This window comes from Trichosurus vulpecula, chromosome 3 (assembly GCF_011100635.1).
Source record: "Trichosurus vulpecula isolate mTriVul1 chromosome 3, mTriVul1.pri, whole genome shotgun sequence".
NCBI lineage: Eukaryota > Metazoa > Chordata > Mammalia > Diprotodontia > Phalangeridae > Trichosurus > Trichosurus vulpecula.
Window position 1 is genome coordinate 293,517,019 of NC_050575.1, and position 144,179 is coordinate 293,661,197.

The 144,179-nt window shown below is 38.5% G+C and overlaps 1 protein-coding gene across 1 annotated transcript; it reads right to left on the reverse strand.

Moving 5' to 3' along the window:
- Positions 1-12,989: 12,989 nt before the first annotated feature.
- On the reverse strand, positions 12,990-116,670 carry PINX1 (PIN2 (TERF1) interacting telomerase inhibitor 1). The gene is made up of 7 exons (XM_036750898.1): positions 116,494-116,670; positions 108,994-109,103; positions 103,081-103,173; positions 101,107-101,185; positions 89,372-89,464; positions 79,487-79,563; positions 12,990-14,386 (listed from the first exon to the last, which is right to left on the reverse strand). The coding sequence occupies exons 1-7, from the start codon at positions 116,510-116,512 to the stop codon at positions 13,868-13,870; spliced, it is 990 nt and encodes a 329-aa protein (XP_036606793.1). The 5' UTR covers positions 116,513-116,670; the 3' UTR covers positions 12,990-13,867.
- Between the last annotated feature and the right edge of the window lie 27,509 nt (positions 116,671-144,179).

Consider the following 144,179-nt stretch of genomic DNA (forward strand, 5'->3'; position numbering starts at 1 on the left):
GAGAATCTCCTTTGATCTTCACAACCACCTTGGAAGGTTGGTGCCATTATTAACCTCATTTTACAGATGAAGAAACTGAGGGAAATAGAGGTTAAATGACTTGCCCAGGGTGACACAGGTAGCAAATGTTCAAAGTCACATTTGAACTCAGATCTTCTTGACTCCAGGCCTAGTGCTCTATCCATTAGATCCACTGTCCATCTAGACATGTGGGTTCTCTCTCCTTAAATCTGGCACTTCTTTCTGTTTCTATGTTTCATTACTGCCTGTTCAGTTCTTCTCTTGCTTCCTAAGGGCAACCAGAAACCACTGACGCAGTGGCAGGGGGCTAGGAGAAAGTGGCAGTATGTGTCTGGTATGTAGGAAGGTGGATTGTACAGGGTTTCCAATATATCACTGAAATGTTTCCAAGTAATATAAAATATAAAAAAATTCAAATTATTTCTTACAGATCATAAAGGATACACACAGGAGAGCAAGATTAAAGGAGTATAGTAATCTAAAAGTTAAATTCTGGGTCTTATTCTCTCCATCTATAAAATGAGGGATGTGACTCTGATGGTATGTGACCTAATAATCTATGTCCAGGTCACAAAAGTGACAATGATTTACATGTATATAGTGTGCTTTCAAATATTACCTCATGTGACACCAACAACCACTCTGCAATATAAACTGGACAGTTTATTATCCTTATTTTACACATATGGAAAACAAATTCAGGAGATTAAGTGATTTATGAGAAGTCACTACAGTCTAGGTCTTCTGACTTCTAGTCTATGACTCTCAAAAAAAAAAGTTTTATGGAGCCAAGATGGCAGACAGAAGCCAGGAAGTTGCCTGAGCTCTCCTTAGTTTCCCTCAGAAACAATGTTAAATCAAGCCTCTAAAAGAATTCTGGAGCAACAGAATCCAGAAAAAGAGAGTGAAACAATTTTCTAGCTCAAGATAACTTAAAAGGACTTCAGGAAAGGTCTGTCTCAGGTGGGTAAGAGGGGAGTGGAACCCAGCACAGGCAGAGTCTGGGCAAGCCAGTGGGAGGCTCTCAGTCATAGCACAGATCAGCAACTGAGGCCCCACAATCCTGGCTCAGCAGGAAAGCATTAGCTGTGAAGCCTGCAGCCCCAGTGCAGCAGGCAAACTGCCAGCCCTGGAACCCAGGGAACAGGTATGACTAGGCCAGGCCACCCTAGCACAGTGGGCAAGTTGCTAGCCCCAGAGGCCCCAGCACAGAAAGCCGGTGACCAGGCCCCTGGTGCCCAGTGCAAGAAGCTTGGGACAATGCCATGTACCCCAGGAGCAGAGCTCAACTTTTAAAAATGAGCACAAAATAAAAAAGAGCTCTGACCATAGAAAGCTATTATAGTGACAGGAAAGATCCAAACACAAACTCAGAAGAGGATAATGTCAAAATGCCTACATGCGAAGCCTCAAAGGGGAATATGAATTGGTCTCAAGTCCAAAAAGTCTTCTTGGAAGAGCTCGAAAAGGATTTTTTAAATCAAGTAAGAGAGGTAGAAGAAAAAATTTGGAAAAGAAATGAGAGTTATGCAAGAAAATCATGAAAAAAGAGTCAACAGCTTGGTAAAGGAGACAGAAAAAAATACTGAATAACTTATAAAAACAGATTAGGCCAAATGGTAAAAGATGTACAAAAAACCAAGGAGGAGAAGAATGCTTTGAAAAGCAGAATTGTCCAAATGGAAAAAGAGGCACAAACATTCACTGAAGAAAAAAAGTCCTTAAAAAGTAGAATGGCCAAAAGAGGTAGAAAAGCTCACTGGAGAAAATAATTCCTTAAAAATTAGAATTGAGCAAATGGAAGCTAATGATTTTATGAGAAGTCAAGCAACAATAAAACAAAACCAAAAGAATGAAAAAATGCAAGATAATGCAAGACAACTATCTCACTGGAAAAATAAGAGACCTAAAAATGGATCCAGGAGAGAAAATTTAAAAATTATTGGACTCCCTGAAAGCTATGATCAAAAAAAGAACCTAAACATCATATTTCAAGAAATGATTAAGGAAAACTGTCCTGATGTTCTACAACCAGAGGGTAAAATAGAAATTGAAAGAATCCATTTATTACCTCCTGAAAGCGATCTCATAATGAAAAGTCTTAGGAATATTATAGCCAAATTCCAGAGCTCCCAGGTCAAGGAGAAAATACTGCAATAACCTGAAAGGAAGAATTCAAGTATCATGGAGCCAAAGTCAGGGTAATACAAGATTTGGCAGATTCTACATTAAAGGACAGGAGAGCTTGGAATATGATATTCCAGAGGGCAAAGCAGTTAGGGTAGCACCCAAGAATCACCTACCCAGAAAAACAGTATAATCCTTCAGAGGGAAAAATGGATATTCAATGAAATAGAGGACTTTAAAGAATTCTTGATGAAAAGACCAGAGCTGAATAGAAAATTGGACTTTCAAATATAAGACTCAAGAGAAGCATAAAATGGTATACAGGAAAGAGAAATCATAAGGGACTTATTAAGGTTTAACTGTTTACAACTGCTACATGGGAAGATGATACTTGTACCTCATAAGAACTGTCTCATTATTAGAGCCGTTAGAAGGAGTATATATAGACAGAGGGAACAGGTGGGAATTAAATATGAAAGGATGATATTTAAAAAAATAAAATTAAGGGGTGAGAGAGGAGGGCACTGAGAGAAAGGGAAAAGGAAAGGTAGAATGGGGCAAATTACCACATTAAAAAGGCAAGAAAAAACTTTTATGGTAGAGGGGAAGACGGGGGTGAGCATGTTTGAATCTTATTCTCATTGGATTTGGCTCAAAGAGAGAACACAGTCAGTTGGGTAAAGAAATCTATCTTACCCTATTGGGAAGTAGGAGGGGAAAGGGAAAAGGAAAGAGGGTGGTGATAGAAGGAAAGACAGATTGAGGAAGGCAGTGATTGGAAGCAAAACACTGGTGATGAGGGACAGGGTGAAAGGAGAGAGAGAAAAAAGTATAAACGGGGGGAAAATAGGATGGAGGGAAATACACAGTTTATAATCATAACTGTGAATGTGAATGGGATGAACGCTCCCACAAAACAGAAGCAGATAGCAGAGTGGATTAAAAACCAGAATCCTACAATATGTTGTTGAAGTAAAAAAAGCAGGGGTAGCAATCTTGATCTCAGACAAAGCAAAAGCAAAAATAGATCTAATTAAAAGAGACAAGGAAGGAAATTACATCTTGCTAAAAGGCATCACAGACTGAAGTAACATCAATACTAAACATTTATGTACCAAGTGGTATAGCATATTCTTAGAGAAGAAATTAAGTGAGTTATAGGAAGAAATAGACAGCAAAACTATACTAGTGGGGGACTTCAACCTCCCCCTCTCAGAACTAGATGAATCTAAGCACAAAAAAAAACCAAGAAAGAAGTTAAGGAAGTGAACAGGATTTTAGACAAGTTAGACATGATAGGCCTCTGGAGAAAACTGAAGGGGGATAGAAAGGAATATACCTTTTTGTCAGCAGTACATGGCACCTACAAAAATACTGACCATGAATTAGGGCATAAAAACCTCACATTCAAATGCAGGAAGGCAGAAATATTAAATGCATCCAATTCAGTCCATGATGCAATAAAATTACATGTAATAAAGGGCCATAGAAAAATAGATTAAAAATTAATTGGAAACTAAATAATCTAATCCTAAAGAATGAGTGGGTCAAACAACAAATCATAGAAACAATAATAAGGGCCCCTGTATGCCAACACTTGGTAGGTTTTAATTTATTTTTTTAAAAAATAAATCAGCAAAAGGTCCAGAATATCAAGGGATTAATAAAAAGAAATGCTAGGGAAGGTGACCTTGACCTTGCCATACCAGATCTTAAATTGTATTATAAAGCAAAAATCATCAAAACTACTTGGTACTGTCTAAGAAATAGAGTGGTGGATGAGTGGATTAGGTTAGGTACACAAGATACAGTAGTCAATGACTACAGGAATCTACTGTTTGATAAACTCAAAGACTCCAACTTCTGATAGAAGAACTCACTATCTGACAAAAACTGCTGGGAAAACTGGAAAATAGTATGGCAGAAATTGAGCATAGACCAATATCACACACCATATACCAAATTAAAGTCCAAATAGATACATGATTTAGATATAAAGGCTGATACTATAGGCAAACTGGGAGAGCAAAGAATAGTTAGTTTCCCAGTCAGATTTATGGGGATGGAAGAATTTATGACCAAACAAGAGATGGAGAACATTATAAAATGCAAAATGCATAATTTTGATTACATTAAATTGAAAAGTTTTTGTACAAAGCCAATGAAATCAAGATTAGGAGGAAGCAGAAAACCGGGAAAGAAATTTTACAACCAGTGTCTCAGATAAAGGCCTCATTTCTAAAATGTATAGAGAAAGGAGTCAAATTTATAAGAATACAAGTCATTCCTCAATTGATAACTGGTTAAAGGATATGAACAGGCAGTTTTCAGAGGAAGGAATTAAAGATATCTACAGTCAAAAAATGCTCTAAATCACTATTGATTAGAGAAATGCAAATCAAAACATCTCTTAAGTACCACATCGCACCTGTCAGATTGACTAACATGACAAAACAGGAAAATTACAAATGCTAAAGAAGATGTGGGAAAATTGGAACACTAATGCATTGTTCATGGAATTATGAATTGATCCAACCACTTTGGAGAACAATTTGGAATTATGTCCAAAGGGCTATAAAAACATACATACCCTTTGACACTGCAATACTACCTCTAGGGCTGTAACCCAAAGAGATCACACAAATGGGAAAAGAATCCACATGTACAAAAATATTTATAGCAGTTCTTTTTGTGGTGGCCAAGAACTGGAAATTGAGGGGATGCCCATTAATTGGGGAATGGCTGAACAAGTTGTGGTATATGAATGTAATGGAATACTATTGTGCTATAAGAAATGAGGAGCAGAAAAACCTGGAAAGACTTATATGAATTGATGTTGAGTAAGGGGAACAGAACCAAGAGAACATTGTACACAGTTACAGCCACATTGTGAGATGACTAACTTTGATAGACTTGGCAATTGTCAGCAATGCTATGACAACTCCAAAAGGCTCATGATGGAAAATGCTGTCCACATCCAGAGAAAGAATTGTAGATCTGAATGCACATTGAAGTATATTATTTGCTCTCTTTTTTGTTTCATTTTGTTTCTTCTTTCTTGTGGTTCATTCCATTGGTTATAATTCTTCTTTGTACCATGACTAATGTGAAAATACGTTTAATGTGAATGTATATGTAGAGCCTATATCAGATTACATGACGTCTTGGGGAGGAGGAGAAAATTTGGAACTGAAAAGCTTGTGGAACTGAATGTTGTAAACTAAAAATAAATAAATTAATTAATTTTAAAAAATCAATGCTGTACTTTGTCAAAAGTTTTTTTTTCTGTATTGAGATAATCATGTTTTTTTAAAATTTAATATGATTATTATTTTCCTAATGTTGATCCATACTTGCATCCCTTGTATAAATCCAACTTAATCATAATGAATTACTATTATCTGACAGGATCTTATTTAAAAATTTTAATTGATATTCACTTATGACATTGGTCCTTTCACACTTTATGTTTCCCTGGTTTAGGTATTACATCTCCTCATTCTGCAGCCAGCTTCACTCATTTGGATTTCTTTGACTTCTCCATCACGCTCCACCCTTCTTTCAGCTTTCTTTTCTGTCCTGTGTTCCCTAATTAGACTGTAAACTCCTTGAGGGTAAGGACTATCTTTTTTGTACATGTATCTCTAGCTCTTAACATAATGCCTGGCATGTAATAGGTTACTTAACAAATATTTATTAACAAGCAGAACCAGGAAAACATTGTACACAGTAACAACCACGTTTTGCAATGACTGACTTTGATAGACTTGGCTCTTCTCAGCAATGGGAGGATCTAAGACAACTCCAAAAGACTTACAATGGAAAATGCTGTCCACATCCAGAGAAAGAATTTTAGAATCTGAATACAGATGGAAGCATACTATTTGCTCTCCTTTTCTTCTGTTGTTTTCTTTTGTTTATTCTTTCTTGTGGTTCCTCCCATTAGTTCTAATTCTTCTTTACATCATGACTAATGTGAAAATGTTTAATATAAATGTATATGCAGAGCCTATATCAGATTGCACACTGTCTTAGGGAGGGGGGAGGAGAAGGGGGAAAATTTTGAAACAAAGTCTTATGGAAGTGAATGTTGAAAACAAAATTTTAAAAAATAAATGTTTATTGAGTATTGACTATATTTCGTAAAAAGGGTCTGGTAGAGGGCTTTCTCAATTTTTTTGACAATATTTGAATATTGCTACTAGTTGTTCTTTAAAAGTTTGACAGAATTCTCCTTTGAATTCATCCAGACCAGGAGCTCCCCCTTCCTCCCCACTTCGATCATTCTTTTATAGTTAGTACTGTTTCCCTTTCTGTTTCTGGATTATTTAAGGTATTGCTTTCGTCTTTTGTTAATTTTGATACCTTACATTTTTGAAAGTATTTCTCTATTTCCTTTGTGTTCTCAATTTTGTTTGTATATATAACTATGCATACTAAGTTCTGATAATTCTTATTTCTTCTCATTTTATTGTGATTTCACCTTATTTACTACTTTGTTGGTTTTGTCATCTTTTTTTAAAAACTGAGTTGGCTAAAGGTTTATCAAATTTGTTAAGTCTTTTTAAAGAACTAGCTTTAAGTTTTATCTTTTTTTTGTAGCCTTTTAGTTTTCAGTTTATTTCTCCTCTAATTTTCAGTATCTATCTCTTCTGTGCATATCTAGTGCAGTGGACAGAGTATTGGAGAGTCAGGAAGATTTAATTTTAAATCCTGCCTCAAACACCGAGTGTAACCCAGGACCACTCATTTAACACCTCTTAGTCTGTTTCCTCACCTGTAAAATTGGGATAACAGCACCTACTTTACAGAGTTCTTCCGAGGATTAGATAACTTGTTAAGCCCTCTCTAAACCTTAACGTACTTTACAAATGCTATTCTAATCATTTTATGTCTATTTTTAAAAATCCAGTGTTCTTTCTAGTACACATAGGTTTTTTCCCCTCCCAAAAGTCTGACATAAACAAAGAGGGAAGATCTCAGGGCTATGTTGTAATCACCCCCTTGAACATCACAATTTCCTTTGAGGGACAGATAGTAACTCTGGTTGTCAGTAAAGGGTTAAGCTTTTGTGTTGAATTATCCACTTATAACCACCCCTCAGGGCTGCTGGACACAAAATCATCATTGTTCTACTTTCAAAATTTCATGTGGAGGGGCAGCCCCCTTCTGGAACTGGAAAGGTTTCATTATGCATGTCCAAACTAACTACGAGGCTACTATCCCTAACTGGCATGTTTTTTCTTTTACTAATGAGTCACATGTTGGCTCGTGTAAAGGCACACCTTAGATCCAGAGATTCATCTTTAAAAGGCTGAATGCAGGAGAAAATAAAACTTTAGCAGGAGATTAAGACTGGGTCTTTGGTTAGGAAAGATAGGATTCCAGTACATCTTCGGTGTTACAGCTAAGTTAACAAAGTTTGCTCGTCTCAGTCTGGTGGTGACCTCCCTCAACCACGCCAGCATTTTGTAATTCCTCCAGGCTAAATTGCAGTAACTTGTTCTACTTGGTACTGCCTGGGAGTCCCACAGGAGGGTGGCTGCAGCTGGGGCAAGATCCTGCAGTCCATCACCTGAGCAGGCTGAGTCAACCTGACCACACCCTCACCATGCTGCAGGGCCTATTCACAGGTTACCACCTCCAGTGTCAAGCTTAAAACCTTCCTGGGACCCAGGTGTCTTCTCCATGACCTGACCACACCTTCAATCTCATCGAAGGTGACAGTCACAGGTGAATGTGAAAGAAGGATAAGGTACTCTGGTGACACCATTTTAGAACTATCAGGTGACACAGGTGAATGTGGAAGCAGCACAAGGTACTCTGGCGACACCATCTTAAAAACTATCAGGTGCATTTTTTCCTTGATAGTGACATATACCTATCTTTCTGGGATGGGTAAAGTGCAGTCCTGGCTGAAGGTACATGATCTTTAGAAGTTCCTTCCTCACCTAGACTCTATAACAAGGGTTCACAACCTTTGGGTGAGGGAATGCTTTTTATTTTCCCAGAGCCTTGAATTCCCAAGCTGTTTGTGTTTTGAGATTGGGATGGGAGTGCAGGTAGGGGTACAGGAGGGCAGAGGCACATGGATGATGATGCACATTTGCAGGGAAGAAAAGTACCATAGAGGTGTGGAGTGGAGTCAGGGGAGGGGGTACCAATGCTGTCTATTAGGAATTCTGGCAAATCTGAGGTGGAACTGGGGATATAGGAAACAGCTTAGAATTTACTGGTAGCTTTAGATTTACCATATGGAAGTTCATGTTTTGACTTACTCTATGGTGAAGTCTGGATTGAAGTCCTTTACTCGGACAGATTGTTGTGGGGGAAGAAAAGAATACTCCTATTATCATAAAGCTCTAAGGTATTAGCCTCATTTTCCCAAACTTTTGAAAGCTGGAGTTAGTCCATTTAACTATGGAGATCCTTTCTCCTTGTTTAGAGAACATATTCCTAATGTCCTCTCTGAGAATGGAAATATAACTGTCTATTTGAGAAACACTGAGATTGTTAATGCCTGTAGGTCAGATCTTATTAGAAAGCCCATTCCCTAGCAAAAAGTCAGGAATGGAATGGTAAAACACATCCTGCCACCCACCTAGGAACAAAGGAATGAGTGAAGGAGTTAAAATGACTACCTGACTGACATGCTTCTAGCCTGTCAATCCTGGGTCACAAGACCAAGAGCTGGAAGGAACCTTAATGATAATCTTGTACAACCCATTAATTTTACAAAAGAGGAAAACTAAGACTTAAGTGCCCTCCCCAAGGTTACATAGTACTTAAATAGGAGAAATGAAATTAAGACCCTGGTCCTGGGCCTCCAAAGCTATTTTCCTCTCCACTACAGCATGCTGCCTTTGCTGTTGATCTATATGATTCCAGGGATGAGTGGTCCATTCCGGTTACCCTAAAGTTTTAGGTGCATTTCAGGGTAATCTTCTTGGATTGAATCATATATAAAAAAGATGCGAATGTTTTTAAATTCACTCAGCCCAGGTTTAGGATCACAGGATGCAATGTCCTCCATGTCTCCAACTTTTCTGCCTTTGTGCCTTAGCTCATACCCCTTTCTTGTTCCTAGAATTTGCTCTGTCCTGCCCTGGCCAACAGCTGAAAAAAAAAATTCCACATATTTTTTAAAGTCCAGCTTAAATGCCTCCAACTGATTACTTCCCTCCACAGACATCATAGGGCACTTTATTGATGCCTTTTATATTCTCATCATGTACCATTTCCTATTAGATTAGTGGTTCTCAAAGTGTGATTTGGATACCCCTAAGGTCCCCAAGATCCTTGGGGGTCCTCGAGGTACTATTTCCATAATGATACTAACATGTTTTAATTTCTAATGTAGTAAATTATTGATAGATATAACCCACATAAAAAAAAGCTCTTGGTGGGAGGGGAAATCAAATGAATTTTGAAGAATGTAGAAGGGTCCAAAGACCAAAAGTTTAAGAACTGATATGTTAGATTATGTCATGATGACATCTCATTCCTTCCGCAGTAACATGCATGATGGTCAGTATATAATAGATGTGTAATAAATGGTTTGTTGCCTGAATAAATGAAAAAGATTTAGACTGTTGGAAGGCCAAAAGATGAATTCCAACAAGGACTTTTCCCAAAGCAAATTAAATTAAGAAAGCTCAATCAACAAAAACACGTTACAAAATAATTCTTCCCTTTATAAAAGGATTTACTGTAGGGTTCCTTTAAATACTGAACCACCTTAGTGCATTTATGATGATTTAATTTCCATATAAGAATTGCAAGCAGCATCACACCCCCATATGGATTTTGATAGGACAGACGAGGCTTATGTGGGAGGAGAGATTTCACTGGACATGCCCATATTAAAAATGATGTTGCTCCTGTCCTTACTATTTAGGCAACACAAATATGCTCCAAAATGTAACCTCCCTACTTCATTTTGCATACCAACCACAGTTCCCTTTTTTGAATCTTTGTGATGTTATTAATTTCTGTTGAGTCCTCAGAAACATGCCATTTTTAGCCTATTATTTTCTGAGACACTTTCATTGCCAATGTGTTTTATTATCTTATTTATTAGGACATGATTCTAATTAGCCAGTGATTAATCTGGCATTATAAAAGTACAAAATCAGAATACTAAATCTGATCTCCCAAGGACTACCGGGCCAGCATAACAGGCTCCAAAATGCAGTGGCTGCAGAAGCCCATAAGACAAACAGAAGGGTGGTGATGGGGAAGTTCTTACTCAAATAGGAATACAACAAACAGATGCTTGGTGATCCAGAAGCTGAGATCACTCAAGTAGATTGCACTGAAGCATTTCTCACATGTTGGCTTTTTTTTTAAACACAGGTTTCAACTTGTTGTTACTTGAGTCTAAGAACAGGTGAAGTAGAGAAGCAATAGTGTGGTCCGTGGTTGGTGCAAAAGAAGTACTCACATTGGCTCTGTTCTTAAAGTCTTATTAACACTTTCTAAGAACCAGAAGGAAACCTTCCTTGCCCCTGCCCCCTCCATACATGTGGGTTATATATGGAAATGAATCACTTCATAAACTCAGAAACAAAGGCTCTCTTTGAGGTCATGGGACTTAACTAATACCACATCAGTTGGTGATGAGAAAAAATGGACCAAAAATTTCAGAATTCATTAATCTTCACTTAAATTAATATGGATAAAAAATGCCTCCTTAGGAACAAAGTGTAAACTGTTTAATATTAGTAGTTTTAAGCATTTTCTTGGTTGTTCTAACTACTCTGTAGATCTTGAAAAAAAATAAACCAGGAAGCAGGCCTTAGGGATGAAAATCAAGCATTTTCTAGAGAAAATAGAGTAAATACTCACTAAGCATCAGCTTTCCTTATAACTAAAATGAACCTTCATTGTCTATTTTGCTACAAGTATATGCACAGAATAGAAAATCGGGTGTGGAAAAATTATCTAATTTTCATTATGCCAGTAACCCTAAAGCAAAGTTACTTCTCAATTTTTTGTAATAGATGATAATAGAATCCACTTTTCATAGTATTATCCTTCTTTTCATTCTTTCTGGTCAACTATCTGATCAAAAAAAACTGTACAGGATTGGGTCTTTAGAAGGATCTTTAGATGTAAATGATCTGGAATGACAAAAATACACCAAGATACCTTATGAAAGAAAAATAGGGTAACTGTCTTCTTGGAGCAAACTAGCCATTTAGAATGGCTGTTATCTCAAGAAGAGGTACAGACCTCTTCCAAGATCCTGTACCATCCAACAGTCAGAAACTGTATAGAGGAACCACTTTTTCTTTTTCCATCTTCTAAAAAAAAAGAAAATGACATTCTGTAACTTCTCTTTTTCCAAACTGCCCAGTCTTTGCAATCTCTAAAATGATCCCAACTACCTGAAAATGGATTCCTCTTACCTTCTGAAACAGCTTTTCACTTTAAGAATTTTCCCCAATGACCAAAAAACCTTTTTCCATCACCCAAATGTACTTCATCTGCATCTAGGACACAGACTAGAACTTCCTTTCTGTTGATTTTCTTGTTGCTATATTTCAACTGATTAAATCCAGTAAAATGAAAAGTAAAAAGAAAAAGCAGTCTTCTTTCTGGTTTTAAATACCCATATTCCCTACTCAGACACTAGTTTCACATACAAGACAGGACAAGTAGAGATAAGTTAGGCAAATGTTGTCTCTGATGAAAAGTGACTTAAGAAGTATTTTTTTTTTTTTGAGATCAGACCGTGGTTCACACTTAGTATAGGAGATAAGTCTTTTTTGATCTCTAAGTTCATAGGAATTATCTGTATGTAGTAGTCTTCGCACAGCAGCTAGGTGACACAGTAGACAGAGGCCTGGAGTCAGGAAGATTTATCTTCCTGAGTTCAAATCTGGCTTCAGACACTTCCTAGCTGTGTGACCCTAGGCAAGTCACTTAACCCTGTTTGCCTTGGTTTCCTCATCTGTAAAATGAGCTGGAGAAGGACATGGCAAACCACTCCAGTGTCTTTGCCAAGAAAACCCCAAACAAGGTCATGAAGAGCAGAACATGACTGAATGGACTGAACAGTCTTTGCATTAAACTCTGGAGTCAAAGGACTCAGGTTCAAATCCTTTCTCTGCTGTTCACTACATGTATAAGCTTGGGTAAATAATTTAATCTTCCTGTTCCTGACTTTCTACATCCATTTAGAAGAAAAAGAGAGCACGAGATGGGATGGCTTGAGGTCCCGTCCAGCTCTACGATCCTATGTTTCATGTATTTTCTCAGTATTAAGATTCTTGGAGCACTGTTTCCTCTAATGTACCCCAAGAATTAAAATAAAGGCCAAAAGGTCACCAAGTTGTGAGTTAATAACTCCTATTAGCCAGCAGCAATCCATAAATCAAACGGAGAGAGCAATAATCTGCCTGCACCACCCTGTGTCACACACCCTTAGTCTTACTGCCAGGGATACTGAAGTCAGGCCACGGCAAATGAAAACTACAGTAGGAGTCTCTAGAGGGAAAGAGGAAGAGTAAAGGAGGACAAAGAGATGGAGAGATAAGGAGAAAAATAAAGAAGAGAGAAATAAAAGGAGAAGACTTCTTAGTGTCATACATACATTCACTATTTTGTTTTGGGCACTGTAAGTGTGTAAAGGTGACTTCTTGGTCACCTGTGTAAATCAATATTGGGGAGAGATGAACCAACATAAAGCAAAATATACCACAGGGTGTGACAGACTGTAAAATACAATGAAGCAATACCATTAGGATTGAGCAAGACTGAAATGGAGAAATGAGAAATAATCCAAAGCATAAGTCCAATTTCAATATGAAGTTAGTAATTTGAAAATCTTTAGCTTTCAGTTTTTATTTTATTTTGGTAGATCTTGTGTATCTGATCATTATAATTGGGGCAGGGCTGTTCTGGCAATGTTGTTCCAGAGATATGGCTTATTTGGCATCAGGTACAACCAAATACATGCTAATAGCTCAGAAAGGGTAAAATTCAATGGAGGCATGAAAAGTCCCTTATAATGCTGATCAGACCAAAACCACACAGAGAATCTAGTTCAATGATAACCGTTTGAAGTCATCTAGAATCTTTGGAATGCTTGATAGCCATTAATCAGTGGAAGAGAAGCAAGAGAAATGCCCATATAGAAAGCCAATCTGGGGCAAAAATAAAATTTTTTTTAAAAAGTAACATAATTCCTAGTTGGCACAAATGTATTGGTTGGCTAGAGAACAATAGGAACTCTTTGGTTATGTTCTCCAGCATCGACTCATAATCCTTTAATTAGAGCAAATCTTTCAAAAGGAAGCATAATTTATTATTGCCAAAGGAAGTAGTGGAAAATTCAAATATCTGTGTGTGCATATGCAAAGACTTCTATATCTCACATGTTTCTCCCTCCTCTACCCTGCCCCCACCCCCACCTCCCAGATATATAAACAATGTAGGATCCAGGGTCTTAAAAATAATCTTGCTTCAGAGAGACATGATTTGGATTGTTTTTCAAGTTCTTCTGGGAATTTTTGTAGTTGGGAAAAATGTGATGAGAGGGCGAGACCCAGCAATCCATGGGCATGTTAAAAGATGTGAACAAATCATCTTGAGTAAACTCAGCTCTGACTTCAGGCCAAGGCTTTTTTCTTTCTTTGTGGGTTTTTTTAATAAGGCTGCACTAAAAGTATTATGACATTCAAATGATATGAAAGTCCAAGTAAGGCAACCTTCTTTATTCAAGGCTTTTCTTCTTCTTTTTCTTCTTCTTCCTCCTCTCTGATGTTTGATCTTGGGCAGATCCCATAACCATTTCCTTTTTCTTTTTTTTCTTTTTTGGTTCCACGGCAGAGGGCCCCATACTAGGCTCTTGCTCATCACTAACTGGTCTCTCCTGGGGAGAAGCATCCAGACACTGCTCATAATCAGGGTCTCTAACCTGGTTCTCAGGAAGGGCCTTTTCCTTTGACTTACGGTCAGCATGCCATCTGTCCTCCTCCTCCAGACTCTCCTTTTTGGGATGCTTGGCCTTGGGTTTGTTCCAGTCCTCAGCTTCTTTCCTTTTCTTCTTTTCTTTTTTCTGTTTAGTCCTTTTTTCTTCAAAAGGCTTAGTTTCAGCAGAAGCCATGTGTGTGACTGCTGATTTGTTCTTTAACTCCAACATTCGTTTAGCAAAATATTCCTGTACAGTGAGGTTACTGGTTACTGTGGGAGTAGCTTTTTCCTCATTTGTAGCACTTGGGCTATGATCTTCCTAGAAAATGAGGAAAAATGGTTAAAAAAAGTTTTAACTTTAAAAATGAAGGAAAATCAAGGAAATACTTTTGATAAATTTCCAAATAGTCCAGTTTCTCCCAACTTAATCAGAAGACTCGGCCTACAATCATCTACATTTTGGTTGTCAGAAGAATTAAGGTAAGACTCTTTTTTTTCCTGGCATTACTTTTCTGTTTGTCTAAACCTTAGATATTTCAGACCTTTGAAGTACAGAAAAGTGAAAGTTAAAATGGGGAAACAAGTAGCGTCCAACTAACAACAGCTTGTGTTTCAAAACAATGATTTGTAAATCATTTATTCGGAACTCAAGAACACTGGGAACACTCCACTCCAAACCCCCAACCCTAGCTACAAGCAGCCCTATTTCAAGAATAATGGGAATACTTCTCACTCTGTAGTGAACTCTCCCCATACCCAGTTACTTCATATATATGCGTATGTATATGTATATGTATATGTATATGTATATGTATATGTATATGTATATGTATATGTATATGTATATGCATGTATGCGTATGACATCAGCAAGTTAAGAGCTCATAACTCAAAGACGCAAAGAATATCTATTCACCACTGTTGAAAATCTGTGAAATATATGCTTTGATCTGAAATGTGTTCATACACTCTGAAAGTTTGGAGGATAGAGAAAACTGAATTAAGTTGAAAGAAATAACAGCAAGAGAGGATCACAGGGGGTATTGGCCATTTGGTGATAAAGTAATGAAAACCTGTCAAGAAGGAGGGAGTAATTTACAAAACATGAAATCAACAATAAAACGGAGGTCTAGGGAGTAATGTTTGTATAAGGCAGTTTAAAAAAGATAATCAGATAATAAACAATGCTAAGTTTATCCTTTAAATCAGTGATTTTCAAAGTAGGTCTAGGAACTTGTAGGGGTCCCCAAGACCTTTTCAGGGGATCAGCAAGATCAAAACTAAATTTCATAATAATAGCAAATTTATAATATAGCAAATAATATAGCAAATATCAACAGATAAAATCCACATAAGTGAAAAAGTTCTTTGACATCCTTAATATTTTTTAAAATTATAAAGGGGTTTTGAGACCAAAAAGTTAGATAATCAGTATTAAAAAATTGCTCAATCCATTCTCTTCCCCATTAATTTTTACAATGAAGAGTGATTATTTTGGTTCTTTCAGAAAGCTAGGCTGGAGTCAGGAACACCTGAGTTCAAAACTGGCCTCAGACACTTACTAGCTATGTGACTCTAAGCAAGTAACTTAGCCTCTGTATGCCATAGTTTCTTCATCTGTAAAATGGGGAAAATGACAGCACCTACCTCCCAGGGTTGTTGTGAAGGTGAAATAAGATAATAATTGTAAAGCACTTATCACAGTGTCTGGCAAACAACAACAAATAAGAACTGGACAATAAAAAGAGACCATGGCAAAAAGGAAGATCAAACTCAGAAGTCAATGAAGTCAAAAGAGCCACAAGTAAAGAGCCTCAAAGAAAAGCTATGAATTGGACACAAGCCCAACAAGAATTCCTGGAAGAGCTAAAAGGTTATTTTCAGAGTCAACAGCATAGAGAGAAAATTAGGTAAAGAAATGAGAGCAAAGAAAAAAACTGTGAAAAGGCAATTAACAACTTGGTAAAAGAGTCACCAAAAAATACTGAAGAAAACAATACCTTAAAAAATAGAACCAGTGAAATGGAAAAAGAGGTACAAAGGTTTACTGCAGAAAATGATTTCTTAAAAATTAGAATTGGGCAAATAGAAGCTAATGATTCCATAAGACATCAAGAAACAATAAAGTCCAAATAATGAAAAAAAAAAACCCTAAGAAAATGTGAACTATCTCACTGGAAAAACAACTGACCAAGAAAATAAACCAAGGAGAGGTAATTTAAGAATTATTAAACAACTTGAAAGCTATGATTAAAAAAAAAAGAATCTAGCCCTCACATTTCAAGAAATTATAAAGGAAAACTGTCCCAATGTACTAAAACCTGAGAGTAAAACAGAAACTGAAAGAATCCAGTGATCACTACCTGAAAGAGATCCCAAAATGAAAATTCCCAGCAATATTAAAGCCAAATTACAGAGCTCCCGGGTCAAAGAGAAAATATTTCAAACAGCCAGAAAGAAACCAATCAAATATCATGGAGCCAGTCAGGATCGCACAAGATACAGCAGCTACCATAAAACCCAGAGCATAATCCTTCAAGGGAAAACATGGATATTTAATGAAGGAGAGGGCTTTCAAGTATTCCTAATGAAAAGACCAGAGCTCAATAGAAAACCTGACTTTCAAATACAAGACTCAAGAAAAGCATAAAAAAGTAAACATGAAAAAGAAAGCATGATGGACTCAATAAGGTTAAGCTGTTTACTTTTCTATATGAGAAGATGATACATATAACTTTCAAGAACGTTATCATTATTGGGGCAGTTAGGTTCTACATAGAAAGAGGGCACGGAAGTGAGTCAGTTACACTGTGATAATGTTAAAAATGGATAGGCAAAAAAGAGGGATGTCCTGGAGAAGGGGGAGAGGAAAGACAGAATGGGGAAAATTATCTCACACAAAAGAAGCATGCAAGGAGGAGCTTTTACAACGAAGGGGGGAGGGAGAGATGGGCAATACTTGAACCTCACTCTCATTGGAATTCGCTCAAAGAGGGAAAATGATGAACAGGATGCTCTGAGAAAAACCTAGGAAGACTTACATGAAACCATGCAAAGTGAAGTGAGCAGAACCAGGAGAACACTGTACACAGCAACAGCAATGTTATAAGGATGATCAACTGTGAAAAATTTAACTATTCTAATCAAGATAATGATCTAAGACACTTCCAAAGGACCCATGATGAAAAATAATATCCACCACTAGAGGCAAAAGTGATGAATTCTGAATGCAGAGGTAAGCATATATTTTTTTTTTTACTTTCTCTATTTTTTGGTCTGTTTTTTTGCAACATGGCTAATATGAAAATATGTCTTGTACGATATCACATAACATATCAAATTGATTGCCTTCTCAAGGGGGGCAAGACAGAATTTGAAACTCAAAACATTAAAAATTTTTTACAAGTATTTGGAAATATTTAATAAAACAAATAAAAATATATTAAAATTAAAAACTTGCATTTAGTTAGTTGATATTTTGCTTGTGTATCTAACTTAAGCAGGAAATCAACACATACAAACTGCACTGGGTAATTTTCTGAAAACACTGACATTTAATAAAATTGCATCAGTGGAATAAAAATACTGTCATACCCCAAAAGTCAACACCATGTACACGACAACCATGTACATGAGAATGGATGCATTTTTTACTCTTTTAAGGCTATGTTGTTAACTATGTGCCAATTTCTCTTGGGACATCAAGGCAGAGTACACGGGATAATAAATTAACTGAACTCATAAGAGAAAGCTTTCAGTTTGTCTTTCTTACCAGCTTTCAAGTTTTTATTCCAAAGCCATTAAAAAATACCAAATCAAAAATAAATCCTGGGGAACTTAAACCATGCCACTTTTCTTTTTCAAAGGATGAAAAAGTTCTAGAATTTTTATCAGAATGACAAATCTGTTCTCTTGAAAGTGCTAGCCAAATCTAGCACGAAGTACAAGAAAGTTTTTTCCTCTTTCATAGCTCATTTAAGACATCCACAAAACTTAAGGTGGCCCATTTAGGTAAAACACAGCTTATTAAACGTTTGTATTTTAAATGGGCCAACTTGAGCAAGAATGCATTAATATAACGAGCACCCTAACATTAGTTATTTTATGTCACTCCTTAACGCATTGTTAGCTTGCTTTTTTAAATAGCTTAATCACTGGAACCAAATGTAGGTATTAATGAAAGTCTTTAAAAAATATATATCAGGAAAAAAATACTATTTTTGATTCACTCGATGAGTTTGGAGGACTTCCATGACCACATATAACAGCTCTGCCAGTGACTAATTCCTAGAATGATAAGGATTTTAATAATCATGGGCCACTCACTACACAACAAACTTAGCAGGGCACTGGCATCCAAATCCTATTCATCTTGGGAAAAATTTGTACAAAGCAATAAGTCAGTGGGATGGGCTATTTAATGCCAGTTCTGGCCACTTTTACTTTAGAGGAATGTGCCTATTTAAATTTCTCTGGAAACAAGGAGGACTCTAAGGGAAGAATGAATGCCCAAGTAGCATTTTGTGATTATGTTCACTGTCTGTAAATGTAAATAGCTTTACCGTAAAGGCTGGACAGACACCAGGCTTTCTGCCATGATTTCTATGCTGGCATTCAAAGCCATAGTGCCATGTAAAACATTTAGCTTTTCCAGTTGAGTGATGGAAATTTGGAGTCTGGGACCTAGGTTAAAGCCCCACCTATTTCCATGTGAGGGACAAATTACCTAATCTGTGAAATGGAGAGAACACCTGCGGTATCCATCTCAGAATGTTTTTGTGTGGATGATTTACCAAAGATCCCTTAATTGACAAATCTAATTGCACTCTTCTCTCTAGGTTTTCACAATACTTTTCTCTGCTAGTTGTCGTCCTACCAGACGACTCCTTAGCCTCTTTGGCTGGATCTTGATCTATGACACAGCCGCTAACTGTGGGTTTATACTAAAAGAGGGCTCTGGACCCTCTTTTTTTCCCCCCTACATCAGCACTTGAGTGACTTCATTGGCTTCCATGTTTTCCATTATCATTGATGATTTCCAGATTTATATGTTTAGCCCTAGTTTCTCTCTCTTGAGCTCTGGTCTAGCACCATGACTTATTTAATGGAAATTTTAAACTAGGTGTTTACGTGTTTAGGTGTTCATGCTCACTCTCCCACATATTCCAATCAGTTACAAATATTTTCTTTTCTATCTTCACATCTCTCTTCTATGACCCCTTCTCTCCACACATAGTCAAATCACATTACTTAAAGCCTTCATCGCCTCTCCCCTGGGACACTGCAATAATCTATTAATTGGCTTCCCTGACTCATCACTCCCCACTCTATTCCATTCACTCAATAAATTTGAGTGGTTTTGTTATCTTTACAATTAAGCATCAATTCCTCTCTGTGACATTTAGAGCTCTTCATAACCTGACTCCTTCTGTCTTTCCAAGTTTCTTACCCATTCCTCCTCTACACACACTTTACTGTCTAGCCACACCAGCTTATCTGTTGTACCTCACACATGCTGATCCCTCTCCCACCTCCGTGACCTTGTACTGGCTATCTTCCCACGCTTGGAACGAACCCCGTCCTCACTGCCACTTCCTGGAAGTTCTAGTTTCCTTCAATATTCAGCTCAAGAACTACATTTGGAAGGAATTCTTTTCTGGTCTCCCGCAATCCATAGAATCTTCCTCTGTTGTATATACTTTGCATGTCTCTTGTATATACTTTAGAATGTAAGCTTGTTGGGGGCAGAGGCCATTTTGCTTTTATCTTTGTATCCTCAGCACAGTATCTGGCACACAGTATGCACTTAATAAATGTTTACTGATTGATGGAACAGAAAATAACATAGCTGAGCTCCCCTCCATAAAATTCTTACAAACAGACTGAGAAACTACACCAGACTAATCCTGATGGCAAAATCTAGAAAAAGTCAGAGTAAGTCATTTTTCCAGCCTAGTTCAGCAGAGGGACAGAGAGGATCTATGGACATTGGGACAGAAGCATACCACATGGAGCACTCCAGTGCCCAGTTGGAGGTTCTGTACCATGAGAAGAAGAGTCCCAGACATACTCTGTGGCACTAAGACTCACAACAGGGACAGGTTCCGAGTGTTATCTTTGTTGCTCACTCCCCAGTTTTGGGTCACAGATCCAGGATGGTCTGAGAAGAGGACATGGACAAGGGAGCAGTGAGTAGGTAGGAAGGGAGACCCTGGGTTTTATACCAAGAAAGGAGTTCAGAAACAAGCAGTAACTGTGCAGCTCAGACCCCAGGAGCAGAGTGAAGTCTCAGTTGCAGTAGCCTGCAGAGGAGTAACTATGGAACCTACAATTCTGTCACTCAGAACCAGCATAGCTTTCCAGCTGGCTGTTAGGGACCGAATCCAGCAACATCTACTAGTTGATCAGATTGAAACCTAGGTCAGGAACTTGCAGAGCTTGGACCAGTAGGGCACTAGAATTGTGGCCCTGGATCAGGTCCCCATCCTGTCCCTGAGGTCCTAAAATGAAATAACCCTTAGTACACCAAGAAAGCAGGACCAGGCTAGATAGATCTTCCCTCCAGAAGTGCAGTAGAGTTTGGTCTCAACATCAACTCTGAAGCCTGGAAGTAGGCTGGAAGAATGAGCAAACAAAAAGAATCCCAATATAGAGGTCTTATACCAACTCAAGAAGTCCTGGAAGAGATGAAGGAAGAGTTTTTAAAAAAATCCAAAGAACTAAAAATGTACTTAGCAAAGACAACTGACTTGAAAAATAGATTGAGGAGAAAAAAATTTAAGAATTATTAGTCTATCTGAATGTTACAACCAAAAAACCTAGCCTAGATATAAAATTTCATGAAACCTTAAAAGAAAACAGCTCCAATATCAGAACCACGGGGCAAAGTGGGAACAGAAACAGTCTATTGATTGTCTTCTGAAAGAAACCTCAAAATGAAACTCCCAGAAACACTGTAGCCAAAATTCAGTCCCCAGGTTAAAAAAAACAGTACAAGTAGCCAGAAAAAAATAATTCAAGCACTGAGTGATCACACCTAATTTAGCAGCTACCGCTAAAACAGAGTGGAGAATTTAGAATACAAGAATCCAGAAGGCAAAGGATATATAGGCTTACAGCCAAGAATAAACATAACTAGCAAGACTGAGTGCAATGCCACAGGGGAAAATAATACATCTTTAACGAAATAGAGAATTTTTGAAAGGATGAGGACTTAGTAGAAATTTAAGAGGTACAAATAAAGGAATCAAGAGAAATATAAAAAGGTAACTACAAATAAACACTGATAAAGGACTAATCAAACAACTACCCTGAAGGATTGGTGTAAGGATCCAATGAGATAATATTTGTATTAAACACTTAATACAATGCTTGGCCCTAGCAGGCTCTCAATGAATGTTTGCTGAATTGAATTGAAAACAAGGATAGACTCCTTATATTCTGATATAGGGAAATGGTTCCCCTCTGAACCCTAGCATTTATCAGGGATCATAGAGTTTAATTAGACAGAAGACCTGGGAGGAGTTCTGTTAGGTCCTAATGATCTTAAAAGAAGAATGGAAAAGAGAGGGGAAGAGAAATGGGGGTGGGAGGAAAGTTAGGGAAAACTATCTATGTAATCAGAGTGTGAATTTAATATCTATAGGAAGGAAGAGGACTGGGGGAGAGAGACTGACAGTAGAACTTCACTCTCATCTGAAGTGGTTAAAGGAGGGAACACACACACACACACACACACACACACACACACACACACACACGAATTGAATACAGAAATATATTTCATTCAACAGGTAAATTAGGAGGAAAAGGGGCAAAGTTGGGGGAGAGAATTAGAAGGATAGGTTAAGGGAAGGATTAGTCCTAAGTAAAACAAAGTCTTTGTTGTTGTTCAGTCATGCAGGACTCCTCGTGACCCCATGGACCATAGCATTCAAAGCCCTTCTGTCCTTCACTGCCTCCCAAAGTCTGTCCAAGTTTATGTTCATTGTTTCCATGACATTATTATTATGACATTATGGATACATCTTTTCCTCTGCCATGCCCTTTTCCTTTCGCCTCTAATCTTTCCGAAAATCAGGGTCTTTTCCAATGAATCCTATCAATCACAATGTGTCCAAAGCAGTGAAGCTTCAGCTTCAGTATCTGACATTCCAGGGATGAATTAATTTCTTTAAGTACTGACTGATTTGATCTCCTTGATGTCTAAGGGACTCTCAAAAGTCTTCTCCAGTACCACAATTCAAAAGCATAGATTCTGTGGCTCTCAACTTTCCTTACAATCCTCTCACAGCCATACACTGCTATTGGAAAAATCATAGCTTTGACTACACTGACCTTTGTCAGCAAGATGATGTCTTTGCTTTTTAGTATGCTGTCCAGATATGCCACAGCTTTCCTTCCAAAGAGCAAGTGTCTTTTAATTTCATGGCTGCAGTCACCGTCTGCAGTGATATTTGAGCCCAAGAATATAAAATCTGACACTACTTCCATTTCTCCTCCCTCTATCTGCCAGGGGGTGATGTGATCAGCTGCCAAGAACTTAGTTTTTAAAATTTTAAGCTTAAGCCTCTTTTTATACTCTCCTCTTTCACCCTCATCAAGAGGCTTCTTAATTCTTCACTTTCTTCCATCAGAGTGGTATCATCTGAAATTGTTAATATTTTTCCCAGCAACCTTAATTCTGGCTTTCGATTGGTCCAGCCTGGCATTTTGCAGAATGTATTCTGAATATAAGTTAAATAAATAAGGTGACAATATACAGTCTTATTGTAATCCTTTCCAAATCTTAAACCAATCAGGTGTTCCATGTTTGGTTCTAATTATTGCTTTTTGGCTCACACACAGGTTCCTCAGGATACAAGTAAGATGATCTGGTCACATTCCATCTTGCCACATGTGATCCATACAGTCAAGGTTTTAGGGTAGTCAATGAAGCAGAAGTAGATATTTTTCTGGAACTCCCTTGTTTCTCCAGAATCTAGGCAAACGTTGGCAATTTGGTCTCTAGTTCCTCTGCCTCTTCAAAAACCAGCCTGTCCTCCTTGGTTCATTGCTGAATCACAGTGCTCCAGGAGGGGGAAAAAAGTCTAAGAATATACAAAAATATTTATAGCTTTTTTTGAACTGGCAAAGAATTGCAGTCTGAGAGGATGTCATATATTGGGGAACAGATGAACGAGCTGTGGTATATAAATGTGATGAAATACTACTGTGCTATAAGAAATGGTGAAGGGATGGTTTCAGAGTGAAGTGAACAGAATATAAGTTCATCTGCAAAATATATCAGAGGATGGTGAAGGAAGATTATGAGCAATATCATCTAACCAAAAGCAAAAAAAAAAAAAAAAAAAAAGGAGGGAAAGACCAGGTTGAAGAAAGCATGATCTGAGACCTAAGTTAGATGATTCCAAGACTCTTTGATCTATTTTATAGGTGTAGACCATGTATAGGTGTAGAAATGGAAGGATATAAGATGGAATTGATTTTCCAGTCTTTTCATGGTAATATACTCCCATTGATAATAATGGAACTTCTATATTTGGACTCCAACATCCCAGTGCCCAATGCTACATGACTAAGTAGAAAAATGATATGAACAGGGCTCTATCCTATTCTTTTCTCCCTCTATACTATTTCATTTGGTGATCTCATCAGCACTGATGGATTCAATCTCAAATCTAGCCCTAATCTCTCTCCTCCAGTTTAGCACCTACAACTGGCTACTGGTTATCTCCAACTAGAAGGCCCACGTTGTTGTTCAATCATTTTAGTTGTGTCCAACTCTTTGTGATCCCATTTGGAGTTTTCATGGCAAACATACTGGAATGGTTTGTGACTTCCTTCTCTAGCTTATTTATAAGAAACTGAGGCAAACCGGGTTAAGTGGCTTGCCCACAGCCCAGATCTGAACTCTGACTTCAGGTCTGGCACTCAAGAAACTTATGGTATAATGGGGGAGGAAACATACAAACAAATGTGTGCCAATAAGCTATATACAGGACAAATTGGAGATAATCAAAAGAGGGAAGGCTCTAGAATTAAGGGGGATTCATAGAGGCTTCCTGTAGAAAGTGGGATTTTAACTAGAATTTGAAGGAAGACAGTAGGAAGATATGAAAATGGAGAACAAAAATGTCTAGAGTTGGAAGATGGAGTCTCTTATTCGAGGAACAACAAAGAGGGCAGTGTCACTGGATCACACACTGTAAGGTATTAGAAGACTGGAAAGGCTAGGGCATGGGAGCAGATTATGAAGAATCTGAATGTCAGACAGGATTTTCTATTTGATCCTGGAGATAAAAGGAGCCACAACTTTTATTTAAAATGGGGAGGGGAGAGTGTGATATGGTCAGACCTGTACTTTAAGAAGATCATTTGTCAGCTGAGTAGAGGATGGACTGAAGCTGGTAAAGATTTGAGACAGGTGCACAAAGCAAAAGGCTATTTCAGTAGACCAGGCATGAGGTGATGAGGGACTCCACTAGAGTGGTAGCAGTACTAGAAGAGAGAAAAGGGAAGGATACAAGGGATGTAATGAAGGTAGACATGACAGACTTGGACAACTGATTAGATATGGGAGGTGAGAGAAGGTAAAGAGTCAAGAATGTCACCCAGGTTGAAACCTAGGTTCAATGTTGACTATTTCCTATTTATCCTATATATGTCTTGCTTTACATATATGTTTGCATATTGTCCCTCCCATTAGATTGTGAACTCCTTGAGGGCAGGAAGTCCCTTTTGCCTTTTTTTTTAAATCTCCAGCACTTAGCACAGTGCCTGCACACAGTAGGTACTTAATAAATGTTTACTAATTTACCACTCAACTAAAATTGTTCTCTATGTTTATTAATAACCTCAAATGTTAAATTCACTGATCTTGTCCTCAATGTTCAACGATCTTGACTTCTCAACAGCGTTTTAAACTGTTAACCATCCTGTCCTCCTGGATATTCTTACTTCTTTGAGTTTTTGTGACACTCCTCAGCTTGGTCTCCTCTCATCATCCATATACTACTTCCTAATATAGATGTCCTCCCAAGGCACAGTCTTGAGTCCTCTTCCCTCTCTATACACTCCTCTCACTCAGTGATCACATAAGTTTCTGTGGGTCCAATTATCATCTCTTTGTATATGTCTTTGAGATCTACATGTCAAGCTCTATTTTCTCTCCTGAGCTCTAGTCTTTTATCACCAACTACCTACTGAACATTTCTAAATGTGTACTCTGCAGGCACCTCTATGTGAACATATGAAAAGCTGAACTCATCACCTGTCCCATGCCCACCCCAATCCCTCTCCAAGAACACCACCACTTCTCTCTCTGTCTCTATCTCTCTCCCATCTCCCTGACTCAATACAGGGGTAGTGAGGTGGGAATAGTGACACAAGCCACTAGAATCCCTCTGGTTGGATGAAGGACCACTTTTTAACAACACCTCTCAAATGTCTACTGCTGAGCTACTGAATTAAGTTACTCTCTCACTAACTTTACAATTATTTCCTTCAATCAACTTTGGCAAATCATCTGCTTTTTGATAAATTACAAAATTAATCTGTATATGTATAAAAATTAATAACTACATAAAATCGTAAACTCTGTATTTTCTAAAAACGAAACCTTCATTAGGGAGGCAAGGGCCAACAGGAGAGAGACTGAGAGTCAGAAAAGAGCCAAACTGTCCGAGATAACCTCTGATGGCAGTGGTAGAAATAGAAACTAGGTCTTCTTTCAGGACACTTTGCTCTCAACCACAGTCCTCATTTTCCAGTTCTCTTTAACCATTCTCTGAAGCTTCTATGAGCACATGAAGTGGTGATGTAATTGAAAGAGACCTAGACTGAGCCAAAAGACCTGGCTCTGTCCATTACCTTGGCTGTAGCCTTGGGGGAAGTCACTCAACTTATCTGGGCCTTGTTTTTCTTAATTTGTAAAGAAATCACAGCAACTGTACAATATGCTGTCTAAGGTCCCTTCCAGTGATCCTGTGATCTGAGCTATGACTGAGCTATGAATATATACGTATAACAAGAATGAACTTTTTGTTGAAAAGGGCAACAAAAATCAAGTCTTCCTGTCTAATGATTTAAATCAAATATACTCTATATTTTTCCTTTCAGCTTATTTCCCTTTCAAAGCTAACAAGGAGTTCTAAGCCATGACCTTGACTTTAACACCAACTGAGCTAATCAGCCCAGACACTATCAATATAGATATGCACCACATGTTACAACATGTAATCATCAACTGTGCTTAAGATAAACAAATTAATTGTGTAACTCCTAACTTCTATCCTGGAAACCACAGTTTTGCTGTTTGTTTTGTAGCAGGAATGAAGACTAAGGCAACTGAGCTTTCTCGTCTTCACTGCCAGGGTGGATTACTCAGAGGCTTTTGTGCATACCAAGAAGAGATAAAAGTAAAATCTGAATTTAAGGAATATTATCAGAGAACCCAGATCCTTGTAAAGGATCATGTTAATGGCACATTGCTGATGTGGATACAACAAATTCTTCTTGGAAAGGAACTTCCAGTGTATCAGGATCGTTTTACAAATCTCTCTTCATTTAGCAGTCAATACAATTAACCAAGATATTGTGGACTGACTAGGGCATTTATGTACAACAGTTGTATTTGAACACCCATACAATGCCAAATATCATTAAGTGACATTCTTTAAAAAAATGTGGTGCTAACTTTTTGAAGGTGTTAAATTTTTAGGAGGAAGGAGAAGATAAAAGAGTTAAGGAGTCCTTTCTTTGAGAAATGGATGGATTTTGTTGCAATTGATAAGAGGGTCCCCCCCTTAAGTGACACAGCACTTGTCTTACTAAATTTTGCTAAGGTCCTAGGATAGGGCAGTTAACCATTACTGTCTCAAATAGCACAGGATGGTGGAGATGACAAAGGGTTAGTAACCAGATAATTCAACAGAAAGAGAGCTAAGAAAACTCATAGCAAACGTTCAGTTATGTATTTTCAACAATTTTTAAAAAATAAAGCATTAGATTCCAATTAAGATTCTCAAACTCAGAAAAACATATATGACACTGGCCCTTGTGAGAAATGCCAAGTACCTAAAACCCGGTTAGGAGGAGGGCAATCTTATTTTCCACTAGACTGGGAAAGTTATGCCGAATTTCTTAAAGAAAGATTGATGCTAATATATTGCAGAATCGCCCCCCCCCCACCCCAGTCTAGTCAACAGCTCGACTTATCACCCATTTAGAAAAGACAACATCAACATCTTTTGAAAGGATGGTTCATTATGGCAACAACTTCCCAAGTAACTAAGGTAAGGATTACTGACAACAGTCATGCAGCCCCTAGCAAGAAAAAAAAAAGAAATAGGAGCAGCCTTCCCATGTATTTGAAATGTCCTAAGGCTTGGAAAACTGCACTGACTCACAGAACAACAGCTCACAGCACACTGGTCACTAAAAGATAAATGAGAGGCCTTTCCATAAACAGAAATGATCTGTGGAGCATAACTGTTGGCTCCTTTCAATTAAGTCCAAAAATATTCCAAACTGGGTGTAAATGTACCATTCTACTCCAAAGAAGCAGAACAAATGAACTTTTCTGAATCCTAAGAACAGCTAGTTAGGGGAAGGACAGAAAATGAGCCATCTAAGAATCACGACAGCCTACAGTTGTGTTGCTTGCCAGGAAATAAGACGTGCAGCATTTCCTTTGGCCCTGGGAGACCCAAGTACTTTGAAGACTTCCTTCTGCCAGAAACACAGTGTGTAATTATATAGGGTCAAAACAAATCTTACAGATACAAGGTAAATTAATAGGGGCTAGCGAGGAATCTCAGAGCTCCTTTTATCCAACTTATCTCATTTCACAAGGCAGGAAATTGAGGCCCCAAATTAATGATAGCTTGAGTTTATATAATCTTTTACAGGTTACCCAGCACTTTCCTCAAAATAACCTTGTTGAGAAGGGTAGTAGAAATATTATACCCATTTTACAGAGGAAAAAATTGTAGCTCAGGAGCTGACTTACTCAAGGTCCTAATTAAATGGTTAAACTCAGACTAAGAATCCTCATCCCACAACTGACAGTTTGATATTCTTTCCATTGCCTCTAGTAACTAAGCTCTCCTCTACTGAACAAGGCAGCTAGGTATGAGTGCTGGGCCAGAAGGCAGGAAGACCTGAGTTCAAATCCATGCTCAGACACGTGCTTGCTAGCTGTGTGATCCTGGGCAAGTCCTTTACCTTCTGTTTGCTTCACTTTCCTCATCTGTAAAATAAGGTTCATATTACCTACCTTGTGGAGCTGTTTTGAAGATCAAATGAGATAATATTTGAAAAGCACTTAGTGCAATGCCTGGCACACAGCAGATGCTTAATACATGCCTGCTTCTCTAGCCAAGGCTGACATATTTCAGTATTTTCACAACTAGAAACTTTTTATAAAGTCAGCATAGTTAGCCGCAGGAGGACAACAGGATTTTATAAGCTAGTCTGCATCTCAAATAAATACAGATACTTTCAAAAGCTATTTAGTACATCAATGAAGCAACATAATTTCTAAATAAAAATGATGTTAATGTAAGCCAATTTTTTAAATATAATAAATGTTTGGTAGTTGTAATTAAAAGTGAATGACCCTAAATAAACCTAAGCATCTTTTAGAAAGGACAAAAGAAAATAACAAAAACTATTATCCATGAAGAAGATAGTGAGCCAATGGACCTTTATTAAATATTAGTATTGCTAGAATAAACATCATTATTACTACAATTAAATACTATACTGAGCTATTTTACACTGTGCTCATTTACTCAGAAACCTATCAGAATGAATGTCACAATGCTTTGATTTACAGACAAAAAATGTCTATCTCACAAGCAAAATTGAAGAAAGGGACTAAGAATTAATGACTGCTTATTGCTTAGCACTAGAAAGGGTTCGAATGCCCTTTATTCTTTGGCTCTTACAGTTGATTACAAGACAAAATAAGCCTTTGGCACTGCATCTTTGAGTGAGAAAGAAGACAGAATACTGGGGAAAAGTGTTTAGGAAAATGCTTTTTTCCCATTCATCGAAGGAGCAAAAAGGGTCCTTTCCTCCTCTGCCATTCCCCCTTTTCTAACCTAAAGGAGGATCCCCAGCTAGGCAGGATGATACTTCAGGTGAATCACAAGTCCTTACAACCATTTGCTTTACTTATCTCACATCCGTACAAAAGCTAATCTTTTCAGCTTAAGTCTTAGTTCTGGGATTAATAAATGTGTTTGTTTTAATTGGACTGGCAAAACCTTAACCAAACAAAATAGCTCTATGATTCAGGACTTCTAGGTTTAATTTGGGGGCTTGCTGATTTTGTTTTTGGTGTGGGTTTCTTCACAGATTTAGGAACATTCTGTATAACTTTTCATGGGTATAAGAGCAGCTTTCAAAATGGTAGTGACCTACTTTCTCCTTTCCTCTGAAGAAGCCCCAAAGCTTCATCTGAAGTCCTTACTGTCAGGAGATGGTCAGTTTGTGTCTCCTATCCTAGGACAGGAAAAGGATGCACTCTCGGCACCATATGCTTCAGAGAGATAAGACCAGAGATTTCTGTCCTTTGCACCTTATCAGCTTTTCCTGCTACTCTCCAGAGCAGAGACAGTATCAGGGCTGGCAATAAACTAATCTAGCTCAAGAGGGGGCTCTGTGCTTATGTGGGTTAGAGTTGGGGGGTGGACAGTTAGAAGGAGGAAAAGGGAAAGGGCTCTAATATCTTCTAACAGTCTGTTCCAAATGAAATAAACTTTTAAAAGAACACAGCAAGTTTTTTTGAGTCTTTTATTTGTTAAGACAGCAACAGGATTTCTATGGTAATTTCCTTTTGGGGGCAGGAACGACCTGTTAATTCTCTAGCTACGAGCCATGTCCTGCAATGCTTTGTGCTGCCATCCTCTGGACACGTAGTGAAGGACCAGATGTGCTATCAAATCTCTTGAAAGGGTGCTACACAAAGACAGGAGAGTGAATGTTTTTTTCTCTTTCGGATTTAATTTCAATCACCTTTTCAGTCTCCACTGATCCCACAGGGAGGACATAGTTCTAGTGGTTGGGGCACCATCAAATCACTGAGGAGTCTGGCCTGTACTTGGGTTCTGTTTTTAAGACAAAATCATAAGCAATGCTGACGGATACTCCTCCATGTGTTGGGAAAGTCACTGATGACCTGATATACTCTGTAGCAAAGCCATGACTCAGAAAGGAATAACACACTCTGTAGTCCAGGGGTGGGGAACCTGTGGCCTCCAGGCCACATGTGGCCCTCTAGGTCCTTGGGTGTGGCCTTTTGACTGAGTCTAAGTTTTATAGAACAAATCCTTCTATTAAGATTTGTTCTGTGAAGTTTGTATTCGGTCAAAGGGCCGCACTTGAGGGGCTAGAGGGCTACATGTGACCTTGGGGCCACAAGTTCCCCACCCCTGCTGTAGTCTATGGTAAAAGCTGCCCTATGAACTCTGATTTTGCCATTTAAGTAAATTAAGGATAACTGTCAAAAATAAACAAATTAAAAAAAAAAAGGATTATAACCCCCAAATTATCATGCAAAGGGTGAGGAACCTGCAGCTTCAAGGCCACATGTGGCCCTCTAGGTCCTTAAGTACAGCCCTTTGGCTGAATCCAAACTTCACAGAACAAATCCCTTTACTTTGGACTCAGTCAAAAGGTCTCACCCAAGGACTTAGAAGACCACATGTGACCTTGAGGCTGCAGGTTTTCCAACCCTGCCTTGGTAGTGTGTATGTGTATGTACGTATGTATGTGTATACACACACACACTCAGTTTCCTCATCCATAAATAAAAGATTTGGACTAGATGACCTCTAGTGACCTTTCCAACTCAAGTCTACAAACCTGTGAGCTTCCTTCCACAAGTGCCCAAAGAATATACTAAGATTCAGCTATGGGACAGGATCCACCCCATGAAAAGCAATTTAAAATAATCTATAATATAAAATCAACCACAGGTTCAGAGACTTTTTAAAAACCTCAACAGCCTTCTTAATTCAATTCAATAAACATTTAGTAAGTACCTACAACCATGTGTAAGACACTGTTAGATAAAAGAGACACAAAGATAATAAGTAAAACAGGGTCACTGCCCTCATGGAGTTTCCAGTCAAAAGAGGAATAACTGAGACAGAGAATACAGTACATATATATAATGATAAACAGAAACTGAGATTATAATGAGAAAGGAAGATCACTTATAATTAAAAAGTTGATCCTTAGGATGTATAAAATTTTAACAGATAGAGATGACAAAGAGAGCATTCCAGGTGTGGAGAAAGTGTGAATAAAGACACAGAAGTGGGAAAGCATGTGATATGTAAAGGGATGAGTTCAAATCTGGCCTCAAGACACTTACTAGCTGTGTGACCCTGGGCAAGTCAATTAATCCTGTTTGCCTCAGTTTCCTCAACTGCAAAATGAGCTGGAGAAGAAAATGGTGAACAACTCCAGTACCTTTGCCAAGAAAACCTCAAATGGCATCACCAAGAGTTGGACATGACTGAAAAAACTGAACAACAACCGAGTACAGTACTTGGAGAGCAGCATGTAGAAGCCAAACTCTGGAGGGGCTTGCGTGTTAAGCTAATGAATCTGGACTTTATTTGGTTGGTGACGAGGGAGCTCATAAAGGGTTTTACACAGAAGAATTACTTGATCAGACCTTTAGACCAGGAAGTTCTGACAAGGCTGTGAAAGATGGAAGGGGAGGAGGAAGAGAGCAGAGGGGAGGATACCTGTTACAGGACTATTGCAATAGTCCAAGCACATGGTAACAAAGGCCTGAAGAGGTAACCCAAAGCCACTAAATTAGGCAACCTTATTTGACAAAGGATGTAAATAAATGAATAAAGGCTAAATGAATAGTAATACTGAAATACATTACAGCATATGTCAAAAGAGGCCTATCCTAATGGACATGATCATCTTTCGCAAAAATTACAAAAGCCCTGTATTGGGAAGTAAAAAGAGAACCAGAAGTAGAATTTCATTTACCACTCTATCACCAATTTTCTGGGTGACTTCAGAAAAGTCCATCACTCACTCTGTGCTTTAGTTAATACAATGCTAAAAGTGGGGTATTTGATTCCAGAAAGTTTATAATTATTTTTCGTTCTCGGATAGAAAGCAGCATAGTCAATATAATGCTGTATATAGAAGAATAGACAATTATTCCAAATTAAGTTTTAATTTGAAAGACTCCTTAGAGAATAACTAAGGGTGTCAACTTTACAAATTCTGGAGAAGTATTGTCTTTATACTATTTGTAGATGGAGAAAGGTCCTTAACAAGATCAAATTCCATATAAGGCTAGTAAAATGATTATTAACAAATAAAAATTGGAAAACCAATTATATACCAAATATAAGTTCAAACTCATTAACCTGACGTTCAAGACCCTCCAAAATTTAGCTCCTACCAACTTTTCAAGCCTTACTTTTGAGAGAAAATTTGAGATTTAGTGGCTGGACATGTGCAGGAAGTGAAAACAAGTCACTTTATCTCACTGAGCTTCAGTCATTTATTAAGGTAAATCACTTCCAATTGAAGGCTTAGAGTCTAAAAATAGTACTTTCAAAATTTGAGTATCAGCACTTAAAAGGTTTTTCTAACATCACTTGCTATGTGAGGCTTTTCCTGATCCCTCTCCAAGGTTTCCCCCTCAAAATGCCCTTGTATTGATTTTGTATCTATTTGGTATCTACATAGATGAGTACATGTTATCTCCTCTAATAGAATGTAAATTCCTTGAGGGTAGGCAGAGCCTAACACTTTTAGTAGGTGCTTAATAAATTCTTGTTAACTAATAAACAGAAATTTGGGATTGTTCTAACTCCTTATGGGATGATAGGCAGCAATTGTCTGGCATCAAGGCAAATATTTAGAAATACAAGATAAAGTAAAACCTCACTAATTAATTGGATTTCATTAACAAAAAAAATTTGGAGAGCGTCTGACGTTAAGTTTACCTCTGCATTGTCTACAAAGAAAGTTTACTAAGCAAATTAAAATGCTCACCAGTACCTCAGCACAGACTTAAAATCTGCTATGCACTTTGGGTGCTAACCAAAGCATCTCAGTTGATGAAACAACAAAATGACTCAACTGGAAGGTAGTTTCAACTAAAAGATGGTCCCATGACCAGAGGGAATACCTGATTTACTTTCATGTAGCTTATTCTAAAAACACTTATTCAGATACAAATGATTCCGGTGTAATTATAAATGTGATATACGGTATATGAGAGAGAACTTAAAATGACCATGTTGGACTATAATAAAATGAATGAGACAGATAATATTAAAAAGTAATAGTGGGATGGCTTTTCATTAGCCTTTACTCATGCTACAAGACCAACCTATGACTTTTTCTGCTCATATAATTAAATTATGTTTGCTAATATACTGCAGCCCAAAGACACCCACATACCATTGCCCTTGTTTAGCTGCGATTCTGATTGTTCCGAAGTTATAAATATTACGTAATTTCCAGATACTTCCAAACCATGCTAGCCTGAACTCTCGCAAATCTCCACCTCCTTCCACTGGCCCTTGGACTTTGCCTCTGGGTTCTGACAGGTGCATTTCCACCTGATCTTACCAGGATTACCATACCAGCACACATCTATTCATCCCACCTCCCTTCAACTCAGTTTCCGCTTTATGTATTGTGTATTGTCTTTCCTTATTAGAATGTAAACTCCCTGAAGGCAAGAGTTGTTTTGTACTTGTTTTTACATTTCTGGCACTTGACATGTAGTAAATGATTAATAAATGCATGTATTCATTCATAACTGACATATAATATCACAGTTGGATCACTGTTAAAAAGGCAGACTTTTGCAGCAGGGGTCATCTTAGGATCAGTGAAAGAGACAGATAATTTCTCAAAAGTAGCCCAGTCAAGATGATTAACAGATTCAGTAAAGTCAGTCAGCCAATAAACATTTATTAAGTACCCACCACATGCCAGGTACCGTGCTAAGCACTGAGGGTACAAAGAAAGGCAAAAGACAGTTCTTGTTTTTCAGGAGCTCTGTTTAACAGGGAAACAACATGCAAATAACTATGTATAAACTATATACAGGATAAACTGGAGATAATGAACAGAGAGAAGATACCAGATACAAAATAAAAGCAACAATATTTTTATATAGCAATAACAAAATCCAGGAAAAAATAGAAAGGGAAATCCCATTTAAAATAACCACCATGAAAAAAAAAACAACTGAGAGTCAATTTACCAAAGCACACTTGATACTCACATTGCTATAACTACAAAATTCTCCTTAAATGAAGGACTTAAACAACTGGGAGACATTCAGCACTTATAAGTAGAATATATCAACATGATGAAAATGAGGTAATATTACCTAAAATAAAAGGGATATGTTACAAAGATAGATAATGTAATACATAAAATTCATTTGGGAAGAAAACAGATCTAGAATATCAAAGGAAACAAGGCAAAAAGTAAGCATTAATGGGGGATAGCTCCAGACTTCCAATTATATTATCAAGTAGTAATCATAAAAATTATGTCAGTTAAGAAGTGGAAAAGCAGATCACTGGAAAAGGTTAGATAAGAAATAATCAGAAATTAGTAAACTTAAATAACGCAGTATTCAATAAACCTGAAAACATAAATTACCTGGAAAAAAAACTATTTGACAAGAATTGCTGAAAGACAAAAGCATGAGGTGAATTCTTAACTAAAAAAGAAACAAAGGCAATCCGTCACCAAAGAGAAGATATTTAATTTTGATTACATGAAATTGAAAAGCTTTTGCAAGGAAAAAAAATTAATGCAACCATATAAGAAGCAAAATACTCAACTAAGAAAAAATTCTTTGTAATATATATCTCTCTTAAGGGTCTGATAGCCAAGACACAGAAACAAATAGGAGAAATATATAAAACAAACATCATTTCCTCAATAGAAAAGTGGTCAAAGGATCAAAAGAAGAATTTCAAACTATTAACAACTATAGAAAAAAAAATTCAAATCACTAATAAGAGAAATGTAAATCAAAACTCTTGAGGTTTAACTTACACCCAAAATTCAACAAAGATAATAAAATATGGAAATAATCAAAATCTGGGAGTCTTTGTGAAGACGGAGCATGTTAATAACTGTGAAGGCATGAATTGGTCTAATCATTCCTGAAAGCAATTAAGAATTAGGCTACGGAAATTAACTAAAATGTCTACATTCTTTGATCCAGAAATTTGCCCATAGGAGATCCATGATAAAAAGAAAGACCCTACATATACCAAAATATTCACAGCAGCAACTTCTACAGTAGCAAAGAACTAGAAAGAAGGTAGACATCAATTGGGGAATGTTAAATAAATTGTATTCACAAATTTAACGGAATATTACTGTGCTACAAGAAATGATGAATACAAAGAATACAGACAAGTTTGTGATGATGCACAGAAAAGAGAACAAGGAAAATCATCTATACAACAATGTAAAAGGAAATAACAACTGAATGAAACTGAACGCTACAAAATTATAATGACCATAGGAGAAGTGTGACAATGTACCTCCATCTCTTTAAAAATATGTTTTTACTGATATTTTCTGTTTCTTATATCAACATAGTATCTCATGTAAACCTCCCCATCCCTCCCAGGGGGCCATCCAATAAAACGAGTAGCATATTTCAGAGGGAGAATTGCGGACCTCCCACCTCCATGTGAAGGGGTGGGTAGAGGTTGTGTTCTCAAGTCTCTTCAATAAATGGAGTTGGACTTTATAATTTTGCTACATAGTACCTTTGATTTTTGGGTCTGTCACTGTTCTCTCCATCTACACTATTGTAGTTACTGTGTATTGTGTTCTTGGCTCTGCTTACTTTGCTCTGCATCGCATCGATCTTTCCATACTTCTATGCATTCAACAAAACCATCATTTCTTATATCATAGTAATATTATATTACATTTATGTACCACAATTTGTTGATGGGCATCTACTTTGTTTACAATTCTTAGTTATCAAAAAAAAGTAATGACATAACATTTTGGAGTATACGGGGATTTTCTTAGCAATGACTTCTTTGGGATATAAGCCCACTAACAGTCTCTGATTCAAAGGGTATGGACATTTTAATCCCTTTATTTGCATAATTCCAAACTGTTCTCCAGAATGCTTGTACTGTTTCAGATCCACCAACAATGTATTCACATAACCACCTCTTCTTTACGGATGGAGGACCGTGGATGTGGAACGATGACTTTCCCAATGTGTTGGTTTCGCTGGACTGTTATCCACATAATCTCTGCTTATACATGCTGTTGGAGAGCGTTAAATACATCATGTTCACACACCAAGTCAAATACATTTTTTGACAATAGTAAGCAGAGTAAATTCTTTCATTTTCTCTTTCATCCATTCATGTGACTAAATATGTTTTGGTATAGAGTAACATCTGCAAAAATCTGCCTGCTCTCATATTTTCATTAAGCATACATTCAATATGTGTATAGAACTTCCTCAAAGGTTCTCTAGAAATGAGGAAGTAGAAATATGTGGCTAGTAGTGGTTGTTCAGTCATGTCTGACTCTTTGTGACCCTGTTTGGGGTTTTCTTGGCAAAGATAATGGAGTGGTTTGCCATTTCCTTCTCAAACTCATTTTACAGGGGAGGAACTGAGGCAAACAAACTTAAGTGACTTACCCAAGGTCATACAGCTATTACTTCTCTGAGGCTGGATTTGAACTCATGAAGATCAGTCTTTCTGATTTCAAACACAGTGCTCTATCCACTGTGCCAACTCATTGTTAGTAATTACTGTCTCCTTATTTCACCCTTTTATCTAGTAATAAAAATAGCTGTGAACTTTTGCATATGTTGGAAAACTCGTCTTAGAGATATCTTGAAAACTGATTACTGGAAAGACTTAGACAAAGTGAAGCAAGCTAAACCAGGAAAACAATATACACAATGACTAATACAATGTAGCTGGAAAGAGCAACTATAAAACAACTGAAGCTGAATATTGTGTAATGAGAATTATCAAGACTGATCTCAAAGGAGAGAGGACAAAATATATCTCTCACTCTTTTTTGCAGGGGTTGGTGGGAACTATGGGAATGAAACACTGCATGTACTATCAGATTTGGATGGTATGTTGGTAAGTTTTGCTGAGTTTTTTTTTCACTATTTTCTTTTTACAATGGATGATTCTGCCAATGTAAGGTGGAAATGATATAGTTGAAAATGAGTACGATATAAAAGCAAAATATACCATTAAAATAAGGGAAATACATTACAATCTATAGTAGGTCTATAATGGGTGCCTCTACTTCTTTTGCTCACTATCTTAGTAACTTTCTACAGTCTGGCTTCTGATCTCACCATTCAGCTTAAACAGCTTTCTACAAAGCTACCTCTTAAGCACCAAATCTAATAGCCTTTGCTCAATCCTTAACCTTCTTGACCACTTGTGCAGCCTCTGACACTGCTGACCACTCTTTTCTTCTTGATACTCTCTTGTCTACATTCTCATGAAACTCCTCTCTCCTGGTTTTCCTCCCACTGTGTGACTACTCCCTTTCGGTTTCCTTGGCTGAGTCTTCATCCAGGTTACGTCTGCTGATCATGGGTTCCCCAAAAGTTCTGTCCTGAGTCATCTTCTTTTCTCCCTATGCGGACTGATCAAGTAAGGGTTTTTTGAGCTCAGGGAAGACAAAGCAGCAGGCCAAAGCAGGTATAATGATGTGAAGGAGCCACTTCTCCCTTACGATAACATTTTACTTGGTGATCTCGTCTACTATCTCATCTACTACTAGGTATTCAAATATCTCCATAAAAATGATTCTTAGCTCTATTTAATTAGCTCTCTACTCTCATATCACCAATTGCCTACTAGACCATCTCCAACTGGATGTTCCAGGAACATTTTAAACTCAACACATCTAAAATGGAATTATCTTTCTCTTCTAACTTCCCCATTAGTGTTGAGAACAACAACATCCTTTCAGTCACCCAGGCCTATAACCGAGGTGTCATGCTTGACTTCCTCACTCTCTGACTTCCTCACTCTCTCACCCCCATATCCAGTCAGTTGCCAAGTCCTATCAATTCTCCCTTTGTAAACACCTCCTGAATAAATCTCTTCTCTCTTCTGACATTGCTACCACTATCATACATCACCTCACTCCTGGCCTATGTCAATAGCCTGTGGGTGGGTCTCCTTGGCTCCAGTCTCTTCCGACCCCAGTCCATTCTGCACTCACCTATTAAAGTGATCTTCCTAAAGCACAGGTCTGACTGTCGCCCTATGCAATAAACTCTGTGGCTCCCTAACAAAAGGAACAAATACGAAGCCCTCTATTTGGCATTCAAAGTTCATCATCACCTGACCCCTTCCTAACTCTCTAGTCCTCTTACACATTACCCTTCTTCATGTACTCTAAATCCATCAACACTGGCCTCCTTGTTCTTCCCCAATCAAGTTCCTCCATTTCCCTATACTGTCAGTCAGTAAGCATTTATTAAGTTCCTACTACATGCCAGACACTATGAAAGGCAAAAGTCAGTCCCTGCTCTCAAGGATCTCAGAGTCTAATGGGAAGATATCATGCAAACAACTATGTACAAGCAAGCCATAAACAGGATAAATTTGAAATAATCAGCAGAGGGAAGGCACTGGAATTAAGGAGGGTTGGGAAAGGCTTCCTGGAGATGGTGAGATTTTAGCTGAAGTCTGCGGTAAGCCAGCAAAACCAGGAGGTAGAAATGAGGAGGGTGGCATCCCTGACATTGGGGACAACCAGTTAAAATTCCCAGAGTTGGAAGATGGAAGAGGCAAGTCACTAGACTGCACTGGTGGGGGGAGGGGAGATGTAAGGTATGAAGTCTGGAAAGATTATGGGGACAGGTTATGAAGGTCTCTCAATGGCAAGCAGATTTTATATTTGGTGGTGAGAGGAAGCCACTACAATTTATTGGAGTGCGTGTGCGTGTGTGTGTGTGTGTGTGTGTGTGCGCGCGCGCGTGTGAGAGAGAGAGAGAGAGAGAGAGAGAGAGAGAGAGAGAGAGAGAGAGGGAGAGAGATGGTTAGACCTATACTTTAGGAAGATCGCTTAGTTGAATGAAGGATGGAATATAGTGGGGAGAGATCTGGGGCAAGGAGACCAACCAGCAGGAGGCTGTTTCATGAGTCTAAGAGTGAGGTGATAAGGATCTACACCAGAGTAGTGGCAGTGTCAGAGGAGAGAAGGAGGCATATTTGAGAAATTTCACACAGGTAAATATATATAAGCCTTGGCCTATAGACTGGATATGTTGGGGGAGGAGGAAGAGGAATAAGGAGTGAAGAATGATGCCTGGGTGACTAGGAGAGTGGTGGCACCTTCAACAGTATAAGGGAAGTTAGGAAGAGAGAATGGTTTAGGAGGAAAGATAATGAGTTCAGTTTTTGATATACTGAATTTAAGATGTTTATGGACCATCCAATTTGAGATGTCCAATAGACAGTTGGAGATGTGAGACTTGAGGTCAGGAGAGTGGTTAGGTCTGGATAAGTAGATTTAAGAATCATTAGCATAAAGATTAAATGAACGCACAGGAGCTCATGAGATCACCAAGTGAAATACTATGGAGGAAGAAGAGAAGAGGGCCCAGGAAAAGAGTCCTGTAAGAGGACACACCCATCAAATGAAGATCCAGAGAAAGAGACTGAGTGGGAGTGATCAGACAGGTAGGATAAGAATAAAGGCAAAATTGTGTCAAGAAAACTAGAACAAAGAGAATATTAAAGAGAAGGGAGTGATAATGTGAAAGATGACAGAAAAGTCAAGAAAAATGAAAACTGAGAAAAGCCAATTAAGAGACTATTAGCAACTCTGGAGAGAACAGATTCAGTACAATGATGAGATGAGAAGTCAGACTTCAGACAGTTATGAAGAGAGTGAAAAGAAATGATATGGAGGCACCTAGACAGTCTCTCCCTTGTTGTAGCTTTTCATTTTATGGAGATGGGAGGGCCAGGCAATTGGGGTTAAGTGACTTGCCCACGGTCACACAGCTAGTGTGTGTCAAGTGTCGTGAGGCTGTATTTGAACTCAGGTCCTGCTGACTCCAAGGCCGGTGCTCTATTACTGTGCCAACTAGCTGCCCCTAGCCTCTCCCTTTATGCCACGAAAAGGAGGAGAGATATGGGATGACAGTAGCAGGGATGGACTGATCAAGTGAGGGTTTTCTGAGGATGGAAGAGTAATGGGGATATAGATAGGCAACATGGAAGCAGCCAGCAAAGATGGATTGAATATAAATGAGAATGGAGGCAGATAAGGAAACTCAGGCTGAGCAAGGTTAAGTGACTTCCTGGGGGGCAGGCACAAAGCTAATAAGCATGTGAGGTAGGATCTGAATTTAGGTCTCCCAGATTCCAGGTCCAATGCTATAATCACTGTGCCATCTAGTGCCTAGCCTATACCAAAAAAAAAAAATCCTCCTGCATGATGTGTACTCAAGCTGCTGAACACTAAAGATCATTTTGTATTTTATCTGCTTCACAAGTCACCATGACCAATGAAATCATTATCTAGTAGCCAATATCATATTTCATTGGGCTGGTTCTCCTACAGGAGCCATAGCATGGTACTGGGCTAGTCTGGTACTTGAAGCCTTTCCAGCCTGGCAGAATCTGCCAGAGCACAGCTCTGCTGACATACCCTTTGAGAACTCAGTCAACTCTGTACCTGGATGATTTTTGTTCACACACGGCCTTGACACTAATTTTCTAAGGTGTTTTTTTTTAAAATATGTACCTATTGTCTGTGTAAAACCAGTAACCCAAGTGAATTCACATAAAGTACAAGTTTTCTTTTAATCTTCAATCTTGTTTCCCTTAACTCCAAGATCTCCTAGTGCTATATAAGTAAGATAAATTTGTCTATGCCCTACAAAAAGATTCACTTCAGAATTGCTTTAAACCCTAGATTTAAAGGATTCTCCTAGTGAATTTAATATTATATGAGTTAATTATTTTCCTGGAGAACAGAGAGTATTCTGAACATCTAAAGTTAAGAGGTGTAAGCAATCACAAAATAAACGGCATGATCAAGTTTCTGGAGAGATTGTTCTAAAAATAGGAATCTTAATGTATATATATGAGAGGAAAAAAAGAAGGCTGAGGGGAATCCGATTAAGGTCGAGTCAAATAGGAAAAGAGAAGCTTGTAAAGTGCTGTGTTTCCCATATGAGGTAATATACTGGACACCAACTAGAATTACTAATGTTAGAACAGGGTTTTTCCCTGAAAGAGTCATAATTCCTCTCTCCGGCAAAACAGGAACTGATCATAACAGGGATATTATGTAATTACAGGGAACAGAGAAGACTGGGGAAATTAAGATAGGGTAGGCAAGAGTGACAGGATAAAGGTGGAGGCAGGGAATGGAAAAGCAGTCAGGGAACATTAAGAAGGACATCAAAAAAGGCCAAATTCCATCTTGTTTTGCTATCCCATGGCCTACTCTTTCTTCTCTCCCTCCCTCCCATCCACTTTTTTTTTTTAAACCTTCTTGAGGTATGGATTTGGGGCACTGAATCTAGACTTAAGTAACATAAATCAAAATTTCTGAAAAGTAACAGTATTAATGAAGGTTATCCCTCGATCTCAGACAAGATGCAAAGAATAAAAAATTGGTAAAAATAGGAGGAAAAAACACTAAATATCTTTTAATGATAAGAGAGTCAAAAATGAACTGGAGGGTAACTCATTATGTAAATTTTATTAAGGGCAGGTTTGTTAGAGACAAGATAGGTAAACGAAGTATTATGGTTTAACAGCAAACTTCAGAATGGTAACTAAGGGATTAGGCTGTTTGCTGTTTTCTAGTGTAGACATTTGAATCTGAATTCAATTAAATGCCACCAATGAAGTTAATTCTACACTCCAGGTGTCTTCTCCATTAGACTGGGAGCTCTTTGAGGACAGGGACTGTTTTCTGCCTTTCTTGGTATCTTCAGCCCTTAGTATAGTGCCTGGCCCACAGCAGGTGCTTAATTAATGTTTACTGACTACCTTTGTATGATGTCCTGCTCCAGCCTATGAGTCTTTTTCAGCTCAACTCATCTTCTCCAGATCTCTCTTAATTAACTTTACCTTACATGGATTGCTCATTATAGGTAGTGACCAGGTATACACCATCACTGCCTCTAGAATGTAGCACAAGGCAGAAGCTCAATAAATGTCAAATGATTTATTAAAACCTTGTCTCGACTTTTAATTATAAATGAAACTAGTCAGCTGAAAAACTTATTTTTAATTAATAAATGTTGTTTCAATACAGCGTACCAACACACCAAAAAATTGTAATTAAATCTCAAATGTATAGTCCCTGAAAATAGTTCAACAAAACAAAGTAATAGTGATTTCTTCTTTTTTTCTTGAGTGCCTTCAAGAAATGCTAGCCACACCCCCATGCCTAGAATGTTCTCCTTCCTACCTCAGACTCAAAATCTCTGGCTTCCTTCAAGACTCAGCTCAAGCACTACCTTCTGCACCCATTGTGCTTAGCACAATACCTGGCACATAGTAACCACTAAAACATTAAGTGCTTGTTGATTGATTAGTACTGACCTCTACTCCCCCTTTCCCATACTCACGTCTCTGGGTTTCTCAAGTTAGGCCTGAAATCAAGGCCTACTGCTTTCCATTGGTAGACTTAATTCTCTTGAAGATGACTCCCAGTGGTAAAGGAGCTGGCAGAGGTTCTAAATGTATAACATGTCCGTCCAAAGAGTTAAGGACTAGGAAAAGGTTCAAGACATGGATTGCCTCCTCCATAAAGTCTTCCCTCAGTCACTCAAATGAACAATTTTTTTTAACCAGGTCAAATTTCCCACAGAAAAGTAGCAGGTAGTAGTGGATAGAGAACTGCCCTTGAAAGCCGGAGCTCACAGGTTCAAGTCCTGATTCTGACACACACTGGCTCTGGAATCCTGGGCATGTTACAGAGCCCCTCTGGGCTCTAGGCAACTCTCTAAGACTCCAAGTTGAAGAAAGGTGCCAATGTACATTGGCAAAGGGAGTTTCTTTACTGGAGAGATATTTGTATCAATGAAATCATAGATCCTTGTCCTTATCCCATATTTCTCATACCACCTTACCTATGCTTCTTTTCAGTTATCTTATTCTCCCTTATCCAGCCCCAATCCTCCTCCCCCTATCAAAAAAAGTGATTTTTTTTTCCTTCCTAGATTTCCTTACCTTTGGAAGTTTCCTATACATTTCACAGAATCACACATTAGATGCCATTCACCATGCTATACATTTTATTATAGTTATCTGGTATTTATCTTATCCTCATGGTTAATATGTAAGTAAGCCCCTTAAGGATAGGGATTTTTACTGCCTCATTTTTGTATTATTAGCACTTAGTACAATGCACTACACACACCGACACCAAACAAATATTTGTTGAATTAAATGGGACTTCTCATAACTCCATTTATCCCCCAAGATGTGAAAATACATTGCAAAGACCACATTTGGGGGTGGAGCCAAGATGGCAGCTGGAAAGCAGAGACTAGCGTGAGCTCCCCACCAAGTCCCTCCAAAAACCTACAAAAAATGGCTCTGAACCAATTCTAGAACTGCAGAACCCACAAAATAGCAGAGGGAAGCAGGGCTCCAGCCCAGGACAGCCTGGGTGGTTGCTGGGTGAGGTCTTTCGCGCATGGAGTTGGGAGCAGAGTGGACCGGAGCAGAGCCCAGCGTGGGCCACACGGACCAACCAGACCAGAGCCGGGTGGAGCGTGCCCTAGCGCCCTGAATCAGCGAGCTGCAGCAGTTACCAGACTTCTCAACCCACAAACACCAAAGACAAGAGAGAAGGTTAGTGGGAAAAGCTGCTGGGGACAGGGTGATAAGAGTTCCTGGTTCCGCCACCGCCCTGGGGGCAGCAGAGGTGGGGCAGCTACAGAACTACAGCTGCAGTTGCTTCTGGCCCCAGACCCAACTGGTGAGAGGAATTAAGTGGTGAATCAGAGCAGGAGTGCAGAGCCTGCTGAAGATCTAAGTCCAGTCCAGGTTGGGGGTTCTTGGGGAAGGAGGAGTGCTGGGGTGGCAGAGCTGGCTATAATACCTCTGAAATCAACAGCGCATCCCCCCAAGCTTGGAACATAGTACTCTTTACTCTACAAGCAGTCATACCCTGCTGAAAAACTCAAGGGTCAAGTAAGTTGGCTGGGAATATGGCCAGGCAGCGAAAACACACCCAGATTCAGTCTCAGACTTTGGAATCTTTCTTTGGTGACAAAGAAGACCAAAACAAACAGCCAGAAGAAGTCAACAAAGTCAAAGAGCCTACAACAAAAGCCTCCAAGAAAAACATGAACTGGTCTCAGGCCATAGAAGAGCTCAAAAAGGAGTTGGAAAAGCAAGTTAGAGAAATAGAGGAAAAATTGGGAAGAGAAATGAGAATGATGCAAGGAAACCATGAAAAACAAGTCAATGACTTGCTAAAAGAGACCCAAAAAAATACTGAAAAATACACTGAAGAAAACAACACCTTAAAAATAGACTAACTCAAATGTCAAAAGAGCTCCAAAAAGCCAATGAAGAGAAGAATGCCTTGAAAGGCAGAATTAGCCAAATGGAAAAGGAGGTCCAAAAGACCACTGAAGAAAATACTACCTTAAAAATGAGACTGGAGCAAGTGGAAGCTAGTGACTTGATGAGAAATCAAGATATTATAAAACAGAACCAAAGGAATGAAAAAGTGGAAGACAATGTGAAATATCTCACTGGAAAAACCATTGACCTGGCAAATAGATCCAGGAGAGATAGTTTACAAATAACTGGACTACCTGAAAGCCATGATCAAAAAAAGAGCCTGGATATCATCTTTCAAGAAATTATCAAGGAGAACTGCCCTGATATTCTAGAGCCACAGGGCAAAATAGAAATTGAAAGAATCCACCGATCGCCTCCTCAAATAGATCTCAAAAAGAAATCTCCTAGGAATATTGTCGCCAAATTCCAGAGCTCCCAGATCAAGGAGAAAATACTGCAAGCAGCCAGAAAGAAACAATTTGAGTATTGTGGAAACACAATCAGAATAACCCAAGATCTAGCAGCTTCTACATTAAGAGATCGAAGGGCTTGGAATACGATATTCCGGAGGTCAATGGAGCTAGGATTAAAACCAAGAATCACCTACCCAGCAAAACTGAGCATCATGCTCCAAGGAAAAATATGGACTTTCAATAAAATAGAGTACTTTCAAGCTTTCTCAGTGAAAAGACCAGAGCTGAATAGAAAATTTGACTTTCAAACACAAGAATCAAGAGAAGCATGAAAAGGTAATCAAGAAAAAGAACAAGAAAAAGAAATCACAAGGGACTTACTAAAGTTGAACTGTTTTGTTTACATTCCTACATGGAAAGATAATGTGTATGTTTCATGGGACCTCAGTATTAGGGTAGCTGAAGGGAATATGCATATACACACACACACACACACATATGTATGTATGTATATGTATATGTGTATGTATGTATGTATATATGTATGTGTACATATATATATGGAGAGAGAGAAAGAGAGAGGGCATAGGGTGAGTTGAAGATGAAGGGAAGATATCTAAAAGAAATAAAATGAAATTAAGGGATGAGAGAGGAATATATTGAGAGAGGGAGAAGGGGAGAGATAGAATGGGGTAAATTATCTTGCATAAAAGTGGCAAGAAAAAGCAGTTCTGTAGGAAGAAAAGAGAAGGCAGGTGAGGGAAAATGAGTGAATCTTGCTGTCATCAGATTTGACCTGAGGAGGGAATACCATACACACTCAATTGGGTATCTTACCTCACAGGAAAGAAGGAGGAAGAAGATAAAAAAGGGGGGATGATAGAAGGGAGGGCCGATGGGGGAGGAGGTAATCAAAAACACTTTCGAAAGGGGACAGGGTCAAGGGAGAAAATTCAATAAAGGGGGATAGGTTAGGAAGGAGCAAAACATAGTTAGTCTTTCACAACATGAGTATTGTGGAAGGGTTATACATAATGATACGCATGTGGCCTATGTTGAATTGCTTGACTTCTTAGGGAGGGTGGGTGGGAAGGGAAGAGGGGAGAGAATTTGGAACTCAAAGTTTTAAAAATAGATGTTCAAAAACAAAAAAAAAGTTTTTGCATGCAACTAGAAAATAAGATACACAGGAAATGGGGCGCAGAATTTTATCTTGCCCTACAAGAAAGAAAGGGAAAAGGGGATGGGAGGGGAGTGGGGGGGAGGGTAGAAATGGGGAGAAAATTTGTAATTCAAACTCTTGTGAAAATCAATGCTGAAAACTAAATATATTAAATAAATTAAATTTAAAAAAATATAAAAAAGGAAAATACATTGCAAAGTAGAAATATACCAAGGAGTAGTTTGCCAGGTGCTTAAAGGAACAATATTCCAAGTGCAGGTGATTATTCCCATTGTTACTAGTTAAACTAACTTAGCACTTTTTACACTCTTGATTTGATTAATATAGAGAGGTAACAGTCCATATACAAAAACTATCCACTTAGGAATAATACTACAAAGTAAAAAACTTCAAACTTTGCCTATTAGTACAACCCAAATGAACCATGAAGACATGACATAAACTCAAATTAAACAGTTTTGTGTCTTTAACTAAAATCTTGAGTGTAAGTTTTTAAAGGTAATGCTACAGGGTACTGAAATGAAATTTAAGAAGTGTCCCAAATTCTTTTTGGGAAGAGAAAGACCATTTATCTACTGTATTTATTCAGGGCAAACTTCCTTGCTCACGTCAGCTTGGTAAATTCAATGCTACTGAAGATGACTGGCAATGATAAAGGAGCTGGTAAAGGTCTGAAATGTGTAATGTGTTATGCATTTCCAAATATGGTGCCATAGGGAATAATATGTCCATCTAAAGAGTTAAGTGGGTAGCATACCTTGGAAGGCAGAAGTCAAAACCAAAGTCATGAACTGAGCTTGCTTAACACAAAAGCACTTGAATAACAAAGAATGGTTCAGTGAAGGGACATTTAAAAATCCCAAATTAAAGAAAGTCATTACCTTTAGATGATTAAGGCTTATCATGGTTCCCCTTGTATGATCAAACATTAACTCAGCCAAATCATTTTATACAAACTTCTGTGACTTGATCAAGAACCTGGCAATCTGGCTTACATCTGTGCTATCTTAACTGGTGAAACAAATGTGGCATAAGAGTATTCACTTTATGTGCCAATAGAAAATTTAATAACTAAAGGTACTTTAACTGAAAAGGAAAATGAGTTTCCTTTGTAACTTCATAGATAGACCTTGGTAAGATCACTGCTGGTAAGAGGAATGAAATTCGTCCAAATATATGACTATGAATTAAAAGCAATTTTACTTTGTGTTAATTTTTTCCTGCTTTTTATTTTGAATTTTACAAACATGAACATTTCCCTATACAAAAACAGAGAAAAAGAAAATTGCATGCATAGTTGTTTTTCTTAAAAAGTGTATCTCAAATTTAACATGTTGGCACCTGCACTCGCCCTACTTGTTTGTTAACCTTTCTGAATTTGTTTCTGCCTGCCTATGTATTTTTTAATGATCTGTTAATGCTAGTTTTCTTTCTTTTCTTTATCTTCACAGTACTACTATTACTACCACCACCACCCCAACCAAATAAATTCCCTCCCTTGTAATAAATAAGTATAAACAAAACAAATCCACATATCAGCTGTGTCTGAAAATGTATGTCTTATTCAGCACTTCTAGTCCACCTCTTCTCTACCAAATGGAGGGAAACATGAATGATCAATGGTCTTCTGAATTATGACTGGCCATTACATTGATCATAGTTCTTAAGTTTTTCAGCTGTTTTCCTTTACAATATTATAAATTACTCTGGTTCTAGTGGTTTCACTTTGCATCAGTTCATACGAGTCTTCCCAGGTTTCTCTGAATCTGTTCCCTTTGTCATTTCTTATGATGCAATAACATTCCATTACATTCATATATCTTAATTTGTTCAGCTATTCCCCAATTGATGGGTGCCCACTTTGTTTCCAATTCTTTGCTACAACAAAAAAATGTTGTTAAAAGTATTTTTATATATAAAGTCCTTTCCAACAATCTTACCTTTAAAAAGAAAAATTAATGACTCAGATAAGTCATTAAAACATATTCTATCTCAAGACAAAAATTACTGATGAGCACTATTACTTATCAACAGAAGAAAATGTAGTTTTGATTCCTTTCATTTTCCTTCTTGAAACACCTAAGTCTGTCTCACTCTCTCCTGGATATTTGTTTTTTCCTAAATGGGGTATTTTAAATGTTGTAATAGGAATAACGGGACAAACAACGAAGTTGTATTCTGATGTCTCATGACATGAAGGTGACTGGGATCTTAGAAATGATGCTAGAAAGCACAGATTCTATTAAGTAACCTGGAAAGGATTGGAGAACAGGTTCAGTGCTGGACTACATATCTGTGGGCTTAGGACTAGGCCAGTTAAGTTGAGAAGGTCAGCTACAAGCTGACGAAATTTGTGAGCCAGGACAAGTCAGGAAGAAGCCTCAACCCCAAAGTATCTGTGCAGCTAATATAGTGGGTCTCTTAAGTACTTAAGTATTCAAACAAATGGTGCAAGGGTGTCAAGGGAGATTGTGGAAAAGAGTGGAGATGCTTCCTCAATGAGCTAATTCCCTACTCCTCTCCACACACACAAAGAACAATCATAATGGCCACAGAGGTGAGAAGACTGCCAGAAAGGGAAAGGTCAAGGAGTTGCATTTCTGACAGGACGCTGACTAGTGACTATATAGAGAAAAAATATAAAAGATCTTGGCGTCTTACTGACGGGATGAAGAAGAATAACATCCAGAAGCATTTGGTAGGACTAGACGATAAATAGAGGGAAACACCAGTAACTGCTACAGGGCTGGAGGCAGATTGTGTGCTCAGATATAAGTACAGGTCAGTTTGGGGAGGTTCTGTGAGTAAAAGCCAAATTTGGGGGCCAATCTGGGATTCTGTGGTTTGTGACACACAGACAATTTAGATAGGTGCTTTAACCCTCTGGCCCATGGAGTAATGTGAAACCATATCTATAAAATTATAATTTGTGCCCTGAGATTTGTTCTTTTCTTTGCCCTCTAAACTGGCAGCCTGCATGAGCAATACTATAAGGAATAAGGTCAGGTAATGGAGAAGCAAAAGGGTCAGGCTATAAGCTCAAAATGTATCATATGGGAAAGATTTTCTTTTAAACTCCAAGGTCACTGGAAATTTGTTGTTATCACAGAGGGGAAAACTGCATAGTCTAAAATGTTTTCTCTTTGAAAAAAAATTATACTCAAGGCAATATCATTTTATAATTAGCAGGTGACTGATTCAACCTAAGAGCAAGTAAGGAAGAATAGTTGCAGTACCCTCACCCACTCAGCTAGCCTGTGAGTTGCTAGTCCCTGGTCTATTAAACTAAAGGATGAAATACGCTACAGAATAAAAATATTTACTTTACTAATATACGAACCTTAGGCTGATAACAAATTTTTGATTGCAGGCAGAGTACAGCAATCCATTTACTTGCCTACATTTTTGTTAGCTCTTTCCTTAGGTATCAATACCACAGCGATGATGCAAAAAGATGATAGAAAGCACACACAGCCCAAAAAAGAAGACAGGCTACCAAAGCTATTTTTGCCTGAGGCCTGTCCCAATTTCCCTTCCCTGATTTCCAACTATAAGCCCATGTCAGGATATAGGGCCGAATCACTGACTAATAGTATAAGTCTAAAATTATCAACCTGATTTTTGATAGTTGAAGGAAAGATATGGATTCCAAAGCTGTGGACTCTCCCTACAAAAATGTTCTGCCTCTAACCCAAACCTGCTAATCAAAACAGTAGCTTATAAGCAAAAGGGCCCTAGTTAATTTCAATTGTAATAATGAACATATACTTATGTGGAACAATAAGATATGTGCACTTTGTATGTCAGAATGTGTTAATAATTTATAACACTTAAAATTATTTTTCAAAAATCAAAGACTCTTAGAGACGGTCAGAACATTAAGATATCTTGCTAAATATGAGAGGAAAAACCGTTACCAAGTATTAGAAATTCTGATGATGTTAATTTCAGTATTTTGTTTTATTGCTAAAAAGAACACTTTTTAAAAAACCCTATCTTTTGGAAATGTCCAAACACAAAAAAGGCAAAAAAGAAGAAGTAATAGCATGCTCTGGATCTTTAGGAGAAATCCATAGTAATCTCCTAAGACATATGGTAAATATGAACAACCTACCCTTTGGGAAGAGCTTATGACAGCTGGTCAGAAGAGACCTGAATTAACAAATCAATGTAAAAAAAAAATCAGTAACCCTAATCAGCATTAGGATCATATAACCCTAACATTTTAAATGAGTACTATTGACCAATAAGCAACGAAAAAAGTAATAACTTAATACTTCTCAGCGAATAGAATCTTTTGAGTTGCACAATGCTTTACAAAGGTCAACTCAATACCCCACAGAACACATTTCATACACACAATTTGCTGTGGGCCTATACATATATTTAAGATAACAAGCTTAAAACAAATAACCCTCAATATAAAAGAGTTCACAAATGAGCCTGTAAAACACACACACACACACACACACACACACACCGCCCCCCCACCTTCCCAAACTTGTCGGGATATTAATTATAACAGGTTAATGAACCTTTACTAAATCACTGCTCCCCAGTTGGAGGCTTTGTTCACCTTCTGACAGACACTCTGAAGATATTCTTTGACTTGATTTATAAGATCTAAACATAATGCTGGAAATTGGCAATCATAGATAAGATACTTGATCAGGAGATGATTAAACATTGATGCTCTCAGATAATAAGTGACTCACGTGAAACTGAACCTGTGGAATCTGAAGCAGGGCAGGAAGTGGATGAGGCATTGGTCTGCTGAAAAGCAAGCATCAGCTGATACCTACCCATACTCCACCTGCAAGCCTTCATTCTGAACACTGTAACTAAGCTCCAAGTATGTAATTTGTACAACTTTTATCGGCAGGGATTCCTATCCTGCTAAGGTCTGCCAAGTTAACACTTTCCTCTGAACTCTCACGGTACTTTGTTCCTTCCTGCCTATGCCTCATTTATCACATTCTACCTTGTGTACAGCTTGTGGTAATTATTTGTCCTTTGTTCTTGAAGAGGACCATGACATCAGGGAGGTGATGTCATGACAAGCAAGTGAACTGGATTTAAGTGAGGGAGGGCTGTGCAGTCATCAGCCTCACTTTCTCCTCTGGAGCCATTTGGGCCCAGTGGCCAGATATCGATCAGGATGACTGGAGATGGCCCCCATATAGCTTGTACCTCCCTACTAGATGGTTAAGTTCCCTGAGGGTGACAGTCATGCCATTTGTTTTTGTATTCCTCTCAATGTCTATTCACATCAATTTAAGAGTTAAGTGCCTACTATGTACAAGGGACTGTGTTAACAAAGTTATCTAGGAAGATATGAGAAGAAATCACTTTCAGCTGAAGGGACACTGGGAAGGGTTATAAGAGAAAGGTCTGTAGAAGTGTCACTTGACCTAGACCTTGACTGAAGAGAACTTACATAGGTGACCATTTGGAGGGAATACATTCCAGGCAGGAGTAGGAGGGCATAGGCCATGACTGGGGGATAACTAGTAGCTTCAGTATAGTTAGAACATGTAAGTATGTAAAGGAAATAAGGTTAGAAAGGTAGGCTGGAGATAAGATGGTGGAGGGCCTTCAATACCAGGTTAAAGAGTTTGCATTTTATCCTAATATCTATAAGGAATCACCGAAGGTTTTTGATCAGGAGAATGTCAGTCGGAATTGTGCCTTAGTAAGATTACTTTGGCAGCCTTGAGAAAGACAGAAAAGAGAGGGAAAAGACTGAAGGCAAGGAGGCCAATCATGAGGCTATTATAATAATCTACAGGTGATGAGGACCTAAGCAAGAGTGGTAGCAATGTATAAAGAAGATGAGGGGCAGATGTTATAAAGGCAAAACAGATAAAATTTGACAAATGACTGAACATGTGCGGAGGAAAGGAAGGAGGTAAAGGAGAGGGAAGAGCCAATGCTAACTCTGAAGTTTTGAGTCTAGGGGTTAGGGGCTGTAGAGCATAAGGTGGGCTTTTTCAATAATAAGTAAATTTATAATTTGCAATTAGCAAATTTAATAAGCAAATTAAATAATAAGCAAAATTAAAACTAAATGCTAAATTCTGTAAAACTGGCATCAAAGAAAAACCCAGAGCAAATAGAATCTACCAGGGAAAGTGCTACCAAGAGAAAGAGATGACTGGCAGCATCATGCTGTGATCTGATTTTGATTCCTCTGCTTTACCATGTGAAAGCTCTGAAAACTACTAAGAGTCCTGAGAACGACACAAGGCTTCCTCTTTGACTGAAGTGGAAGTAGTGAAGTTTCTGTCACTAAAGAAAGTGCAAAAACTAGAAAAAGGCTGAGTGTCAGAGCACCCTGGCAGCAATGTGTCCTAAAAGCCTTGGAGCACCAGACTTGTACCTCCACCCTTTTAATGCTAAAAGAGGTTAAAGGTGAGTTAGAATATTGGATTAGGTTAGGATTGAATACCAGGGTTAGATTAAGCACCAACTGGACTATGTAAAGGTTAGTGGGAAATTGTATATTCCATACAACGTATATATTTAAACATTAATTATAAATAGACACCAAAACTGATTTATTTCTCCAATTATGCATGATTTTCAATACATAATAGATTGATTTAACTCTTTATGCATGATTTTCGAATATATAGTGATTAACCATGGCTATTCAATAGAATCTGGCATTTATAGGCAAGGTAGTTTTGACTCAGTGGCCAATATTCAGGGGAAGTTTATGTAGTTCAGACTATAAAGCCATAACCTAAGCATCACCTCTTATCTGGTGGCAATGTGTTCAAATGAGAAGATAGATTCTCATGGTATGGTGGCTAGTAGGAAATAAAGTTTCTGAAGCATTAGACTTAGAATTCAAACTTATTAAGTAATGGCAAATAGCACAATGGTCTTAAGAGATAGGACAGGCCAATTAAATTAGATTCTTTATCCCAGCTGAAGATGGACATGCCCCAGGAGCCACTGTAAAGCCAGTAAGTAGGAATGGTAGCAGACTGTAAACCCTGTGCCTTTCAGAAATGTTTTCTAGTGTAGTACTTTTAATGCTTTACTATTATGACTACTGCTTTCTTCTGGTGAGTGGTTCATATTACACTTTTAAATGTGTGTTCTTTTTCATATTTACTCTAAGGTCTTTGTATGCAAAGCAGACAGCACATTTATAGAAATATAGACTCAGATCTAGAAAGGACCTAAGATGCCACCAAGTTCACCATCCTCACTTTTAAGGATACTCAAGCACAAAAAGGCTAAGCAATTTCCCCAGGGTCACATAGTTACTAAGTTTGGGAGGCAGGATTTAAAATTGGGTCTTCCTGACTCCAAATCCTGTACCTTCATCGCTATGGCCACCTTCCTCTTAAGTTTAATGAATGAATAAATTTAATATTAACCATGCAACTAAAGTGCAGAGATGGAAAGCATATGTCACATTACATGAGGGTTCAAGGGCTAAGTGTAGGAAAAAAGAAATGCAAAGAAACCAAGGGATCTTCTGGGAATAAGTCAACCTCCCCTGCCCCGCCCCAGCTCCACCCACGGCCCCAACAAAGAATACCAAGGCATATATCTTCTACTGGAACACACTTATTTTAAGAATAATCTTCTGGATTAAAGAACAAACAGGTCAATTCTTCCTACGAAACAGAAACCCCAGGACCCATGGAGAGGTCTCACTAAGACCAAGACGCCGTACTGGAACACTACACCCAGAAACTTTACCCCAGCTTTTCCACTGTGGAAATTGTTTCCCTTAAAGACCCAACTTTGTCATTTCACACCTCAAATAATAGTGGATTTTTCCCATTTGCCTTCTCATCTCTCACCATAGGATCACCTCTTTTATTCTAAGAATCTTCTTCTTCATTCACTAGTATAGCTGTCTAAAACTGGGCTTTCCTACATGTAAAAACACTTATTAAATGCCTGTCAAATTGAGTTTGTTGAATTAAGACATGCACTTATGGAAGCTAATTAATGATATAGGACAACATAATAAGAGCCAAAAAATGCTACAATTTGGGCTTCATCTAATGGACAAGTAAAAATCTCTGAAAGCTGCTGAATAGGTAGTGAGGAGATTAAAGTGGCGTTTTAACAAGATTAAGCTAGTGGTGTGGAGCAGGAGAGATTGGAGGGGTGAGAAACTCTAGTTAGAATCTATTTACTCTTTTTAGATAGAATTCTAGCAAGCTTAGTTTAAGCGTTGATATAGGAATCCTAACAAAGCTGACTTCACTAAAGGTTTAGTTAAAAATAAAAAGGCTGATGCATTTCTTCCCTTCATTATGTTCTCACATGATGCTTTCACATTCACACTTTTTTGTCATTTTATTTTTGCTGGGGTCTTCTGGGTTTATTGATATCTTTTGTTTTTATAGCAGTTATTTCTTTTCAGTCCTCTGAACCCTCAACTTCACAAAAGAAAAGCATTTAACCCAAATCAACAGACAATGAAATCTCATCTACCAGCATATAGCACAGTCCACGTTCATAACCCCTCACCTCTCTACTGGAAGAAGGTTGGGGGGAGGGGATGGGGAGGAAGTATCTATTCATCACTGCCTCTCTGGGACAGTAACTGGTCACTGCAATTAATGAAAGTTTGCCTGCTTTTCAGTATTGTTTCCATTGGCATTATTCTATTTACCATAGATAGTTTTCCTGGCTTTGCTTACTTCACTCTGTATCAGTATGTACAAGATTTCCTATGTTTCTCTTAATTCTTAATATTCGTGCATTCCACTCCATTCATATAACAATTTGTTCACTCATTCCCTAACTGATGAGCGCTCTATTTTTCTATGACAAAAGGTGTTGCTCTGAATATTTTGGCACATATGAGACTTTCTGTATTTGGCCTCTTTGAGACAAATGTCCAGTAGCAGGACTGCTGGATCAATCACATAATAGCTCTATGTGGTATAATGGAGTGCTACAATATTCTCATTTTACGTGAATCTGTCTTTGTATCCCCAGTATGTGCTTGAAGCAAAGAAGGGACTAAAGAAACATTTGTTAATTAATTAGTTGATATCTCAAGAAACTTTTGCACAAAGTGAGTTATGTAAGTTGCTCAAAGGCATACTATAGTTCATATAAAGAGTCAGAACAAGTACTTTAGGCAAGCAGTACAATGCCTAAAGGTAGCATTTATACAGCACCTTCAGTTTACAAAATTATCTCTTTTTATCCTGACATATGATACCCATCTTATAGATGAGGAGACGGAGGCAAAAAGGTCAAGCAACCCAGGCTCACAAAGCTAATAAAATCCTGAGGCTGGATTTGAATTCAGGATTTTCTGACGCTAGGTCCTGTGATCTATCCACTGTGCCACCTTGGCCATGACCATTCTGATCCATGTTCAGAGACATGTGTGGATGTGTGAGAGGAATGAGACAGATACATGGGCAAAACAATGTGGAATTAAGGTTAGAATCAGACTGTGAGTACTGGAAGGGGAACCTAGAAATAAACCTAGCCTAGCATCCTAATTGTACAGATTGGGAAACTGAGGCCCAGAGAAGAAAAATGACTGACTTGGCCAAGAACACAAAGTGAATTAGTGGTAGATCCAGGACTGAAACTCTGGCCCCCATCTTTCTGTGCAGTGCTCCTTCCATTTTACCACGTCATCTCTTGAGAAGGATCATTTTCATGTTATTGTTGGTTATTTTTTTTATTCTCAATGGCAGCTTCTCTAGATATACTCAATTAGACAAACAGACTAATGAGACAGACTAACAAGCCTTGACAATGTGAACAAAGGAAATGCATGTAAATGCCAGGATTTAAACACAGGAATTTGCATTTCTAAATTCCATACCAAAATTAGAGAGACAGTGTGAGTGTGTAAGTGTGTGTGTGAGTGTGAGAGTGTGAGTGTGTGTGAGAGAGTGTGAGTGTGTGTGTGTGTGTGTGTGTGTGTGTGTGTGTGGTGTGGGGGGAGGGTTGGAGGAGGGAGGGAGGTGTAGAGAGGGGAGAGTTTAAAATGGCTTGAGACTGTTTAAACTACCATATCCATCATCAAATATTTATGGAGCATCCACTTTATGTTGCTACTGGACTGGGCATTACCCAATTTGAAAAATGAAAAGGAATAATAATCTTTTATCCCCAAAGAGACTATTGTGAAACACTTAGCAATATATATATGTGTTTGTGTGTGTGTGTGTGTGTGTGTGTGTGTGTGTGTGTGTGTGTGTGTGTGTGTATTTAAAACTTTTCCCTATCTTTGAAAACATTGTTAATAACCCATATGCAGAAACTCAGGGAAAGGTTAAAATTACAAACTATCTAAAGAAGGAATCTTGCTTACATCTGCTGATAACTTACAGAATCAAAGCTAATCGACAGACCAGACAAGAAGTAGAATGTAATTTCTATTCCCTCCTAAATATACTTTTCTATCACCTAAAGAAACAGTTTAAAAAGCAAGAGCAGCAGAAAAAAAAGTTGAAAAAACCGGAGTCACACAAACTGTAGTTAAAAAATGACTAAGTTTACTTGATATATGAATTTGTTGGAAAACCATTTATCAACGGCCTGTTTCTCTCTAGCAGAGTCCCTCAAGCCGAGAGCCATGTCATTCCCCTTTGACTGATTAATTAGCCAATCAGGGGACATTTTTCATCGTGAGGCATGATGGTTTATTTCAGCTAATGTTTGGTCTCTAATGGCGACACATTAAAGCCAACTCGGCTCTTTTAGCCCAGCGGAGTGACCAAAAGGAAAGGAGAGAAGATAAATCAAAAGAGCTCCCTTCAGTTTCCCTTCAGTCCCTAACAAAACCCCTAAGGAACAAATGGCTAGAGTAAAAGATTCTCCACCAATGAAGGGGAAAAATAAATAAAAGAAACCTACAAATACCTTCAAGGTAAGGGGTGTCTTATTCTCCGGTTTTGAATAGCAGTAATTTATCCTCGGTTGATTAACACAGACCACTGATAGAACAGGCAACGAAAAGTCAATATCTAGCTGTTTTTCCTTTTATTAAAAGCCCTGCTCAATAGAAAACCTCTCTCTGCAATGTTTCTTCCTCATGTGGATCTGAGGAGACCTGAGCATAACAGTCTTAAGACGCTAAAGATACTGTTCTTAATACAGCAATTTTCCATGGTTTTACATGCTCTAAAAGCTTCTGTCCATTTTATGACTGAGGGGTAAGGTGGGGGGAAGACATACAATTCCTTAAACATCCTGGAACGTATAAGTTGGAATATCTGAATCAATCTAAGTCTCACACAATTCTCTGGAAGCAGCTGGGCTCTCTGATCTCTGGATAAACTCAGTGAATTTATAAGACAGAAACGTGAAGTTGGAATCAAAGTTTGAGATGAAAGGGATCTTAAAGAAAAGTTCAACCCCAGAGACAGGTTTCAGAGGCTCTAAAAATACTGAAATAGACCTAAGTTTGATAGCCTTTTTGATGACCACATTTATGGTAAAGATTCAGTTCATAGACTTTTTTTTCAGGCTCTGGAGTCAGGCGATCTGGATTCCAATCTCAACCCTACAATTTACTATTTGTGAAGCCTTGGGGGATGGACTCAACCTGTCTTGTCCTTAGTGTGTCCTCATCTGTAAATGAGGGAACTGGACTAGATTACTACTGAGATCCTTTCTCCCCACTTTAGGATTATCTAAAAACTTACCCATAATGCTTTCAGAATTGTTTTGCCTTCGGAACGGATTTCTTCTGCATGTACTCTTGACCTGGACCAGCTACTCTTTTTCTTCTTCAGTGATTTTTTGTCTTCTGATAATGTACAATGGGAACTGAAGTGTTTAAGAGTCCAAAGGAGGTGATGCTCCTGGGACTGGTGCTGAAAACAGTGTGACAAAGATGCTGCCTGTTCTGTTCTGTCTTAAGGCTGCTTGTTGTGCTCCTTCCAGTTTCACCCATCAGAGTTCTTGCAAAGGTCTCGCTCAGTTGTGTTTCTAAGTTTTCGACAGATTCCTTTCCCTCTCATTGCTCTTATGGCTTTATGTGAAGTTAATACTCATCATCTTCTGCTAGCCTTCCTTTTTAATGTTTGGAAAATGAGTTTATATTCCAAATGTACCTTGCCTTTGGCTCCCGCATCTTTCTGCTTGGCCAAGCAAAGCAAGTATTTTCTGATTGGAGCAGTTTTGGGACTCTTCTGATCTCTTCATTGTGGCAACTGCTTTTAATTGGTAATATATCTGTAGGAATGTCTTTTCATTTATTTCCCATTTTCCTTTGTCAATATCTTTTTGAATAGGCCAGACTAAATTGTTATAAACACACAGTGACTTCTTTTTTATTTTTCTAAATCGCTGATGCTTTTGTTCTTACTTCTAATAAATCAATGGTTAGGAGGCACACAGAAAACACACTGAAATAACTTGAGCATCAGTTAGTTTCCTTCCTTCCTTCCTTCCTTCCTTCCTTCCTTCCTTCCTTCCTTCCTTCCTTCCTTCCTTCCTTCCTTCCTTCCTTCCTTCCTTCTTCCCTCCCTCCCTCCCTCCCTCCCTTCCTTCACTGTGGCATGATGTTCACCATACCCTATCAGGTCTGATTCTTTTAGAAGAAATTATTACATGATATTCAACCACGTTAGCTCTGAGTAATCTAAACACTTTGGGCATTTTTCATTTCTTAATAACAGTAACAATTTGACATTGATAGAGCACTTAAAAGGTTTGCAAACCACTTTATATGTATTTCCTCATTTGATCCTCATCACAGAACTGTATTACCATGCTCATTTTACAATTAATAAAACTGAATCCAAAAGAGGTTAAAGAACTTGTCTACCCATGGTCAGCTTGGTGGAGTGCTGGACTTCGTGTCAGAAAGCCCTAGGTTTGAATTCTGTCTCAGACACTTCCTAGCCATAAGACACTGGGCAAAGTGCTTACCCTTTCTCAGCTTTGGTTTCTCCAATCCCTTCACTTTATAAAGGCACTTAGACCCATCCATAGAGGTGAAGTTGTCGCCCAGGACATTCAGGTATTAAGCACCTGACATGGGACCGAAACAGAGTGGTACTTCCAGTCAGTGTTCTTTCCCCAGTACTCTAAGATAACACCGGCACACTTCATGGAATCAGATGAATTTGGAAGGTGCTTTGCAAACCTGAGAATGTTTTATAAGGAAGCACTCCTATCGTTGTTGTCACATGGCCAGGCAGGCTAGGATGTGAACCAAGGCCTGGCGGCGGGGCTGCCTGCCAGACTCCAAGTCCAATGTTCTTTCAACTACAATAGGTGACCTATCCTGAACCAGATTTACAAACTAGCTTTTGATATTCTCCCCCGTGCCACTTCTGCACTGAAGTCAGTGGTCCGTAGTACAAGTTCACCCGGTTGGGAAGGTTTTGTTGAGCTCTTTGTAGAATGTCTCTACCATTTTATCTTTGAGAACAGATACTGACACCACTGTTGTACTACCAGGTGAGATGGTCCAGTGTCTTATGAATGACTGATGACATCAACTCTACCAATCCTTTATGCTTGCGAGGTACTATGATGTAGCTAGTAGAGTACTAAACTTTGAGTCAAGAAGTCCTGGGCTCAAAACCCACTTCCAACATTAGCTTACTTAGCTAAGTGACAACAAGCAACTTAACCTCTCTGGGTTTCAGTTTCCTTATCTCTAAAGGGAATAATAATACCTGTAGTATCTTCTTCATAGGACTGCTCTGAGGTTCAAAGAGATAACGAATATAAAGCACTCTGAAAATCTTAAAGTGCTATAAATGTCAGCCATTATTAGGATTTTTGTTATTATCATTTCTTCTCCAACAGGAGCCTGTGAGTTATCCTTCCTTTAGCTAATTTTCCGGTTTCACAAAACCAGAAAATATCCATTTATGGTTTTATTTATTTTTAAATTTATAATATTTATATGGTTCAGTTTTTGCATAAGTGTATCAACTCAATCATTAGACAAAGATGTCATCTAAAGTATCCAAGAGTTCCAACTGGCAGTCAGTTAATAAACACTTATTAAGCACCTTTTATGTGATAGGCACTCTGCTAAGCACTAGAGATACAAAGAAAAGCAAAAGATAGCTTAGAGTCTAATAGGAGAGACAACATGCCAACAACTATGTATCCCAAAAAAAGCTATATATATAGGATAAACACGAAATAATAAAGAGGCAAGGCACTAGAATTTAGAGAGGCTGGGAAGGACTTCCTGTAGAAACCTGGGACTTGAAAGAAACCAGAGAAGCCAGGAGGCAGAGATAAGAAGGGAGGGCATTCTAGGCATGGGGCACAGCCAGTGAAAATGTTTAGAGTCAGGAGATGGAGTATCTTGCGCAAGGAACAATAAGGAGGCCAATGTCACTGGAATGAAAAGTACACAGTGGGGTAGGGGAACGTGTAAGGTATAAAAAGGTCAGAAGGGAGGGAGAAGAGGTGTCAGGCTATGAAGGGTTTCCAATGCCAAACAGGAGACTTTGTATTTGATCCTCAAGGTAACAGAGAGCCCCTGGAGTTTGCTGAGTAAGGGAGAATAATATGGTTAGACATGTGTCTAGATGACATGAAACTGTGATTCTTAGCATTTTCTGCTACTATCACTGTAGAAATAAAAGGGAGCTGCCAAGGACTGAAGGTCATTTAAAAGTTTTTCTTTGTTTGGTTACCCATAAAGAATTCGTCACCTAATCCACTGCTGGTAATAGGCCTTTCCATATTTGATGAGCTGGTAAGCAGTTACAACCTCAAGAATTACACATGAAGCCTTTGTAATTTGGTGAAGCCTGAGGTGGAGCTCTGCTATAGCATGCCCCCAATGATAACCTCCATACTACTTTAAAATAGAAGTAGTACACTACTGGAGATTATATCATGTTAAGCCTTAAACAAACACAAACACACACACACTTCAAATTCAGTATGAAAGAAATAGTAATCTTTGATTTGCAGACATTTATAATCAAGTAAAAAAATTTTTTTTTCTAGCAAGGAACTCAAGGTTCATTGGCATAGGTCCATTTTGTATTGGTCATAGAAAATGAGCTACTTCAACAAAATATCCCAGGAAAAGCCAACTAACAAAAGGCAAGAAGATGAGAAATTTTGCCTTTAAGATAGTTTTCTAATATGAGAGACAGTCTAAAATGAGAAAAGAATTAAGAGTAACTGATGAATTAGCACATACTTTGAAGTAAATTATAGCTATAGAGTTGGTAGTTTGGGGACAAAAAAAATGATCTACTTATGAGATTCATTTCCAGAATTTAGGGAAAGGGATTATTAAATGGATATCCTGGGAGATGCCAAAAAACACTCACAGGGCTCATATTTAACTATTCTAAGTGTTGCAGAAAAAACACATTTTCTTGGTCAGGAACTGGTACAAGAAGCATGTTGTTTAGTGAGACTGTTGGTAATTCATTTGCAATCCTTGGTCTAGTTTAGGAGTATTTTCTCCAGTGATAAGACTGGATCAGGAAACACAGCTGGATAGAGGAAGGAAACTGGGGGGAAGAGGGGGGAGAAGGAGAGAGAGAGGAAAAAAAAAACAGTGAGGTTTTCAGGAAGTTCAACCAGATAGGAACTAATGGAATTTGTTTTTCAGTCCCTCTACTTCCAAGTTACAAAGCAAGAGAGAAAAGATAGACACACAGAAAAATGAAACACCCTCCTGGCAGGCACAGGACCGCTCAGATACCTGCTGCAGGGCTCAGGAGACCCCAGTAACTTCAAGTCAATATTTTCGATCATTTCTTTGTCTGAGAAAGTGCAAACATTTCCAATTCAGGTTCGTTCCTCCCCCAAAGTCATTGTTTTCCAATTAATATAAAGCAGAGAGACGGTGAAAAAGGGAAGAAATGAGGGAGTTAGAAATGGACACCACCAGTATTTAAATGGAATGGCTAAGTGAAAATTTTTTAATATATATAAATTACTAATTCTCAAACAAGTACCTGCCAGCAACCAAGTGAAATTAGGGTAAAAGGAGATCCATGACTATCCCCTTTACTGACAAAATCTTGAGGAAACCTGAAAGGGTATATGATGACAGAAAGTACAACGTCTACGTAAAGGAGGTCATTGTGATTTAACTTGGCATAACAATGGACAGAGTCCAGATTGACAAAGGCTACTCTGGAATGAAATGCCACACCCGTATTTCTGAAAAAAGCTATTATAAAATCAGGCAGATTTAAAATACCTAATAGAGCACACATAAACTCAGTAAGAATAGGAAACATCATCAGTAAGAAAAGTGTCAGGTCATAAAGGACAAGCCTGAAGTCACAAAACAGTATACTTTCCATAAATCTAGCAACAATTTTAAAGGAAAACTGCGCAAATGTAAATTTCCTAAAATGATTTATCCAGCCCTATTGCTCATGACTCTCTCCCCAACGTACTCTGTGCTCTAGACAAATGGGACTACTTATCATCCCCAGTACAGGCGCTCTATTTGTGGGACTCTGAGTATGATGTTACCTATGCCTGAAATTCCCTAATGCCACCTCTGCCTACTGGAATCACATATATTCTTCAAGAATCCAACTCCAATGCTATTGTCTTCCCTGATCCATTTTGTCAGAAATGATTTTTTCTTCCTTGAGATCCTAAATAATACTTTAATTACACCCATCTATGAACTTACCTTTTATTTGCATTAGTTATTTGTGGATGTGTCACATTATCCCCACTAGACTATAAACTTCACAAGAGCAGAGAGTATTTCTTCTTTATCTTTTTAATTCCACCAGCATCTAACATAGTACTATGCATGTAGAAAATTCTTACTAAATCTTTGTCAAATTCCTAGAAATGGCTACATTAATTATTCACCTCAATTGAGAGGACAGGACAAGCATCTATTTCTCATGAAACAGGAGAGCCACTAATGTACTACTCATTTATTTGCACAGGCCTATAAAGATATGTACCTATTGTGACTGTATTGTGACTCTATTATATAAATGTTACTTTTAGGTTCTCACCAGATGTGAATAAAAAGGGAAAAACATACAAATGAATGAGGGAAGGAAATAATTCACACAGCACTGATCACTACTGGCTTAAGAATTGAATTAAAAGAGCAAATGTCTCTTCAAATCTGAGAAATTCCTTAGCAGCAATGAATATGTCTGATAACTAGAGTAAATTTGGTATAGAAACTTTCACATGGCACTCCCTAAAACTTTTACTGATTACCAATGAAGCTTCATTAAAAATGCATCTTTATATTCTCTCTGAACCTTTACTAGAGTTGCTTCCAAAAATTAAACTGACTTTTATACTTCTTCTTCCAACCACTGCACACCCTCTGGTGGAGATGACAGGAAATTATATGGTCAAGGGGAAAATGAGGAAGAGAAAAGGAATTGGTGTTTCTCAGAAACCTGCTAATCAGTGAGTAGTACCTGAATGGAATCAAAGAATGTCAGCATTAAGTCAAGACCTGACAGCAAAAAATGACTTCTAGAGCCTCAAAAAACTAATATGAATTAGAAAGGGAACAAATGAATGAGAGTTACTTGTCTAAGATCAGAATTTTGTCATAAAGCTGGGAGCAACCTATGCCTAATTTTCATGTTTTCTGGATCTACTGTAATCTATTTTTACCTCTATAGGAGCATATCAATTATCTTATCTTTGCATATTGCAGAACAATAACACCTAGTACAATGCTAACTATCCATACCTTTAATTTTTAGGTTCATAGAGAAGTAGAAAATAAGTTTTTCATCCTGGCACAACTGTTCCAGCACCATAGCCTCTCAGTACAATCTTGTAGTTCTGAAGTTCAGGGCCTAAAACTAATTCAACAGTCAGGATATAGAGACCTCAGAGGCCATTTAATCCAATCTGTACCTGAATAAATGCTAAGTGACCATTCAGTCCTTATTTAAAAATCTCTTATAAAAGGCATAACTATATGATAACATAACTTTCGGACAACTCTAATTTTTAGGAAGTATTCTCTTACATCGAGCCTACATGTGCCTATGAAACTCCCTAGTTCTTCCCTCTGCGGACAAGAAGATATTTTCTAATACCTATTCCATATGATAGCCTTCGAATACTTGACTGGAGTTATATCGTCTTCTCCATCATATCTCCCCACTCCTAATTTTCTTTGGGCTAAATATTTCCTAGTTCCTTTAACCTAACACAAAATGATCTATAGGTCCCTCTTCATCCTGACTGCCTGTCTCTGGACATTCTCTAATTTATCAATGTCCCTCCTAAAACTTGAACATAATACTCCAGATACGGTCTGACTAGGACAGAGTACAAGAGGTCAATCATTTCTCTGGTGCTAGTCGGTATGCATCTCTTAATGTAGCCTAACATTTTATTAGCTTTTTTGGCTTAAATTATTCATTCAAACTGAGTTGGTGATCCACAAAAATCCATAGATATTTTTCTGGATGAACTGCCTTCCCTAGCTTATACTTATATGCTTGATTTTTTGAACGCAAGTATAAAACTTCACACCTATTAAATCTCAGCTTTCATTTCAATGGAAAGCACTCTCTCCAAAGTGACCAATAATCTGATTAACAAACAAACTTTCAAACAGTTCTTATCTTTCTTGACCTCTCTGCTGTATTTGGTACTGTTAGCTATGCCATCTTGGGTATACTCTCTCTGCCACGGGTTCGCATGGCACTACTTGCTCCAAGTTCTCTTACCTCTCTGACTGTGCCTTCTGGGTCTCCCATGCTGGATCACTGTTCATATCCTACCGCCCAACTCTGGGCATTCTCCAAGGGTCTATCAGGAGTGCTTACCAGCTCCATGCCAGTTGTTCATCCATTATCTCTAAGCAGATGGCTCCTCAATCAATGTTATCAAGCCCAAATCCTGAGAATCTAGTTCTCATCACAGGCTCTCATCACTTCTTGCGTAACTATTCCAATAGCATTCTAATTGGTGTCCTTGCCTCTAGACTCTCCAATCTTTCCTCCACACAGACGCCAAAACTGATTTTCCTGAAGTTCAGTCAGAACATATCCCTCTTCTACTCCATAAACTCCAGAGGCTCCCTACAATTTATCTTTTCTACCTCACTGAACATCAGTGCTCTCTATAGACTCTGATCTTGCCAAAATGGCCTTCCCTCTGTCTCTCACGCATGGCACTCCTGTCTCTATGCTTCTGCAATGGCATTTCCCAAAGCCCGGAATATACTCCTCATTTCTGCCTTACGGAATCCCTCGCTTCCTTCAGGATGCAGGTCAAGCACCAACTTCCACATGAAATTTTCTCTGATCTTCCTCATCCTTTATCTGCCAATGCCCTCCTTCCTTAATCACCTTATTTATCTACTGTGCCTTCTTCCTCCAGCCACCTTTTATTTATTTTGTCTTTATTCCAGATATAGATACATATCATTCTTGATAGAATGAGAGTTCCTTGAAGGTAAGGATGGTTTCATTTGTTGTCTGTTTCCACAGAACCTAACATAATGCCCACAGTCAATGATTAAAAATGCTTATTAGTTGATTGTCCTGCATCATGAATAGCCTGTTGGACACCACCAAACAGATGTTCCATAGGTATCCCAAACTCAAAATATCAAAACTATACCCATACTTCTTCCATAAAGCTACCCTTTCTCAAAACCTACCTATCATTTTTGAGGGTACCAACATCCTTCAAGTCACTTAGGTTCATAACATCAAACTTCTCAACTTTTCTCCCTCTCCCATCTGCTATATGTGATCATCTGTCAAGTCATGTTGATTCCACTCCTAAAAACTTATCACATTTCCCTTTTCTTCACTTGCACTGCTACCACCTTAGATCAGCTCATTATCCCATTTTACTTGGACAAGTATAACAGCCTCCTATTAGTCTTCCTCCTCTCCCTCCTCAAACTTCCTAAAGCACAAGTGTGACTCCTGTTCAAAAGTTTTAGTGGCTCTTTCCAAACTGAGTAAAGACTCCTCTTTCAGTTTGATCATTTAAATGCACCTAATGATGTGAATCATTAGCTGATGTCTCTTCACCTTGTCCATAAGAAAACATGACAGAAGGTCAAATGCTTTGCCAAAATCTAAATAAACTACAGCTATAGTGAAACTCTGATTATTAATGTAGTAATCCTAGATTAAAAAAAGAAGTGGGGTTAGTCTGGCCTGACCTGTTCCCTATAATACAGCCACGTAGGCTCTTTCTTGGTGATTACCATTTCCTTTTCTAGCTATTTACTAAACATTCCTTTAATTATACATTCCAAAATTTTGCTAAGAATCAATCAAGTTCACTGACCCACAGTTTGTTGATTTCACTATCTTTCCTTTTTTGAAATTCAAGATACCTATTCTTTTTCAGTCCTATAGGATCTCTTCCATTCTCCAAAGTCTTTCAAATATCACAAATAGTTGCTTAGCAATCACATTCACCAGTTCTTTCAGTACTTTGGACTGAAGTTCACATGAGCATTGTGACTTGACCTCAAAAAGGACAGCTAGCTGCTCTCTTATGAACTCTCAATTTGTCATTATACTGAAATCAATTCCCTAGCCCGTTTTTGTTCTGTATCATTTCAAAGATCGTTCTCTTTGCTAGAAAAAATAGAAACCAAATAAGACTACAACATGGACACCAATGAATATAAAACACAGACAAAATAAGAAGATAGCATTAACAGCTCGGAGGGGTGGCTTGTACAAGGAGGGGAAGGGAAGAAGGAAAGGGAAATGGAATTCAAGAAAGGTCTCCTGTAGAAGAAGTACCAGGGCTATCCCTGGAAAAAAAAGTTAGTGATTCTAGAAGTAAGGAGAGACTGCGTTTCAGACATGGGAAACTAGCAAAAAAGACTAAAGGAAGAAGGTGGGGTGGTGTGTATGGGGAAGAGCCAGCAGGAGAGTGGGACTGAACAGAGAGGGCAAGGGAGTAAAGTATATGAAGTAAGACTGAGATGGTAGGTAGGCCTTAAATACCAGCCTAAGGTTTTTATATTTTAGGGGCAGCTGTGTGGCGGATGGATCACCAAGGTAAGAGACTGGAGAAAGGGAGAGTAATGAGGAGGCCACTGCAACAGTCCAGGTAAGACATGATAATGGCCAAAGTGGAGAGAAATGGAAGATGTGAGGAATGTGGAGGCAGAACTGACAATATTTGGCAACCTAATGAATATAAGGGTTGGGGGAAACCAAACATTCAAGGAGGTCCCCAAGGTTGCTAACCTCGGTGACCAGTAGGCTAGTGGTATCATCAAGAGAAATGAGGATATTTGGAGAAATTTTGAGTTTGGGTGGAAATATGAGTTCAGTTGTGGCAATACTGAATTTGAAATGCCTAAGAGACATCTAGGAGGTAAACTCTAATAGCCAGTTGGCAATAAAGGACTAATGGTAAAGAGAGAGAAATTATTTCTTTCTTCCTGCTGAGAATCATGTCTAGAACAAAAGCTCCTCTTGTTGGTTCCTCCATCTTTTGATGGATTACATTTTTATTAAGGCTGATCCATAAGTTATCCAGGTCCCCTATCACTAAGATAACATGCCTCCATGACAGGTTTATGATTTGTTTCCCAGATGCCAACTTCTTCTTTCTGTTCAGGTGGTCTAAACTACTCTGGTGTCAACATGGCTTCCAATTCTGACTCCACTGACCTTCATCCAAATGTTTTTCCATTATGCAAGCCTCTTCGAGTATGGACTTTCTTCACTTTGAGTATAACTTCTTAATGTATAATGATATGTTGTCCCTTCCCCTGGCTTTTATGTATCTTGTTCCTTTTGAATGAGGTATAACATTCCACTGGTATGTTCTAGTCATGGGTCCTATAACACCAAATTTCAGTGACAGATATAACATCCAATTTGCTTCCTTGAAACAGGAGCTCTAATTCATTTTGCTTGTTACCTGTACTTTGTGCATCCATTTATAGATAAGAGGCCAAAAGATTTATTATTAAATACATTCTTGAATTCCATTTTATGTGAGTTTCTGGGCAGATACAGTGAAGGACTGCTCATAGTTTAGATCTTTTCTCACTGTTCTTTCTGCATTGTAGCTACTTTTTAATGATACCTAAACTAGAGGCTATATGTAATTGTCTACCTAGATTCCTCCCCAATCTTACACCTTAAAGTCCTTCAGATTATGCTTGCAATACTTCAGGCAAATACATTCTTATGAGTTCTTGTTAGGTATACTCTTCCCCTGGCTAGAAGTTTTTCCTTCTTCTATTTTACACTGTGATTCAGAAATCCAATTGTTCTGGGACAGCATCTTTATAATTAGCTATTTACGTGTGCCCTTGTTTTGAAGCACTTGCCTCAAGCTAGCAGTGATGATTAAAATATTAAAATATTCACCTAAAGTCTTTGCTTTCTTGTCCAAGACTCTATATATTACTTCCAGCATTATCATTTTTGCCCAAGTAAATCACCAGGAGTAGGTAACAGCCATCAGGTTTGACAAGTCTTGGGAGGTTCTTGGTCAAGTCCTGGATCTGTGCCATGGGAAGAGATCACATCTCTATTACTATTATCAGGTCAACAAATATCTGCTTCAGTATCTCTCAGTATGGTGATATGGTTTTCAAAATACTCCATTTCTCTGATATAGTATCCAAAGAGCTTAATTAATTTCAATATGTCATGTTAACACATTTGAAAAGCAGAAATACAGTCAAAGGCTGTGAAATTAAGCAGCAAGTAGCTAAACATGAAAGAAGAGTTTTAGCCAAGGAAACACATGCAATCCAAACCAGATGTAGATGATACAGTCAATAACAAAAGCAACCTTAAATACAGAAGCACCCACAGGTGTTGCTGTTTCAACATCCTAGACTCCCACAGTTTCTGAAATTCTTAAGACATGAAATCACTTGACTGCTAGCAGTAAACTCTACCTTGGCAATGAGAAACGTAATGTCAATTCAGGCCAGCATCCACTATCATTACTATGAGCAATGTGCAGGAAAGCTTGGAAGGATTTCAATGTTGTTATGAGAGGTCAAGGGAATATAAAAGCCAAGCCATATCCTTTCCAACAGAGAATAGGAGCCAAAAGAGTTTATTTCAAATTAATCTGTTTAAAAGACCCACTTCCTTTGGCTATAAGGTCTTGCTATAACTAATACCAAAAGGTTTCTTAAGAACAATTATCTTGGGGGATGTTATAGGTGGACCTCAATTTAAGGAAACCCAATATATATAGACAATTCAGAGTTATACAAGATAAATTAGAAAGTGGCTTTGCTTTCAAAAGAATTCTTTGTTTTACAGAAGGATTTATTGTAGGATTTCTTTAAACATGGTTAGATTTATAGAAATTCAATTTATATATTACTTCTCAAGAACACATACACTGCCTAAAGCAAGATACAGTGAAGGACTGCCTATAGCTTAGATCTTTTATCATTCTTAGGAATACTGCCTACTGTCAATATAATAGCATTGTTTCAATGCTCCCAATGCAATGGTTTCTGGAATAAACAAACAGCAGCAAGGCAATATGTAATCAAGTGCTAACTGGTGCAATATAGATAATAAATGCTGTAGGAATCAGAAAAGAAAGATGAATGTGTGCCAGGATGGTTGAGAATGGCTTCATGGAGTGAATCATAACATTTTAAAGCTGCAAGGAACCATAAAAAGTGGGCTTTAATACAGATTTTTAAGAACAGGAAGACTCAGGGCATCTCAGGACAAAGAGAAAATACAACTTTGTTGCCCCAAAGTAAAGGTCACATTCTAAGGATGCTCAGACACCCAAATCATAACTATCTCATAACTATGCACATAAATAGGGCCAGCACTTCTTACTGGTACTTGGCAAGCCAGCTAGATAAAATGAACTAAATCTCTGGGCTTCTTTTTACTCTATTAATTTGTCTCAGTCATTCAGACATCATCAATACCTTATTTAAGAGCATTTTTTTTTCCTAATGAGGACCACTGATACCCAGGAAAAATGGCTATACACAAATAAAAAGTAACAAGGGGTTTCTCCCTAAAGAAATACTACAACAATCAACTAATTTTTCAAAAGAACAGGAACATAAACCAAAATTAATAAATGTAATAAATAAAAGTCTTGTTTCACATATAATTAAGTAAAAGACTGAGACAGAGAGGAGGTGAGAAAAGAAAGAGGAAAGGAGTGATAGTAGTGGGAATGGAAGAAAAGACACCTAAGAAAGAAAACTGAAAGGACAGGGTAGTTATGAGGTGAAGGCAGTAGTCAGGTTAAACTTCCTTAGTCAAACTCTGTCTCTGTCATACTCATCGCTTGCATTGATATTCAGTCAATTCTCATCACTTTTGAAGCTACAATTGGCCTGTTGTTTCTTCCTCTGTCTAGACCCTTCCCAAGACTCTTTTTCCTTCCCTCAAGAACATTCCTTTCTATCAAACACAACTACTGACAGATTATGTCAAACAGTGTATACAATGTCACCGATCTTTGAAAGCCAAGATTGGAAGTGGTGTGGCAAAGAAGATTGTGCTTGGAGTTAAGAAAATCTAGGTTTGAATCTTGCCTTAAACACTAGCTGTGAGGCCTGAGGCCTCACATTACCTCTATGAGCCTTAGTTTCTTCCCCTGGCAAAGGGGAATAATAATGAGGACCAAATGAAATAATGTATGTAAAAGTGCTCTGCAAACTATTTTAGCATTGTTTTCATTTACATTAATCACTGTGGGTTTTTTTCTGGGTTTGCTTTTTTTGCTTCCCATCAATTCACATTCATTATTTCTCATGGAAAAATAATATTCTATTGCATTAATATACTATAATTTGTTCATCCATCCTTCAATCAAGAAGTACCCATTTTGCTTCCAGTTTTTTATTGCTACAGATGGCGGCTATGAATATTTCTTCTAACATCCTAACTTTCTTAAGTTTTCTTTCTATCAAAGTATATGCCTAATAGTGAAATCACCTGGTCAAAAGATATGAACAATTCAGCAACTTCTCTTGCACAATTTAAAATTGTTTCTGATCTACTTTGCTGATCTACTATCAGTGTGGTAATATGTCTGACTTCCCAATACCCCTCCAACACTGACTATTTCCATCTTTTATCATCTTTGCCAATATAATGGATATGAGGTAAAATCTTATAATTGTTTAAGTTTGTATTTATTTTTCTTAGTAATAGTAACTTTTAGCACTTTGTCCTATGGTTGCTAAAAGTTTGGATTTCTTCTTTTGATATGAACATTTATCTATCGTGAAGACTTCAGGTTTTACATATTTGTGTAATTTCCCTATATATTTTGGATGCTGGACTTTAATCAGACATGTTTAAGAAAGCCTTCCCCGCCCCCCCCCCCCCTACTCAACAGGGTAGCCACAGCTCCCGGACTACTGTTTTGGGGTTTTTTGGTTTGTTTTACCAAAATTTAAGAATTTAATTGGGGAATGGCTGAATAAATTGTGTTATATGGATGTAATTTAATACTGCTGTGCTATAAGAAATAATAAGCAGGATGATTTCAGAAAAACCTGGAAAGACTTACATGAACTGATCCAAAATTAAGGGAGCAGAACACTGTACATGGTAACAGCAATACTGTATGATGATCAACTGTGAGTGACCTAGCTATTCTCAGCAATGCAATGATCCAAGACAATTCCAAAGGACTCATGATGAAAAATGCTATCCCCCTCCAGAGAAAGAACTGGAGTCTGAATGCAGATCGAAGCAGACTATTTCTCACTTTATTTTTTTTCATTTTCTTGTCTGTGTTTTCTTTCACACCATGATGAATATAGAAATATGTTTGCATGACTGCACAGGTATAACCTATCTTAAATTGTTTACTCTCTCAAAGAGGGGGGAAGGAAGGAAAAGAAAAAGAATTTGGAACTCAAAATTGAAAAAAAAAGAATGTTAAACATCGTTTTTACATGTAATTAGGGAAAAAAATAAAACATTATTTTTCAAAATTTCAGCAGCCCCTGGGAAAAAGACAGAAGGGAGAATTATTCTCCAGACTTTATCCGGAACAATATCCTTTAAGAAGCTATAAAGAAAGATGCTATCTGAATCCAGAGAAAGAACTGATAAATAGAAGTATGTATAAAATAACTGTACATATAAATATATATTTCTGTCTAATGGTAGCCATCTCCAGGGCAGGGATGTGGGGGAAGGAGGGAGGAAAAAAAGAAAAGAGAAAAGAAATTTACATGATAACTATTGTATTTTTGCAGGAAATAGCAAGTTATACATGGTAGATTTGCAGTTTCATGTACGATCATCTTTTTAACTGTATGTGTTATGGAAATGATTGTTTTGTTCTGTGAATCGAAAATAAAATGAATTTGTAATACAAAAATAAAAAAGAAGCTGCTTATATAGGATCAGATGAAATCAAACTAAGGACAGGAAAGTCCCCATAACTGATAAACAGAATGATGAATGTACTTGTATTATACCCTGAGTTATCAAGAAAAAAACTTAAAATTTTATTAAAGAGCTTCTGTTTCAGAAAAACAGATGGTTAAATTTTTAAAAGCTCTGGTATGTAAAGAGTAAGCTTCTGTTTATAAAATTCATTTATATTTTACATCACTGCCATTCTAGATAAACAAGCAATTGCTATATTGTAATTTGTTCATAATGTTTTAAAAACATATTGTTGAGTATTTTACATGTCTGTAAATCACATGGAGCTACATATAATATCTACCTTGCTTTGGTGGGGCAGATAACTGAAACCGGGACTAGCTTGAGGCAAAAAGGTCAAGCTATTCTTTGGCACTCTGACTTTATTGGCTTTCCTTTCCTCACTTCTATTTAAAAAATTAACAGAAATAAATTTTATGGGTGGCCTTATTCTAAACTATTTAAATGTACTGTAGGGTCACAGGATTTAAGACTAGATGTGACTCTGAAGCTCATTCCGTCCAAACTGCTCATTCTGGAAACAGAAAAACAGATGCCCAGAAGTTGTGATTTGCCCGAAGTCAGGCAGATAATAAGCAAGAATGCAAACTCGAGTCAAGTCCTCTGACTCCAAATCCAATGCTCTTTCCACTAAACCAAACTGCATATTGTACAATCCAATGCTTTTTTTCCTCAGTGTCTCAAACTTATCTTTAAACACGTCTCTACCTTCTTGCATTTGTTTTTTTTACTCTTTTTCTCCTCTCACATGCACTTGTCTCTGACCACCTTTAGTATCTTGCCATGGGTTCTGTGCTCTTTGGTGCTGTTGATGGAACCAATTCTAAAGTCAAGTATTTGCACCACTATTTAGTCCATATCTTGCTATCTTTTCATTAAGAATAAGAAATTTTGATCAAATGCTTTGCTAACCTGCAGGCAAGCTACAGCTACATATAGCATTGTTTTAATTTACCACTTTAGAACTATCAAAAAAAGGTAAATAATGTTAGTATAACACGAGTTGTTTCTGTTGAAGCCATGCTTTTGATAATTATTGCTTCCTTTGCTCAGTAACATTTCTTTAATAATCTAGTGTTAAAATCTTTACAACCGGTGTCTCTGATAAAGGCCTCATATCTAAAATATACAGGGAAATGAGCCAAATTTATAGGAATACAAGTCATTCTGCAATTGAGAAATGGTCAAAGGATATGAACAGGCAGTTTTCAGAGGAAGAAATTAAAGATATCTATAGTCATACGAAAAAATGCTCTAAATCACTATTCATTAGAAAAATGCAAATCAAAACAACTCTTAGGTACCACATCTCTCCTGTCAGATTGGCTAACATGTCAAAACAAGAAAATGACAAATGCTGGAGAAGATGTGGGAAAATTGGAACACTACTGCATTGTTGGTGGAGTTGTGAACTGATCCAACCATTCTGGAGAGCAATTTGGAACAATGCCCAAAGGGCTATACAAAGGGCTGTACAAAAACATTTATAGTAGCTCTTTTTGTAGTAGCAAAGAATTGGAAATCAAGGAGATACCCATCAATTGGGGAATGGCTAAACAAATTGTGGTATATGAATGTAATGGAATACTATTGTGCTACAAGAAATGTAAAGCAGAAGGACTTCATAAGAACCTGGAGAAACATATATGATCTGATGCTGAGTGAAGGGAGCAGAACCAGAAGAACATTGTACTCAACCACAGACACATTGCTTCTGTGATGACTAACTTTGATAGACTTGGCTCTTCTCAACAATGCAAGGTTCTAAGATAGCTCCAAAAGACTCATGATGGAAAAAGCTATGCACATCCAGAGAAAGAGTTATGGAGTCTGAATGCAGAGCAAGGCAAACTTTTTGCTCTTTTTTTTTTTTCCTTTTTCCTTCCTTTTTGGTTTCGTTTCTCCTTTCTCATGATTCATTTCATTGGTTATAATTCTTCTTTACAACTGGACTATTATGTAAATAAGTTCAATGTGAAGATATATGTAGAATCTACACTGGAGTACTACATGCCATCTTGGGGGGCTGGGGGGAGGGAGAGAAAATTTGGAACCCCAAAACTTGTAGAACTGAGTGTTGTAAACTAAAAATAAAAAATTTATTAAAAAAAAGATGGAAAAAATAATCTAGTGTTAGCACTCCTTGTGCTATACTTAGAGTACTATGCTTTTGCATTTATCTTATCTGTCCTTGCCTCCAACTTCTGCACATATCTTTTAAAAATGTTTGCTAGTAAGTTTTCTGTGCATCTACAATGGTCTCTTTCGATGACTTATTTTTTCTCCTCATCAAAACTGTTTCCTTTCCTGTCTTCAGAATTTCATTCTTGAGTTTCTTATTTCCTCTTCAGTTATTTCCCCCTAATCAATTTTAATCAATAGGATTGTGCCCATTCTTTCTCTAAATCCTCTGAAATCCAAAATTTAGGGTCCATGTCAGACTGAACCTAGCTTTTCCGTCCTCTATTACAAAGTCTAGGAGACAGTAATCACTTTTCCCCAAAACTTCCCATCATTTTCAGTTTAATAATCAAATCCATTCTTTCTTGTTTGTGAGAATTAGGTTCGCTGCAGAATTTTGAAGGAAGAAATTATGGATGAAAGAAGCCAAGAAGCAATTAGTTGCTCTGGTTTTGACAAAGAGAGGGAGAGTGAGCTCTGATAGATCTGAGAACCTTCACAGCCTCCAATATCATTACTCTGGCCTGTGACTTTTTTCCTTGAACTCCTCATCAATTTCTTATTTGTTTGCTAAGTCCTGTACAATCTCTCCATAACATCTCTTTCATCTGTCCTTTTATTTCCACCCATATCACCACTACCTTATTTTGGGTCCTGACCATCTCCCATCTCAACTTCCTATTTCTACTCTCCCCTTCTTCAATCTAATCTCTGCACAGCTACCAACATAACCTTCCTAAGGCACTGGTTTAACTATGTCACTTTCCTGCTCAAAATCCTTCAGTGATTCCCTACTGCCTCAAGGAAAAAAAAAAAAAAACTCATTAGTCCGGCATTTAATGCCTTCCACAATTTTACACAAATCATGTTTTTAAAGTCTATGTTCTAGCCAAAATCAGGTTTTCAGCATTTCATTTCTCACCCTCATGTATTTGCCTAAGCCAGTGCCCACGCCTAGAATGTACTCTCTCTTTATTTCAGCCTTTCAGAATCCTTATATATCTCCCCAGAGAACAACTGAAGTACCATCATGCCTAGGAAGCCTTTTCGGAGCCACCTGGGTGTCTCTGTCCTTTTTACTCCTGAACTTTAATTATGCTTACTGGTGAACAAATTGTAGATCCCCAATAGTATATTGGCTCCTTGTTTATTAAGGATGCTCTGTGGAAGGGACTGAGCTATGTACTATAGATATAAGATTAAAACCCATATATATAAAAAACAATTAAATATCTTTGTCCACCAGTGTCTAGACCTTGCAGGTAGGACCTTTAATAAGATTAATGGACTTATTAAGCACATTACATTTATTGTTTGCTGAACTGTCTTTTTTTTTTACATGTATATATAATTTCATTGGATAACATAGATCAGGGCTGTCCAACCTTATGTTTTTATTGAAACAAGAGACAATATATTTTGATTTGCCCTTTTAGTGAGAGCTCTGCAGTAGCTTGGCTGTTTACTAAAGCATTTATATAAATTTCTATGCTGGTAGGCTGGCGCATAAATCGGACTGCAGGCTGCATGCAGCCCACTGCAGCCGGCAGCTGCATTTTGGACAGTTCTGACATAGACTATATGTATATTCATAACATACATATATGTATGTATATAATAGTGAGTGTGTATGTATGAAAAAACATGGTAAGACTTCAACAATTCTAGCTTGCATTGTATTATGATGCACTTGGTCATTTACTGTATGGTCCACACCGTTGCCTTACTGCCCCAAAGACTGTCTTTGTCTCTAAATTGCAAGGTGGTTAAGTAAAAAGTACACTGGATTTCACTTCTGTTTTTGAACCTCAGCTCTGTGATATGACTCTTTCCATTGGTCCCTTCCAGCTAGATCTGAGGTTATGAGTATTTTTTGAGTTAAGATCTAAATTCTTTGAAGGTGTAGTTCAGTTCTGGGGAAGGAAAGAAAGATGAAATTATTAAGTACTTACTATGGACCAACCTTTTGAGATGACACCCCCTTCTATCCTCTGACATAGCCACCACTCTGGTGCAGGCCCTTTCTGAACTACTGCAATAGCCTGCTGCTGGGTCTGCCTGCCTCAACTCTCGCCCCACTCCAACCCATTGTCCACTCAGCCACTAAAGCAATTTTCCTAAAATACAGGTCCAACTATGTCACCTACTCTACTCAATAAACTCTAGTGGCTCCCTCCTACCCCTAAAAGCAAATACAAAATGCTCTCTTAGCCATTCAAAGCCCTTCATAATCTAGCCCCTCCTACCTTTCTAGTCTTACTAACTTTACTCCCCAACCTTGTACTCTTCAATCCAGTGAGTGACACTGGACTCCGTGAACAAGGCATTCTATCTCTCGGCTCTGGGATTTTTCTCTGGCTGTCTCCCGTGCCTGGAATACTCTTTTTCCTCTACTCTAACTACTGACTTCCCTGGCTTCCATTAAATCCCAACTAAAATCCTGCCTTCTACAGAAAGCTTTCCCTAATCTGTCTTAATTTCAGCACCTTCCTTCTGTTAATTATCTCCAATTTATCCTGTATATAGTTTGTTTGTATATATTTGTTTGCATTAGATTTTAAGCTCCTTGAGGGAAGGGACTGTCTTTTGCCTCTGTTTGTATCCCCAGAGCTAAGCACAGTATCTTGCATATAGAAGGTGCTTAATAAATGTTTATTGATTGACCTGTGCTAATACTTTACAAACATTATCTCATTTGATCCTCACAACACTAGGAATTAGATGCTATCACCCCATTTTACAGCTGAAGACAGATTAGACAGAGGTTAGGTGACTTGTCAAGAGTCATATAGTTAATCAGTATCTGAGGCTGAATTTGAATTCACATCTTTCTGACTCCAGGTCTAGTGTTCCATCCACTGTGCCATGGAGCTCCCTTAGCAGACATTTAATATATAGCTATTGATCACGTAAATGAATAAATCTTCCTTGCTAAAGATGTAGGAGTACTTTAACGGAAAAAAACAGCATTTATTTAAGGCCTACTGTGTATAAGATTAGAGTGACAATGTGGTGGTATGAGCGGAGAGCAGTTCTTCAGAGTCAGGAAGACCCAGTTTTAAGTCTTACCTCTGACAAATACTAACTATACAACCCTGGACAAGTCACTTGTCCTCTTAATGCCCCACGGTAACCCTCTAAGACTATAACCTGCACAATTGTTATAGATTTGCATTAGTAAAGGGAGTTTTCTCACTGGGAGTTCCTTATACCAATGAAATCCCAAATCAGGTCCAAAAATAATCCAATACTTAACTCAGCACCAGAGAAAGACTGGGGAAAAGAAGAGAAGGAATACAGTCCATGCCTGCACGGAGTTTACACCTAAGTAGATTTAGAGAAAAACGAGTTTTACATGTTATTTATAAATTTGGATCCTGTGCTTAGCTCTGGGGATACAAAACGAGGCAAAAGACAGTCCCTACCCACAAGGAGCTTACAATCTAAGGGAGACAATATACACACACACATATACACAAAACAACCTTTATACAGAATAAATAGAAAATAATCAACAGAAGGTCTTTTAATTATAAATACAAACATACACAATAGTTCTCTGACTAAAAAACTACTGAAGAACAGAAAACCAAGACATGACGAAAGGGATTACTCGAGTGCAAAAATCATCAAGACCTCCTTCTCTTAGCTCTGAATTACATAAGATATCCTTAACCATACTTCTAACTGGTAATTCAGAAGACCTTTAAGAGGATCTTAAAAGTAAGCAATAAGCACTCAGTATCTCATATATTATTTATGTCGGTTTATCTTCCTCTACTAAAAGTATAAGGATATGAAAATAAAGCAAAGAAATACTTTAGGTTGTTTTAAGAACATAAAAAGTACCTGCCAAGACTCAATTAGATGCCCCATGTGTTGTAACTTGGTTATCTCAGTCTTACAGTCTAGGCCAGGGCAGTCCGACCTTACGTTTTTATTGAAACAACAGACAATATATTTTGATTTGCCATTTTAGTGAGAGTTCTGTGGTAGCTCAGCTTAGTTTACTAAAGCATTTATGTAAATTTCTACGCCTGTAGGCAGGCAGCATAAATTGCAGTGGGAGCTGTAGATGGCCCGCAGGCCGCATTTTGGACAGCCCTGGTCTAGGCCATCTTCAGACAACTACTAAAACTTCCAATGCCAAAGAAAGGAAGAAAAAAATCTCAAATTCCCTCAGGATTCCTGAAACGATTAGATCCCAAACTTTACAAAATACTTTAAAGTCTGTATAGAAATACACTGGACCCAGGACCATAGGGAGGGTCTCTTCTGCACAGCTACAGAAATATGTGGCTTGTAGCCTGGATAAAACAAGTGGAACTTCTACTGCAGTATGATTCTACACAATACCGTAGCACTGTGTGTAGCTGGGGTAGATGTTCTTCTCACTCTGACTACACCAAAAGAAAGGATTCCTCTGTGGGTTTCAATGAACCAGCCAAACCAGAGGGAGAATTACATTCCATGAGTATTTTATGGAAGACAATATATGCCTACCAAGGAGGAAGATGATGATGAATACCACATGTAACATTTGGATAGAGCCTTTTCTAAAACAGGAGCTTTAGTGTAAAAATTTCCTTATTCACTTGGGTTCTCAGATCAGGGACAGAAAGAGATATCACATACACAAGAAAAGCTGAAAATCAAATCCTGAGGGACAAGACACAGGCCACCCAGTTACATGTAGAGCAATTCCAATTACCTTAGAAATCTCACTTTTTTGCCTTTTTCCAAAAATGCAATCCAGATCTGTTTTACTCCGAGAAGAAAGATCCTTTCCTGAAAAAGCGACATAATGGGTTTCATTTGTTTTTAACCAATCAACAAATGCACATTATGAAACTACTAAAATAAAGATGGCTTGTGAAAAGAAACAATACTAAAGACTTACCTTCTCTCTTTCACAGAAAATATAATAAAAACAACAAAATGAATTTAGCAAGAATTCAGAGAAGCATGGACTGACATCTATGAACTGAAAGTGAAGTAAACAAAACTAGGAAACAATATTCATGACCACAACAATGTAAAAATAAAGAATAATAAAACAAAACTAAACACAGTGTAATTATAATAACCAACATTAGACCTGGAAAAAGTTTGAGAAAATGTAACTCCTTCCATTTATTGAAGAGATGGGGAACTACAGGTATACGATATTCAAAATTATGGCAGACACAACTGATATACCAGTCAGTTTTGTTGAACTGCTTTTCCCTTTTCTTTTAAATTTATGTTACAGAGGATGGTTTGCAGATGAGATGTAAGGTATATTCAGAAATGTGACATAAAAATAAAAGGCATACTTTTTAAAAAAACCAAATAAATATGTTAGATCTAGATATGGCAAAAACCCAGAGTAGAAGCACCATGGTTATGAAATGAGCATAGGTCTAAGAAAAAACTCTTAATTCTGAATGCAGGGAAGCAATTAATTTTTAAATTTTATATTCTGAACTTAACAAATCAAAAAAAGAACATTTCTCTCTCTCTGTCTGTGCATGTATATGTGAACACAAAAAGAGGATTGTATATAAAACCATGAATCACCATTTCATTCAGATTGCCTTAAAAAAAAAAAACTATCTTAATTCCCCATGTTTCTTTCAAAATTGTCCTCCCTGTCTGTGCTTCCTTCTAAATTTTCTGGGTTCCCTTCTATACATTAAAAAATGTTTCAGTGGCTCTTCTGGGGAATTATTATTGCTAACCACCTTATTCCCAATCATTCCCCAATTAAAAAGAAAAAGGGAAAAAAAATAACCCGTGTCAAATAATGATATTAAAGCAAAATAAATCCACATTGTGGCTGTGTTCAAAATGTTATGTCTCTTTCTGCACCCTGAAACTATAACCTCTCCATGAGAAGGTAGATAACATGCTTCATCACAGGTCTTTTGGAGACATGGCCAGTCAATGCATTGGTCAAGAGTTGTTTAGGTTATTTCACTTTTCTTTATAACGCTGTTGTCCTTGTATAAACTGTTCTCCTGGTTTTGCTCCATTTTACATCAGTTCATATTACCCAGGATTCTCTGAAATTATCTTTCATCATTTCTTACAATGCAGTATTAGAATCCATTCGTGTGTGCGTACCTATGTGCTCGAGCTCCTTTGTCCGTCTTAAATGAGTGAAGTTCATCGGATGTCTACTTCTCTCCTTCCTTCATGTTTGTACACCTTTCTCACACACCCCAATTATGAGAAATACTAAGTACCATCCCTCCTTCTTTCTCTTTTCTACACTAGTTTATTCCTCCTTCTATTCTCTCTTCTCTTTCCCTTCTTCAAAACCCTCAGAACATAACCAACCCATCCCCAGGTCCTCTTTTTCTTATTTAACTCCCTCAATACCCTCTGAAGACATAAAGGTTCTGAAAGGACACTTGCTTCTTCTATCATTATTAATGGTCAGCAATCACACAGCACCTAACAGTTTACAAAGCACTTTACAAATATTATCTCATTTGATCCTCACAACAACCTTAAGAGATAAGTAGTATTATTATCTCCATTTTACAGATGAGGAAACTGAGGGTGACATATTTAATGACTTGCCCAGGGTCACACAGCTAATAAGTGGCAGAAGCTGGATTTGAATGTTAACACTACATCACTATAGTGCCCTTTCCAATTATTCAAATAAATTCATCTTTCTTGGCTTCTTTGATTCTTGAGTTTGTACTTCCAAGTTCCTATTTAGTCTTTTTATCAGAGATGCTTGAAAGTCCTATGTTCCATTAAAGATCCATTTCTTTCCCCTTGTAGGATTATCCTTGGCTTTGCAGGATGTTCTTGGTTTTAAGTTTCTCTTTTGACTTATGGAACACTGTACTACAAGACCTCCTCTAATTTACCACAGAAGCTTTTGAATATTATGTTCCAGATTACTGCTGCTCCTTAGTACTCTTAACTGCTTCTTTCTGGATGCTGATAGTATTTTTTTTTAATGTGAGAACTCTAGATTTTGGCAACATTCCTTAAGCTTTTCCTTTTAGATTTTTCTTTCAGGAGGTGACTAACGGATCAATTAACTGATTTATTAAATGCTTCCAAGTAAGTGTGTTTTGGGTTTCTAATTTTCCTTAGCTACACACGACAACATGAAAAACCTGTATTTCTTAGTAGAGATCTACCTCCAGTACTCAGGAAATCATAGAGACCTCCTAGCTAATAAAACATATAATTTTAAATTTGTAATAAAACTGCATTTCAGCCACTCAAAAAAAAATCCTGCTCTAGTGCCTCAAAGTGGTATCTCAAGAAGAATGATCCTAATTTACATTCTACTTCTCTGGAATGGCTTCAAGAACAGTTCTGGGGGCCGACTGTGATTGCCTTGCAAGGACCAACCTAGTTAAGTATGGAGGGGGCTTCGTCGTGAATAAGTTAGCCGTTAGGTGATGAAATCTTTGGGCACTATAACCCATTACACAAATAAAAACACAACAGTTCCCTCAGTTTTGTGCATCTCCCTCTGGCTTTTGCAGAGGGGGTAGAGAAATGGTGAAAAAGTGAGCATAGACTGTTAGGAATGACAAGTTTTTTTTCACTGTCCATAAATACAAGCTGTGCTACTGCTACTCTAAAAGTGAGATTCTTTTCCAATAACCAGTGAGTTGACATAATATTAGCTACCATACTATTAGAGGAACTGAATTATGTCAATATTGATATTCTTGCTATAAAAGAAACCAGAAAAAATAAATTAGTTGCAGAAAAATGGAAAGATGGTTTACAGGTTCTCCTTAAAGAGGTGAAGTGAGAGAGGTGGTCTAGGGCAATGGAAGTAGCGGTAGATTTGGGATCAGAAGACTTGGTTAAAACTCCACCTCTACCATACACCTGTGTATCCTTTTTGTTTTTTAATAAGCTTTCTTATACTTCCAGCTGGGGGAAGATAGGGAGATCAAGTCTCAAAAAGCAACAGCAGCAGGTTGAGAATATGTAAGACCTTGGGGTATGAGGAGAAAAAGAAATCATTTATTTGGCATTTAAGTCAGAAATGAATTTTCATTCTCACAGATAGCCTGCAGTTAAACTATTCCTAACTCGTGTAACTTAGGTTTCCTAGAAGCAACTTACTTGGCAAAATGAAACCAAGATTTAGGATGTTCCAGTTTGCTAATTACCTTTGGGACATTCACATACTGCATTAACCAGTGACTTCATAAAGTTAGCGCTTACTTTGTGCCAGGAATTGTGCAAAGCACTTTACAATAATTACCTCATTTGATTCTCACAGCAACCTTGGGAGTTAGGTACTATTACTATCCTGTTTAACAGAAAGGAATCTGAAGCAAAAAAAGGTTAAGTGACTTGCCCAGAGTCACAAGGTTGTTAAGTGTCTGTAATTGACTTTGAACTCAAGTCTTTCGGGGTCCAGGCTCAGCGTTCTATGCACAATGGCGCCACCTAGCCGCCCCCAGAAATAAATCCCTTCTTTTTAGGACAATGTAGGCCATAGTTGTATTTTCAATGTTGTGACTGATATGATGTATGGTACTGCATGTTTTTAGGGATTCAGTTTCTACTTCAATAAAACAAAGATGATCAAGTAATTAACATCTGCTCCTCACATACTTTTTGAAAGGGATGAAAATTTCTACAAAAAATGCAAATTATAATCTTCTACAAGAACTGATCTCAAAAGAAAGGCTAGTTACCTTGAACTAAGAAAGGCTGGTTGAAGGCAGAGGCCACATTTCTCAAACAAGAAGCCAGGATGTGAATACAACACATATCAAAAATAAATCTGAAAATCCAAGGGAAACCCATCCCAAACTGCACAAAGTGAATATCCAATGGTTTCTAGAGTTTTGGGGGCGAATTCTTGTAATAGAATAGAATTTTGATCCTTTAATGAAATTCATCTCCTCGGTGTAATAAACTGATACTACATCCAAACAAACGATGAATATGAAAAACTAGAGAAATACAAGATAATGTGTATGAATTGATGCAGAGTGGAATAAGCAAAACCAGGAAAACAATACAATGATCACAACAAATAGAAAAAAAACCTAAACATAGCCTCATTATATTGTTCAAACTTGACCCCAGAAAAGAGTTGAGAAAATGTGCATCCCTCCCTTCTTAATAGAGATAAGGAAATATGTGTGTGTGTGTGTGTGTGTGTGTGTGTGTGTGAAATATTAACAAACTGTCAAATACAGTCTGAACTATGTTCTTTATCTTGTTATAAGGTAAGAGTAGCCACAGCCAGATGGCTGGGGAGGAGAGGTGAAGAGCAATATGTTGAGAAATTAAAGTGATGTTAAAACAAAAGGCATCAATAAAAGATTTTTTTTTTAAGAAAAGAAAGCAAGGAAAGGTATAATACATTTTAGAAAAAATTAGATTGAAAATGGTTAAGATTATATATTTTTAAAAGTTTGGCACTTAGATAAGCTTCAATTATCTAAAAAATTCACTTAAGTAGAACCTGAATACTCAAGTATTTTCCAGCAATGTGAATAACTGAAGTATCACTATACTTTGTTTGAGAAAATAAGCAAAAGGCAGGGTTGCTGTGACAAAGGGAAAAAATGCTATCTTTAAAAACCAGCACATCAGGAATAATAAGACCAACGAAGAAGATCTGGGACCAAAGAAAGATGGGCTTCCTAACAGATGATGATGAAGAGAGCAACATTAACTGACATTTGTATAAGACGTTAAAGTGGGCAAAGTACTTTTAATTATTACCTCATTCGAGCCCCACAACAATCCTGTGAAGGAGGTACTCAAGGAATTATGATTATATACAACCAGTCAGTGTGGGAGGCAGGACTTGTGCCAAGGGCTCCCTTACTCCAAGTTGATCCATTCTGAAGGTACACAGCCTTTCTCAAAAATGGTATAGTTCATATTATTTTAAAAATTAACTAAATAAAACCTACAATGTTACAACGGAAAAATTAAGTGTCAAAAAATTAGGGAAGGTAAAAGTTATACTTAAATAATGGAGAGGAATTCATAGTGCTATAAAAATCAGAAGATCAAGAAACCTCACCTAGTTTGACCCAGAGGTGTCATACATGATGCCCCTGTTGACTGTCACAATTCCTGAGTGTGGCCTGAACCAGATTAAAATGTAATTTGGAAATATTTAACAAAATTTTAAAAATAGAATAAAATATAGATAACATTACATTTTAGAACTAAGTCAATATGTGGCCTGCAATATATAGATCATTTCTATTTGAGTTTAACAGCACTGATATAACCACTTATTTCACAACTGAGGAAACCAGAACCAGGTAGGTTAAATGATTTGCCCTAGGTCATACTGGTATTAAGCTTCAGAAGCAGGATAAGCCAGTGCTTTCTCCACTACATCACCACTGGCTTGCATTTCTGGACTAGCAGGCTACATAATCAACACAGATCAAATATTTCACGGTTAGTTTCCTTTTCTTTCAGAAGCAAAATACCATAAATTGTCACAATACAGTAGAGCAAAAATTAATTGCCATTCTGAGCTCATTTACAGACACATCAAAAACTTCCGTTTATATGAGGTGTCCTCTTCGGTACCTTCCAACCTGCCCAAATTAATAGTTTTTCTGTCACTGGATAGACAGGTCACAGAATATGTCCTTCAAATTAAAAAAAAAATTGTTGACATGCTTATTACTCCACTTTGGGGTTACTTTTTGAAAAAGATCTTCTTTTAAACCAATGAAATGAGTTACTTAAAAAAACAACTGGGCAGCAAGGTGGCACAATGGATAGAGCACCAGCCCTTGAGTCAAGAGGAGCTAAATACAAATCCGGCTTCAGATTCTTACTAGCTATGTGAACCTGGGCAAGTCACTTAACCCCAACTGCCTCAAAACAAAACAAAATAAAAACTAGCTAAGTATGCAATTTATTGTTTCAGATAAGTCCAAGGGGTATGACAAAAAGGCATTTAAAAATTAAGGGCTAAAACCCTTATAGAAAAACCATGTATACACACATACATATGCAAGAAACCAATTCACTAAAACAAAACAGCATAAAAATGTTGTTAAAGTTTTTTTCACTGTTCACACAGTCTTCCTGGCCTTTGCTAGTTTCTTTGTCTTAACTACCATTAATCTTGCCCAACAGTGGGGCAAGGTGAATTATTTATTCCCACAGGAGTAAAAAACATGGACTAAACACTCTTAGATTCACATTCTTAAAAAGCCAAATATATTTATGAAAATCAGATCATTTTTGATGAATCTTCTCCTTGTACCCTTCTTTCAAGGTTAGAGTTAGAAGTTAGAAAAGACCTTAAAGATGATCACATCTGACCAAGTCATTTTAAGAGCTAGGAAACCGAGGCCAACAGAGATTAAGCAATTTACCTAAAACTATACAGCAAGTCAGTGGCACTGCCAGGTTCAGAGGTCATACAATTATTCTAAGAATATCAAAGCTGGAAGGGACCTTAAAGATGATCTGACAGTACAATGACCTCATTTTAAAGATGAGGAAACTAGGGCCCCAAAAAGTAAAGCAACTTGCCCAAAGGTCACACAGGTACTAGGTGGCAAAGACGGGATTCAACTCCCTAGGCACTCGTTTATAGATTACATAGCTTGGAGAAACTTCCCTGGGAACTTCTGTAAAGGTTTCTGATAAAGAGGTGCACAAAATCACATAGTAAAAGGGAATTCTGCTTGTAAAAGCGAAAGAATGAAGGTTCAAAGGAGACAGCTGATAAAATACCAAAGGGGATAGATAACAGATGAACAGTCTAAGACTTCGACTCTAAGTGTTACATTGTTACTCTACCCAAATTAAAAGGATCTTCAGAGACTTTCAGCAAAGGATTTAATGAAAGACATGGCCAACAGCCTCAATTTATGAAAGTTATGATCCACACTTGAGGGAGGAGTAGGAAGGTGCAGTCATCCAAATGAACGAATGAATAATGCATTTATTAAGCGTTTACTACGTGCAAAGTACTGAGGATATAAATGGAAAAGGAAGACAGTCTCTGCTCTAAAGGAAGTCACATTTTAATAGGGGAAATATGTATGGAAGGTTTCAGCTGCAAGTCAGAAGGAAAAGTCCCATGGTTCTTAGGGTGCAGAGAAGTTAATGTTTCTTCATTAATGTCATTTCCACTGATGTAATAATATTGATTTCTTGTGTTGAACTATCTGGCAGTACCAAGGACTTTCAGAGCAAGAACTCTGCTTTCCAAGTCTCCAGTAGCTATGGCTTTGGCACCTAAAGGATGGCACCCAGGATGACAGTTAAGGGCACTGGGCTGCACACATTGCTGTTTCCAAGACTCTTGGGTTCAGGGACCCATGCTGTTCTGAGGGGAGATGGTGGCTGTGGCAGTGGTAGTGGTTCAACCCACCTGGAAACACGCTAGGCACCCCATGCTTCAGCTGGGTGGGCTTGCCTGTCTGTGGGTGGCAGCTGGTTGGCTGTTGGTAAGGATGGCTGGCCCCTTCTCCAAAGGAGTTGCTTCCCCAGGTATCACATAAAGGAAATGTTATCGATAGCCCTTGCTTCTCCACTTCTCCTCACCCAATGGTACTTTTCTGCTTGTATGTTACCATTTGGTCATGCCTTAGTATTTGGCAGCTTACTTCTACTTCCAGGAGTTAGGTATCTGCTCCACATAAGGCCAGGATTTCAACTTCTCAATGTGGGTCTACCATCTAGTGGTGAAGTACAGCATTATAGGAATTCAGTGTCAGTAAACATGGGGAGAAAAAGATGGTGTTTTCTAATCATTGAGTATCTGAATGTCATGGTTCCAAAAAATATACTGTGGTAAAAGGCAGGGAATGACTTTATTAACATTGTATGAAACTTCGAAGACAATTAAAATACCACTAGGGTTTACAAAGATAAATTCTCTTTACCATAATAGAAAATTATCCCCACAAAACACTAGTTAAAATTAAGAAGTGACTTATCCAAAGTTACTATATATGTTTTTTAAAAAACCAGAATGAGGAAGAACTCTGAAAAACAAGCAAATTTAAATGGGAAGTGAATGCTACAAAATTCAAAATTATGATGACCAAGTTTGGCCTTAAAGAAAAGATATAAGAAGGTACCTCCCTCCTCCTTTCTTTGCAGAGGTGAATGACACTGTATATAGCGTCAGACTTTTTTAGAAGTGTTTTGTTAGTTTCATAGAACTTTTCCCTTTCTTTTTTTCAAAATTTAAAGTACAGCTCTTTAGGAGAGATGAGGGAAGGATACAGAGAAAAAGCGAAGTGATGTAAAAACAAAAAATACCAATGAAAATGTATATTACAATTTTTTTAATTAAATAGGAAGAGGTGAAGCCAAGATGGCAGAGGAGAGACAGCAACCCAGCTGAACCCTAAATGTGCAACATTCCCATCCAAACACCTTTAAAATGTTGGCTTTTAGTATAAAGTACATACTTATAATGGTGCTGGGAATTTTTTTTATCTATTTTTATCTATTCACTTTAGGATTTTTATCAAGAATGCTTCTGCATCTATTAATATCTCCTTTTTAAAAAAGATTTTAGACACATATGTTTTATTAGATCGATAGTCTCTCTGATGCTGAAACAGCCTTGTATGTTTGATATAAACTTTTCTGGGTCATGATGAATCATTTTCTTTATTCTACTAGCTGATATTTTACTTAATATTTTTGCATCTATGTTCTTCAACAAAAATGGTCTACAATTTTTGTTTTTAGTGTTATCTTTATCTGATTTTACAACTGGTGCCATATTTGCCCCATAAAAGGTATTGGGTAATTTTCCAATCTTTATTAATATTTATGAACGATCTATGTGCGGAACATTTGGATCCTTCGAATGTTTGAAAGAATGCCACTGTGAAACAACCTAGATCAAATCTTCCCACTTCCTAATTTTTTGATGCCTTGTTTGTTCCTCTAAAACTGATCTAATAAAATTATTCATTTCTAAAAAATAAATACATAAAATGGGAAGAAGCTAAGTTTTCATCTTTAATTATTTTGTGACTTGTGTGAACAAGATCACTGTCTTGAATCAACAGACTAAGACAAAGACACTTAAATTCTATCAGAATCATAGAAGGGATATCAGGTGATGAAGTTCAACCCCTAGTCAAACAGAAATTCCATCTGCAACAGCCCCAACACTGAGCCTCTACCCAAGTCCTCCAGTGATGGAGAACACAAAGCAGCCTAGTTTTAACCATTTTAGGAAGATTTTCTTTATGTAGATAAAACCTGGCTCTCCCTCAACTTCTTACTGTTTCTATGTTCATCCTCTGGGGCCAAGCAGAACAAAAAGCCCAACCTCAACTTCACAGGATAGCCCTTCAAAGACTTAAAACGGCTATCATTCTATCCCTCACCCACTTAAGTCTTCTCTTTTCTAGGCTACATTTTACCAGTTCCCTTAAGATGCTTCTAATTTGATATGCTTTCTAGTCTTCTCACTTTTCTGGCTGCTCTGCACTGGACTATTTCAAATTGTCAACGTTTTTGCCCAAAATGTAGTATCCAGAACTGTATCTCACTTGGTCATAGACTTTCCAAGCCATCCATAACAATTCTGTTATGTTCAGATAATTATACATTGTCATCATGGAAACAATATGTTTATTCTTACCCTTTGTAAATTTTGTATAGTGAACACGTCTTTTGGAGGACTTTGACTTCTCTTCAAGGCTAAAGGATTTTTTCTCCTTGTTACCTGGAAAATCTAAAATAGAGATAGAAAAGTTCAATAAGTATCATGTCGCAGAACCCACAAAATAGCAGAAGGAAGCAAGGATCCACCCCAGGACAGCCTGGATGGTCGCTGGATGAGGTCTATTGCGCACAGAACCGAGGGGAGCGGAGCTCAGCGTGGGAGGCAGCAGGACCAGCCAGACCAGGAGCCGGGCAGGACAGGCCCTAGCACCCTGAATCAGTGAGCTGTGGCAGTTACCAGATTTCTCAACCCACAAACACCAAAGACAACAGAGAAGGTTAGTGGGAAAAGCTGTAGGGGACAGAGTTTGCAGTTCGGCCACCGCCCTGGGGGCAGCGGGGGAGATGCAGCTACAGAACTACAACTGCAGTTACTTCCGGTCCCAGGCCCATGTGGTGGGAGGAATTAAGTGGCAGATCAGAGCAGGAATACAGAGCCTGCTGAAGATTTGCGTCAGGTGCGGTTGGTGGTTCTTGAGGAAGGAAGAGTGCTGGGGTGGCAGAGCTGGCTGTATAGAAATAGCTCTGAAATCAACGGCACATCCCCTCAAGCTTGGAACAAAGTACTCTTTGCTCTACAAGCAGTCATACCCCACTGAAAAACTCAAGGGTCAAGTAAGTTGGCTGGGAACATGGCCAGGCAGCAAAAATGCACCCACATTCAGTCTCAGACTTTGGAATCCTTCTTTGGTGACAAAGAAGACCAAAACATACAGCCTGAAGAAGTCAACAAAGTGCAAGAGCCTACACCAAAAGCCTCCAAGAAAAACATGAACTGGTCTCAGGCCATGGAAGAGCTCAAAAAGGAGTTGGAAAAGCAAGTTAGAGAAGTAGAGGAAAAATTGGGAAGAGAAATGAGGAGACAAGAAAACCATGAAAAACAAGTCAATGGCTTGCTAAAGGAGACCCAAAAAAATACTGAAAATAATACTGAAGAAAACAACACTTTAAAAAATAGACTAACTCAAATGGCAAAAGAGCTCCAAAAAGCCAATGAAGAGAAGAAGCCTTGAAAGGCAGAATTAGCCAAATGGAAAAGGAGGTCCAAAAGACCACTGAAGAAAATACTACCTTAAAAATGAGACTGGAGCAAGTGGAAGCTAGTGACTTGATGAGAAATCAAGGTATTATAAAACAGAACCAAAGGAATGAAAAAATGGAAGACAATGTGAAATATCTCATTGGAAAAACCACTGACCTAGAAAATAGATCCAAAAGAGATAATTTAAAAATCATTGGACTACCTAAAAGCCATGATCAAAAACAGAGCCTAGATATCATCTTTCAAGAGATTATCAAGGAGAACTACCCTGATATTCTAGAGCCAGAGGGTAAAACAGAAATTGAAAGAATCCACAGATCGCCTCCTCAAATAGATCCCAAAAAGAAAACTCCTAGGAACATTGTCGCCAAATTCCAGAGCTCCCAGGTCAAGGAGAAAATACTGCAAGCAGCCAGAAAGAAACAATTTGAATATTGTGGAAAAACAATCAGGATAACACAGGATCTGGCAGCTTCCACATTAAGGGACTGAAGGGCTTGGAATGTGATATTCCGGAGGTCAATGGAGCTAGGATTAAAACCAAGAATCACCTACCCAGCAAAAGTGAGTATCATACTCCAAGGCAAAATATGGATTTTCAATAAAATAGAGGACTTTCAAGCTTTCTCAGTGAAAAGACCAGAGCTGAATAGAAAATTTGACTTTCAGACACAAGAATCAAGAGAAGCATGAAAAGGTAAACAAGAAGGAGAAATCATAAGGGACTTACTAAAGTTGAACTGTTTTGTTTTACATGCCTACATAGAAAGATGATGTGTATGATTCATGAGACCTCAATATCATAGTGGCTGAAAGGAATATGCAAATATATATACATATATATGTGTGTGTGTGTGTGTGTGTGTGTATATACATATATATACATATGTGTGTGTCTTTATATATACACACACACACAAAGGGCACAGGGTGAGTTGAATATGAAGGGATAATATCTTTAAAAAATCAATTTAAGGGATAAAAGAGGAATATATGGAGAAAGGGAGAGATAGAATGGGGTAAATTATCTCGCATAGAAGTGGCAAGAAAAAGTGGTTCTGTAGGAAGAGAAGAGGGGGCAGGTGAGGGGGAATGAGTAAATCTTGCTCTCATCGGATTTGACCTGAGGAGGGAATACCATACACACTCAATTGGGTATCTTACCCCACAGGAAAGAAGGAGGAAGAAGATAAAAAAAGGAGGGATGATAGAAGGGAGGGCACACGGGGGGAGGAGGTGATCAAAAACAAACATTTTCGAAAAGGGACAGGGTCAAGAGAGAAAATTCAATAAAGGGGGATAGGTTAGGAAGGAGCAAAACATAGTTAATCTTTCACAACATGAGTATTGTGGAAGGGTTTTACATAATGATACGCACGTGGCCTATGTTGAATTGCTTGCTTTCTTAGGGAGGGTGGGTGGGGAGGGAAAAGAGGAGAGAATTTGGAATTCAAAGTTTTAAAAACAGACGTTCAAAAACAACAACAAAAAAAAGTTTTTTCATGCAACTAGGAAATAAGATACACAGGCAATGGGGCATAGAAATTTATCTTGCCCTACAAGAGAAGAAGGGAAAGGAGGATGGGAGGGGAGTGGGGTGACAGATGGGAGGGCTGACTGGGGAACGGAGCAACCAGAATATATGCCATCTTGGAGTTGGGGGAGGGTGGAAACAGGGAAAAAATTTGTAATTCAAACTTTCGCGAAAATCAATGCTGAAAACTAAATATATTAAATAAATTTTAAAAAAACATGCCATAAATTAAAAAAAATAAGTATCATCTCTATTAAGTTATTAAATCTCATTCACATAAAACTTTTAAGAGCACTAAAATTTATAAGTGCTATTATACTATCAATTAATATTTGGTGGTGTGTAATGGACAATGTAAAGAAAGTACTGTCCTTTAGAAATTTATAAAGTTACTGTGGAATGCATAATTAAGCCTTTAAAAAAAATAAAGAAATGTCGCTAAGGAGGGCTTTTCCTCATCCAGAGTACCAAAGCAAATTACTGGCAAATCTAGCACCCAAACTCATTGGTTTCTGCCATTCCTGGGATAGTCACTTACCATATGGGCTACTCTTCATAAATATACATATATGTAAATTATAAAGTTAAGTCTTAGATAAATCCTACAGATAACTAATCACTTTACAACTTTTACACCTCAGCTGTAAACTAACTTGCATGTCTTCTCTCACTGTGATCTTACAACTTCATCACAAACAACCCTGGTTTAAAGTTTTAGATTTATAATTAGTTTACAATTATAATAATAATATAGTTTGTGATTACCAAGAAATAGAAAGTCTCAGAAAGTATATTATAAAAAGTAGTTGCTAGCAGAAAATGATTATCTGTCTCTTCTGAAAAAGATTGAAATATCTTTAGGTTCTGCCTTACAAAAAAATATAGATCTGGGGTTGGAAGGGAAGGGGAAAGAGAGGAGTAAGGGTTCTTTACTCAGGGACCTATATGCAATAAGCTTTAGTTTAAAAAAATCAAAAGTCAGACAAAGAATAAGGGGCAAAAATATAAGTTATAGTTTCTTAGAACACATCTAATAAAATGTATAATGAATTCTCATCCAGTAATCTCAAAATTTTCTACATCTAGTTCTCAGAAACAATTGGCTCAAAACTTTACAAAGGCATCCCAACTATGAATTTTTTTTTTTGGGTCAATCAAATAATACTATTGAAGCCTACAGTCTCTTAGCTTTTAATGGCATACCAAGATTCAATAACAGAATTAACATAGCAATGCATTAATTATCAAGAAGCTATTCAGTTTCTTTGATTTTGAAATCTGACAAGTGATTTCCAATTCAGAGGCCAGGATATACTTTGCTATATGGACTTTGTTCATCCCTAAAATTCCAGACATCAGAAACCTATTTTCAAATGGGAGTAAACAAGAAGATAGGGTCTACTGTTACACAATCAGCAAGTGAGCAGGCAGTATGATCCCGGGGGCCTTGACAACCAGTATCAGCACGGGTTTCCTCTGAACCCTATTTCTGAGACTTAGTCCTACCTGTTGCTTTTTTTTAATCGTCCAACGTCACTCAGGAGACACAGCTCTTGCTTTCGGTTAGGTTTCTCTCTACTATAGAAATAGGTGCACCACCACCACTTCATTTGTGTCCCACAGACAGTGACAGCTGCGGAGGCTGGCCAGCCTAAAGCCAGTGTCTTGGTAGAATCAGAGGGAAATGGTGCCTCATGCTGAGTAGGCTGACCTCAACATGCATGAGCATTACAGCATTAGAAGAGTGACTCAGTTTTATGGGCAGAAGCTGCAGAGCCTTTCTCCACTGTTCTCTAACTCCAGGGCCAGGAGTTTTCTGCTAGGCATTGTTATTTCAGTCTCAATCACTCTATCAGCCTGTTTTGCTTAAAAATTTTTTTTGATGCAAAGTATTTCAAAAGACTGCTTTCACAATCTATTTTTTGTTCTCAATAGTGTTAACAAATAGATCTAATTTTTGACAAAGGTTTGCATATTCAAAATCAAAATAACAGTTAACCTTTGACAAAGTTTCTCTTAAAGGGAGACCTGGGCAATTATTAGTTATATGTTACACGAACCATCCTGAACTGCACTGAAGCTCGGCAGAGTGGAAAGGTTCTGGCTTTGGAGGCACAGATCCTAGGTCTGGATCTTGGACTCTCTGTGTGACCTCCAGCAATTCCCTTAGCCTCTCCCTGGGCCTGTTTCCTCACTTGTGAAACAGGAGGCCAGGCCCAGATCCCTTCTGAGGCTTCTTCCAGCCCTAAATACATAATCCTATGAGATGCTCACACAGAATTGATGGCAATGTGGAGTGAGCACCCTCTTGTGGCACTGACATAGAACTTCATGCTTGAAGTAAAGCTATCCATCCAGATGTAAAACTGGTGACATTTATGAAAAAAGAAATGGACAATAGGACATAACCAGGAATATTTACTCTCAGTGAAGAGAAAGCAGAATATCAATACCTGATAGGAGGTAAGTATAACCACAACTGCTTCATGAAAGTATGAAATGTTTTTTTGTCTGTATCCTCAGCATCCAGAAGTGTGCCTCACTCATTGTAGGTGCTGCAGAAATGCTTATTAAATTGAACATGCACCCACCATGTTAGACTTTAACATCTACAATGGTCTGTGTTCTGGCACAGGACAAAGAGAATCTTGAAGTCTGAAGATGTTACATAGCCGTAGCTTCCTATGTCCCTGAGGCCCTCCCTACCTTTCAGAGGGTCCTCAAGAACAGACCCACACTTAGACCAGAGGGGATCTCCTTGTTTTATCTCAGTCCAAACAAGCAGCTCTCATCTGGAAGATACTGGCAGTTAATCAAGGAGAGTACAGGCTGTTTGAAATGCGTGTATTTTTTGCACCACTAAGGCAATGGTATTTCAAATAGGAACAAACATCTTGTTAGAGGAGAATATTTAAGGATTCATTTTGCTCCCTGATGTGTTTTTTAATAGTCCACAAACAATAAGGCCAGTGACATTTGTATTCTCTGTACCTTTCAGTTAGTTAATTGCTACAATACAGGCTTACTCAGGGAAAAGGCCAGAAGAGAGGGCCAGTCTCTCCTAATGCATGTGTCATCTTCTACCATTACTGTGACTCTGCAGCTCCGAAGCCTAATACCTCCCTTGGGGAACCTTGAACCATCTTGGGAACTGGAGCTAGAACCTTCCTAGGTAATATAAAACATGCTTGAGAGGCAACATGGCCTACGATATAGCAGAAGTCCTGGAATGGCTATTTACAGTTTAACCTTGGATAAGTAACTGCCTGGGAGCCTGGGTTTCCCCGGCTATAAAACATAAGGAACACTACTTATACCACCTACCTCAGAGGGTAGTTAACAGGCACTTTATAAACTTGCGATGTGCTATATAAATCCAAGTTATATTTAATCATGTCCCTCATTAATGAATTTGTTATTTGTTGTCCTCTGACTTGGATAGACATTGCCCAGTAATCAAAGGTTTGTCCCGTACTTTGCTTAAAAAACAAACTCATAACTTGACTTTAGCCCCCTAACAGGCAACAAGGAAATATAAGCAAATTCTGTAATCTGGGTAAAAAAAGAGATTTTAATGTTGTTTTGAAATCTTTTTTACACTGCATTTAGATGTATCTAAAAAGTTACATTTTGTGAAAAAACTTCTTGTGAAAAATTTTGTGAAAAACCTTTGAAACTGAACAGTCATATCTAGTGAATGCCAAAAACAAAGAGGGTTTTATGGAAAGGAGAGGACCTTGTTAATTATATGCAAATTTCTGGATACCAGATAGAAAGGAGAAAGCTTAGGGTTGGCGATATTGAAGCCCCTGTGAATGCTGGCCCAATGAATATTAAAGAAACATGAATGTGGTCTTGGAGTAATATAGAGAGCTTTGATTCTGGAATCAATCCTACCTCTGAGCTTCTACCTGCCCTGGGACAGGTGTCTTCACCTCCTTAGGGCTCAGTTTCCTCATCAGTAAAATGAGAATACTGGACTCTTTCAGCTCTATTGCCACGATCTCATACTATATTTCTTCATTTTTTTAAGGAGTCACAAGGAGAAAGGGGAAAACAAGGGAGCATAAAAGACACGCTTCTGCTAAACACTTTGTAAATACAAAGGAGTTAGGTATTTTCTTCTGCAGACATTTAAAGCACACATTTAAAACCAGGGTTTTGATAATGGCTAGAATTATGTCAGGGTTTTGAACCCTTGAAAAAAGCACAGTCTGAGTTAGAAGAGTTTCGACAAAGAACCATGGTCAGAGTAACAGAATTGATGAGAGTTGAAAACTGCTGATATTAGAGTTCATTTGTACCTCTTTATTGGTACATCTGTAAACTTGCTCTAACTGGCATTTTATAAAATAATGACTAATAAATATTTATGCTCAGTTACTTTAATAAAATAATTTTATCTTTATATTAAAAAACTAGGAAGAAAAATATGTTCTTTGATTCAGTTACCTGCCTAGGAAGCCTAAAGGTCTGAGCATAAGGGTTTAACCAAAATGCTTACTGTTTACCTAGTGGCTATGTATCAAACTCTTGAGAGTTGGATTTTCGATCAAAACCTAAAAAGTGACTGGCAAAGACCACATCAAATCACAATTACATTTACACTTTTTACAATTACTCGTAATCATTAATGTAAACAGAGGATTTCTCTAATTTATACAAGACCTTATTCTCTTAGGTAAGGGATACCATACTTGAATTTTACTGTGTGAAATAATTCACACTTTGCCTTAGTAGAGGATCATTGCCAGTCAATGATACCACAAGACAGTTCTCAATAAGGCAAAAGGAATTTCATAAGCCAGCAAATGACTAGTCTTTACAACATGACTATAGATAATACTGAGATTAATGAAAATCTACCCAAATGGGTCTCAGCTGTAACAAATATACCAATTCAAATCCACAGATCTACATCTAATTTCTATGAGATATCTCTACCCCCAAATGTAAGCTCTTCCTGAAAATGCAAAGGCAGCAACAGTCATTCCCTCCTCCCTATAGCTTCACTTTCACACAGAACAGTGTCATAAATCTTTCTGTGGCTAGAATTAGCGCTATAATTGTACCCAATAATCACCAGCATATCCCAGCCTAACTTTTGATGCCATTCAATGAAGCCCTTTTCTTTTAAAAAACAAAACAAAAGTCCTCACAAAGGAATAAAAAGTGTAGGACCCTAGAGAGGAGCAAGGAAGCCGAGGGTCCAGTCCCTGTTCCCGTCAACTTAGTAACTGCATGAACTTGGGCAGATTCTTTACTCTTTGTGAGCTGAACAGGTATTTACAGGGTATTTCCACCTACCTTATACCTTACAAGATTATGAAAAAAACAAACGAGATTATTTTGGTAAAAATGCTCTGAAACCAATGGGTAAAAAACCAATGCAAATCAGAGGAAGGTGCTCAGTGGGTGGGTATCTGGATGCAGAAAACTAAGTGTCTTGTCGTGAGTGTCCTGTCGTGACGATGCCACTTAGTACCTGTATAATTAGCACAAATTATTTCACCTCTCTCAATCTTAGTTGTAAGGAAAAGCAAGAAGGTGTGTTTTGGGCTAGGATTTAGAGTGTAGAAAGGGGTAGTATGTAAGACTGGAAAGGCAGACTGGGGCAGGTTTATAAAGGGCTTGTTATTTTTGTTTTTTTCATCAACAAAAATCTACTTTCTCTTCCTTACCACCCCCCTCAAAAAAAGAAAAACAAAACTCCTGTTACAAACAGGTTGTGTCAAGTAAAGCAAATTCTCACATGGGCCATGTCCAAAAAAAGTCTCAATATGCTTCTCACTGCAGTATTAAAGCTGTTTTCCAATTTAAACTTATCCTTCACTTTTATTACTATTCTTCTATCTGACAGATTTTCAAATGAACTGATGGCAACAACAGTCATTTATTCAACAAGAGTTTCTGTGAGAGTACAGCCAGTGAGCTAGTGTTAGAAAAGACAAAAAGCAAGTCTAAAGAGATACTTTCTTTACAAAGGTTAGTTTATATATAAGCATTGTTAAAAATAAGGCAACATATGTAACTGAATTTTAGGTACATTTAACATTTAATATGGCACTTTGTCATTAGCTAGTAGAAAAGTAAATATTTTATACTGTCACTAGCTATTCATTTGTTGATGACTAGATGACTAAAAATAAAAATTAATTTCCTTTCTCACCAACAAAGCTTGTAAAATTCTACCACTTTCTACTATATATGTAAGTGTACATTTTTACTTTATTCTTATTTTAAATCAAAATACAAAACCAAATTCAACACAGAAACAGATGAAAGACTGTCTGGTGCTTAGCCACATATTGCAAAATGGAAGTCCAACACAGAATCTGAATTTACAGGATTATCATATTATCTAAAATACCTTCCAAGTTGTAACTGATTTAATTTAAAATGATATTTATATTCAACAAAATCTGTGAAATAAATGCAATGTGAAATATTGCAGGTAATAGTAAGGCATGAGGTCTTGCTGGATTGTTGTTGCTCAGTCATGCCCAACTCTTTGTGAACCCATTGAGGGTTTTCTTGCAAAGATATTGGAATGATCTGCCATTTCCTTTTCCAGCCCATTTTTCAGATGAGGAAATGGAGGCAAATAGGATTAAGTGACATAGCTAGTAAATCTCAGAGGGCAGATTTGAACTCAGGTCTTCCTGATGCCAGGTCTGGGTGTTTTAGACACTGTACCGCCTAATCCAACCATGGCTGGATTACTTTTTAAAATTCTTGCTGGATTATTTTTAAAAGTTCTTATAGAAAGTCCCACATAAAATATTCATAATTATTTTAAAATCAATTTTATACTTAAGAGTCTTCATAATCATAGGTAGAATAAAATTTCATATTAAGTGATTATATAATGGGGAGAAAAAAATGAACACTACTCAGTGTAAGCACTTAATGCATAAAGCTAAAAAATATTATTAATAAATTACCTTGAGGATTCGTAACACACTTTTGTTGTTGTTGAAAAGGGTTTGCAGAAAAAAAAATGTTGGGAACCACTACTCTGTACCATGTTCTGAAACATATACACTTACATAATTCAGCCAAATGATTTTTTTTCCCTGTGTGAATTATTGGTCCAATCTCATCTGAGTGACTTTAGCTTTCATTGAGACTATGCACCATTCTGGGGCTTAAGGCAATCAGCACAATGTTCGCTACAAACCCGAGCACTTGAAAAACCGCAGAATCTATAAGGAATCCTTCTTCTACCTGGTCTTTGGGCAATCTATCTTCAAAGACATTTTTAAAAATTATTGAATTTTGTGCTACTTTAACGGCAAAGATCAGTGGAGAGAGCCTAAGCTCTTCATTGTTATCTGCCATGAAACTTCCTCTCAGCTGTGGTTACACTTGCTCTCCAAATAGTCCCACAAGAAACAACCACCCAAATTCCCAAACTGTCCCCATCAAAAGCTCACATTTTTAAAATTTTAAAGATAAAGGACATATGAAGATGCCACCTGCATCTAAAGAAAGAGCTGATGAACCAAAGTATGTATAGAATAATTTTACACATATATCCTTATTTGTGTCTAACAGTAGCCATCTCTAAGATGAGAGGGTAGGGAGGAGGGAAAAAGGGGGAAAAAAAGAAATTTACATGATAACTTTGTGGCATATTTGGAAAGAATGGCAATTTGTACGTGGTAGATGTTCAGTTTTAGGCGCAATCATCTTTTCCATTGTACTGTGTTATGGAAATGCTTGTTTTGTTCTGTGAATTGAAAATAAAATAAATTTTTAAAAAATAAGTAAATGTAAAACCAGAGAAAACCCAACAACACACAAATGACTCAAAGACTCTGAGGAAGATACTGTTAGATGGCATGTTTTTTTCTTAGTGGGTTTTAAGACTATTCTTCACTACCCAATTAACAACACAGAAAATCAAGATACGCTTTCACTCATCTCTAACTCTTGTAGTTCTTGTAGATAGAAAATTAGTGTCTAGCAATGGAGCCACTGCAACAAAATTCTACTAAACCACAACTTAACTCCTAATGAAGAACTCATTTCCGACTGATATTATCAATCATTCAGTCAACAAGTACTGTATTTATTAAGCATCTACTACATACAAGGCACTGTGCTAGGTGCTAGGGATACGAATACAAAAAAATGAAGCAATTCCTACTCTCCAGAGCCTGATTTGAGGCTGTAAAATTTTGTTTTTACATCAGCCACCCAAGCTCCAACATGAGCATCTGTCATAACAAAGAACAACTGTTAAACAAAAGCAACTCAGTGTCATTTGACAGTTTAGGCATCATTTTTCACCCAGTCTCCTACCTCTCTACTGAATGTTTAATCATTTCTAATACTTTTCTATAAAATTTTTACTAACCACAAGTTTATGAGGCCAGTTTCTATTTTCTGCTTTGTGGCTTGTTGGTACTTTTTTAATGTGTAATTTTTTGTTCATGTTCCTGTTTTCACTAGGAAAACCAGTATATTATTTTTGGTTCATCTTCTCCCTTCTAATACTGATTCTACTTTTTGTGAACCTGTTTGCAAAACTAGGCTTGCTTATCTGCATTATTGTGGGAAAAACTCTTTTGTGTTTAAACAAAAGCTGATTCTCAGGTACAGAGGAACTAAAATATTTCTTTTATTTTCCCCAGAGTTCTTTTTTCCCCCCACAGTTCTTTTTTCACAATTTAAAAAATATATACATATTTAAATTATTTCATTATTTTCTAATTTCAGTTAAAAAATTTTTATCATTCATTTATCTGAGTTCCAAATTCTTTCCCTCCCATACCTTGAAAAGGCAAGCAATCTGACATCAATTATAGATGCGAAGTCATGCAAAACATTTTCATATTAGCCATACTGAAAAAGAAAATACACATACAAATAAAACCAAGAAAAATAAAGTTAAAAAGTAGGCTTCAATCTACACTTAGAGTTCATCAAGGAACTAAAATACTTCTAAGAGCAGCTACCATTAGAGATAACTTGTAATAGTAACAAATACAAATATGACAAAAGCCAATAGAATTAAGACAGAATCCATCTTACAAATCTAGTGTCTAGAGGCAGAGTCTAGAGTCCATACCTTTTTCTTCTTGTCCATGACAACTGTTCAATTCAGCAAGAAGTTGATTAAACTCCTCCTGAGGAGCCAGCCAGTCATCCTGTAAATGTGACACAGTGTGTAAGGGATGACCCTGATCAACAGGCATTGCACTGTACTATCCATGTAAAGCACACATGTTAATAATGATAACGATGACAAGAGCTAACATTAGGGCTTGACTGAACATAAAGTGTTTACACATAGTATCTGATCTTCATAAGAAGCCTTTGAGGAAAGCAGTGCAGGAATTATTCTCATTTGGCTTATTAGGAAATAAAAGCACTAACCTGTTTGTAGTCAGAAACATTCAAAATTATTTACCAAAGCTAATTTTTCAGGGGAAGGGATGTCTCTTCTTTTAAACAAAGTTGTTCCCGGATGACTCAAGACTTCAGATACAATAAACTCCACCTGGGTTATTCTGCTCTGGCCCAATCACATCGTCATAACAGATATAAGTAACCAATGTGAGGAATTTAGCCTACCTCCAGAAACTGTCATAAAAATTTCCCACCACATGTCACTGACTGACAGATCTGAGATGGAAGACTCATCGGTATAGGGCAACGGAAACAGCAACCAATGTAGAGGCATGAGACTTGGGCTCAGATCTGTATCCACCACCTACTGGGGAAGGGGACCCTTGGGCAAGCAACCTCGAACCTTTCTGAGCCTCAGTTTCTTCATCTGTAAAATGAAATGACTGAATTAGAGGACCTCTGAGGGCCCTTTCTGCTCTACATCTATGATGCTATCATGATATTTGGCAATCAACTCAAAAACAAGGACAGCAATGAAAAGTCTCATCTTGTTTTCCAGCAGTTAACTAGTTTATAATTTTTTATCTTATAACTCTTTAAGATCTTCTCCTCAAAAACTTTCTCTGACGCAGGAGTTGTGTTTCCAAAGTGTTCAAAGAAGTGATGTACTGGCCAACTGGCCACATACCCAGGACCAGTATCAATCTGAGTGAGATCAACAGGTAGTCATATTGACCTCACGGTGTCCTGACGATGAAAAAGGCCAATTTTCTATGATCTGGGCCAAAGAGTGGAAACAGGGGTGATGGTAACAGTAACAGAATAATTTACTATTAATAATAAAAGACAACTTTTATATAATACTTTAAGCTTTGCAAAGCACTATACATGCATCATCTCAATTAAAATGCACAAGTGAATTTTGTGGGAACTTGTGAAGTAGGTACTAAAAGGTATTATTATCATCCTTATTTTACAGATTAAAAAATTGAGGCTCACAGATATGAGTGACTTGCCCATGGTCAAACAGCTAGGAAGTTTTACAGAGAGAAGTCTGAGCCCAGTCCTTCCTGACAACAACCCCAATACTCTGTACTCTATGCCAATAATTCCAACATTCTTATCACTATGCCACAATAACTCTTGCCTTGAAATGAATTTTTTTCTCTAGAAAAAAAGACCTAATTCCATTTTTCTTATTAAAATTTTAATATTAAATTTTATTGTTGTTGTTTAGTTGTTTCATTCATCTTCAACTCCCTCTGATCTTAGCAAACATACTTAAGTGGCTTGCCATTTTTTCCTCCAGTTCATTTTACAGATGAGGAAGGGAAGCAAACAAGATTAAGTGACCTGCCCAGATCACACAGCTAGTACTGTCTGAGGCTGGATTTGAACTCATGAGATAAGTTTTCCTGATTCTAAGCCCAGTGTTCCATCCACTGCACCACCTGGCTCCCCATATCAAATTTAATATTAAAATTAGTTTCCATTGCTTCACTATGTATCAAACAGGGTTGGGGGTCAGTAGAGGAAGAATATGCAGAATGTCTTAGGTGGCAAAGAACCTAGGATTCAAAATGAGTTGCAGTTAATACACAAACTGGATAGGAGACAACTCTGTGATCGTCAATAACTGCATAAGCAACCTAATGAAAGGCTCTACATTGGCTGAACTAGGAATACTGCTCACCTCGTGACTGGCTGAAGCTCCCAGCCCAAGCTGGTTGTTTTTAACTTGAACTTTAATATGCTCTGTAGCTCCTTGCTCCTGAGCCCCTAGACCCTATAGAGACAGAAAATACAGAGGATTTAATGCTGTGTACAAACATTGATTAATAATCTTACCTAGATGTTCTGAATGACTGACAGCTTACTTATAAGACAACTGTCCAGCCTGAGAATACCCTTTGTAAACTTAGAAAATTATGCATAAAAATTATGAAATTTATTTTTTAAACCAGACCCATGATTTCTCTGGTAAAGCAAACTTCTGGTAAGGAAACTCTCTCTTTCAAGGAAGATCAGTAATTTCTAGGCAACCAAAAGTCCTAGAGTTGCCTCTATGTACCCTCAGTAAATGGGAGCAGGTGAGTGCCTTGCCAATGGCTTCACGGCCTCACATGGGAGGCAGGACTTGACTTATCCTGAGTGAGGATGGCTCTCTTTCCATGACAGGCTTGCCACAAAATGAGAACAATAATGATGAATGAGAGCAGCTGACACTGATGTAGCACTTCACAGTCTGCATCATCTCATGTAGCCTCATACCAGTTCTGTAACGTAGGTCCTACAGGTATTATCTCTACTATACAGGCAAGGAAACTGAATCTCGGAGGTTAAAGGACCTGCTAATGGTCACACTGCTAGAAAATGTTAGAGGCACAATTTTAAGTCAGATCTTTCTGACTGCAAGTCCTGCACTCTATCCACTAAACCATGCGGCCTTTCACAGGAGAATAACTCTTTTTAATGCCCTAAAACAAATAATGCCATTTACTTATTTTCCTATATTTCTGAGAAGACCCTAAAAAAGATGAATGAAACCAGGTACATCATTAAAAGTGCAACTGTCTGTTCTGTCTTTAAGTTCAGGTATATAATTAAGGACAACACAGAAGAGATTAATATAGTCCATTCTTACACTAAAAAAGGAATTACATGCACAGATTTAACTCGAGTTTAGGATAAATAAATTACTACTCCCAGAAGGCACAAATGCTTTTATTCAAGGGACTTATACCCATGAGTAAGCAAAAGATTTTTTTAAATTAGATTTTATTTTTTCAATCAACAAAAATACTCTCTCTCCTCATGCTCTTGCCGCAAGTGAGAAAAGAAAAACAAAACTCATTACAAACATTTGTATAGTCAAGCAAAACAAAATTTCACACTGGCCATCTCCTTCCTATCTGTCTACACATACACACATGTGTATGTACACATGTGCATATTATCTACATGTATGTACACATTTCTCATTTTGCACTGAGTCTTTTGCCTCTCAGGAGGTAGGTAGCACGTTTCATCATTAGTCTTCTGGAATAATTGGCTGGCCATGGTTGATCATGATGCTGATCAGAGTTCTTAAGTTCTTTTTGTTTTTTTAAATTTATTTAATATTTAGTTTTCAGCATTGATTTTCACAAAAGTTTGAATTACAAATTTTTTCCCCATTTCTACCCTCCCCCCACTCCACGATGGCGTATATTCTGGTTGCCCCGTTCCCCAGTCAGACCTCCCATCTGTCACCCCACTCCCCTCCCATCCTCCTTTCCCTTCTCTTGTAGGGCAAGATAAATTTCTATGCCCCATTGCCTTTGTATCTTATTTCCTAGTTGCATGAAAAAACTTTGTTTGTTGTTGTTGTTCTTTTTGAGGTCTGTTTTTAAAACTCTGAGTTTCAAATTCTCTCCCCTATTCCCTCCCCACCCACCCTCCCTAAGAAGGCAAGCAATTCAACATAGGCCACATGCATATCATTAGTTAAACCCTTCCACAATACTAAGGTTGTGAAAGATTAACTATGTTTTGCTCCTTCCTAACCTATCCCCCTTTATTGAATTTTCTCCCTTGACCCTGTCCCTTTTTGAAAGTGTTTGTTTTTGATCACCTCCTCCCCTCGACTGCCCTCCCTTCTATCATCCCTCCCTTTTTATCTTCTTCCTCCTTCTTTCCTGTGGGGTAAGATACCCAATTGAGTGTGTATGGTATTCCTTCCTCAGGTCAAATCCGATGAGAGCAAGATTTACTCATTCCCCCTCACCTGCCCCCTCTTCTCTTCCTACAGAACCACTTTTTCTTGCCACTTCTATGCAAGATAATTTATCCCATTCTATCTCTCCCTTTCTCCATATATTCCTCTTTTATCCCTTAAATTGATTTTTTAAAGATATTATCCCTTCATATTCAACTCACCCTGTGCCCTTTGTGTGTGTGTGTGTGTATATATATATACATACATACATATATATTTGTATATACCTACATATATACATACATAGACACACACATATGTATATATATGTATACACACACACACACACACACACACACACATATATATGCATATATATATGCACATTCCTTTCAGCCACTATGATATTGAGGTCTCATGAATCATACACATCATCTTTCTATGTAGGCATGTAAAACAAAACATTTCAACTTTAGTAAGTCCCTTATGATTTCTCTTTCTTGTTTACCTTTTCATGCTTCTCTTGATTCTTGTGTCTGAAAGTCAAATTTTCTATTCAGCTCTGGTCTTTTCACTGAGAAACCTTGAAAGTCCTCTATTTTATTGAAAATCCATATTTTGCCTTGGAGTATGATACTCACTTTTGCTGGGTGGGTGATTCTTGGTTTTAATCCTAGCTCCATTGACCTCCGGAATATCACATTCCAAGCCCTTCAGTCTCTAAATGTGGAAGCTGCCAGATCCTGTGTTATCCTGATTATTTTTCCACAATATTCAAATTGTTTCTTTCTGGCTGCTTGCAGTATTTTCTCCTTGACCTGGGAGCTCTGGAATTTGGCGACAATGTTCCTAGGAGTTTTCTTTTTGGGATCTAGTTGAGGAGGCGATTTGTGGATTCTTTCAATTTCTATTTTACCCTCTGGCTCTAGAATATCAGGGCAATTCTCCTTGATAATTTCTTCAACGATGATATCTAGGCTCTTTTATTGATCATGGCTTTCAGGTAGTCCCATAATTTTTACATTATCTCTCCTGGATCTATTTTCTAGGTCAGTGGTTTTTCCAATGAGATATTTCACATTGTCTTCCATTTTTTCATTCCTTTGGTTCTGTTTTATAATATCTTGATTTCTCATCAAGTCACTAGCTTCTACTTGCTCCAGTCTCATTTTTAAGGTAGTATTTTCTTCAGTGGTCTTTTGGCCCTCTTTTTCCATTTGGCTAATTCTGCCCTTCAAGGCATTCTTCTCTTCATTGGCTTTTTGGAGCTCTTTTGACATTTGAGTTAGTCTATTTTTTTAAAGTGTTGTTTTCTTCAATGTTTTTTTTCAGTATTTTTTTGGGTCTCCTTTAGCAAGTCATTGACTTGTTTTTCATGGTTTTCTTGCATCCTTCTCATTTCTCTTCCCAATTTTTCCTCTACTTCTCTAACTTGCTTTTCCAACTCCTTTTTGAGCTCTTCCATGGCCTGAGACCAGTTCATGTTTTTCTTGGAGGCTTTTGGTGTAGGCTCCTGCACTTTGTTGACTTCTTCAGGCTATATGTTTTGGTCTTTGTCACCAAAGAAAGATTCCAAAGTCTGAGACTGAATCTGGGTGTGTTTTTGCTGCCTGGCCATGTTCCCAGCCAACTTACTTGACCCTTGAGTTTTTAGTCGGGGTATGACTTCTTGTAGAGCAAAGAGTACTTTGTTCCAAGCTTGAGGGGATGCGCCATTGATTTCAGAGCTATTTCTATACAGCCAGCTCTGCCACCTCAGCACTCCTCCTTCCTCAAGAACCACCAACCCACACCTGACACAAATCTTCAGCAGGCTCTGCACTTCTGCTCTGAACTGCCACTTAATTCCTCCCACCACGTGGGCCTGGGGCCGGAAGTAACTGCAGCTGTAGTTCTGTAGCTGAACCTCCCCCGCTGCCCCTGGGGCGGTGGCCAAACTGCAAACTCTGTCCCCCGCAGCTTTTCCCACTAACCTTCTCTGTTGTCTTTGGTGTTTGTGGGTTGAGAAATCTGGTAACTGCCACAGCTCACTGATTCAGGGTGCTAAGGCCTGTCCTGCCCGGCTCCTGGTCCGGTTGGTCCTGCTGCCTCCCACACTGAGCTCTGCTCCCCTCCACTCTGTGCGTGATAGACCTCATCCAGCGACCATCCAGGCTGTCCTGGGCTGGATCCCTGCTTCCCTCTGCTATTTTGTGGATTCTGCAGTTCTAGAATTTGTTCAGAGCCATTTTTTATAGGTTTTTGGAGGGACCTGGCTGGGAGCTCACGGAGGGACCTGGCTGGGAGCTCACCCAAGTCCCTGCTTTCTAGCTGCCTTCTTGGCTCCACCCCCCCCCCCATTCTTAAGTTCTTAAAATTTGTCTTGACAACATTGCTGTCATTTAAATAAATTATTCTCCTTGTTCTAACCACTTTACTCTGCATCAGTTCATACAAGTCTTCCTAGTTTCTCTGAGACCAGGAATATTATTCAATCACATTTGCCTTCCTTCTCCTCACCCCGCGTATGCTTTTTCTCTTCCCTTTCCATTCTTCTAAGAACATCAAAAAAGAATGACTCCCAGGTCTTCTGTCTAATTAGACTCCCTCTATGACCCCTGATGATATGGTTTGGAGGGGACACATGTATTATATCCCCAAAGTAGAATACAAGCAGTTTATATTTGCTTATTCCCTTTTTAAACTAGTATTTGCACTTCAAAGTTTCTATGAAGCTCTGGTCTTTTCATCAGGAATACCTGAAAGTTCTCTATTTCATTGAAGATCCATTTTCTCCCCCTATAGGATTATGGATAATATTCAGCTTTGCTGAGAAAGTCATTCTTGGCAGTGAGGAGAGTGGTATGTGTGTATTTGTGTGTGTGTGTGTGTGTGTGTGTGTGTGTGTGTGTGTCTGTCTTCTTGAATACTATATTTCAAGCTCTCTGCTCCTTCAGGGTGGAAGCTACTAAATCACATATGATCCTGACTATGACTCCTCAGCACTTGAGTTATTTCTTTCTGGTTGCTTGTAGTACTTTTTTCTTTGACCTGGAAGCTCTAGATTTTGTCTATATTGTTCCTGGGAGTTTTCATTTTTTTCTTCCAAGATTTTCAGGAGCTAGTTGTTAAGTGACTTGTCCAAAATCAGTTCTTAACCTATGACCAGGAACATAAATATATCTCCTGTAATGAAAATGCTGAAATATGAATGAATGAAAATATTGAAATAATGAAAACCTGTAATGAAAACATTCTTCTATTCTGTAAATATTTATTAAAAGCTTAAGTCAAAGGCACTATGCTGGTCATTAGGGATGGAGACGCAAAGACGAAAATGAAATAGCCCCTACCTTTAAAGAGCTTACATTTTACTGGGAGGATAAAACATTCACAGGGATAAGTAATTACAAAGTTTGGCAAGGGAGCGCTAAAACTAAGAAGATAAGGAAGGGCCTTATATAGGAGATGGCCCCCAGTTAAACCTTGAAAGAAGCCCGGGATTACAAGAAGTGGAGGTGAGTAGAGAGGGTGTTCAAAGCAACGGGATAAGCCTGTGCAAAGGTATAGAAAGAAGAGCTGGAATGTTATGTATAATGAATGGCCAAGAGACCAGTTTGGCTAGAATGCAGATTATGGGGGGGGGGGGTTGGGAGTAGGAAAGGAATGGAGGGGGGAATAGTATGAAAAAGGTCTCAAAACAGAGGCTGAAAATAGACTGTGAAGGGTTTGAAATGCCAAACTGAAGAAATTGTATTATATGGTATTTTAGAGGCAATAACACGCCACTGAAAATTCTTGAGTAGGGCAGCCTCGTAATCAGATCTATGTTTTAGAATTATCAATTTGGCAACTACATGGAGAATTCTGGAAGCATGAAAAACCACACTTTCGTAGTTGAAGGCCCCTTTTATTTTTTTCCTAAAATACCTTTCCCTTGCACCATCCCATCTTCTCCAGCATTTTTTGGCCAAACTTGGAATCATCATTACTCCACGCAGTGTTCCTTGGATCCACAGACCATTTCTGCTTCCGCCGAGCTATAAGCAAAATGGAAAATGCCTCTTTAGCAACTTAATCTTTAAACAAAGAAATGCTAAATCAGATATGTAAATACATACAGTATAAAATTTTAAAATATAATATAAATCTCTCAGACACAGGGTGGATATGTGAACACTACTGGATTGCCAAAAGAACTTGATTTGTGTCCCAGTTCACGATCACAGCCAAACAAATTGCCAGCAAATTAGGGAGATGAGGCACACGCACTGGAACATTCTGGCTCTTAGCACTTATAGTTCAGCAGCCACTGGTAGGTACAGCTAAGACTGTTGGAGAAAGGGGGGGATAAGTCACTAGGTGAACATAGGTCAAAGTTTAAATTCGTTAAAAAGAAAAAGGTCATCAAGTTTCAGGGTCATAGAACTAAAAGGGGTCCTAGAGATCATCTAATTCAACTCTCTCCCTTACATAAGTCAGTTTTCAGTGTTAAGGTTTGCATTGTTTTGTTTTATTTAATTAGCTTCAGGGATACAGACATGGCTGGACGACAGCTCTTGTAAAAAAGATCTGAGGCTACAAGTTCAATATGAATCAAAGGAATGACGAGGGACCCAAAACCTTAACATGCCCAATGATGCACTAGAAGAGGCAGTGTTCATTGTGAAGGCACCACCAGCTCTACTCTGCTCAAGTCAAGCTGTTATCTGAAAAACTCTATTCTGTTCTGAGCACCATACATTACTACATAAGGTGAAGAATGTTCAGAAAGATGTTGAAAGGACTGGAAGAGATTCTACATAAGAATCATTTGAAGGTATTGAGAAAGTTTACCTTGGAAACAAGAAGGCTCACAAATGACATGATAGCTCTCTTTGAATATTTGAAGGGCTGAGATATAGAAGCATGAGACCTGTTATACTCTGACCCCAGAAAGCAGAAGTAGGATTTTTGGGTAAAAGTTACAGATAGGTAGACTGATTGCTTAATGGAGATCTTCCTAACAGAGTTCTCTAAAAGCTAGATGGGCTGCCTCAAGAAGCAATGGGTTTCCTCACATCAAAAGAGAGTGGATGACTACTTGTTGGGGAGGTGGTAGAAGAGATTCTTGAACAGGATGGCCTCTAAAGTCTCATCTAGGCTTATGACCGTGATCTTACAGGATGGTCATAAACATGAAATATTACACGGAAACATTGTTAAGCTCCTCAGAAGACAGGCACGTAAAAGCACACAGCATTACAACTCAAAAAGGCCTGCATGATACCTTTTAGAATTATCACCTTTAGAAATTCACTAATAATCCCTAAACTATCCCTGCAATGATTAGTAACTTAGTACAGAATTAGGACAGCATTACATTGCAGACTTTAGGAAGTTCAATGACTTCCAACAGCCACAGCAGAAAAAAAAATAAAGGGGATAAGCAACATAAGTTTGTGCTTTTTGTGTGTGTGCTGTTGTAATTATTCATCATTTATTTTGATGTCTAAATATACTGCTGTTACCTCAATGCCAAGAGTGACCTTATAATTCCTGGCTACTGAGTAAATTTATCTGAGATTCACTGAGAGCTATCATCAGCGAAAAGATGTATAGTAATACCCTCATTATTAGGAGTTCTTAGGGAATAAGTTATTCTGGGTAGCCAAGTTTTCCCCACATTGCTGAAGGCTTACCATTTTAAATACCAAACTTTATATTTTGTTTTGGATAGAAATTTTTTCTAAAATGTCTTATATATTTCCCTTCTTTACCAGGAGATACTGAACATAATTAAACCTTTTCTGGAAGGTTGTAGGTCATCATTTTGAGCACAAACTACTATATAGTTCTATTTTACAGTGCAGTTGGGGGGGACAGAGTCAATGAGCAATAAAAAAGCTTTTGCTTCAGTAGCAAGTGATCCCAGGCTGCAGCGCTCATGGAGTTCCTCTCTCCGTGCTATATTATTTGCCTCCTCCCTTGATGGCAGATATGGCTTCCTGCTGCTGTCAGCACATCTCCCTCCCCATCCTAATTTGGTTTTTCTAACCTGTTGTAAGCCTGGAAATTAAATAACTAAACTTATTTAAACTAGGTTTAAAATAAAAGAAGGCTCTGAATAAGGGCTTGAGTCATTCTATGAACAAAGTATAGAAGCTTTCAAAGCATGAACTTTTAAAACATCAATTACAGCCTTTCAGAGGACTTTTTTTTTTGCATACTTCCCATTTATTGCCTGTGTTCTGAATAGGAAAGGTTGCCAACTGGCTGTTCCAGATGAGTGAGATGCTACAGAGCCACAAAAAATGGGACTAAAAAAGATATTAAATGTTAGAAAAATCTGGATTTATTTTTGCTGATTATAAAGCACCAAACTTTACTAAGGCTGGAACCATTTTTTTTTAAAATTTCTAACAAAAACACTCTCAAATAAAAGTTATATGCAAGGGTGAACACAGTGGGATTGAACTGGGGAGTTTCAGGACACCTGACCATTATTTCTAGCTTCACAGCAGCTGGGTAAGGCTAGAAATAGCTGTCACTGTATATGTTTCAGTTTCCTCATGTATAAAGCAATGTTAATGCTGGCCCTGCCTGGCACATTGTAGTGACAGTCTTGGACATAGAGTCAGGAAAACGGGGTTCAGATTCTTCCTCTGAAACTAGCTGTGTAACCACAAACAAATCTCTGGGCCTTGGCTTCCAAATATGTAAAATGAAGATGCTAACAATACCTTATGGTACCTGACTCACTGCGCTGTTGTGAAAATAAGGCACTGTGTGTAAAGCCCTTTACTAATCTTGCTATATAAATATCGACGGTAACTGTAATTATGTAATATAAATGTCAAATACTATTATACAAAATCTTTCCAATTCAGTCCATTTGGCGGGAGGTCCAATATTCAAGCTAAGTAAGTATGCGGTGAAGCAGGACAAAAATCCTTCCACACAGAGCTATCTATTTACACACAACCCAAGGCGAGGGGAGCCAGCACTATGCAAAACTGTCAAGCTGGCGAGAGGCCTTTGACTCCTCTTTCCTTCTGAGTGCCACTGAGGCAGAAGAGGCAAGCTGGGACAATAACTTCAGAGATGGGAGAAGCTGGAGGTGCATCAAGTCAGGTATGTGAGAGAAAAAAGCCAACAGTCTCCTCTCTTTGAAGACTTCAGAAGAACAAGTGAGAGAATGAAGGATTAGTAACAGTTTAGGATGAGTAACAAAGGAACAAGTTCTCCAAACTGCGTTTTCCTTAAAACCTCGTCTGACATGTTTATCACATGAAAATAGCCTCATTAAACGTTACCTAGTCTCCCTTGTTCTCTACCTTGTCATTCCTTATTTTCTAAATTCAGAACAAAGAATTATTTTCTGACTTTTCTAGATCTACCTCTATCCCATCCCAGCATCTTTCTGTAGAAGGGACAAGAAAAGACCTTTCGCAGCACCCATCTGTCTTTGTTCATCCTTGTTTTTTAAAAATGACATAGACATACACATATACATGTACACACACACACACACACACACACACACAATTACAAGGCCTAATACATTGGCAACAGTCAAATATGAATTGAATGTTCTTAAAATTTAAAAATTCAACCTGAAACTTTGCAGCTGTTTTACAAGTTCAGACTGGTAATTTCAGCATTATATTCCTCCACACAGTGCCGGGCACAAGGTAGGTGCTTAATAAATGTTTGTTGATTGATTTTAAGTGTCAAGTGGCATTGTGAGGGTATTCTTTGCACTACAAAGGCACCACTGCCATCTGGTGACAGTTTCCCTCAACTGCCAATTCCTGACTATTCTTTCCCAAGCCTAAGTGCCTCCCTGCTCCCTCACTTTTTCAGCTCTCTTTTATGGGTTTTCTTCCCCCAGTTGAATGTAAGCTCCTTGAGGGCAAAGTCTATTTTTCCTTTTCCTTCTATTTAAATTCCCAGCCCTAGCACAGTTTCTGGCACATAGTAAGCGCTTAAATGTTTGCAGACTTAAACTTTTTTTTAAATTTTCGGTGTTAAGATACTTTATTGCATTCCATTTAACACCACTGAGAGGACTACCACTTCTGGTGTGAGGGCTTGCCGAGCCCTTTCCAGGGCTGCTCATCCACCCTCGGCGTCCACCTCCACCCACCTCTCACCTGTGGCCATATGAAGCTGCAGCATGTGAAGCAGCCACATCCCGGTAAAACTGTCTTGACTAAACCAAGTTGAGGGTAACTGACAGGCCTCAAAACCATAATAAGTTAGAAGGATGTCTACCCAAGCATATGAAAACTTCCCCGGCAGAATGGGCAGATAAGAACAATTTGTTTCAACGGTCATGAAGGTGGCCGAAGCAAGCACCGAGGAGCACTTAGACTTGGTCAGGCATCGACCATGCCAAGGTCATCTATGGCAGGCTGGGCCATTACCAGTCACCTTGACTTTTGTCTTGCTAATGAACTTCAAAGACTCAGGAAGAGAAAGTGAGACTGATGACTTTGTGCACCTCTGCCTCACTTAAATCCAACTGTCAGCCAAGTCAAGACATCACCCTGTGACCTCATGGGTCTTCTTCTAAAACAAAGGAGGAATGATACTTTAACATCACAAAGGCAGGGCTAGGTAGTGGATACAGAATGAGCCTTGGGGAAACCTTGGGTTCAATTTTTGTCTCCATCACATCCTGGCATCTGACCCTGGGCAAGTCATTCGCCCCCTCAGGGCTCCCAAGCAATTCTTTTAAGACATGCATGTGGAGGGGAAGGCTCTCACTGGGACCTCCCTACACCAAAGAAATCACAGGTCCAATAAAAAGTCAATTAAACATTCACTAAATCCTTGGGGCTATGCTAGGTACTGAGGACAGCGTTAGGGTATTGGATCCTCTGTCACACTGTTGATTCATACTGAACTTGTAGCTATCTCATGATGCACAAGACGCAGCATTCAGAATGTAGGAGTTGACAGTTCTGCTCAGCTACAGTCAGGCTACATGTGGAATACTGGAGATACTTCCCCCTCAAATCAACAAATCCTGCCCATTTGACTGGGGTATTCAACATGTATACATGTCAGTATCAAGTAATGTCAGTAATTTCAAGGTGGAAGAAAAGTGCTGACAATTAGGAGGGAAGGGCATCAATCATTAGAAGGTGGCACTTGAGAAAATGATAAACTGTACATGACATAAATATGCAGTAAGGCTTTATTCACCAGATCAACTCACATGTGTATATATAGTTTTTCTGGGACTCACCAGACCAACCATGTGTATGGTACTTTATAGTTTACAAAGAATTTTTCTCTTGACCACCTTGTAGAGTAGGTAGTACTGGTACCATCACCTCACTTTACAAGGTAGGAGACATGCTCCAAGAATAAGTGACTTGCCCACGAACCCTTGTCTCACATGATGAGGTGGCCCTTCTCCTCGCCAGGGCTAATGCCTCTACACACACAAGTGAATCCATTCCATCCCACCTTCTCCAGCAGATTGCTCTACCATGCCCTCACTCTCACTTATCTCCATCCTCTCCCTAATGGCTGCGTCCCTACTGCCTATAAAAATGCCCATGTCTTGCCGATCCTCAAAAAAGTCTCACTTGATCCACCTATCCCCTCTACTTATCATTCTACATCTCTCCTTTTTGTGGCTAAATTCCTTGAGAAGGCTGTCTACAAGAAGTGCCTCCATCTACTTCCTTTCCTCTCGCTCTTTTCTTAACTTTCTACAGTCTGGCTTCAGACCTTATTATTCAACCAAAACTGCTCTCTCCAAACTTACTAGCGATCTCTTAACTGCCAAATCCAATGCCCTTTTCTCAGTCCTCATCTTTCTTGACCTCTTGGCAGACTTTAACACTGCTGATCATCATCTTCTCGTTAACACTCCCTTCTCTCTAGGTTTTCATGATGCTACTCTGTCCTGGTTCTGCTCCTACCTATCTGACTGCTCCTTATCAGTCTCCGTTGCTAGATTTTCATACAGGTCATGCCTACTAACCCTGGAGTTGTGTTGTTTCCCCCTCCCCCATCATTTGCTGGGGACCATTTTGTCTTTTCCCTCTAACCTATTTTACTTGGTGATCTCATGAGATCCCAAGAATTCAATTATTATCTCCATGCTGATGTGTCTTAAATCTACTTTTTCAGCCCAAACCTCTTTGCTGACTCTAGTCGTGCATCTCCAACTGCTGTTCATACATCTAGACCTGGAAGTTCAATAGATATCTTAAACTCAACATTTCCAAAACTAAACTCATTATCTTTTCCTCCCTCTCCTGTCCCTAACACCAACCATTTTCCTAGTCACTCAAGCTCACAACCTAGACGTCATCCTAAGTTCCTCCCCATTTCATCTTCTTACTCCCTAAACTCCAATGGCTCCTTATCACCTCCAAGATAAAATATAGAGATCTTCTGTTTGGTGTTCAAAGCCATTCCTAACCTGCCCCCTACCACTACCAGTCTTCTTACATCTCACAGCCCTTCCCACCACTGCTCCCCCAAATACATACTCTGCAATCCAGTGGCACTGGCTTATTTGCCATCCCTTGAAGAAGACCCTCCCATCTCCCAACTCTGGCCATTTCCGCTGGCAGTCCCCCACGTGTGGAATGTTTGATCTCCTCATTCCCATCTGCTGGCTCCCTTCGAGTACCTGCTAAACTCGCACCTTCTATATGGCACTTTTCTGCTCCCCTTTAATTCTAGAGCCTTCCCTCCGTTGACCATCTCGTATTTATCCTGTCTACAGCTTGTTTGTACACGATTGTTTGCGCGTTGTCTCCCCCTTTACACTGTGGGCTGCTCTGGATCAGGGGCTGTCTTACCATTTTTTGGATCCCCAGCGTTTTAGCACAGTGCTTAGGAGGCGCTAAATAAACGATCACTGACTGAATGGTGTATGCCGCACCCGGGACTTAAACCCACATCTTCCATCCCCCAATCCACAGCTTTTCCTGGTAGTACCAGGGTCATAATTACAGGTGGCATCAATGGAGTGCTCTGAGGTTTGCAAAGCACTTTATTTCTATCCACAAGGACACCGGTAAATGAGTGCTACTATCATTCCCACTTTACAGATGAAAAAACTGAGGCTGAGCGAAGTTAAGCGACTTGACCAGGGCCAGCCGGCTGCTAAGAGTGAGGCAGCACTGAAGTCAGGTCATCCTGCCTCCAGGTCCACAGCTCCATCCACTGGGTGCCTCTGACGTCATGCTGCATAACTTTTTTTTTTAAACTTTAAAAGCTCGCACCACAGGACAGCCCAGATGCCGCGGGAGTGGCTGAGACCACCACGAGGCATGGGAAGGTGACGTGACCACAGAGGGGCTGGGATACACAGGGGAGCCTTCCAAAGGCGCCCACGCGTGGACACTAGGACCTCTGCGCGACCACGAACCCGCGTCCGCTCAACCGCAGGGGCGTCCCCGAACAGGGAGAACTCACGTTCAGCCAGCATCGCCATTCTGGAGGAGCCCAAACGCCACGGTTGCCGGCCCTAGACCACCACACGGGAAGACTGACCGGCTGAGACCCAAGCCCGCCTCCGGGAGCCCGACCAGCTCCGGCTACCAGGAACCGCACGCGGGTTCCGAGGTAACGCCGGTAGCGGCGGCGCGACCTGATGACGAGACAGGAACGCGACGACCTCATGCGGCCGTCAATGGAGGAGGGCCTGCGAAGAGGGCGGGGCCTGAGGGAAGGAGGAGGGCGGGGCCTGAGGGAAGTTGGAGGGCGAGGGAGGAGGTGGGGCGAGGAGCGGGATGCTCCTTACCGGAGACTTTGAGCTGGGAGCCCCCTCACTTTGCACTCGGGGAAACTGAGGTTAAGCGATTTGCCCGGTGTCATATAATTATAGCGCTAATTAAAGTTTTCAAAGAGCTTCACAAATACCTCGTTTTATGCCCACGGCAGCCCAGGTGCTGTTTTTGCCTCTGTTTATCACGTGAGGCCATAGTATCACTTATTATCATATCAATATTATATTATCGCATTTATCACGTCAAGGCCGATTGAAGTTAAGTGACTTGACCGGGGTCATGCTGCCGAGGCAAAGTTTGAACCCAGTTCCATCTGACTCCAAATGCAGTGCCTCGTCGACTATGTGCTGGGTCAGTAGTACTAATACCAGCTCTTTCATTTATCGATTTAAGATTTTCAAAGTTCTCTACCTACGTGAAAGATCTCCTTTGATAATGTACTTCACAATAACCCTAATGTAGGTGCTATTTTTATTATGTTCATTTTACAGATGAAGAAACGGAGGCTTACCGAGCTTAAGTGCCTTGCCCCCCGCAGCTAGCAAACGTCTGAGGTAGGATCGGAACCCAGGTCTTCCTGATGGTGAGGGCGGTCCTCCGTCTGGCACCAGCTATCTGTAGAAAACCTGTGTCTTAAGAAGGTGGGGAGTTGTCTTTTGGAGAGGAGGGTGCCGATCGATGAAGGAGGAGTGCTGATGTTTTTAACCCTTTGAACAATATGATAGTAACAAAACATTGTCCCCCAGTTACAATTCCAAATCTGGCTAGCCTGGGTTTTGAACATCTCAGCACCCTCTGTCATCGGAAGCTCGGACGCTGGTGACGTGGGATCAGCCTCGCTGTCCTCAGGCCACATGGCGGCTGGACTCTATACCGTGACCCTTTTGGGAAGCTGTACCTCAGATTTAGCAGAAAGAAACTGACCGATGGGGTTACAGGGCTGATGGCTCAAGGAGAAAGCCATCTAGTGGACAACAGCTGATACTTCACTCATTTGCTAGATAACCAGCTTTGTTGTGAAAGTCCTTCAATCTTGTTCGACTCTTGGTGACCCTGTGCACTTGCGTGGGATTTTCTTGGCAAAGATATTGGAGTGGTTTGCCATTTCCTTTTTCAGTCCATTTTACAGTTGAGGAACTGAGGCAAAGAGGGGTTAAGTGGTTTGCCCAGCGTCACACAGCAAGTGTTTGAGGCCATATTTGAGCTCAGGTCTTCCTGATTCCAAGCCCAGTGCTCCGTCCACTGCACCACCTAGCTGCCCTAGACAATCAACAGAGTAACAAATTGCTTTTCTCTAGGCTTAAGTACAGCAGCTCTTGAGAAGATGCGGTTCACTGTCAAGAATGCAGTGTCTGCAAGTGATTCATGGTTTATCTACAGCGTGTTTAATACAGTCCGCAGGCTTCACACTAGCTGAAGTTTAGGTATCTACAGAAGACTTCTAAGTGACCTTTAACGACAATGAAAATGTCAAGCTGACCAGATGCTTTTGAACATACTCATCAAGTCTGATCATGTGAGCCGCTGTCCTTTGCTAGTTATGGATGGGACTAGCAACAGCTAGTTATTGTAGGAAAGTGTGTCAGGACAAATAGGGAGATAAGACAAATACTAAAAAAATGCATATTCAATTCAGTCCAAGAAATATTTTATAAAGCATCTACTACTGTCTCACAATCCATCAGACTGTGACCTCCTTGAGGTCCTGGACTAACTTTTGCTTCCTTTTGTATCCCTGCCACTTAGCATAGTACCTGGCGCGTGGAAAGTACTTGGTAAATGTCGATTGATTAATACCGGGTAAAGTACAATGGGCCATCAAAAATGAAAAAGTTCCTTCAAGAAGGTGTACATAAATATAACAGAAGCAAGAATGAGAAAAGCGGAATTTTTTTTTTGGTCCAGACCTGTGTTTTTATCTACATAGGAAATTCTCTAGCCCAGTAAGGAAGTTCTCTCTACATCAACTTATAGTCTTAGCTACGTGGGAGCACTGAGGCACATGATTAGTCTGTGCCAGGGACAGAATTTGAACCCATGTCTTCTTGACTCTAAGAATTATTATGCTATGATGCCTCTCAAGTCAAGGTCAATAGTACAGGTTTGAACTGTGGTGATAGCTGTGAAGCTGGAAAGGGAGGTACAGAGGCAAGAGATAATACAAAGACTGAATGAACAAGACTTGGCAATTTATTGCATGGAGGAAAAATCAAAATAAAAGAACTAAGGGTGATGCTGAGGTCACAAGCTTACATGACTGGGAGGTTGGTGGTGCAATCAACAGAAGTGGGGAAGCTAGAAGGAAGCTAGAAGTTTTTTGGTAGGGTATAGATGGGGAGATGAATTTAGTTTCAGATATGCTGAGTTTTGGGCAAAGATGAAATATTCAGGTACAAATGTCCAACATCTGTTTAAAATTTGAGACAAGTTTAGAGAAGAGATTGAGGGTCAAAATAGAGATTTGTGAGTCATCTACATAAGAGTGATAATTGTAATTATGGAACTGTGTGAGATTGTTAAGGTAGAGAAGGTCCAGAGAAGAAAGCTAAGGATGAACATAGGGATGGGAAGAGGAAGAAGATTCAGCAGAGGCCAAACAGTTTTTGAAGAAATAAGAGATTCATCAATGTCACAAAAACCATAGCAGGAAAGTGTAGGAAACTATCAGATGCTATGGAAAGGATGAGGAAGCTGAATGAGGACTGAGAAAAAATAATCAAATTTGGCAATTAGTTGCCCACTGGAAAAATTGAAGGGGGAAGTTTCAATAAATCAGTTGATCTGGAAGCTAGATTGCAAAGGGTTGAGAAATGAAGAGGTGGTGATGAAGTGGTAGAAGCCAGCATACTCTACTATTTCTAGTTTGACTAGAGGAGAAAAGACAATAGCTTGATAAGGCATCAAGATTGGGGGTATTTGAAAAAGTGTCTCATGCCTTCCTTGAGGACAAGAGGGTTAAGTAAATTCTAAACTATCTCAATGACCAGCTCTCCCCCAAAGTAGTGTTAAATGGGAAGGTATTGTTGTTCATCTTCTTGAGCCATCTGAGACCAGTGGCAAGACAAAAGTAAGAAAGTGTGCTGATGGCCCAGGATGCAGTAAGTGACCTTGGCCTTTCTAAATTAAGGTCTTTCCCAGATCTCAGTTTGTCTGAAGCAACGCCCATTCATTGAGGCCTCTACAAAGAAAGAAGGACCTCCAGAGAGAGGTTGTGAGTTAAATGTCTGTCACACATATGTCTTACACATGTGCCTCACTACTATTATGGTCTAAGCTTAAGCTTACTCCTCTGAAGGCAGCTTACTACACAGATAACATGCTAAAAACAGTTAATACAAAAATTTCCCGTAAGAACCTGATTCATTTCTCCCCTCAGATATACATAGCATCTGTGGGAGGAGTAAGAAAGATGTAAGAAATATGTGTGACAAGCTTTAACTCACAACACCTGCTCTGAAAGTCCTTCTCTCTCTGTACAGCCCTCCTGCAGAACCTTTTGTTGTTGCTGTTTATCCTTTGTTCTCCAGGAGGACCAAGGACATCACAGGGCTATGTCTTGATTTGTGTGTGAATTGGATTTAAATGAGGCAGAGCTGTACAAAGTCCTTAGCCTCACTCCTCCAGAGTCATTGGAGTGCAGGATGCAGTGGGTGACCTTGGCCTCATGGGGAGGTATTACTTGTAGTTTGGAAGAAGAATGTCTTTTGTATGGCCCCAGAGAGAAGAACCAGAAACATCAGGGCAAAGGAAGTTGTAGAGAGGAACTTTTAGGTCCAATATAATGGGGACAACTTCCTAATTTAAAGCTATCCAAAAGTAGGACAGACTGACCCAGGAGATCATAGGTCCCTGCTGCTAGAGGTCTTCAGAGCAAAGGCCAGATGGCAATTTGTCAAAAGTTGTAGCTTGCGTTCTCGTTCAAGTATGAGCTCAACAAGGATGGCCCCAGAGGTCTCTTCTGACTGAGATTCTGTGACTTGCTGATCCTGTGAAGTTGGGTTTGAAGTTATAGGTATGGGGGAATTCCTGTAGACTTCTGAACAAGTGAATATCATCATATAGAAATGAACTCCTTGCAAACTTGAGAGAGGCACATAAATGTTGTTACTGATACTGAACAATAAATCATTTATTAAGGATAAGGGAGGGATCCTTGGGAAGATAAGGTAGGAATCTCTAGAGTGGAGGGTGAGGGAATAGGTTAAAGGGGGACATAGAAGGGGGGTTAGATTTATGGGAATGGGAGGATAGGGGAGGGATCCCTTGAAGGGGGGGCGGGCTAAGTAATAGGAGGGCAAGGTAGAAGTAAAGTAGAGGAGTCAGTAAGGATAGGAAATAAGAGATACATGCAAACATAAAAACAAAGATCAGGAGTAAAATTTGTTAGGCAAAGTATATGTCTATATATGTACATATGTATGTATGTATATATGTGTATATATGTATATGTGTATGTATATACCTGTATATAAATATATCCACACTTAAGTGTAGCCTGGGCGGGAGGAAGCAGGGAAAAGCCTCTCAAATATATAGGGAACTGAGTAAAATTTATAAGAATATAAGTTATTCCGCAATTGATAAATGATCAAAGGATATCAATAGGCAGTTTTCAAAGAAATCAAAACTACCTATAGTCATATGAAAAAATGTTCTAAATAACTATTGATCAGAGAAAAGCAAATCAAAACAATTCTGAGGCACCACTTCACACCCATCAAATTGTCTAATACGACAGAAAAGGAAAATGACAAATGTTGCAGGTGATGTGGAAAAACAGGGACACCAATGCATTGTTGGTGGAGTTGTGAAGTGATCCAACCATTCTGGAGAGCAATTTGGAACTTTGCCCAAAGGGCTATCAAACCGTGCATACCCTTTGACCCAGTAATACCACTACTAGGTCTGTATACCAAAAATATAAAAACAAAAAGGGTCAGGGGTGAGTGGGTGGAGAACCCACATATACAAAAATATCTATGGCAGCTCTTTTTGTGGCAGCAAAGAATTGGAAATTGAGGGGATGCCTATCAATTGGGCAGAACAAGTTATAGCATATGATTTTAATGGAATACTATCAGGCTATAAGAAATGATGAGCAGGCTGCTTTCAGAAATACCTGGAAAGACTTAAATGAGCTGATAAAAAGTAAAGTGAGCTGAGCCAGGAGAACATTATACACAGTAATAGAAGTATTGTATGATGATCAGCTGTGAATAATCTAGCTGTTCTCAGCAGTACAATGATCTAAGCCAGACCTGTACAGCATACAGCCCGTGGGCCTCTTGCAGCCCTCTAAAGGATATCTGGTGGTCAGAGAAAAATGTAGAGTTGCCACTGGGCACTCACCTGTTTGTCACATGACCTGAAGTGACCAACCATCGTCAGTCTGTCTCTAGTCTAACCTATCTGCGGCCCAAAGAAGTTTAGCCTATTTTAATTTTGGCCCCAAGTTGTGCTGCCAAGTTGTGCAGGTCTAATCTAAGCCAACAATTCCAGAGGAATCATGATGAAAACGCTATCCACTTCCAGAGAAAGAACTGATGGAGTGTGAATGCAGATCTAAGCTTACTTTTTTTTTAATCTTTCTTTTTTTTTGGTCTGTGTTTTCTTTTACAACATGAGTAATATGGAAATATGTTTTGTATGACTGTACATGTATAACCTATATCAAATTCCTTGCCTTCTCAGTGAGAGAGGATGGGAAGGAAGGAAAAAAAAAGAATTTGGAACTCAAAAAATTTTAAAATGAATGTTAAAATTGTTAAATGTTAAAAATGTTATAAATTTTTTATATGTAGGAAAAGAATAAAATATTTTTTTAAAAGAAGGATGACTTCCCCCACCCTTTCACTTCCCTCCACTGTATGTAAGATAAATGGGAGAGGCAGGAAATTAGGAGACAGTTTCAGTTGTCCAGCTTAATCAATCAACAAGTATTAAGGTCAACTATGCTAGATGAATAGGGATACAAGTACAAAGTACAATTACACACAAGGAGCTAACATTCTAATGAGGGAGACCAAGTATATATCCAATCTAATCCAATCCAACATTTATTAAGTGGCCAGGCACTGTGCCAAATACATGTATATATATATATATATATATATATATATATATAGATAGATAGATAGATAGATAGATAGATATACATATATATACACATACATATATATATACCATAAATATAAAATTAATAAATACAAAAAATCTAACTATGCAAAATATAATTATATTTACTTACATATAAGTTGCTAAATACAGGGTAGTTTGGAAAGGAGAGCACTAGCATTTGCAGGGTTCAGGAGAGGCTTCATACAGAAAATGGTTCCAGAGATGCATCTTAAAAGAAGAAGCCTTACTCCATAATTTGGAGGTAAGGAGGAACAGGCACAGGGCATCTCCAGTCTAAAGGTAAATGTTAGGTGCTCACACCTAGTGTCAACCCATGGGAAACTCTGGGTCCCTACCCTGTTTCTTTCTTTCTTTCTTTTTTTAAAAAAAATTGTTTATTTTTAGTTTTCAACATTCACTTCCATAAGATTTTTGAGTTTTAAATTTTCTCCCCCTCTCTCCTTCCCCCTCCCCAAGACAGCATGTGATCTGAGATAGGCTCTACATATATATTCATATTAAACATATTTTCACATTAGTCATGTTGTATAGAAGAGTTAGATCCAATGGCAGGAACCACGAGAAAGAACAAACAAAACAAAACAACAACAAAAAGAAAGTAAATAGTTTGCTTCAATCTGCATTCAGATTCTATAGTTCTTTCTCTGGATGTGGATAGCCTTTTCCATCATGAGTCCTTTGAAGTTGTCTTAGATCCTTGCATTGCTGACAAGAGCTAGTCTATCAAAGTCAGTCACCATACAATATGACTGTTACATTGTACAGTGTTCTCCTACTTCTGCTCATTTCACTCAGCATCAGTTCATATAAGTCTTCCCAGATTTTTCTGAAGTCCACCTGCTCATCATTTCTTATAGCACAATAGTACTTCATTACATTCATATACCACAACTTGTTCAGCTATTCCCCAATTGATGGGCAACCCCTCAATTTCCTGTTCTTGGCCACCATAAAAAGAGCTGCTATAAATATTTTTGTACATACAGGTCCTTTTCCCGTTTTTATGATCTCTTTAAGATACAGACCTAGAAGTGGTATTGCAGGGTCAAAGGGTATGCACAGTTTTATAGCCCTTTGGGCATAGTTCCAAATTGTTCTCCAGAATGGTTGGATCAGTTCACAACTCCACTAACAATGCATTAGTGTTCTAATTTTCCCCTACCCTGTTTCTAACTACCTCTAAGAAGACCCCCCCCCCACCACCACATTCCCCAGCAGTTTCTAAATACCATTGCTCCTGGGGAGAGATAATTCCTAGGACATTTCTGGGATCTTGTTTTTGTAATTCCTCAATACCTTCCTCCTTTCCTGTAGTTCAGTTGTTTGTTGTATCCCAATCATATGCCCTCCTTCTGTTTCCTACAACTATGCCCTATAAGAAGAATTCCCTTCTCCCCTTCCTCCCTGGGCATGCCTATCTGAATAAGGGAGTATGTTGTCCCAGACTGCAATTTCTCAACTCTGAATAAAGGCCTCACTTTATTTACTGATCACCTACTTGGTTTAAGTTTTTTCAGGTTGACACTAGACTAGGAAGATGAGTGTTAAAAGGATAGAAAGTGATGGTGCTGAACTATGTTATGGAGGGGGAATTTATAGGACTTGGTACTAGAAAGATTATAAGGGACAAAGGAAAAATAATTGAGGATGTACTCCAGAGTTTTACAACTAGGGTAAGAGAAGCATGTCTTGCACATTCATAGTAGGAGCCTTAAAATGTTTGTGTGTGTGTGTGTGTGTGTGTGTGTGTGTGTGTAATATGTTTTTATCCATGAAGGGAGCTTCTCCTGAGAAGTTTAAGCTATATTGCAGACCAACACCTTCTTTTGCAAGTTACAGTCTTAGGCAATTGCCTGGGACATTGAACAGTTAAGTGGAATGCATCGGAGAAAGAACTTGAACCCAGGCCTTCTTGACTCTGAGGCTGTTTCTCCATCTACTCTCCCAAGCTGCCTCTCAGTAGGAGCCTAATCAATGTTTATTAAATTGAATTGTTAAATTGAAAAGCACAGTGCTGGAAGAAAAACAGAGTTAATGAGTAAGGAGAAAAGATCGAGCCCCATGTGTAAAATAGAGCAGGGTAAAATTAGCCTAAAACAGAACGGAGTAGTCTTCTCCCATATTATCTCATTATTTTCCATGTAGCCTACCTTTGGATTTGTTACTCTTGATCAAGCTAAAAAAAGCATTCTGCTACCTACGCTTAACTTGAATATCTTTATTTGATCCAATCTGCTAAGTACAATGCTTTTCAGTAAAAGTAGTCCTCAAAATTTTCAGTTTCCATCCCACATAAATAATAAAAAGAATAATAGCTAATATTTATCTAGCATTTCAAGGTTTGCATAATGCTATACATATATGTGTTTTGGCTCATTCTCCCGAAGCCAGACAGTGGATTTGTGGGCATATCTTCTATACTTCCAGAAGCAAAACCTGTTCTATTGTATTCCTCCTCCCCTCTCCCCACCATTGTAAGACACTAGTAAATAGTGCCCCAGTTCTATTTAAACACAACATCAATTAGCTTTTACAAAGGAATATTTACTTTGAAAGTGCAGCACTCTCCGTAGTATCTTAGAGGTACTCTTCCCTACATCCCTTCAGTCTCAAGGAGAGTAGGCTCAGACTTAGCTCAGTTCCTACATAGTTTTGGCCCTACCATGTTTGTATGCAAAGGTGGCAGCACTGCCAGACGAATACTTGTCACAGCTGCCATGTGGCTCGGATCCTGAAATACACTCTAGAATGTAATGCCGGGATAGTGTCACCGTTCAGAGCCTCTAAAACACTGAAGCTAAGAACACATGGCTGAAGCAGCCAGGCCCTTTTGAGTGTCTCCTAAGTCAACCAACAAGGTTCTTCTTTCTCAGGTGATAAGCTGATTGGGAGCCACCTCCAGTCATCCTGATCTATATCTTGCCACTGGACCCAGATGGCTCTGGAGGAGAAAGTGAGGCTGGTGACTTTGCACAGCGCCCCCTCCCTTAAATCCAATTCTCTTACAAGTCAAGACGACCTCCCTGGTGTCATGGTCCTCTTCTAGAACAAAGGACAAACAAAGCCGATGGGAACTAGTTATTCAATGTCCTGACATGCTCCACAGTCTCAGGAACTTCATTTCTATGTCTTCATGACTCTCCTTTCTAGGAAGCAGGAAGCAGGTTTCCCAGCGAAAACTTTTAGAGGCCTTATGAACATACTCCTCACTACATATGTATCAGGATTGCTAATGATTAGTTAACTGCAAAAAACAGTGTTGAATTTATATCTTAGCCATTGAATTGGTATCTTAACCATTTGCTAAGTGTTCAGTTTAGATTTGAAAATATATTTTTGAAAAGAATACTCACAATTTTAGCATTATTTTCATTTTGAACTAGTTGGTCCTTAAACCTCCTGTCTACTGCTCCCAGACTATCAGTATTTTAGATCCCATTTTAAGAACCAGTCAGTATTTTTCCATTGAAGGGATTCATGCAATATTAAGAAAACCTTTAGATGGCAGCCTTGAAGAACCCTTTTCAGGACTGTAAACTGAACCTGGAGAATCATTGTCCAGAAGGGACTTGGAAAGATCATCTGGTTTAGCTTGTCCTTATATCTTCAGGTCAGTGAAAAGTAAACCATCCCGGACAGAGATCATTTACTTACAAAAGGAATTATTATATACAGTATTGCACTTTTAGAACATTTCTAATATCTACATATGCTAAATTCGATCATGTATCATTTTCTTTGCAAAAAGTTTTTAAAATGTGGATTTTCTTTTTGTTTATGTGAGAGAGAGAGAGAGAGAGAGAGATTGTTCTATCTGGGGATATCCATTCCCCTGAAGTAATTCCTCATTATCCAACCACAGTTACATTATTTTTATGTACCATATAACTATTATTAGGTCCACGTTATTACAAAATTCCTATATATTTAGGCAGCCAGGAGAGCTAGATTTAGAGCTGAATTTGAATCACATCCCGACTCAGACATTAACTAGCTGTGTGACCCTGGGTAAGTCATTTAATCTCTCTCAGTCTCAGTGTCTTCAACTATAAAATGAGGATAATATTAGCAGAGAATCAGCTGAGATAAGCTACATAAAGAGCTTTGTAAACCTTAGAGCACTATATAAATGTGAGCTATCATTATTAGTGTTGTTGTTATAATTATTATTAAGTTGTTATTATTTTATGACCCAGGTTAGAGGCAGTGCTGTTTGAGGTGCAAGGGGAAAGGGTCAGGAAGGGATATAAAGACCAGAGAGAAGAAAGGATAGAAGGGGCAGGAGGAGGGAGAAGGACCTTGCCCTTTCTTGTGGCCAGCTATCATCATCACCATCATCATCACCACCACCACCATCATCACCACCACCACCACAACTACCACTGCCGCCATCATCAAGATCATTCCACAACTCCCTTTGTCTCTAAAACCTGGTCCTTATCTGGTCCACCATTTTCATTTGGCCACCAGAATTCTCTCACTGTAACACCCCTCCCCCCCCCCCACACATACACACACACACATACACACACACACACACACACACACACACACACACTCTCTCTCTCTCTCTCTCTCTCTCTCTCTCTCTCTCTCTCTCTCTCAGGCCTTCTACCTCCGTCCACACTCTCTGCCTTCCCCACAAGGGTGTATTGCTGCTTGTTCCTGGCCTTTCCTATTTTTTCTCCCTGTGGAAACTTACCCATATTATCCCTTCAATGCCAACCTTTCAGTTATTTCTGAGGTGACAGCTATTTCAGGACTGAAAGAAGGGTTTGGTTATAGGACTTACTCTCTTTTACGTATATGATTTACCTCTATTTTATTCCCCTATGCCCAGAAACAAACGGATGTTACTAAGCATCAAAACTGTAGTGCTTTAGTGTAGAGCAAGAAGGTAATAGTACAATTCAGTTCAACAGATATTCATCAAGGACCTACTGTACGTAGAGCAAGATCCCTGCCCTGAACAAAGCAGACAGTCTAGCACAGGGGTAGGGAACCTGCGGCCGAGAGGCCACATGAGACCTTCTAGGTCTTTGGGTGTGGCCTTTTGAATGAGTCCAAGTTTTACAGAACAAATCCTTCTATTAAGGGGATTTGTTCTGTGAAGTTCGGATTTAGTCAAAGGGCTGCACTTGAGGATCTAGAGGGCCACACGTAGCCTTGAGGCCGCAGGTTCCCCACCCCTGGCCCGGCAGTAGAATATGGCATATGAAAGACAAACTTTGGGATGGGGCTGTGATCCCACCGGCGTCAGGAATTCATCCACCATTGCAGATCACAGCTCTTCCATAATCTCTATCCCATGAGATTCTTTTTTATGTCCTTCTATAAATTCTCCTTAAAGGATCCACTCAACCCACTATAGGACTTTCACTGTTTTTCGTTTGTCTTAAATTTTCAAGGGTACCAAATAATACGGCAATGTGCTGCAGCCTTCTTATATCTACCATGTAATTTTGGTTCTTCTGAGATGGTAGTTTTCCAAAATAGTTTGTATTTCTAGAGTGCTTTAGTACTCCAGTACTTCAAAGTTTCTAAAGGATGCTCCCCCTGAGTAGATTGTACAAGCATTATTATTTCTGTTTTACAAATCAGGAAACTAGGCTCCGGAAATCCAGTGACTCACACGGTCACACAGATAGTGTCAGAGAAGGGACTTCAAACCGGCATTCTGCGGACTCCCAAATCAGCCATCTTTCACTACACCTTGCTGCCTCTCTCTGTTTTGCGAAGGTACAGAATCACTGGGAGGATATTGGTTTTAAAGAGATGGACTTTAGTACACTAAGCAGCTAAGGATCAATGAATGCACATTCATGATTTCCCAATTGCATCCCAGCTGGTTATTATTCAGCTCTGTGTTAAGCGCATTGTACACTTGCAGCTGCTGTCCACTCCGTATAAACATATATAGACACTAGAGTCAGTAGGGAGCTCCTGCAGTCAGTTGAGTAGGGGAGTGATATGGTTATAGCTTTGCTTAAAGAAAGTCACTTTAGTAGCATTGTGAAGGAGGGACTAGAGTGGGGAGAGACTTAAGACAAGGAGAATGATTTGGAAGTCATCAAAATATTCCAAGAGAGATAATTAGGGCCTGAACCAAAGCGGCAGCTGTGTGAATAAAGAGAAGAAGTTGGACGTGAAAGATGTTTTAGAGACAGAAACAGCAAAGTGCAGCAGCCATTTGGATGTGTGGCATGGGGGAAAGTGAGGAATCATGGGTAATGCTGAAAGAAGCTTGCCTCACATATTACAGAAAAAATTGAGGCCATTCACTGTGAGCTCCCTCTTCTCCCCTCTTCCTTATCTCCTATCACTCGTTTACCTCCACTATCTCCTCCTTCACTCCTATCTCACACAAAGAGGTGTCTTCACTCCACTTACAAAGGCTGATGCCTCTGGCGTTCCTATTTTATGCAGTTTCCTCCAACAGATTGTTCCCTCTGTCATCCCCACTCTTCAATCTCTTCCTGTCTCCCAGTTCTTTCCCCACAACCTTCAGATATGCCTTTGTCTCTCCTATCCTCAAAACCCCCTCCCTTGATCCTTCCATCTTCACTACCATCTATATCCCTTTGTTGCCAAACTCTGTGAAAAGTGTGACTACAATAGGTGCCTTTTCTCACCATATTCTTTCCAAAATTACCAATGACCTCTTAATTGCCAAATCCAATGTCCTTTTCTCAGTCTTCATCCCTCTTGCCCTCTCAGCAGCTCTTGATACTATTAATCACCCTCTTCTCCTTGAAATTCTCTTCTCTTGATTTTTTTTCTTTTAAATATTCATTTTATAATTGAACATCTTCAGAAATTCAAGCTTGTCTTCTCTCCTAGTTAGCCTAAATAGTCAGACTTAACCTCTTTTTACTTTGAAGGGGAATTCCCCAGATGATTTTATCTACCTCTCCTGGCATGCGTTCTACTTTGTGGACAGATTCACATTTTTTCTTGCTTTATCCACTCTTCCAAGGATGACTATGTTAGCACCCTCTCAACTCTAATTCTTTTGACTTTGAAAGTATCAATCAATAACCAAGCATTTATTTAGGGCCTACTATGTCAAGCACTGTGCTAGGAAATTAAAAATCCTCCTGCTCTACAGGAGGTTGGAGTTCAGGAACAGTGTGCTTGAACTCCTTTCTCAGGCTTTGTGCAAGCATATGTCTACTACTGCCATGTGCTTTTGCTGGCTGATGCTCAGTCAACCAGTCATTGAGAGCTCCCTGTGTACTATCATTACCTCTACACAATGGCTATGTCCTATAATCTCATAAGGTTGATTGAGGATCTCCTAAAATTGATTCCAGGCTCCCTTAATTGATCTATTTTACATAAAGAAAAACAGGAGAGATCCAAAATGATTTTGGGATTTGAGGGAGCACACAAATAACTGGAGCAAATGGAAAAAGACTCTTAAAGAACATAGCACTTGACTGATCTTTGGAACTAAGAGTTCCAAGAGGCAGAGAGAGGGGGCATAGCATTCTAAACAGGGAGACAGTCTGCAAAGGCAGGAGATAAACTGTCATGCAAGAGGAACAGCTGATAGGCAAGTTTAGCGGCAACAGAGTATGTAAAGGGGAAAGATAAAGTGCAGTCAAATTGTGAAGGGCTTTAAATTCCAGAACAGGAGTTTATATTTTATCCAAAAGGCAATAGGGAGCCAGCGAAGCTTCTTAAGAAAGGGAATGATGTGGTCAGGCCTATTCAGTTGTGTGGAGGGTGAATTAGAAAAGGAAGAGACTGGATACAAGAGGACTAATTAAAAGGCTGTTGCAGTAGTTCAGGTGAAATGTGATGGGGCAATTGTGCTGTGAATGGAAAAGAGAGTTACGGAAGAGATGAGGAGATTTGGTAGCTGCTTCCCTACTCTGCCCAGCAATGAGTACAAGTTTCATGAGGTTCTGCATGGTTTCGTTTGAAATTCCCTCACCATCCTCTACATCTCACACTTTCACATGTCTAAGCTAAGTATGAGGACAAGGACAAACCAAATACTTTAAGTTGTATATATCCAAAGGAAAAAACTCAGAGAGGAAGAAAAAAAAAAACCTGATGATCCTTGGGGCTAGAAAATGAGGTTGTCCTTGTATACATTTCTACGTACTTTAGGTAATACTAAGTAAACAATGATACTTATGAACACTATTTGCATCAGTTGTGGATTGAATCTCGCTACTGGAAGAATAATACCTAATATTTCCCTTGCTTCATTAGCCTTAAACTAAACACTGTTGTTGTTGCTGAGCTGTTCTTCAGTCATGTCCAATTCTTTGCAAACCTATCTGAGGTTTTCTTGGCAAAGACACGACTGCGGTTTTCCATTTCTTTCTCCAGCTCATTTTACAGATGAGGAAAGAAGGAGAACAGCGTTAAGTGACTTGCCCAGCTAGGAAGTATCTGAGGCCAGATTTGAACTAATGAAGAAGAGTCTTCCTGATTCCAAGTCCCGTGCTCTATTCACTGTGCTACTTAACTGCTCCTTAAACCAAGTACACACCTAAGCAGTGGCTGGTGGATCATGTTTTACATGAAACTTGTTAGTTTAGAAGCAGCATCGTATCAGTTGAAATGAACCTAAGTGAAGAAGCCTTCCTAAGACAGTCTCATGCTCATAGAGCTAAATTGCCCAGGCCCCAGTTCCCCCTAGGAAAGTTACTAAAAGTGATTGAAAGGTGCTGAGACCTTTTGGATGAGTCCAAAAGGGTCTTGTAGATTCTGTGGTGTGGCTTTACTAAGACTTTTCCAGTTCTGACATGAATGTCCAAAGTCTACAGTATCTTGAGACTCAAGGAGGTCACAACTGTGTATAAGATGAGTTCTTGCTACTTTCTTTTGTTTTTATTTTTTAAATAATTTATTCTGTATCATGGGATAGAAAACAACTTAGAATGGAAATTCCCTGAAATTTTCAGTTAAAAAATTCAGGTTTCCATCTGTTTTCACTGCATAATTAGAACCACCCACCACTCTTCAGGCCCAGGAAACCTGTACTTCCACCAACTCCCCACTGGTAAAGTCTCAAAAAAAACTGAAGTAAAAGAGACACAAATTTTTCTTGTCCAGAAGTTCACAAAGCACCGAAAGTAGGATGCCAATATTAACTGAATAGTTCCTTGTCAACATTTCAAATGGAACCTCAAAGAACTGTTTTATGTGCTACTGATGTATAGAAGTATCAAAGACATGTCTTAGGACCGAGCTAATGCAGTAAAGGATAAGGCTACTTTGAGAATAAAGGTGGAATATATAACAGATTAAATCCTTTTCCCCTAATTCCCAAGTTTTTACATAATATAGAATTTCCCAAAGTGTATCTTGTGCTTTGGAGGAGGAGGAAAATTAACAATAAAATTAATAAAAAATTAACAAAAAATCATTATTTCTTAAGTAAAATGATACTACAGGACATTGAATATGCACCATAGAAAGATATGTTCTTTCCCCTCAAAAACCTCAGAATCATATAATCATGGGGTAATCATGGGGATGGCTAGGTGGCACACTGAATAGAACCTTGGCCCTGGAGTCAGGAGGACCCGAGTTCAAATTTCGTCTCAGACACTTACTAGCTGTGTGACCCTGGGCAGGTCCCTTAACCTTGATTGCCTTGCTCCCCCTGCCAAAAAAATCATATAATCATGGAATATTAGGAGTAGAAGGGACCTTAGCATCTACCCACAGAGAAGGTTGTTCCCCAGAAGTGGGAGGAGATGTTTTACAAGCCCTTATTCTCTGGTTCTGTTCTCTGTGGCTCATTGAGAGGAAGCATGGTACAATGGAAAGAGTGCTTGATTTGGAGTCGGAGGACTTGAGTTCAAATTCTGTTCACCCTACTACCTGTGTGACCTTGGGGGAAATGAGTTCACTTCTCTGGGTCTATTTCCTTACCTATAAACAGTTGGACTAAAATGCCTTCTAAAGTCCCTTTCGGCTCTAATAAATCTAATGAAGCTCTATGTGGCTGAAAAATTCTCATTCTCTCTTAGATCCTGTCAGTTATTAACAAATCTTTTTTTCTCTTGGTGATCCCATCAACTCCCATAGATTTTATTATTATTTCTGTGCAGATGACACTCTTCTCTCTCCTGAGTTCCAATTCTCCACCCCCAGAGAGAAGGCAATACATATTTATTAAGCTTTGCTATGTACCAGGCAGTGGATAGAGTGCCAGGACTGCAGTCAAGAAGACTCGTCTTTCCGAGTTCAAATCTGGCCTCAGACACTCACTAGCCCTGTGACTCTGGGTAAGTTACTTGATTCTGTTTGCCTCAGTTTTCTCATCTGTAAAATGAGCCGGAGAAGGAAATGGCAAACCACTCTAATATCTTTGCCAAGAAAATCCTGAATGGGGTCACGAAGAGTCAGAATGACTGAAAATGACTCAACAATAACATGTGCCAGGCACTGCGCTAAGCACCAAGGATAACAAAAAGAAAAAACAGCCCCTACTTTCAAGGAGCTTACATTCTAATAGGGGAAAACCTGGGAAGGGTGGAAAAGTCACCCACACAGGGAGCGGGGAGACACGGTGCCAAAGCCCTGAGCGTCAGTAGCAGAGCTGGGAGGGGAAAAGCATGCTGGGTAACTCCACCTGTACGTACTCTAGGCTACATACCATAGTCATCACTGAGTGGAGCAAACCCTGAGAGAATGAGCCCATCCCCTTTGCCACCACCACCATCAACAATCCTGACAAACTGCTATTTGGCAGGCCAATAAGTCCAAGGACTCTGGGAATAGTAGCCCCTCTCTCTCCCGAAGAACCACTAGATTTGCTTCCAGCTCAACCCTGCAACTCCTGTGGAGAAGGAGCCTGTCACTCCCACCAGCCACCAAATGATTGCCACCAGTAAAGCAGGGAAGTCACCCTAGCAGAAGCAGCAAGGCACTGTAATGGAGAGATAGGAGATGACACATCAAGCAAGTCAAACAACCATTTCCTTTCAGACCCATTTGGAAACAGCCCAAGACAGCAGAAGAGCCCCAGGAATAACAGTGACTTGACAACTGCTCCTGCAGGTACTGCAGCCTTTTTCTCCTCAGCAACCATAATACTAATGACCTGGAAAAGGAAGTTCTCGTCCCCAAAAGTCCTAGCAATGTCAAATGGTTCAACATCACCAGTAGATATAATTTTATCAGTGGAAATAACAACAAGAGAGTAAGTGCCTTGAGAGCAGGGACTTTCTTTTTCCTCCTAGCACTTAACACAGTGCCTAGCACATAGTAGGAACTTAATAAATGTTTGTTAATTGATTGAAGAAGATCAATTGCTTTCTGCTTTGCTGAGGCAAAGTACCCTAAGGACTACAGGGTCTAAGGCACACCCTAAGGACCACAAGGCATTTCTATCTGACTTGCAGCTGAAACCTCCTATATATGTTGTCTCCTCCCATTAGAATGTGAGCTCCTTGAAAGCAGGGATTGTCTTGTTTTTGTCTTTGTATCTTCAGGGCTTAAAACAATACTTTACACACAATAGGCAATTAATAAATGACTTTTTAGTCACTCAATCATTCATTCCTAGCTCCAGCTATCTTTCAGGTTGGAAATGACTTGCACTCTCTTAGTGCTCTAAAATCTCATGAGAGAAATCGTCTGAAGTTCTGTCTTAAAAATCAGTGAACTAATAGGCATTTATTAAGCACCAGGTGCTGGGTTCAGTATTGAGAATACAAAGACAACAATAAAATAATCCCTGATTACCTTCAGTTATGAGAAAGAAAAGACAAACATGTACACATAGAAATACATGCAGATTTAAAGCAAGGCAAAAAGGACCCTGCTTCTGGATCCCTTGGCTCTGATAGGTCAAGGGACTTTTGCTTTATCTTGCTGGGGCACAGATGTTCACACCACTCCATCTTACTACACTTCTGCTCAGACCACCACCTCTGCCACCTCCCCACTGGGAATTCTTCTCCTTGATCTTTTGGCTCTAATAGTCAAATCAGTCAAATTAGCCAAATAATTGGTTCTTCCCTTATCTTGTCAAAGCCCTAGTATGGCTCCATGCCACCTTCCAGCCCTTATTGAGGACAGGGACTATCTTGCTTGCTTGTATCTTCATCAATAATGCTTAGAACAGAACCTGGAACAAGTCCTTAATAGATTTTCTATCCATGTTGGGAGCGAAGGCACTCAAGCTGGTGGAATAAGGAAAGACCCCAAGTAGGGAGGGGGCTCTTGAGCTGAATAGCCCTTTGGAGTGTGAGCTCTGTACTTGAGGGCAATGACCTTTGAGAAAGAGCCCTACTTTCCTGCCCCTCCATCCCCTTTATATTTTGGATGGGACATAGTGAATCATATAGAATGAGCAGATAGGAATCACCCCAGATTCTGATCACAGATATATCCTTACATTATCTTTCCTCCCAAACCCACCCATCTTCCAAACTTCCTTACAACTGTCAAGGACATCACCACCCTTCTCATCACCCAAGTTTTCACAACCTTGATATCATCTTTGACTCTACATTCCCACTGACCCCATACCCACATATCCAATTAGTCGCCAAATCTTATCAGTTATATTTCTATGTCCCTCATAGCTGTTCCCTTCTATTGTAGGCCAGGCCTAACTGGCCAGTCAAATCATTCAGGCTTGGAGCTAGAATGTAATGAGACACCTGTGGATTACAAAATCTAAAAAACCACAACTTTACTGATAATAAGATTTAAAAGGATATAATTCCTGCTTAAATGCAAAGAAAATATTATTTGCCCTCAACTTCTGCCTTCACCAGGGAAGTAATACTAGGTCATAAAGGCAAGAAAGTACCACAGGTACTAGGAATTGCACTCTGACACCAACTTCCCAAAGGCTCAATCTTCCATGCAGTTAGACAGGTAGCAAAAAATTCGAGCAACCTTCCCTTTAAAGGATCAGCCTGCAGTCCTGCTTTTCTTGCAAAGCACTCAGGATGTCTATGTATATGTATGTACACGTCTGTGTCAATGTATATAACCCATTTGATATTGGCTAGTTCAATGGTTTTAAATGGAAAGAATACAGTTAAAAACTCAGTTTGCATGACTATTTCCTGATCCCCAAATGCAGGAAGAATTATCCTATGAGAGTTTCTCATCTGGGACTTCTGCAAGGAGCATTCATGCATTGGTAAGCTTTGGCTGTGGTAGACTTGTTAGCTCTTCTGGGAATCATGCAATAGTGGAGAATGCTGGATTTAGAGTCAGAGGACTTGGGTTCCTACCTTGGACAAGTAACTCTCACCTTCTGGAGCTGTTTCTGCAAAATGATGGAGTTGGATTGATGTCCAAATTCTCCTTCAGCTCTAAATTCAATGATCTCCTATTATTTCAAAAAATAGGGAAACTGAAACTAGGCTGGAAAACTTGAAAACCCACCTTTTGGCGGGGGGGGCATTCCCCTTGTCAAGAATATACTCCCTCTGGGGGGCAAGTAAGTGGCACAGTGAATAGAGCACTGGCCCTGGAGTCAGGAGGACCTGAATTCAAATCTGAACTCAGACACTTGACACATTTACTAGCTGTGTGACCTTGGGCAAGTCACTTAACCCCAATTGCCCTGCCCCCCAAAAAAAATTAAAAAAAAAGAATATACTCCCTCTTCACCACCACTTTTTAGAATACTTAACTTCCTCCAACATTCAATCAAAAAACTGTCTATTTAGGCTCTTCCTAGTTGTTGGTATTCTCTCCCTCCTAAAATGACCTTGAATTTATTCCTTTGTTTACATGTTGAATCCTCCAGTAGAAGAGAAGTTCTTTGGGAGCTGAGACTTTTTCTTTTTTGCCTTTTCATCCCCATTGCCTTGTTCGTACTAAGTTGAATTGAATTGTATCTACTCCATTCCATACAAGAGCTAGTCAGTAAATAAACACTTTTTAAGTGCTTACCATATTCCAGGCACTGTGCAAAATGCTGGGGATACAAAGAAAGGTAAAATACAGTCCCTGATGTCAAGGAGCTCAGAATCCAATGGAGATGACAACATACAAACAACTATGTATAAAAAAGCTATATATACAGGGTAAATTGGAAATAATTAGTAGAGTGATGCACAAGAATGAAGGGGGGACTGGGAAAGGCTTTCTGCCGAAGGTGGGATTTTACGCAAGACTTAAAGGAAGCCAGGAGCCAGAGATGAGGAAGGAGAGCATTGTTAAAATTTTTCCCAGTCCCTAAAATCTGCTAAAATTTCTCTGCTAGTCCTGTTTTCAGGGTCTCCAGGGAAGACTTTCTTCTTATTTGCTCAAGGGAATTATTCTGATGTCTGAAATATTTTGTCAAGAAAATTGTTTTTGTTCTAGTCAACATGCCCCCTTAATACCATGCCATGACTCTTATTTTCCCTAGGTCCCTATAATGAATGCTTCTTCCTCATTTCTAACCTTCTTATGTGTCTGCAGCTCAAAATAGAAAATAAAACCTAGCCAAGAACAGTTGATGAAAGAGGACTAGATTTTGATTGTGGTCCAGAAATGCCTTCTGGCTCCCTGGCAGCAGGTCTGTTTCATGATTTCTACTCTATACATTCTTCTGATGAAATTGTTATGTTGTCAATATGACTTTCAGGTATAATTCTAGTGTCAGAGACTCTCATGACACAAAGGACCTTGGTACACTTTATGGAATTTTCTCTCTCTTGGATCATAACTTTCACCTAGGAAACTTGGAAAAATATAGACATGGTGGCAACCCCTCCGCAGCTAGCATACTGAGACCAACTGATATCCCACTTACAAACACATATTCTATAATATTGAAGATGAGAGCGAAGGCAAACCAGAACTTGACTAAAGAACACTTGGAAAACAAACACCTTTAAATAAACGACCTTCTCTTAAGATGTGTGGAGTTTCCATAGATCAATACTTACAGATCCAAATATGCAGCTGCCTCTCCCTGTTGCTCACAACAGATGTCACTCACCTAAAATTCAGCCATGCTCCCAGTAGGTGTTGCTAGGTAGTGATCTCTCATTGGGATCCTTCTGCAGTTTCCATGATCCTAAGATTTAAAGTTGGAAAGTGCATTAGAAATAATCTATAGGATTTCTTAACCTTTTTGTGCCATGGTGCCCTTTGGTAGTTAGTTTAGTAGTCTATGAACCCCTTCTCAGAAAAATTTTTAAATGCATAAAATAAAATATATAGGGCTGCAAAGGAAGCCACTTATATTAAAATATAATAATTGAAAAAAATTTTGAAGTTCATGTACCCTTAATTAAGAACCCATGATCCTGTGCATCCCCTCATATTCTTGTACTTTCTAGCAGTAATAAAAGCCTTTTTCTTCTCCAAAATTCCTGCTGCTCCTCCTGGTTCTCTATTATATATGGTCACCTATTTCTCAGGTAAAACAATAATGATCCCTGGAATCTTCTCTTTGTCTGTCACCCCTCTATATCCCTGACTCTCCCTTTTTCCTATCTTCCAGTATCTCCATTTAACAGACTCATCCTTTATTCTAGATAAATATCATTCATTCTTTTCAATCTGTCACTGGGAAAGGAGAATGGGACAAAATCCCAGAACTCACTACACACATGTCCCCTTCCAGTCAAAAGTTTTTGGACTTTGTAAATTATACCCTATACCTTACATATGACTATTTATCCTCACCATTCTTTAGCTGGGAAAATTCTCCTCTCTCTCTCTACTCAAACAAATTCTTTACAAGCTTTTAACAATCATCTGGAAAAGGGCTTTTAGGACATGTTAGCTCAACGTGAGTACTAGGTCTCTTTCAGCCAAAGAACTTCAAAGTTCATCAAACTGGCTATCTTTGGTCTATACAGGCCAGAATAGACAGATATTCTAGTTGGATGCTACACTGTCCAGTCAGATTGGAGCTCCTCCCAATACAGTTCTGGCTTTTTCTGTAAGCTTGCTCACTAGGATGCAACTGAAAAGCCCCTCTGCTTTTCCTTCTCCAGCCAGAGGAGGCAGCAGAGAGCAACAAGCCCTTACTAAAAACTTATTGTTGAGTCGTTTCAGTCCTGTCTCACCCTTTTCTCCAACTCTAGGTGGAGCTGAAGGGCAAGAGTTATCAGTACAACTCCTGACCAATGATGTCAATTCTCTCTGACCAATCAGGAAACCTCCTCTCAGTTGTCTCTTCTAACCACCACCGCAATTATGGAGCAGTTTTTTGGTCCCTCTACCATTATCTTTTAACTCTCAGGTTCCTCTTCCTCTCCTGATGCTGGATTGTGTGATGCTCAGTTTCCTCAGTGCCTTAAATTAGAGCCTTTAACTTATAGCAACCCAGCTTTTTACTTAAAAAGTCACAACTCTCCAAACGTTTCCTTTCAAATGGACAGTGCTTTTAAAAACATACTTATGTCCAAATGTTTATATAATTTCTCATTTTCTCTCTTTATTCATAAAACATGCTTGTACAAATTAGGGGAAGTCTCCATCATTCCTCAGTTCTAAAGTTAACAAAAGGCAATATATTTCTTTGGTGCCCTTGAAACTGTTTTTTTTTTTACAATTACACTTTTTTTTCTAGGTTTTAATAAATAAAATAGTTTTCTCTGACTATACCACGAAATTATTCCCATACAAGCAAGGCTTTATTTACTCTACCTTGTTAAAAGAGTCCTCAGATCTAGACCAAAGATCATTTCCTTTCTAAAACTATACATCTGAAACCTGTATTTCTTCATACACATTTTTTAGCAGTTTATACTAAAACAAAGCTATTTTTCTACTCATACTGGGTTTCAAGATGTTCACGATGGTGACAATATCTTACATCTTTTGATAATTATTGTAAATCTCTTCTTGCTCAAAAACACATCTTTTGCCCTTTTCATTATTAACTACTCCTTATGGAAAGGCCTTAAAGAGAAAGCCTACCTTATATTTCCTTTACCTTACAGCCCTTCAAATACTTGAAGACACCTACCATTTCCCTCCTTAAATCTTTTCTTCAGGTTAAGCAGCTTCATTTCCTCCAACTGATTTCTATATGGCATGATTTCAAGGTCTAACACTACCCTGAGTACCCTTTTCTGGTCAAACTTTGGACTGAGTGTTTCTAGCATATTTAACAAGGCATTATAATAATGTTCTGGGCAACTAAATGGCACAAGGGATAGACTGCCAGGGCTGGAGTCAGGAAAACTCATCTTTCTGAGTTCAAATCTGGCCTCAGACATTCACTAGCTGTGTGACCCTGGGCAAATCACTTCACCCTGTTTGCCTCAATTTCCTCATCTGTAAAATGAGCTGGAGAAGGAAATGGCAAACCACTCCAGTATCTTTGCCAAGAAAACCTCAAATGGGGTCACGAAGAGTAGGACAGAACTGAAAAACAACTCAACGACAACAAATAATAGTGTTCGAGCTAGAGATCACCTCATGTGTGAATTCAGATTTTTAAATTTTTGCCAGATCAGATATTTCTCTGAGTAACTTAACTTCAAAATCCTAATCCCAATTAGAGGGGGCACTTAACACAAAGCCGTACGCTGAGAAGTAATTTTCACACAAAACTTGCCATTGTAGCAGCTATTGTTAAGGGAAAAATGATGGTGTAAATATCTTTCTTAAAAATAGACTAATTCCCCAAAGCTTTGAAAGCCACATAGAACCAAATCTTAAATACTATAAGTTTATAGACTTCTTATAAAGATTAGAAAAAAATAGGCCTCCATAGCACAAGAAAGCCTATAGGGATTTTGGAATTTAGCAAAGCTAACCAGAGGTGTTAAAGGTATGGCAGTTCTCTGACACTGTCTAGACAAGACAAAAAGAATTCAAGGTGAGTTAATTGTATTCAGACCTAAGGGGAAAGCTCAGCCGACTAAGCAAAGATTGATAACATTTGAAGAGTACTGACAAAAGCATTTAATTATACCTCAGAGCCTGTTTTTCTTTAAATATGCTCATATGTCACCAATTTAAGTATAAGAAGAAATGCTAGTAAATGTTCTGCTTAGTTGTTAAGATTGTAATATATTTCCTTTTAAAAAGTCAAGTCAAGTCAATAAGCATTTAAGAGCATACAATGTGCCAGGCACTGTGCCAAGCACTGGCTATAAAAATACAAGCAAAAAGAAAGACAGTGGCTGCCTTCAAGGAGCTTATATTCTAATTGAAGAAAATAACGCATTAAAAGGAAGCTGAAAGGGGGTTAGGAGAGAAGGGTAGAGAAAGAAATCTGGGGAAACAGGAGTAAAATTCGGAAGGAATGAGGAAGTGAACATGGCTGGCATGGGCACTTTCCTTAATCTGGAGGTTCCAAGAGAAACTGACCAATCAGAGGAGCTAGGGATTAGGAGAGGGAGGAGCACCAAGTCAACACATTCACCAGCTTCATAATAATATGTAGTTTCATTTCTTTATGTAATGCCTGGAAATGTAACAATTTTTTTTCATTCATTGTTTTAATTGAATCAAATGTTTTTTCTATATAAAGCAGTATAAGAAAGCAGTGGCACTTTCATTGTATCAACAACACTGATCTTCTCTTCCTTACCCAATGATTGACAAGGTATCAAGGAAGAACTACTCTCCATTTGTCCTGCTCTCATAGACCTAATTAAGTTACACAGTAAACTTCTACGTAGTACTGCCAGCGACTTCCAGGAAGGGGAGAGGGGTGCCTGTCCAAAACTGTAGGGTTGGGGAGATGAAGAAAGGGAGATATGTACAGTCCAGTGTCTCCTTCTTACCCAAACTGACAGATTCTCAGGAGAAAAGTTCCTCCTCTCCTTTCCATTTCCTTTTTTTTAATGTATTTTTACTAATTTTTTTTGTTCTAGACTGTCTTCATTTCCAAATACTGTATATCTCTTACATTCTTCTGCCCAGAGAGCCATCTCTTGTAATAAAAAATTAAAAATAAAGAGAAAAAATAGTAGTTCAGCAAATATAAGTGACATTGATCAAGTCTGTCAATATATTCAGTGTATCACATCTACAATCACTATCTCTATGCAGAGAAGGTGTATTTTCTTCTTTCTTCTTCAGGTCCAAGCTAAGTCGTTATAATGATCTAGCATTCAGTTTGGTTTTCTTGGTTCTTGCTATTAATATTGCTGTCTACACACACGCGCGCGCACACACACACACACAGTTTTTCTTGTTCTAAATATTTCACTTTATATCATTTTATATGTCTTCTTTTCCTTCTCTGCATTCTTCATATTTATCATTTCTTAAAGAACAGTGATATTCCATTATATTCATGTATAATTTGTCTAGCCTTTCTTCAATCAATGGGAATCTACTTTGTTTCCGCTTCTTTGCTGCTACAGAAAATGCTGCTGTGAATATTTTGGTATATACAGGACCTTTCTTTTTAGCTTTGACCTTCTTAAAGTTTAGGCATTTTTGCTTAACATAATTCCAAATTACTTTCCAAATTGTTGGATCAATTCACAACTCTATCAACAATTTATCAGGTGGCATAGTGAATAGACCTTTGCCAATTGGATTCAGGAAGGCCTGGGTTCAAATCTTACCAGACATTTACTTGCTGTGTGACCCTGGGCAACTCACTTAACCTCAATTTCCTCATGTGTAAAATGGGAATAATGATAGCACCTCCCTCCTATAGTTGTTATGATGACAAAAGGAGACAATATTTGTAAAGCACTTTGCAAACCTTAAAGCACTTAAGATTTCTTATTTATTCTTATTTCTTTGTTATTTTATTATTCTTTATTATATTCTTATTTCTCTCTTTCTATATATAATTCCTCCAATATTTATTATTTCAATCTTGTATTATACGAGTGGCCTAGCCGTGAGCACTGAATACCTTTCAAATTATTTAAGTTCTTTTTTATTTCTTGAAGATTACTTTATAATTTTATTTTTATAAATCTTGATTGATTGACTTCCAGATATTTTATGCATTCTATAGCTATTTTGAGGGCTTTTTCTTTTACTTTCTCTTGGATTTTGTTATTGCTATATAGAATTATTGATTTTCATAGGGTTATTTTATATCTTGCTACTTTAATGGTGGTAGGAAGTTTTCCAATTAGTTTTTAGCTTATTCTCTGGGATTTTCTAAGTAAATGATCGTGCCATCCACAAAGAAAGAGAGAAAGAGTGTGTTGTCTCCTCTTTACCTATCTTCAAATATTCGATTTCTTTCTCTTATCTAACTGCCAGGGCTAAAATTTCTAGAACCATGTGAAATAACAATGGGGCAGGGAGGTACCCTTGCTTTACTCCTGCATTTACTAGGAAAGCTTTTATTTTTACCCCAAGACAAATAATACTAGCTTTTGGCTTTATATACCTATTTTTTTTATCATATTCAAAATAGCTTAGTATGCCTATGCTTTATAGGGCTTTAGCATCAATGAGTGTTATACTTTGTCAAAGGCTTTTTTTGCATCCATCGATACAATCATGGGTTTTTTTTTGTTTTCAGTGTGATTAATTATGTAAAATAATGTAGAAGTCAACTAGCATTTATCAAGCTTTACTGTGTGCCAAGTACTGTGCTAAGTAGAGGATACAAAGAAAGGCAAAAATAGTCCCTGTGCTCAGTATGGTAGGGGGATTGAAGGGGAGGGAGAGAACATGCTTCCAGGATAAGGTTCCTGTTGATGCCTGCACCATTCATTTTAGTCTGTAAACCTCAAAATATCAATGTTTGCTTATCTTGTCATATACAATACTTATCAAAGCCCCATATATTTCAAGATAATAACCAACCAGTACTCTCCAGCCATAAACAAAAATTTATTTTATTCCCAAACTTACCTATGCCCTGTACCAGGGATCCTTTACATTTCAGTTTCTTGTCTGCATCGCGATGTCCTGATCATTGCTGAGCCCCAAAGACAGAGGGTATGTGTGCGATTTACCTCTGGACAAGAAATTCCTTTGGCATAATTTCAAATATTCTCTCCAGCTGTCTAAGAATAAGGAGAAGGGCAAGTAAGAAGAGCTAAGAGGGATAGCACTGATGTGGTCTTCATTATAAATATGGAGACGGACAGGACAAAGATTAAAGACAGTGTGGGACTGGGGAATATAATACTTTATAATAAGAGTAATAATCATCTCTCACAAGTATATAGGGCTTTAAAGTATATAAAGGGATTTTCTATAAAGTGATAACGTAGGCATTCTATGGCAACAATATTAAGTGGCCCTTTAGCCTGGACAGTATCACCATGTGCAAGGTCATGGACATGGATTTATAAAGAAGGATTTTTTATTTCAATATTCTCGGTTGCATAGCTGTGTGTGGGTTTTCGCTTT

Bases quoted from the DNA above. Each gene is read 5' to 3' on its own strand.
- PINX1 (XM_036750898.1), bottom strand. The intron at 103,174-108,993 runs GTATTTTAGGAA...CTGTCTCTATAG, and splicing joins TGGGATGGTGCAAGGGAAAG to GGTCTAGGGGCTCAGGAGCA. The intron at 79,564-89,371 runs GTAAGAATAAAC...TCGCTTTTTCAG, and splicing joins CTATACAAAATTTACAAAGG to GAAAGGATCTTTCTTCTCGG.